The sequence below is a fragment of the Oncorhynchus kisutch genome, linkage group LG14, assembly GCF_002021735.2.
Source record: "Oncorhynchus kisutch isolate 150728-3 linkage group LG14, Okis_V2, whole genome shotgun sequence".
NCBI lineage: Eukaryota > Metazoa > Chordata > Actinopteri > Salmoniformes > Salmonidae > Oncorhynchus > Oncorhynchus kisutch.
This window is the reverse complement of record NC_034187.2, coordinates 25407338-25551516: the sequence shown is the minus strand read 5'-3', so window position 1 is coordinate 25551516 and position 144179 is coordinate 25407338. Positions and strand designations below refer to the sequence as shown.

At 43.3% G+C, this 144179-nt stretch overlaps 6 protein-coding genes across 9 annotated transcripts; 3 read left to right on the top strand and 3 right to left on the bottom strand.

Annotated features, from left to right (window-relative positions):
• Window positions 1–23012: 23012 nt before the first annotated feature.
• six6a (SIX homeobox 6a) lies at window positions 23013–25718 on the top strand. Its single transcript, XM_020499845.2, has 2 exons — window positions 23013–23842; window positions 24907–25718. Exons 1-2 carry the CDS (start codon window positions 23271–23273, stop codon window positions 25067–25069), a joined length of 735 nt encoding a protein of 244 aa, XP_020355434.1. The 5' UTR covers window positions 23013–23270; the 3' UTR covers window positions 25070–25718.
• A 33291-nt stretch (window positions 25719–59009) lies between these two features.
• Window positions 59010–61149, bottom strand: six1a (SIX homeobox 1a). Its single transcript, XM_020501245.2, has 2 exons — window positions 60399–61149; window positions 59010–59677 (listed from the first exon to the last, which is right to left on the bottom strand). Exons 1-2 carry the CDS (start codon window positions 60956–60958, stop codon window positions 59383–59385), a joined length of 855 nt encoding a protein of 284 aa, XP_020356834.1. The 5' UTR covers window positions 60959–61149; the 3' UTR covers window positions 59010–59382.
• A 6675-nt stretch (window positions 61150–67824) lies between these two features.
• On the bottom strand, window positions 67825–74396 carry six4a (SIX homeobox 4a). The gene is made up of 3 exons (XM_020501246.2): window positions 73493–74396; window positions 71010–71689; window positions 67825–69972 (listed from the first exon to the last, which is right to left on the bottom strand). Exons 1-3 carry the CDS (start codon window positions 74218–74220, stop codon window positions 69344–69346), a joined length of 2037 nt encoding a protein of 678 aa, XP_020356835.1. The 5' UTR covers window positions 74221–74396; the 3' UTR covers window positions 67825–69343.
• On the top strand, window positions 73284–128792 carry mnat1 (MNAT1 component of CDK activating kinase). Of its 3 annotated transcripts, none has more exons than XM_020501248.2 (9): window positions 73284–73402; window positions 75073–75163; window positions 79351–79503; window positions 79785–79858; window positions 80328–80431; window positions 80616–80756; window positions 84388–84516; window positions 97679–97800; window positions 128464–128792. In XM_020501248.2, the coding sequence occupies exons 1-9, from the start codon at window positions 73393–73395 to the stop codon at window positions 128582–128584; spliced, it is 945 nt and encodes a 314-aa protein (XP_020356837.1). In that variant the 5' UTR covers window positions 73284–73392; the 3' UTR covers window positions 128585–128792. The 3 variants fall into 3 exon arrangements, with proteins under 3 accessions (XP_020356837.1, XP_020356838.1, XP_020356839.1); XM_020501249.2 differs by lacking the exon at window positions 73284–73402 and adding an exon at window positions 74010–74965; XM_020501250.2 differs by lacking the exon at window positions 73284–73402 and adding an exon at window positions 74473–74676.
• Window positions 128739–130931, bottom strand: trmt5 (tRNA methyltransferase 5). 2 transcript variants are annotated; one of them, XR_004202722.1, is made up of 4 exons: window positions 130170–130931; window positions 129762–129883; window positions 129162–129658; window positions 128739–129065 (listed from the first exon to the last, which is right to left on the bottom strand). XR_004202722.1 is itself a non-coding variant. In XM_020501251.2 (4 exons), the coding sequence occupies exons 1-4, from the start codon at window positions 130210–130212 to the stop codon at window positions 128900–128902; spliced, it is 480 nt and encodes a 159-aa protein (XP_020356840.1). In that variant the 5' UTR covers window positions 130213–130280; the 3' UTR covers window positions 128857–128899. The 2 variants fall into 2 exon arrangements, 1 of the variants encoding a protein (XP_020356840.1); XM_020501251.2 differs by having other exon boundaries at window positions 128857–129065; window positions 129162–129310; window positions 130170–130280.
• Window positions 129814–143832, top strand: slc38a6 (solute carrier family 38 member 6). The gene is made up of 16 exons (XM_020501247.2): window positions 129814–131339; window positions 132780–132910; window positions 133053–133126; window positions 133461–133513; window positions 133718–133757; window positions 137694–137772; window positions 139786–139871; window positions 139966–140024; window positions 140108–140173; window positions 140689–140745; window positions 141459–141538; window positions 141991–142091; window positions 142349–142473; window positions 142681–142825; window positions 143086–143180; window positions 143410–143832. The coding sequence occupies exons 1-16, from the start codon at window positions 131247–131249 to the stop codon at window positions 143491–143493; spliced, it is 1368 nt and encodes a 455-aa protein (XP_020356836.2). The 5' UTR covers window positions 129814–131246; the 3' UTR covers window positions 143494–143832.
• Window positions 143833–144179: the final 347 nt, after the last annotated feature.

The window sequence follows — 144179 nt, the reverse complement described above, 5'->3', positions numbered from 1 at the left end:
GGAGGTTACGGACAGTGGACCGTCGCTGGGAGCTCTGGACTGGGGACCGTCGCCGGAAGCTCTGGACTGGGAACCGTCGCCGGAAGCTCTGGACTGGGAACCGTCGCCGGGAGCTCTGGACTGGGAACCGTCGCCAGTTTAGGTCACCTAGCAGCTCGAACTCAGAAGATAGATGGGGGGCAATCAATTCACATATGGTGTCCAGGGCACAGCTGGGGCAGAGGGTGGTCTATAGCAAGTGGCAACGGTGAGAGACTTGTTTCTGGAAAGGTGGATTTTTAGAAGTAGAAGCTCGAATTGTTTGGGTACAGACCTGGATAGTAAGACAGAACTCTGCAGGCTTTCTCTGCAGTAGATTGCAACACCGCCCCTCTTTGGCAGTTTGACCTTGGCGAAAATGTTATAGTTAGGGATGGACATTTTATGTTCTCTGGAGTGATGAATCACGCTTCACCTTCTGGCAGTCCAATGGATGAATTTGGGTTGGTTGATGCGAGAAGAACGCTACCTTCCCGTTGCATAAAGACAACTGTAAAGTTTGGTGGAGGAGGAATAATGGTCTGGGGCTGTTTTTCATGGTTCGCGATAGGCCCCTTAGTTCCAGTGAAGGGAAATCTTAAAACTACAGCATACAATGACATTCTAGACAATTCTGTGCTTCCAACTTTGTGGCAGTAGTTTGGGGAAGGCCCTTTCCTGTTTCAGCATGACAATTCCCCTGTACACAAAGCGCGGTCCATACAGAAATGGTTTGTGGAGATCGGTGTGGAACAACTTTACTGGCCTGCACAAAGCCCTGATCTCAACCTCATCAAACAACTTTGGGGTGAATTGGAACGCCGACTGCGAGCTATACCTAATCGCCCAACATCAGTGCTCGACCTCACTAATGCTCTTGTGGCTGAATGGAAGCAAGTCCCTGCAGCAATGTTCCAACATCTAGTGAAAAGAGTTCCCAGAAGAGTGGAGGCTGTTGTAGCAGCAAAGGGGGGGCCAACTCCATATTAATGCCCATGATTTTGGAATGAGATGTTTGACGAGCAGGTGTCCACATACTTTTGGTAATGTAGTGTATGTGCATTTAGGTTGGGGTAAAGTGACTAGGCAACAGGATAGATTATAAGCAGTAGCAGCAGCGTATGTGATGAGTCAAAAGAGGGGATCCGGGTTTCTGGTTAACTATTTAGCAGTCAATGGCTTGGAAGTAGAAGCTGTTCAGAGTCTTGTTGGTTCCATACTTGGTGCATTGGAACCATGCGAGAGTAGAGAGAACAGTCCATGACTTAGTTGGCTGGAGTCTTTGTCAATTTTTAAGACATTCCTCTGACACCGCCAGGTATAGAGGTCCTGGATTGCAGGGAGCTTAGCCCCATTGATGTACTGGGCCATACTCACTACCCTCTGTAGTGCCAAGCAGTTGCCATACCAAGCAGTGATGCAGCCAGTCAAGATGCTCTAAATGGTGCAGCTGTATAACTTTTTGAGGATCTGAGGGCCCATGCCAAATCTTTTCATCCTCCTGATGGGGAAGAGGCGTTGTCGTGCCTTCTTTACTACTGTGTTGGTGTGTGTGGACCATGTTAATTCCTTAGTGTTGTGTGGACACGAGGATCTTAAAGCTCTTGACCCGCTTAGACAGATTACCTTGGCGTTTTGGTGCAGCTGGTCAGCGCATGCTTTGATTACATGGTAATCCGTTTGGCCCCGCAGTCTTCTGAATGTTAACCTGTTTAAAGGTCTTACTCACATCGGATACGGAGAGCGAGATCACACAGTTGTCCAGAGCAGCTGGTGCTCTCATGCATGGATCAGTGTTGCTTGACCCGAAGCGGTCATAGAAGGCATATAGCTCATCTGGTAGGCTTGTGTCACTGGGCAGCTCGAGGCTGGGTTTCCCTTTGTAATCCGTGATGGCAAAGGCTATAGCAAAGGGAAATGTTTATTGACAGTCCGACAGACAGGGAGAGTCTTTTAGTATGCATGTCAGAGTGATTGAGACTCGCAGACAATGTGAAGAGGAGGTGAGTGGAAGGCAGCAGCACTGCAGCACAGAGACCTGTGCCCTGACTCACACATAATTTGGGTCCCTGGCCTAGCTTCGCGCCATGATGAATTTTGACTCCTATCATCTTTGGGTGACGTCAAGACACTTTGACATGGACAGGACAGGAGGGATGCTTCCTCAGCCACAAATGTTTTGCGGGTGAACATCTCTCCTCTGACTGAGAGAGGATAAATCTGAACATTGTGATGGTGAAAAACTTTTTGCAAAAGCTAAACTCATTTTATAAGGCTATCTGATGATAATTGCCATGTCATCACAATGTTCACTGTATTTTAGCAACCTGAAATGCTTTGATAGACACTGCATTTTGTCGTTTTGATGTTCTTCAAAAGTGTTCCAACATTTTTTAATGGGAAATAAACATATTGTTTCTGTCTAAAATGTCATTAGCATACATTTAGCAAAGTGGAAAGTGTACACTGAAAGAATGTGAAGAAGATCAGTTATTTTGACATGCAACAGATTTGTCAGAAAAAAGTATTGCGATCGATACTTCCTTGCTGAACAGCCAGGTTGCTAGCCTTCAACTGCGTTTTTGACATTTGTCCAAGGTAGTTGTCATGAAGCATACTACGGTAGCTATTTGTTCTCCTATACATACCATTATCTACACTGTCAATGCCACAGTGTACAGTACTGTAACACTATGGCACACAATAAATAGTCTGTTTAACAATCACAGATATTTTCATTTGATATATTTTCCGGATTCATTATTCTATTCACTCTTATTTCAGACATATTTCAAGGATTTGTGTTAAAAATTATTCCTGCTATTATACAGTATACCCAGTATGTCCACGACTTACACTGAGTGTACAAAGCATTATGAACACCTTCCTAATATTGAGTTGCACTGATTGAAATGGATTTAACATGTGAAATCAATAAGGGATCTTAGCCTTAACCTGTATTCACCTATTCAGTCTGTCATGGAAAGAGCAGGTGTTCATAATGTTTTTTACACTCAGTGTATTACACATTGGTTATGCATATTCATCATACTTTTGGAGTGAGCATTTGAATATGAGCATTTCCACATAGACGGAAATTAAATGGCTTGTGGCTAGCATGCAAAAAGCAACCATATATAGGGCAGGGTGTTATAGGCCTACCTGATAGTGACAACAAACCCATATACAGTGGGGCAAAAAAGTATTTAGTCAGCCACCAATTGTGCAAGTTCTCCCACTTAAAAAGATGAGAGAGGCCTGTCATTTTCATCATAGGTACACTTCAACTATGACAGACAAAATGAGGAATAAAAATCCAGAAAATCACATTGTAGGATTTTTTATGAATTTATTTGCAAATTATGGTGGAAAATAAGTATTTGGTCACCTACAAACAAGCAACATTTCTGGCTCTCACAGACCTGTAACTTCTTCTTTAAGAGGCTCCTCTGTCCTCCACTGTAGTAATGGCACCTGTTTGAACTTGTTTTCAGTATAAAAGACACCTGTCCACAACCTCAAACAGTCACACTCCAAACTCCACTATGGCCAAGACCAAAGAGCTGTCAAAGGACACCAGAAACAAAATTGTAGACCTGTACCAGGCTGGGAAGACTGAATCTGCAATAGGTAAGCAGCTTGGTTTGAAGAAATCAACTGTGGGAGCAATTATTAGGAAATGGAAGACATACAAGACCACTGATAATCTCCCTCGATCTGGGGCTCTACGCAAGATCTCACCCCGTGGGGTCAAAATGATCACAAGAATGGTGAGCAAAAATCCCAGAACCACACCGGGGGACCTAGTGAATGACCTGCAGAGAGCTGGGACCAAAATAACAAACGCCTACCATCAGTAACACACTACGCCACCAGGGACTCAAATCCTGCAGTGCCAGACGTGTCCTCCTGCTTAAGCCAGTACATGTCCAGGCCCGTCTGAAGTTTGCTAGAGAGCATTTGGTTGATCCAAAAGAAGATTGGGAGAATGTCATATGGTCAGATGAAACCAAAATATAACTTTTGGAGGACAAAGAATGCTGAGTTGCATCCAAAGAACACCATACATACTGTGAAGCATGGGGGTGGAAACATCATGCTTTGGGGCTGTTTTTCTGCAAAGGGACCAGGACGACTGATCCGTGTAAAGGAAAGAATGAATGGGGCCATGTATCGTGAGATTTTGAGTAAAAACCTCCTTCCATCAGCAAGGGCATTGCAGATAAAACGTGGCTGGGTCTTTCAGCATGACAATGATCACAAACACACCACTCAGGCAACGAAGGAGTGGCTTCGTAAGAAGCATTTTCAAGGTCCTGGAGTGGCCTAGCCAGTCTCCAGATCTCAACCCCATAGAAAATCTTTGGAGGGAGTTGAAAGTCCGTGTTGCCCAGCAACAGCCCCAAAAAATCACTGCTCTAGAGGAGATCTGCATGGAGGAATGGGCCAAAATACCAGCAACAGTGTGTGAAAACCTTGTGAAGACTTACAGAAAACGTTTGACCTCTGTCATTGCCAACAAATGGTATATAACAAAGTATTGAGATAAAATTTTGTTATTGACCAAATACTTTTTTCCCACCATAACTTGCAAATAACTTCATAAAAAATCCTACAATGTGATTTTCTGGATTTTTTTCCTAATTTTGTCTGTCATAGTTGAAGTGTACCTATGATGAAAATTACAGGCCTCTCTCGTCTTTTTAAGTGGGAGAACTTGCACAATTGGTGGCTGACTAAATACTTATTTACACACACACACACACACACACACATACGCAGACACACACACACACACACAAACATAGGACCAACATACTTATCTCATCTATGTTTTTCCTTACTTTCAATTAAACCTCTATCCATCCAACCTTTTTACTAATGGACTGGACACAAAAATGGATTGGACATTTACTGCATGGATGGATAGAGGTTTACATGAAAGTAATGGAAAATACATACAAGATTATTATTTTGTTCATACGTGTGTGTGTACCCTCTGCTGTCATTGTGGTTACAAAAAATACCAGACTGAATTAAATTCCTAATGCTCTTGAGGCTGAATGGAAGCAAGTACCAGCAGCAATGTTTCATCTAGTGGAAAGAGTTCCCAGAAGAGTCGAAGCTGATGTAGCAGCAAAGGTGGGACCAACTCCATATTAATGCCAATGATTTTGGAACGAGATGTTGGAGAAATGGCTTTTTGTTGCATCCAGATACTATACAGATAAAGGCAGAGGTCTGCTCGGGCATATTTGTTTGCAATTAGCCAAATCTAATTTTCTCATTTACTACATGACCTGAAAGGTAGATTCTAGGAAGCCTTTGATTAGACTTCTCCATTCTGTCGTACGAAACAGCAGCTGTAATCCATGAATTTGTATGAAGATGCTATTTCAGAGCACAGATTGTGGAACAGCACATAATGTACAGTACCAATCAAAGGTTTGGACACACTTACTCATTCCAAATGTATTTTATGTTTGAGATTCTTCAAATTAGCCACCCTTTGCCTTGATGACAGCTTTGCACACTCTTGGTATCCTCTCAACCAGCTTCATGAGAATACATTTCAATTAACAGGTGTGCCTTGTTAAAATTAAATTTATGGAATTTCTTTCTGCGTTTGAGCCAATCTGTCTCATTGTCTAATGATTGGAGACAGGCGCAGGAATACGTAATAGAGTTTTTAATTTACTCCACAGAAACAAAAGAGTGAGGTGTAAACTTCTAAATAATACACGGGACAAGACCTGTAAAACAAGTGCACAATAACATGTAGCATGGAAGCCGATACAACAGCACAGTTGGTGGTAATGAATCAAGTTCAGTGACGTCTAAAAGGCCGGTGACGTAGACCTCCGGAGCTGGTGAACAGAATGAGCAGCGGTACCGGGGGGATCCGTGACACAATCAATTGTGTAATGACAAGGTAGGGGTGGTATACAGAAGATAGCCTTATTTGGTAAAAGGCCAAGTCCATATTATGGCAAGAATAGCTCAAATAAGCTCAAATAAGCAAAGAAAAACAAGTCCAGCATTACTTTAAGACATGAAGGTCAGTAAATATAGAACATTTCAAGAACTTTGAAAGTTTCTTCAAGTGCAGTCGCAAAAACCATCAAGCGCTGTGATAAAACTGGCTCTTATGAGGACCGCCACAAGAATTGAAGACCCAGAGTTACCTCTGCTGCAGAGGATAAATTAATTAGAGTTAACCGCACCTCAGATTGCAACCCAAATAAATGCTTCAGGTAACAGATATATCTCAACATCAACTGTTCAGAGGAGACTGTGTGAATCAGGTCTTCATGGTCGAATTGCTGCAAAGAAACCACTACAAAAAGCTAGAGCTGCCGCTTTCAAGGAGCGAGACACTAATGCGGACGCTTATAAGAAATCCCGCTATGCCCTCAGACGAACCATCAAACAAACAAAGCGTCAATAAAAGATTAAGATTGAATCCTACTACACCGGCTCTGACGCTTGTCGGATGTGGCAGGACTTGAAAACTATTACGGACTATAAAGGGAAACCAAGACGCGAGCTGCCCAGTGACACGAGCCTACCAGACGAGCTAAATGCCTTTTATGCTCCCTTCGAGGCAAGCAACACTGAAGCATGCACGAGACCACAAGCTGTTCTGCATGACTGTGTGATAATGCTCTCGGTAGCCGATGTGAGCAAGACCTTTAAACAGGTCTACATTCACAAAGCCACAGGGCCAGATGGATTACCAGAACGTGTACTCAAAGCATGCGCGGACCAACAGGCAAGTGTCTTCACTGACATTTTCAACCTCTCCCTGACTGAGTCTGTAATACCTACATGTTTCAAGCAGACCACCATATTCCCTGTGCCCAAGAAAGCAAAGGTAACCTGCCTAAATGATTACCGCCCCGTAGCACTCACGGCTACGCATCAACAGCATCCTCCCGGATACCCTAGAACCAGTCCAATTCGCATACCTCCCCAACAGATCCACTGATGACGCAATCTCAATCGCACTCCACACTGCCCTTTCCCACCTGGACAAAAGGAACACCTACAGTGGGGAGAACAAGTATTTGATACACTGCCGATTTTGCAGGTTTTCCAACTTACAAAGCATGTAGAGGTCTGTAATTTTTTATCATAGGTACACTTCAACTGGGAGAGACTGAATCTGAAACAAAAATCCAGAAAATCACATTGTATGATTTTTAAGTAATTCATTAGCATTTTATTGCATGACATAAGTATTTGATCACCTACCAACCAGTAAGAATTCCGGCTCTCACAGGCCTGTTAGTTTTTCTTTAAGAAGCTCTCCTGTTCTCCACTCATTACCTGTATTATCTGCAACTGTTTGAACTTATTACCTGTATAAAAGACACCTGTCCACACACTCAATCAAACAGACTCCAACATCTCCACAATGGCCAAGACCAGAGAGCTGTGTAAGGACATCAGGGATGAAATTGTAAACCTGCACAAGGCTGGGATGGGCTGCAGGACAATAGGCAAGCAGCTTGGTGAGAAGGCAACAACTGTAGGCGCAATTATTTGAAAATGGAGTTCAAAATGACGGTCAATCACCCTCGGTCTGTGGCTCCATGCAAGATCTCACCTTGTGGGGCATCAATGATCATGAGGAAGGTGAGGGATCAGCCAAGAACTACACGACAGGACCTGGTCAATGACCTGAAGAGAGCTGGGACCACAGTCTCAAAGAAAACCTTTAGTAACACACTACACCGTCATGGATTCAAATCCTGCAGCGCACGCAAGGTCCCCCTGCTCAAGCCAGCGCATGTCCAGGCCCGTCTGAAGTTTGCCAATGACCATCTGGATGATCCAGAGGAGGAATGGGAGAAGGTCATGTGGTCTGGTGAGACAAAAATAGAGCTTTTTGGTCTAAAATCCACTCGCCGTGTTTGGAGGAAGAAGAAGGATAAGTACTATCCCAAGAACACCATCCCAACCGTGAAGCATGCAGGTGGAAACAACTGTCTTTGGGGATGCTTTTCTGCAAAGGGGACAGGACGACTGCACCGTATTGAGGGGAGGATGGATGGGGCCATGCATCGCGAGATCTTGGCCAACAACCTCCTTCCCTCAGTAAGAGCATTGAAGATGGGTCGTGGCTGGGTCTTCCAGCATGACAACGACCCTAAACACACAGCCAGGGCAACTAAGGAGTGGCTCCGTAAGAAACATCTCAAGGTCCTGGAGTGGCCTAGCCAGTCTCCAGACCTGAACACAATAGAACATCTTTGGAGGGAGCTGAAAGTCAGTATTGCCCAGCGACAGCCCCGAAACCTGAAGGATCTGGAGAAGGTCTGTATGGAAGAGTGGTTGCAGACCTAGTCAAGAACTACAGGAAACGTATGATCTCTGTAATTGCAAACAAAGGTTTCTGTACCAAATATTAAGTTCTGCTTTTCTGATGTATGAAATACTCATGTCATGCAATAAAATGCTAATTAATTACTTAAAAATCATACAATGTGATTTTCTGGATTTTTGTTTTAGATTCCGTCTCTCACAGTTGAAGTGTACCTATGATTAAAAAATCCAAACCTCTACATGCTTTGTAAGTAGGAAAATCGGCAAAATCGGCAGTGTATCAAATACTTGTTCTCCCCACTGTATGTGAGAATGCTGTTCATTACACTACAGGTCAGCATTCAACACCATAGTCCCCACGAAGTTAATCACTAAACTAAGGACCCTGGGACTAAACACCTCCCTCTGCAACTGGATCCTGGACTTCCTGACGGACCACCCCCAGGTGGTAAGGGTAGGCAACAACACATCTGCCACACTGATCCTCATGACTGGGGCCCCTCAGGGGTGTGTACATATTCCCCTCCTGTACTCCCTGTTCACCCACGACTGCATGGCCAAACACGAGTCCAACACCATCATTAAGTTTGCTGACAACAATGGTAGGCCTGATCTCCGACAACGATGAGACTATAAGGAGGAGGTCAGAGAACTGGCAGTGTGGTGCCAAGACAATATCCTCACCCTCAATGTGAGCAAGACAAAGTAGCTGATCGTGGACTACAGGAAAAGGTGGGCCGAACAGGACCCCATTAACATCAACTGGGCTGTAGTGGAGCGGGTCGAGACTTTCGAGTTCCTTGGTGTCCACATCACCAACGAACTATCATGGTCCAAACAAACCAAGACAGTTGTGAAGAGGGCACGACAAAACCTTTTCCCCCTCAGGAGACTGAAAATATTTGGCACGGGTCCCCAGATCCTCAAAAGTTTCTACAGCTGCACCATTGAGAGCATCCTGACCGGTTGCATCACCGCCTGGTATGGCAACTGCTTGGCATCTGACCGTAAGGCGCTACAGAGGGTAGTGCGTATGTCCCAGTACATCACTGGGGCCAAGTTTCCTGCCATCCAGGATGTATATAATAGGCGATGTCAGAGGAAAGCCCATACAATTGTCAGAGACTCCAGTCACCCAAGTCATGGACTGTTCTCTCTGCTACCACACGGCAAGCGGTACCGGAGCGCCAAGTCTAAGACCAAAAGGCTCCTTACCAGTTTCTACCCCCAATCCATAAGACTGCTGAATAATTAATCAAATGGCCACCGGACTATTTACATTGACCCCCCCCCCCCCCCATTTGTTTTGTACACTGCTGCTACTCACTGTTTATTATCTATGCATAGTCACTTCACCCTACCTACATGTACAATTACCTCAACTAACCTGTACCCCACACACTGACTCGGTACCGGTACCCCCTGTATATAGCCTTGTTATTGTGTTACTTTTTATTATTATATATTTTTTTTTACTTATTTATTTCTTTGGTAAATATTTTCTCAACTCTTCCTGAACTGCGCTGTTGGCTAAGGGCTTGTAAGTAAGTATTTCACGATAAGGTCTCCACTTGTTGTATTCGGTGCATGTGACAAATAAAGTTTGATTTGATTTAAGGACACCATGAGAAGAAGAGACTTGCTTGGGCCAAGAAACACGAGCAATAGACATTAGACCGGTGGAAATCTGTCCTTTGGTCTGATGAGACCAAATTTGAGATTTTTGGTTGCAATCATCGTGTCTTTGTGAGACGCAGAGTAGGTGAACGGATGATCTCCGCATGTGTGATTCCCACCATGAAGCATGGAGGAGGTTTGATGGTGTGGGGGTGCTTTGCTTGTGACTCTCTCTGTGATTTATTTAGAATTCAACACACCAGGCTGTGTGAGGCCTTTAAACAGGTTAACATTCACGAGGCCGTAGGGCCAGACGGATTACCTGGGTGAGTACTCAGATCATGCTCTGACCAGCTGGCAAGTGTCTTCACTGACATTTTCAACCTCTCCCTTACCAAGTCTGTAATAACACCATCATCCCAGACACCCTGGATCCACTCCAATTTGCATACTGTTCACCCACGCGCACGACTCCAACACCATAACTAAGTTTGCTGACGACACAACGGTGGTAGACCTAATTCGCAACGAAGATGAGACAGCCTATAGGGAGGAGGTCAGAGACCTAGCAGTGTGTTGCCAGAACAACAACCTCTCCCACATCATCAGCAAAACAAAGGAGCTGATCGTGGACTATGGTAGATGGAGGGCCGAGCACGCCCCCATTCACATCGACGGAGCTGTAGTGGAGCGGGTTGAGAGCTTCACGTTCCACGGTGTCCACATAATTAAGGATTTATCATGGTTCACACACACACAGTCATGAAGTGGGCACAACAATGCCTCTTGCCCCTGAGGAGGCTGTAAAGATTTTGCATGGGCCCTCTGATCCTAAAAAATGTCTAAAGCTGCACCATTGAGAGCATCTTGACTGGCTGCATCACCGCTTGGTATGGCAACTGCTTGGCATCCAACCACAAGGAGCTACAGAGGGTAGTGCGTACAGCCCAGTACATCACTGAGGTCAAGCTCCCTGCCATCCAGGACCTCTATACCAGGCGGTGTCGATGCACCAAGTCTGGAACCAACAGGACCCAGAACATCTTCTACCCACAAGCCGTAACACGGCTAAATAGTTAGTCCGTGTAGCTATTTGGTTACACACAATTGAACTATCTGCATCGATCCTTTTTGCACTAACTTTTTTGACTCATCACATACGCTGCTGCTACTGTTTACTATCTGTCACTTTATTCCTAGTAATATGTACATATCTACCTCAATTACCTTGTACCCCTGCACATCGACTCGTTACTGGTACCCCATGTATAAAGCCAACTTATCGTTACCCATTGTGTATTTATTAATGATTTTATTTTTATGTGTTTTACTTTTTCATACATTTTCTATTTCCTTTTTCTCTGCATTGTTGGGAAGGTCCCGTAAGTAAGCATTTCACCGTTAGTTTACGAAGCAAGTTACAAATAAAATTGGATTTGATATGATTTGCGTATATGTAACAGTTCTCTTCTCATTAGTAACACAATGTAGCCTAATTCCAATTAAATTTAGCATACATTAAGATTATTGTAAAAGAGTTTTGTTAAACGGCATGAAGATAAAAAATATTTGATGTTTTATCGTGTTTCTTATTACACCTCTGTTGTGATGCCTATATGCTGTGTACTGTGTGTCTTTTGAGACAAAGTGTTGTGTGCAGTATCTGTGTCAGGCAGCAAGTCATGTGGGTATGTCCCCACACTGGTGGGCAGCTGCACTAGCCCTCCTCTATTCGTGTCAGCAGGGCTCTCTGACTGGGAGTCGGTGGATTACACACACTGGAGGCCAATGGGTCACTGGATAAGAAGTCTTCTCTGTTACCTCAAATCCACAGATTAAACGCAGCATCGAGAGCCAGTGCTCCCTCGAGGACAAATGGGACTGAAAACACAGCTCTGCGAGGCCTCCAGCTTTGGCTTAACCCTTCTGTCTGTGTAGTGATTAAGCAATGTATGGATGAAATGACTTATTTTTGAGTTCTCTGTAGCAGACTTAAATACATCCAGGGCAAAATAGGGTTATGGCCAGTGTTGTTGACATGATATCTTAATTGGAAAGTTAATCCTGTGGCAGCTGAGTCTTATGAAACTAGAGTAAAACAGTCTGTCAAGCAGAATGAACTGAACACAATACTGACACAAATCGCCCTGTGAACAATTATTCGACAGTAGTATTTGATGGCTTCCTTAGAGTTTGGCAAGCCAGGGTGACTAATTCCATGCCTTAGGCAGCTCTATGAACAGATAGCATGGGTTTGTGCTCCCCTGTATGCATGCCAGGCAGAAACAGTATGTGTTGATGTTGTTTGGTTGCTTTGGAATGCAGGATTTACAGGGTCCAGGAGGTTTATTTATTTTTATTTCACCTTTATTTAACCAGGTAGGCTAGTTGAGAACAAGTTCTCATTTGCAACTGCGACCTGGCCAAGATAAAGCATAGCAGTGTGAACAGACAACACAGAGTTACACATGGAGTAAACAAATAACAAGTCAATAATACAGTAGAAAAAAGGAGAGTCTATATACATTCTGTGCAAAAGGCATGAGGAGGTAGGCGAATAATTACAATTTTGCAGATTAACACTGGAGTGATAAATGATCAGATGGTCATGTACAGGTAGAGATATTGGTGTGCAAAAGAGCAGAAAATAAAATGAATAAAAACAGTATGGGGATGAGGTAGGTAAAAATGGGTGGGAAATTTACCGATAGACTATGAACAGCGGCAGCGATCGGTTAGCTGCTCAGATAGCAGATGTTTGAAGTTGGTGAGGGAGATAAAAGTCTCCAACTTCAGCGATTTTTGCAATTCGTTCCAATCACAGGCAGCAGAGAACTGGAACGAAAGGCGGCCAAATGAGGTGTTGGCTTTAGGGATGATCAGTGAGATACACCTGCTGGAGCGCGTGTTACGGGTGGGTGTTGCCATCGTGACCAGTGAACTGAGATAAGGCGGAGCTTTACCTAGCATGGACTTGTAGATGACCTGGAGCCAGTGGGTCTGGCGACGAATATGTAGCGAGGGCCAGCCGACTAGAGCATACAGGTCGCAGTGGTGGGTGGTATAAGGTGCTTTAGTGACAAAATGGATGGCACTGTGATAAACTGCATCCAGTTTGCTGAGTAGAGTGTTGGAAGCAATTTTGTAGATGACATCGCCAAAGTCAAGGATCGGTAGGATAGTCAGTTTTACTAGGGTAAGTTTGGTGGCGTGAGTGAAGGAGGCTTTGTTGCGGAATAGAAAGCCGACTCTTGATTTGATTTTCGATTGGAGATGTTTGATATGAGTCTGGAAGGAGAGTTTACAGTCTAGCCAGACACCTAGGTACTTATAGATGTCCACATATTCAAGGTCGGAACCATCCAGGGTGGTGATGCTGGTCAGGCGTGCGGGTGCAGGCAGCGAACGGTTGAAAAGCATGCATTTGGTTTTACTAGCGTTTAAGAGCAGTTGGAGGCCACGGAAGGAGTGTTGTATGGCATTGAAGCTCATTTGGAGGTTAGATAGCACAGTGTCCAAGGACGGGCCGGAAGTATATAGAATGGTGTCGTCTGCGTAGAGGTGGATCAGGGAATCGCCCGCAGCAAGAGCAACATCATTGATATATACAGAGAAAAGAGTCGGCCCGAGAATTGAACCCTGTGGCACCCCCATAGAGACTGCCAGAGGACCGGACAGCATGCCCTCCGATTTGACACACTGAACTCTGTCTGCAAAGTAATTGGTGAACCAGGCAAGGCAGTCATCCGAAAAACCGAGGCTACTGAGTCTGCCGATAAGAATATGGTGATTGACAGAGTCGAAAGCCTTGGCAAGGTCGATGAAGACGGCTGCACAGTACTGTCTTTTATCGATGGCGGTTATGATATCGTTTAGTACCTTGAGCGTGGCTGAGGTGCACCCGTGACCGGCTCGGAAACCAGATTGCACAGCGGAGAAGGTACGGTGGGATTCGAGATGGTCAGTGACCTGTTTGTTGACTTGGCTTTCGAAGACCTTAGATAGGCAGGGCAGGATGGATATAGGTCTGTAACAGTTTGGGTCGAGGGTGTCTCCCCCTTTGAAGAGGGGGTTGACTGCGGCAGCTTTCCAATCCTTGGGGATCTCAGACGATATGAAAGAGAGGTTGAACAGGCTGGTAATAGGGGTTGCGACTGTTTAGAGACAGGTCAAAGGGTATGACATGGTTGCTTCAGGGTTATAGACTCAACATAATTATTACAATGTTCAAGCGTGTGTGTGTGTGTGTGTGTGTGTGTGTGTGTGTGTGTGTGTGTGTGTGTGTGTGTGTGTGTGTGTGTGTGTGTGTGTGTGTGTGTGTGTGTGTGTGTGTGTGTGTGTGAATTTAGGTTAGTGTGAGTGAATGTTATCTTATTGTACAGTGTGTGTGATTGTAAGCAGGTGTGCAGTTTCAACTGACCTGAGCCCTAGGACCATGCCCCAGGACTACCTGACATGATGACTCCTTGCTGTCCCCAGTCCACCTGGCCATGCTGCTGCTCCAGTTTCAACTTCCACCTGACTGTGCTGCTGCTCCAGTTTCAACTGTTCTGCCTTATTATTATTCGACCATGCTGGTCATTTATGAACATTTGAACATCTTGGCCATGTTCTGTTATAATCTCCACCTGGCACAGCCAGAAGAGGACTGGCCACCCCACATAGCCTGGTTCCTCTCTAGGTTTCTTCCTAGGTTTTGGCCTTTCTAGGGAGTTTGTCCTAGCCACCGTGCTTCTACACCTGCATTGCTTGCTGTTTGGGGTTTTAGGCTGGGTTTCTGTACAGCACTTTGAGATATCAGCTGATGTACGAAGGGCTATATAAATAAATTTGATTTGATTTGTGTGTGTATTTTTCATGTGAGTTTATGAGGGGGTAATAATAGTGTGGTGTATGCTTAGTTGTGGGAGAGAACGATGAAGGTGATTCAGAATGAAACAGTGGCAGGGTGAGTGTTGTACCGTCTCGTCTGCTCGACTGATCCGAGGGAATCTGGGTCACTTCCAGACTGTTCACATGCTACTGTGTATGTTCGACTCTCCTTCCATGTTCCGTCCTATCTGCCCTGGAGAATCTGCGACCCAGCTAGCACCATGCTGATGACTCAAAGTAAATGTACTCATCTCTTATGGCAAATTGAGGAAAAAAATTAACAGTAGTTGTTTGTGTTGCACTAACCCTCTGGTGTCTCAATCTTCAGTGGTCTCATTTAGTAATATACCTTTTATGCCCACCTTTTGTGTCTGTCCAGTATATAGACATATCTACTGGATAGTTATCGTTGAAATCCATATATTTACATTTGAGTAATTTAGCAGACGCTCTTATCCAGAGCGACTTACTAGAGCATTTAGGGTTAAGTGACTTGCTCAAGGACAAATCGGCAGATTTTTCACCTGGTCGGCTCAGGCATTCAAACCAGCGACTTTTCGGTTACTGGCCCAACGCTCTTAACCGCTGGGCTACCTGCCGCATATCTATCATGCCATTCAAGGCTGTCTATTCTTCTCTTTGTGTCTCTCTCTACTCTCCATTTGTTGTTAAGAATGAGCACAATGGAATGGTACAGTACTAGTATATCACCACTTTTACAAATAGCACTATAGTCTGTGCTGCTGTCCTCCAGTCAAAAAGAAAGGATGAATTTTGATTGAAAACAAATATTCATTCATCTCGACTGATCATGGCAAAGCTAATGAGAAAAGCAACACGTTGTTATACAGATATATATTTTAATCCAGGCTTTACATGTCTGATACAGTGTCTGACACAGTATCACTAGAGAATGTTATCTAGCATAGTGCCTGTGTACCTGATAGAATGGATATGTTACCATCAGCTCTAGACACAAATATAATATTTTTTTTGTAGCCTAAACATTTTTTTAATGGAAATATTGTATAAAACATGCAAATTAGGTGGTCTTTGCACATACCCAAAATCCATTTTTCTCAACGCTGGATGAAGTTGGCCTAAATATTATGGTTTTAGTTTGTTAAGACACTCCAGGACCTGATTTCGGTTAAATACTTTTAAAATCATTCTATCTGTAAAATACTAAAGACATATCCATGATATATACAGAAGTATGTGGACCCTTTCAAATTTGTGGATTTGCCTATTTCATCCACACCCGTTGCTGATAGGTGTATAAATCGAGCACACAGCCATGCAATCTCCATAGACAACAATTAGCAGTAGAATGGCCTCACTGAAGAGCTCAATGACTTTCAACAAGTCAGTTCGTCATATTTCTGCCCTGCTAGAGCTGCCCCGGCCAACTGCCCCGGCCAAAGTGCTGTTATTGTGAAGTGGAAACCTCTAGGAGCAACAACGACTCCGGCAAAGTAGTAGGCCACACAAGCTCACAGAATGGCACCACCAAGTGCTGAAGTGTGTAACGTGTAAAAATCGTCTGTCCTTGGTTGCAACACTCACTACCGAGTTCCAAACTGCCTCTGGAAGCAACGTCAGCACAATAACTGTTCGTCAGGAGCTTCATGAAATGGGTTACCATTGCCGAGCAGCCGCACACAAGCCTAAGATCACCATGCGCAATGCCAAGCTTTGGCTGGTGTGGTGTAAAGCTTTCCGCCATTATACTCTTGAGCAGTGGAAACGCGTTTTCTGGAGTGATGAATCATGCTTCACCATCTGGCAGTCAGGCTGATGAATCTGGGTTTGGCGGATGCCAGGAGAACGCTACCTGCCCGAATGCATAGAGCAAACTGTAAAGTTTGGTGGAGGAGGAATAATGGTTTGGGGCTGGTTTTCATGGTTCAGACTAGGCCCCTTAGTTCCAGTGAAGGGAAATCTTAATGCTACAGTACACAATTACATTCTAGACGATTCTGTGGCAACAATTTGGGGAAGGCCTTTTCCTGATTCAGCATGACAATGCCCCTGTACACAATGCGAGGTCCATACAGAAATGGTTTTTCGTGATAATTGTGGAAGAACTTTACCGGCCTGCTCGAACACCTTTGGGATGAATTGGAATGCTGACTGCGAGCCAGGCCTAATCAGTGCCCAACCTCACTAAAGCTCTTGTGGCTGATTGGAAGCAAGTTCCCGCAGCAATGTTACAACATCTAGTAGAAAGCCATCCCAGAAGAGTAGAGGCTGTTATAACAGCAAAGGGGAACCAACTCCATATTTATGCCCATGATTTTGGAATGAGATGTTCGACGAGCAGGTGTCCTCATAATTTTGTTATCTAAAAATGCTTTTTTTTTGCAAATTTTTCCAAGAAAATGTTATCTAGAATAAAACTTTGACAACATATGAACAATTCCTTCTGAGTAAGTCTGGAGAATGTATAAATGGATAACCACACAAACTTTGGTAAATGTAGACGCTTCTGAAACTGAGAAAAGGTTGTTGGCATGTGGGAGGAATCTGACTTTCGGGAATGGCATGCAGTTATTAAAGACGAGTAGGCCTAGACGTCATTTTTTGACTGACAATCACCAAACGCCTATCTGGACCCGAGAACCATTTCTTCAAAGTAAGTTACTACATATAGTCCAGTTTGTAACATTCTTTATGAAATAAGCTTTAAAATGATGTGCGATTCTATGTAGTAAGCTTTGAAATTACAGATGCATGTCCATTTCAAAGTGGTTAAATTCATGAAAAGTTGATGATTGCAGTATTATAAACTAAAGAAAATATACATTTACATTATGTTCTGTACATTTTTATGTTTACATTTTGAAAGTACTCCTATTAAAGGACCAAAATACCAAAACATCTCAAAATTGATAAGTAGATGCAAAAATGTAATTTCAGCCTGTGGTGCCTGGCCTTAAGTCATTAATTCAATCATTTGGTAAGCCATGAGAGAAGGCAAGCTGCAGACATATGGATTTTGAATTGTATTGCAAAGTCCAATGGAACAGAGTAAATATGTATTATAACATCATAGATTTAGCCGGTTGTATCTTGTGGAATAGACACCGTTTGGAATGCGGTTTTAACCAATCAGCATTCAGGATTAGACCTCCCCTCGATGTACAATAGTGCAATAATATATCTAAAAATAGAGGTGGTCAACAAATAACACTGACCGTGACAACTGAAATTATTCTAAACTTGTTTGACTGTATTAAAGCAAACCGTTTTGTCAAATGCTATTTAGTCAAACAATACTGCTCTTCATTTCTAATATACAGTACCAATCATAAATTTGGACACACCTACTCATTCCAAGGTTTTTCTTTATTTTTATATTTACTTTACTATAATAGTGAAGACATCAAAAATATGAAATGACACATGGAATCATGTAGTAACCAAAAAAGGGTTTAAACAAATCAAAATAACATGTATTTGAGATTCTTCAAAGTAGCCACCATTTGCCTTGATGACAGCTTTGCACACTCTTGTCATTCTCTCAACCAACTTCATGAGGTAGTCACCTGGAATGCATTTCAATTAACAGGTGTGCCTGTTAATTTGTGGAATTTCTTTCCTTCTTAATGCATTTGAGCCAATCAGTTGTGTTGTGACAAGGTAGGGGTAGTATACAGAAGAGAGCCCTATTTTATCTGAGTTCGAATACCCATATTAACATACTGTATGCTCCATACTTAATGAGTACATTCTGCATAATATATACTATTCGTTAATTTTAGTATACTGTAAACGAATGGTATCCTTTCAGTTGAGCGTACTAACGCTTCGCCTGTTTCCCTGAAGTTGGTGCTGTTGCTACAAAATCCCTTCCTAGCTTGTTAGCATAACAAATTACTAGCTAGACATTTTACGATTTTGGGTGTGTTTGTAAATTCAATCTGGAGTGCCCTCAGAGTGCGCTCTGGGCTTTCGTAAATCCAGAGCATTGTCAGATTGTCCGTTCGTGAATTCAGGACAGGAGCTGAGCTGAGGAGTGGGGTTGATCTGAGTGTTCTTACCTCACAACGGCAGTCAAGCACCCAAGCTAACTGGCTAACGTTGGCTAGCTTGCTAGCTACTTCCAGACATAAATGACAGAACACCTCACTCTGACCATTTTACTCGCCCTAGCAGAGCTGGTTAAGCTGTTTTCATGTTAACCAGAGCGTTGATGATTGTTTCTCTGCTGCTGGCAACAATTTAATTACGCTTTTTTTGCCATCGTTTACTTACCGTGTTGAGTGTTCATAAATGCAACAGTTATTTTGCACTCTGCCACACTCAGAGGAGAGATCTCTGAAATCAGAGTAGATAGACAGAATGAACAATATCCATTGAGAATGCACATTGTAACACCACTTAGTGAAATAGTGTCCACTGCTTGTATACTTCGTATTTTGACTAATTTAATACGACATCCGGGAACTTTTGGCATACTAACCATATATATACTATGACCAATAAACATACTACATACTCAATTTACTTCACAAATAGTACACTTAGTGCAGTAAGTATGAGTATTTGAACACAGATTTGGTAAAAGACCAAGTCCATATTATGGCAAGAACAGCTCAAATAAGCAAAGAGAAATGACAGTCCATCATTACTTTAAGACATGAAGGTCAGTCAATCTGGAAAATTTCAAGAACTTTGAACGTTTATTCAAGTGCAATGACCCAACACACCTCCAGGCTGTGTAGGGACTATTTCATCAAGACTGTTGGAAAAGCATTCCAGGTTAAGCTGGTTGATAGAATACCAAGAGTCTGCAAAGCTGTCATCAAGGCAAAGGGTGGCTACTTTGAAGAATCTCAAATATAAAATGTATTTGGATTTGTTTAACACTATTTTGGTTACTACGTGATTCCATAAACATAAAAAAATTCCAATGTACTGCTTAGCAAAACTCTCACACACACACAGTCTATCATATTACCTTCTAATTCGGGTTTATCCAGAATCCAGTTTATGGTACAAAGATGCTGGCCTGTCCCTGTCCCATTTATGACTTTGAGACACAATTGTTCTCTCAATGAATATGTGTGTGTGTGTGTGTGTGTGTGTGTGTGTGTGTGTGTGTGTGTGTGTGTGTGTGTGTGTGTGTGTGTGTGTGTGTGTGTGTGTGTGTGTGTGTGTGTGTGTGTGTGTGTGTGTGTGTGTGTGTGTGTGTGTGTGTGTGTGTGTGTGTGTGTGTGTGTGTGTGTGATTTTTGTTATGCAGTACATTGGAATTTTTAGACAAATAGAATGGACGGTATCCCATCTAACAATGAAAATGTGCCCGCTTCAATACCAGACCTGGTTTGTCTAATCATGCTCACAGACAGTGTCGTGTTTGGTTGTGGATGGGGTTGTGTGGTCTATGACGAACAAAGCAATAGACAGAACCGAAGTCGTTGTATGAAATCCACTGTCTGTGTGTGGTTGAGTTGGTGAATTTCCATCCGGGGATATCGGTGTCAGGATGCTGTCTTTTGGCACAGTTGTGTATGTAATTGTAATATGTTCACTGTAGCTCTACCTCAAACTGTATTTTATACAATTAATAAGTATTCCATACTTTGACTGGCAATGTAGCTTAATTTATTATTTTTGTGTCAATCATCGAAAAATATGTATTATTTCATATTTTGCCTTTGTTATCCAATTAAAGACCTATTCCTATTAAAATAATGTAAAATGCGCACATTAAACATTATACGAAAATGTGGTTTTAAGCATATAAGCTTATACTTAACAAAACCTTTCCCATAGACCGAAACAGAACCATATACGTGGTATATTGATTGTTTTATTTCAATTAGTTACAGTATTTTGGTTTTAGCTTAGCCTATGTGTCTATTAGTCCCTCAAGAAATGTATGTTTTTTATTTGAATTTCTAAAAACGTGAATGCAGTCTTATCACTTGATATATAGGTTATGTCTAAGCTAAGTAAAAGAGTAACAGCATGTTGTTAATTACTATGTTTCCATATGAAATCAACATTTACACCGCCATATAGGCAGGCTTACTGTAAGCTTGGACATATGGCTTAGGCTACCGGTAGGCCTAAGTATGCGCGCTGTTCCATTGTCTGCGTAATTGTTTATTGACAGACCTCCGTTTATGATATCCAAAATGTCCCCATCTTTTATTCATGCACTCAAGTGTCCTTGTAAATGTAGGTTAGAATAGGCCTACAGGATGAAATATTTAAAGGCATCTAAATATTTCAAACCAGCACCCTGTCACTCATCTTCACAATAAGGCCTACTGTTTTCCATCGACTGTGCCCTATCTGGAGGCCCTATAGTTAGGCTTATTCACCGATAATTAGCCTATTTTTTTATTTGTATAATTAACCTGTATTTAACGAAAGGAACCCATTGATACCATGGTCTCGTTTCCAATGGTGCCTTGAGAAAAACAGTTCAAGCAATGTGAGCAACACATTTAAGCATGATCACTACAAGTAAATTACTTTAAAGTGCAGTTTTCATTGGTCACGTTTTTTTTAAATCAGAGAGCTAAATTCACATTTCGGGGCCAATGAATCAAGTTTTAGAGTGAAAGGTAGGTCATTCCAGGACTGAGGGGCATAGGGACTGAAATCAGTTTTTACTAACTCTGAGGAGACCCGTGGAACCTCTAGTACCAACCAGTCTTGAGAGTGAGTCTTACATTTACTATATTTCCAACTTAGAAGTGAGGTGCTAAACCTATGTGGGTTCATGAATAGTGACCCCTTTAATCGTCTTAATCCGTCTACTGCTCTCATATAGCCTCTAGAGTATGTATATCTGGTTACTTTGCAACAGCACACTGATAGTATAGGCTAAATGCCTACTTGATGACAAATGTGCTAATGTTTTCTTTATTCAAACCAACTTCTGTGTTTGATTATTATTACGATACTACGATAAAACATGTATAGATGTTTGAAAATACGAAATATATTTAAACTATGTCCTTTCTGCAAAATTCAGCAAAAAAACAAAACATTTTGGGGGTATGTCTGTGAATGATGGAGAAGCTATGGCACGCAGTGTGAGAATGAACAGCTTCACGCGCAGAATGAAGACAGTTTCATAACCGCGCTCTATGAGCCTCCCATAATTCATGCAAAAAAAAGCCCGAAGGGATCTCTCTCTCTTTCTATCTCTCTCTCTCTCTCTCTCTCTCTCTCTCTCTCTCTCTCTCTCTGTGTGTTTTCCGTCAGAATGAATTTTACCACTGTAGTCAGCCACGAAATAATCTGACCCGACACTTAAAACCATCTGCGCTATCTATCCGCCTTCTTATTTACTAAATCATCCCGTGCACAAAACGTAGTGTATCTGATACTAAACCCGAGTAGCCCGGCAGTGACACGATAGTTTTATACGCAAACACATTCCGTTTTTTTCCTGCAGTGTTTAGTAAATCACGTCTCGTTGATGGGTAGTGTGCACTGTGTAAATAAGAAACCAACGTAGCAGCAGGGATTTTATTAGACGATGTGTAACAGATGTGAATAAAATGTGACAGCGTATCAAATAAAGACTATTAAATGTCGACTATGATATGTCGATCAATGTACGTTATCAGTAGGACCGAATTTGAAGTGAATCAATCCAATTGTTTTTGCATAAAAACCTAGACTGAACATCGCATAATAAAGCCATATTTTTTATTATCAAATGAGTCGAACAATTCTAGAGCGTGGATGAATGGGCTAGATTTTCAGTCTGCATTAGCCACAACACCATTCAAGAGGATGCATTGCTATTGTAGTCTCAGAACATTCGTTCTCTGTTGTTTTTATTCTTCATTTTCAGAATTTAAAAAACGGTATGCTTTATGATAATATCTGTCATGCCTGCTGCTTGGATGTTATTTTCCAATGAGAGGTAAGCGTTTGTTAAATGTATTGCGTTTTATTTGTCTCGTCGCTTTTCTTCTTCACAGCTATGACTTACAAAGTAGAGGATGTAGGAAAACATGGAATCCAATGAAAGGTTTGAAGACAAAAAGCTAAGGTCAAAATGTTTACATTCTAAGGCGCTGTTGAGCACTGGGAGGTGCTGAAATCCCTTAGTGGCCCTTTCCGCGTGATTGGTAAACTTGACAGTTACTGACGGGCATCCATGGCAACCACGAAACCAATCTGCCAAGTCCAATAGAAAATCAGCAGAGGGGCTGACTGTCTTTTCCCTGTTCAAAAAGTATCTCGGTTTTAGTTTTTATACGTCTTGTACTTTCAACCTACGAAGTTCACCAGCCGATCGCTGCAGTAGCCAGTCAGAGGGCATAGTTCCTCAGTGTTTTTAACGGTTGATCTGTTCACTTTAGGATTGCCTTTTTGCCTGAGAGAGCGAGAGGGAGGAGAGGATAAGCGCGAGAGGGGAGCGTGTGATAGAGAGAGACGGAGAGGAAACGAGAAGCCTCCATGTTTCAGCTGCCTATCTTAAATTTTAGCCCCCAGCAGGTTGCGGGGGTTTGCGAGACCCTGGAAGAGAGCGGGGACATTGAGCGCCTAGGTCGCTTCCTCTGGTCTCTGCCCGTTGCCCCGGCAGCCTGCGAAGTCCTCAACAAGAATGAGTCGGTGCTTAGGGCGCGGGCAATCGTGGCCTACCACACCGGGAATTTCCGAGAACTTTACCACATCCTGGAGAACCACAAGTTCACCAAAGAGTCTCACACTAAACTACAGGCCCTGTGGCTGGAGGCGCATTACCAAGAGGCAGAGAAGCTGCGGGGCCGCCCGCTAGGGCCTGTGGACAAATACAGGGTGCGGAAGAAGTTCCCTCTGCCCAGAACGATATGGGACGGAGAGCAAAAGACCCACTGCTTCAAGGAGAGAACCCGACATTTGCTACGCGAATGGTACTTGCAGGACCCTTACCCGAACCCGAGCAAAAAGAGGGAGCTCGCGCAGGCTACTGGACTTACTCCCACACAAGTCGGAAACTGGTTCAAAAATCGTAGACAAAGGGATAGAGCGGCGGCTGCGAAAAATAGGTATGTATGCTGCAGTCTGTAGCTTACCTTTGTATTTGATCAAAGATGGTCTGAAGTTGTTTCAACATTTATTGTAATCTTTTTAACAAAAACAACCCTGCATTGCGAATGAATCGCAGTCAGCCTATGCACTTGCATTTGTTTCAATGCGAGCAATTATTCGGGCAAAATTTGAAATCTAATTATTTGAATTAGGTTATGTTGTTTCGAGTAAACATTGAAATAGAGCTGTCTATAATATATCAATAGGCTACCCTCTAGTTCAGTTACCTTTGTTCATAAATAATCTTTACGGAACTGACACCATAAACGCTGTAGCCTATTGAAATGAAGTAAAATGTATGACAAACTCCACTGTGAGACTTGCCCTTGTCATTTTCATTCCAAAGTTGACAATATAGATTTTCCAATAATGTGTATTTACAGTGTAAATACAATCACAGAGTTTTCCAAATTGACCATTATCTATGGTAGCCTATATCCTTCCCAGTAGCAAAACAGCTAAAGCATATAGGGCTTTAGGTCAATGTCTCAATAATTCCGTTCAGATTATCTGTCTTTTTCCACAATGCATTTTGCTTGTATTGACAGCTGTCTGTGTAGGCCCAAGTCTTTAAACCTAATTTAACAATAAGCATGCAATATGTCTGAAACATTTTGTATTATGGATGTTGCTCAATGAAAGACAGAAACACAGGAGCCATACGATATTATTTGTTCAATCATGTATAATGTAATTTGTGTTGATCAACTCATAAAGGTAGCAGGTGTATTGAATACATCTGAATTGTTTCCTTTAAGAAGATATTGGAATTACAAGGCTAGTCTGTCTATCTATAACATGTGCTCAATCCATAAAATGGGCCTGGGTTACTGTGTGTTGCTTGTGTTTGTGTGTTTACTAGCATAAAATTGCATTGTTGGGCTCCTAGCCTGGCACTTGTGCATCGGATTGCTAGGCCTCAGCAATAACTATGTTTCAATTGAGGATTACTTTGACAGAACCTATTCGTATTGGATTGTGGTTCATTCCAGTTTTCCCTCAACGTCTGTCTTTTATCCAGGCTACAGCAAGGGTTGTCCCAAGGCTCGGTTCGGTCTTTGGCTGATGATGATGGAACCGTCGATCGACTCGGTCCCGCCTCCAGCCCCGAGGCAAGTTTGTCGAGCAAAGCCGCCACCTCGGCTATCTCTATCACTTCCAGCGACAGCGAATGTGACATCTAATGGCGCACAAAGCAGTCGAGAGGAGGAAGAGGATAAATTGACAGAATATAAATGAAGGAGATCCTGAAAAACAATCTAACATAAAAACAGTCATAGTGCCTGCGTTTGAATTGAAAGAAACTGTTCTTCTTTGATGACTGCCAAAACATGAGGGTTCTAACGGAATGCCCTGTCTTAAAGCTATAGGCTACTTTCATTTTTTTTTTTCGTTTTCCACTATGGATGACTGAAGCTAATGCAAGCTGAAAGAAAATGTAAAGAAAAAACATATTCATATTCACGATCCCTTTTTAGGGATGACTAATAAACCAATGCCTCAAGTTGAAACTCAAAATAAATACAAAGTAAGGAAAAAAGGAGAAGACATCCGAGCGCCTAGCCTGCTGTTTTCTGTGGGTATTTCATGTTGAAAAGACGCTGGAATATTTTTACTTTACTTTTAAAGTTGTATAAATAATGTTTATTTACTTATTTAAATGATAGGCGCTATTATAATTTGATATTTTTTTGCTTGGTGTTTTTATGTTTACCTTGTCCACAGGTGAACCCGTTGAGCATGTGCGCTTTAGTGAACATGTGTTTCAGTAAAAAAGACAAAAAAGTAGCCTAAAGAAACTTAATAAAATTATTGTTGATCAAAAGAACAAAACATCAGTATTTTTATTCACAGATATTGAGAATGGTGTTTGCAGATATTGTATTACCCGATTACTAGCCTACTTGATATTATTATCGAGTAACGCCTAATTTGGCATGATACATTAGATTATATTTTAGGGGTTTGGGACGATATTTAGAATATGATATATGTGTGAGAGAATATTTCAAATATCGTCCTATGACAGGTGTGGTGCATCCTACTGTATTATGTTGTGCCTCTGCTTTGGCCTGATGGAGTGGTCTATATATCTGAGAATTTAGACATGTCAATAAGTAGGCTGCTTAACTACCAAATATCTTGATATGTGTGTGGACTCTGAGTGAGAAAATGAGTTTTATTCTTTATAATGCCACACTTAATAGTGCCCTGACAGGTCCTCGACGTAATTTGCCAACATGCCTCGCGTCATGTAATGTGGCATGACAGCGAGAGGTCAGAGAAAGGCCGTCAAACAAAACGGGATGATCTCCTAGTCCCGGAGTAAAAACAAATTGCCTTACACAACACCAGAATATGAAATGTGCTCTGGCTGACTGATGAGTAGTAGCCTATAAAAATAGGTATTGGCCATTTTATTATTTTAAATCAAAGATAATTTTAAAACCTATTACATTTAATTTAGATAGGCTATAGTCATCGATTTCTGGGTGATAGGCTAAAACATTTCTTAGAATTGAATCTGCAAGAAAAGTGACAGGTTCGACCGTTGATCTGAACCATATTTCCTTTATCGTATATATGTTAGCTAGCCTAATGTCTGCCACGACTAGGCCTATGGCGATGTTCTTAAGAGAGTCTGCAAGGTTGATAGCTTACAACATATTTCATGTTTCAGGTATTTGAGTAAAGTCTGTTATTTATATTTGGTCATTAATGGTTCAGTTAAACACGTAACGTGTTTAGGGGGTATAGGCAGAAATGCTTGAAGCAGACCATGTTACGATAAGCTAAAAAAACGCAATGGCTGTGATACATGTGGTTGTTTGATGTTATGATCAGACGTGATGCAGTTATTATTTTGTGATAGGGTTTGACCTAACCGTCTATAGATATGCTCTTAGTGTTTTTGTTATTGTTGTTTCTTTGCATTCGGTTTAGGCTAGTATTTAAAAATGTTACCACTAGCACACATCCCTGCCTATGATGAATATATGCCAAATAATGTTCTATTGGAACGTAAAGACGAGGGTAAACCGTGCATACACCTGAGGTTAAACTGTCTGTTCCCTCTTTATACGCGCTAACAGGATGTCAGCCCAAATGAGCAACGAAAATGAGAAGTAGGCTAGTGTTTTTTCAATGGCTCCAGAGTTCTGGTTTTGCACAAACACCTGGGGTTTCATCCAATTTGCAATTAATTACAGTAGCCAGTGAAAGAGACAAGATGTATTCCTCGAAACGTCTTTCAGCTGGAACAACACATAAATGCAGTGTTTCGGGTTTTGGATAAAAAGAGAGAGGAAGCAAGTGAGGGGAAGAAGGGGGGGCCTTGAGTTTCTTTCAAATCATGGGGACAAAATGGCTGAATATTTCCGTTTCTATTGAAAATCAGGGCAACTAGGGGACACACATGAAAAAGTATTTTTTAGCAGTGAATAAAGTTGTCCGCGGTAGTCAGCACTAATGATGCGGTCTACGGTCCCCGAGCAAATAAAGGGGCGCTCCCAATGTTTTGTGAGGGGAAGCAACACGAGTTTGTACCTCTTCAAAGAATGAACTGCTGTCATGGTATAGTCTGCCAGCCTGGATACGGAAGTCAGCATTTTTGTTTAGCGTGTGTGTTCTGGGGCAGCTGCTGCAATGTGAATTCGCAAGTAGGACGATTAAAAGGATTTAGCCTAATTATCAATTTATTGACTATTTTCTGACTGACTTGTACGTTTGCAACAGTCATAACACGTTAATTGTGCTCCAATAAACATGACGAACATTTTGAATAATGAAGAAAATATGATATAATATGTTGGATATATAACCACTGAATCGGGCGAAATTCATTGACTATTTTTCCTTAGACCTTCAGCACTTTTATATATTGGTAACATGGTATCTTCTTGATTTTTGTGTCGTTTGTAATCTATATATAAAAATGAAAGCAGATGGGACCCCAATTTCAATGTTTATGTCAACCATAATTTGAAGGAAGGTTCTCTTTCTCTTGAACTCCAATCCCTCTATGCTGTTGAGTCTTTATGATCGAATCTATCATAGCAGTTCAGCAGTGATACACAACGTGATGCGAGCTCGTGTCAGCACTAACAGTAGGCTATGGCTACGTGGGATATTTCTCCTGCAGCAATTACATGATATTATCTGGCTATTTACCACATTAGTCTGTATTTCTACACGCTTGTCTTGAACTGATTCGTAATGATCACTAATCAATGTTAGTTTATCACAGGGTTATTTTATGCATATTTCTTCCAACGGTGATAGTAGTCTCTACAATTTCTATTTTGATTGGTTTAATCTCTGACATATTTTTCTCCACTCTGCCTCTTGATGTTTATATTAAATCCCCTGGTTTTAGGCGTATTTTTTATTTAACAGGCTCTGCTATAGCCTAGGTATGGTCCTGTGAAAAACATATTCAAATATATGTATTATTATTATTATTATAATTAGTAGGCCTACTGTTATTATTATATTATTATTATTATTATCATCTGTAGTAGGCCCTTTTCGTAAAACAGACTTAATAGCCTAACTTGCCATAGAGTAGACCATTCACCTCTTGCCTGAGTTTTTCCTGTTTTCCCTAAAGCGGATGAGGTCATTAAATTACGTAGAAACATAAGTGCATTTAAGAGCTTGTCCCCCTCTTTAATTAGCAAAGCTCTCAAGGAGGACCCCACACTGCTCCATCCCTTTCCCATAAAAACTCTGTCCCGTCTCCCCACAATGTGCTAATTTGATTTGACCACTTTCTTGATGTCGTCTCTGCAATGACTGTCGTTCAAAACGTTATATCTCTTGGTTTGTTCTTCTTAGCTTGCATTTCACAATTTCATGGATTCTCCTCTATCTTTGTTTTATTGGTGTGGTAGGCCTATTATTGTTGGCTATATCGTCGGCCAGGGCCACACCAACTTTACTACTCGTTCGTTTAGCAAGAACAGAACATTCACTCACTGGAAACACTCAGCTATCAATATTCGTATTAAAATTAATAAGAATCCTGAATATATTTTATACTCTAGAAAATGGCTTGTCTGTAAGTCAGTTATGTTCGTTCGCGTTTGTGTTGCATGTGTTTTATTGAAGTCAAATACTGCACTTTCTTCACTGGAACATTGTCTCTTTCATAAATGAAGTTCACAGAATGACTATAGTGAAGGTCTATTTACCATCTATTCACGTTTATAAACATTTTACATTAAGAAATTGCATGAAAGCACGCGTTTCACAGTAGGCTCCCAGAGAATGCCACGGATGACCTCTGGTGGTGATATTGGGTGGTAGCCTACTCTACTGCTTACTGGAGTGGAGAGACGCCGCTTGTCATGGTAGCCTACTTATTTACAATCACACATCCTAAGAATTTAAAATTAAAATGGTTCCATTGTGTTAGAATGCATTATGATTTTCAAAAGCAATTTTTCTGGAATGCCTCCAAGCTCTAATAAAACGAACATAGCCTAATATCCTCCGCATAACCTGTTGTTTTATGTCTCACAAAATATCTTCAAACTGATGTCCGCCTGAAGACTGGCTTTTTTCTGCACGCATTTTTTAGGGCTCCCGAGTGGCACAGCGGTCTAAGGCACTGCATCTCGGCGCTAGAGGCGTCACTACAGACACCCTGGTTCGAATCTAGGCTGTATCACAACTGGCCGTTATTGGAAGTCTCATTGGTCGGCGCTCCATTGGCCTAGCGTCGTCCGGGTTTGGCCGGTGTATAAATAAGAATGTGTTCTTCACTGCCTAGTTAAATAAAGGTAAAAATGAAAAAAATATACGTTTACACCAGCAAAAACAATAAAAAAAAATACAAAGAAGCAACAGGTTTCACTTAGTTGTTCACAGTATGTGACATAGTCCCACCCTAACCTTTTGTCTAATCGTCTTGCACCGCACCCCTGTGGAAAGAGGCAGTCAACGGCAATTATGATGATGTGTAGGCCTCATAGAATTCGGGAGACGCGTTTCAGCACCATGGACAGGGAGGCCACTGCGTTTCAGCACCATGGACAGGGAGGGCACTGCGTTTCAGCACCATGGACAGGGAGTGCACCCGGTAGGGCACCCATGCACCCATGGACATTTCCGAGTTTCCTAGTTCTGACTAGCACATGAACGTGGCATATAGCAGGGGTGCTACAATTTTTGGGCTTGTATATAGCAGGGGTGATCTAACTTTTGTGCTTGGCGGGCCAAAATATAATCTAAGCGGTGGGCCTCAGGCCGAACAAATATACATAATTTATATAGAAATACAGTGCCTTGCGAAAGTATTCGGCCCCCTTGAACTTTTGCCACATTTCAGGCTTCAAACATAAAGATATAAAACTGTATTTTTTGTGAAGAATCAACAACAAGTGGGACACAATCATGAAGTGGAACGACATTTATTGGATATTTCAAACTTTTTTAACAAATCAAAAACTGAAAAATTGGGCGTGCAAAATTATTAAGAGTGGGCCTACAGATTATGAAAGGTGCACTGGCTGATGGATGAGTATAGAAATACATTTTAATTTGAACCATTGTTGTGTATTTCAAATTAAAGATGATTTTGTAGCCTAAGCATCACATTTAATTTAGATTAAATCATTAAAGCATTGATTTCTGGGTGATAGACTAAAACATTTACGAAAATGGTATCTGCATGGTAGGCAATAGGCTGTTCGATCATGGTTTAATTTATCATAGAATGAATGTTTGATAGATAGCCTAATGTCTGCCACAATTAGCCTTTGGCCGATTCTCTTATGAGAGGCTACAATGTTTATCTGACAGAATTCAGTGTGTTAGAATCAATCAGAAAGTCTTATTGTCTGGCAACAGCATAATGGGGGTCCCACAGGGATCCATCTTAGAGCCTTTAGTCTTTAGCTTATATATACATTACCTGCCTCATGTGTGTCATGGTGTTGATTTACAAATGTATGCAGATGATACTGTTATATATACACATGCCACAACTGCAGAAGAAGTTGCATCTAAACTAAGTGAAGCTATGGCAGTTCGCAGCAGTCATGTCTTAGTTTAAATATGAACTAAACTGTTGGTATGTCTTTCTCCAGAAGGGGACATCATGTAACTTTTCCTGACATCTTTATTAAGGCAGAATTTAAATAGAAAAATTCTGTCTTAATATACATACCTGGGTGTGTTATTGGACTCTAAACAGACTTTTGAAAATAATGTTAAGAAGTTGGTCAATACTGTGAAATTTAACTTTGGACATATAAGAAACTGCCTTAACACTAATGCTGCTATGGTTTATGTCTCAAATTGGTCACAACCAGGAGATATGACAATCAAAATATTGCAATCTCTGTACAAGCGTGGATAAAGCTGCTTTTTAAATGGTTACGTTGACTTGCTCCACAACCCTTAAGTAGTCAAGTGACTACTCTATAATCTATAGGGTCACATTCTAAGGGAGCAGTGAATGGCAACTGTAGAGTTCCAGTGTGAAGAATAGCACTTTCCCAGTCTGCATTTTCTTTAAAAGCTGTTCACCACTTGAACCAACTACAGAAAACTTAAAACGTGTGGCTATAGTGTTCGTGAGTTCACACAAAAAGTTAAAAAGTGGTTTAAGGAACATCAGGGTTGTAGCCACTTATTAACCTTTTTTGTTGCTGTTTGTAGGTTACTACTATTTGATTGTTTGTATTTTATACTATTTAGCTGTTTGTATTTATTGTATTTTATTTTCCATTATTTAAAAAATAAATAATAATGATAATGTTGAACTTCTTGCTTCTATTATTTTAAAGCCAACATGGGGACTGTTTTTTGTTGTTGTATTTTGTTGTTGTTGTGGGTGGAAAATGTGTGATGTTAAATGTTTTTAATCTGTCTTTTAGGTTTGGAACAAATCAAGGTCGGTCTAGAACAGACAAAAATCTAATGCCTACTTCTCACTTTAAATGTATTTGTTTTGTTTTTCATTTATGTTTGGTCATTAATGGTTCATTAAAAACACTGTACATTTTAAGAGTAGGCCTAGGCATAAAGGCTTGTACCAGACCAGTTATGGTAGTTTAAAAAACACAATGCCTATAGACAGGCCTACATTTGGTATTATGATGCTATGAGCAGTCCTGCAGATATTGTTTATGAACGTTTTTTTTGCCTATACCACCTATATAGACATAGACCCTAAGTGTTTCTCTCACCATTACCACAAAGCGATGTCCCAGTTTGATTCACTATGGAGGGATACCATACATGCTTATTTTTCAGAAACCATTGGTCCTTTATTACAGCCTATCCAGAGGCTTCGTAATATAAATGCAAGATTAAATAATTTGGTTATTAGCAGTCAGGCCTAAACCTAGTGTTTGCATGTCATTCCCTTAAAAGAAATGTGAAATTTGCAGTTTTACACAGGCTGTTTTCACATGTTGAACTTAAATTTCCCATATGAAACCATATTTTCACATGTATTCAACTTAGCGTTCACATGTTAAAACCACCTTTTCACATGTGAGGAGAATAACATGTTTTTACCTCACATGTGAATTACATGTTCACATTTGAAAAACATTAACATGTGAAAATCTCATTTGCAGTTTCACATGTAAGAAATCTCCACATGTGAAAATCTGACTTTCACATGTCAAATCAAATCAAAGTTGTATTTGTTGTGTACACAGTTTAGCAGATGTTATAGTGGGTGCAGCGAAATGCTTATGTTACTTACTATCTCTTAAAAATGCAGTATAATGTCAAACAGTCCACAAATAATCAAACATTTAAAAAACAAACATGTGGGGGTGAAAGTGCTATTTTCCTCACATGTGAAAGGTGGTGTTAACATGTTACAGACAGTAGCAATATTTCCACATGTGGAATAGCACATTCTGCCTCAAGAGTATAATATCAGTATAATAATTCCATTATAAAGAAATATTATTTATCATTTCTGAGTTGTCCACTCAATTGTTATTGTAGTCCTCCATGGGATTGCATTGATATACATGTATACTTAGCGCAACCACGAGGAAGAGGCATTCAGAGTGTTAATGTGTCCGTGGCCATTGGAAGAAGCCCAGAGAAAAAACAGAGAAGCTAGCTCTCCGTGTCTCCTAATTCTTTATCCTGTTTTCTGGTTTGTATACATGGTTACGTTTTCAAAATCTAGAGATAACACGTTTAACTAAACTGTGTTGAGTTTTCTGGTCAATTTTAATTCAAAATTATTTAATTGTTTTGTCTGAGTGAAAACAAATGAGATTTTCCTATTCACATGAATGTAACCAAGGTAAGTATTCAAGCTCACTTTTGTATTCAAGTCAATGAGAACAAGATGGCATTTCGTAACATTTTTTATTCCCATTGTAAATGTTTTGGCTTTTAAATGGTTGTATTTTTTTTTTACAAACGATGGCTCAAAGCTGTCCATTGGTTTTTGTTACTTTTAATATACAGGCTTAAGGGTACTTTCATGTATTTGAAAAATGTGTGAATGTGTTTGCTTTTGGAATGAATGTAAATAGACACTTTTCTTTAATCAGTTAACTCAGTTAACGTTTTGTAATTTTGTCTGAAAGAGTTCAAAATACACTGAAAACATCCAAAATACATAATCTACACAGCTAAAAACATCAATGGGATGTCAAAACAAGTTGACATTGAGATGAAAGAAAACGTATCAATTTGCCTGATTTTGCTGACCTTAACTTTGGACAAAATCAAGATGTCAATATTCGTATACTGCTTTTTATATAAATTACAGCTCAGTTTGAGCAAAATCCTGCAATTAACTCAATAAACATTTTATATGTTTGACAGACCTATTTTGAAATGAACGGTCAGTATTCTGACATTGAGATAAATGTATAATAAATATACAGTACATTGGAAGAGAAACCTAGTGTTGGCTCTCTTGGTCTAATGGTCAAGACATTGGCTTCTCCCGTGGGAGACCTAGGTTTTAATTCCAGCGGTTACAAAAGCACACGCAATTTTTTTTTTAAAGAACAGGATTTTTTTGTTTTCACAAATACACTACATATATACAAAAGTATGTGGACACCCCTTCAAATTTGTGGATTTGGCTATTTCAGCCACACCCATTGCTGACAGGTGTATAAAATCGAGCACACAGCCATGCAATCTCCATAGACAAACACTGGCAGTAGAATGCCCTTATTGAAGAGCTCAGTGACTTTCAACTGGCACCGTCATAGGATGCCACCTTTCCAACGAGTCAGTTAGTCAAATGTCTGCCCTGCTACAGCTGCTACAACTCTAAGTGCTGTTATTGTGAAGTGGAAATGTCTGGGAGCAACAACGGCTCAGCCGTGAAGTGGTAGGCCATACAAGCTCACAGAACGTGACCGTCGAGTGCTGAAGCTGGTAGCACGTAAATGTCATCTGTCCTCGGATGCAACACTCAGTTCCAAACTGCCTCTGGAAGCAACGTCAGCAGAAGAACTGTTCTTTGGGAGCTTCATGAAATGGGTTTCCATGGCCGAGCAGCTGTACACAAGCCTAAGATCACCATGCGCAATGCCAAGCATCGGCTGGAGTGGTGTAAAGCTCGCAGCCATTGAACTGTGGAGCAGTGGAAACACATTCTCTGGAGTGATGAATCACGTTTCACTATCTGGCAGTCGAACGGAGGAATCTGGGTTGGTGGATGCCAGAAGAACGCTACCTAACCGAATGCATAGTGACAACTGTAAAGTTTGGTGGAGGAGGAATAATGGTCTGGTGCTGTTTTTCATGGTTTGGGCTAGGCCCCTCAGTTCCAGTGAAGGGAAATCTTAACTCTAGAGCACACACTGACAGTCTAGATGATTCTGTGCTTCCAACTTTGTGGCAACAGTTTGGGGAAGGCCCTTTCCTGTTTCAGCATGGCAATGCCCCTGTGCACAAAGCGAAGTCCATACAGAAATGGTTTGTCGAGATTGGTGTGGAAGAACTTGACTGGCCTGCACTGAGCCCTGACCTCAACCCCATCAAACACCTTTGGGATGAATTGGAATGCCGACTGCGAGCCAGGCCTAATCGCCCAACATCAGTGCCTGACATCACTAATGCTCTTGGGGCTAAATGAAAGCCAGTCCCCCCAGCAATGTTCCAACATCTAGTGGAAAGCCTTCCCAAAAGAGTGGAGGTTGTTATACTTTAGCAGCAAAGGGGGGACCAACTCCATATTAATGCCCATGATTTTGGAATGAAATGTTCGACGAGCAGTTGTCCACATACTTTTGGTCATGTAAAGTAATTTGTTCACGTGAAAAATGTACATTTACAAAATCCATGTGAAACTTTACACGTGTGACTTTTTTCATGTTTTTTTAAGGGTTGAAACAGTCAGGAAGCCTACGCTTATGTTCTCATGAACTCATTCCAAATGAATACATTTTTGTAATATACACTACTGTTCAAAAGTTAGAAATGTCCTTGTTTTTTAAAGAAAAGCACATTTTTCTCTGTCCATTAAAATAACATCAACATCACATTGATCATAAATACAGTGTAGACATTGTTAATGTTGATGACTATTGTAGCTGGAAACGGATAATTCTTTATGGAATATCTACATAGGCGTACAGATGCCCATTATCAGCAACCATCACACCTGTGTTCCAATGGAACGTTGTGTTAGCTAATTCAAGTTTATAATTTTAAAAGGATAATTGATCATTAGAAAACCCTTTTGCAATTATGTTAGCACAGCTGAAAACTGTTGTTCTGATTAAAGAAGCAATACAACTGGCCTTCTTTAGACTAGCTGAGTATCTGAATCATTAGCATTTGTGGGTTTCGATTACAGGCTCAAAAGGGCCAGAAACAAAGTAATTTCTTCTGAAACTCGTCAGTCTGTTCTTGTTCTGAGAAATGAATGCTATTCCATGAGACTAATTGTCAAGAAACTGAAGATCTGGTACAACGCTGTGTACTACTTACTCTCTTCACAGAACAGAGCAAACTGGCACTAACCAGAATAGAAAAAGGAGTGTGAGGCCACGGTGCACAACTGAGCAAGAGGACAAGTACATTAGAGTGTCTAGTTTGAGAAACAGATACCTATTGTTATTGTCTATGTATGTTTCTGTTTATTGTAAAATATATGTTTATTGTAATATATATATATATATATATATATATATATATATATATATATATATATATATATGTACATACAGTGCCTTGCGAAAGTATTCGGCCCCCTTGAACTTTGCGACCTTTTGCCACATTTCAGGCTTCAAACATAAAGATATAAAACTGTATTTTTTTGTGAAGAATCAACAACAAGTGGGACACAATCAGGAAGTGGAACGACATTTATTGGATATTTCAAACTTTTTTAACAAATCAAAAACTGAAAAATTGGGCGTGCAAAATTATTCAGCCCCTTTACTTTCAGTGCAGCAAACTCTCTCCAGAAGTTCAGTGAGGATCTTTGAATGATCCAATGTTGACCTAAATGACTAATGATGATAAATACAATCCACCTGTGTGTAATCAAGTCTCCGTATAAATGCACCTGCACTGTGATAGTCTCAGAGGTCCGTTAAAAGCGCAGAGAGCATCATGAAGAACAAGGAACACACCAGGCAGGTCCGAGATACTGTTGTGAAGAAGTTTAAAGCCGGATTTGGATACAAAAAGATTTCCCAAGCTTTAAACATCCCAAGGAGCACTGTGCAAGCGATAATATTGAAATGGAAGGAGTATCAGACCACTGCAAATCTACCAAGACCTGGCCGTCCCTCTAAACTTTCAGCTCATACAAGGAGAAGACTGATCAGAGATGCAGCCAAGAGGCCCATGATCACTCTGGATGAACTGCAGAGATCTACAGCTGAGGTGGGAGACTCTGTCCATAGGACAACAATCAGTCGTATATTGCACAAATCTGGCCTTTATGGAAGAGTGGCAAGAAGAAAGCCATTTCTTAAAGATATCCATAAAAAGTGTCGTTTAAAGTTTGCCACAAGCCACCTGGGAGACACACCAAACATGTGGAAGAAGGTGCTCTGGTCAGATGAAACCAAAATTGAACTTTTTGGCAACAATGCAAAACGTTATGTTTGGCGTAAAAGCAACACAGCTCATCACCCTGAACACACCATCCCCACTGTCAAACATGGTGGTAGCAGCATCATGGTTTGGGCCTGCTTTTCTTCAGCAGGGACAGGGAAGATGGTTAAAATTGATGGGAAGATGGATGGAGCCAAATACAGTACCATTCTGGAAGAAAACCTGATGGAGTCTTCAAAAGACCTGAGACTGGGACGGAGATGTGTCTTCCAACATGACAATGATCCAAAACATAAAGCAAAATCTACAATGGAATGGTTCAAAAATAAACATATCCAGGTGTTAGAATGGCCAAGTCAAAGTTCAGACCTGAATCCAATCGAGAATCTGTGGAAAGAACTGAAAACTGCTGTTCACAAATGCTCTCCATCCAACCTCACTGAGCTCGAGCTGTTTTGCAAGGAGGAATGGGAAAAAGTTTCAGTCTCTCGATGTGCAAAACTAATAGAGACATACCCCAAGCGACTTACAGCTGTAATCGCAGCAAAAGGTGGCGCTACAAAGTATTAACTTAAGGGGGCTGAATAATTTTGCACGCCGAATTTTTTGTTGATTCTTCAAAAGAAACACAGTTTTATATCTTTATGTTTGAAGCCTGAAATGTGGCAAAAGGTCGCAAAGTTCAAGGGGGCCGAATACTTTCGCAAGGCACTGTATATACTATATATATGTATATGTTTATTGTAATATATATATATATATATATATATTACAATAAACATATATTTGACAATAAACAGAAACATACATAGACAATAAGAACAGACATTCCAAATTAATTCTACAGAACAGAACAGTTTCTCAAGTGTTGTAGAAGTATGTCTTAAAGAATTCAGTTTTCCAAGTCCACCCTTTCATCATGCTGTAAATTGTGCTTTTTACATTGCTCCAGACAGATCAATAGTTTGTGTCTGCCTTGTCCCTCTTGCCTCACTCACAATCTCACATTTGTTACAAGAAACAATTCAGAAATATGGAGCTATTATCTGACTGGTGCCTATGTAGTGAAGTCAATCAATGTGCATATCATCAAGATTCTCTGTGCACACAAAGGGCCTAATCTGAACTTGGATCCTCTGTCAACTTCCTTGCCTCAAACAATTATTATAAATAAGTGGATATTGTTTTGACAATCGCTGGTGAGAGTTTTGTGAAATTAATAGGGGTTTAAATATGTGAAAGGGAAATAATGGGAAGAACACATGCAAGTCGGAAAAATAGAAATTTCACCAGTGGCGGTGTTCTATTATCAAGGGATGCACGAAGCACACTGTAGGACAGGCAGAATGGTCAAAACCGGGAAAGCTAGGAAACAGGAACTAGAAAAAGACAGGTGCAAGGGGAAAAACGCTGGTAGGCTTGTCGAACAAAACAAACTGTCAACAGACAAACAATGAACACAGGTATAAATACACTGGGGATAATGGGGAAGATGGGCGATACCTGGAGGGGGGGGGGGGTGGAGACAAACACAAAGACAGGTGAAAGATCAGAGTGGAACAGTACCCCCCCCCTCTAGGGGCGCCACCTGGTTGACCGGGGTGACCGGGGTGCATGCCTGGTTGACTGGGGTGCCGGTGTTGGAAATCAGCAATGATGCTTGGGGACCCAGCACCTCTCCTCTGGGTTAAAACCCTCTCAGTCAACCAGGCACTGGAATCCCCTACCCCGAGGTCGAACCTTCAGGACAGCCTCACTGTGTATGCCGGTTGGCCGGCTGATAACCCAGGGAACACTGATAACTCAGGGAACACTCAAAGGGCGAGAGACCCGCGGAGATGTCAGGCCACCAAAAGCGTTGTCGCACAAAGGCCAGGGTCCGACAGTGGCAGGCAAGCTTGGAGGAGTGGGCCGACTCCAGAACCAAGGAGCGGAGAGCGTCAGGAACAAATATCCGGTTATTTGCGCCCTCCCCCCCCCCAGGGTTCGGCTGGGAACCTGCTTCCCTATTACCCAGCTGAGTGCTGTCGCCAGGCATGAGGTGTGAAGGATGGTCTCGGGTTCCGGGGGTGTAGCCGCGGGGCTATAGCACGTGACAGCGCATTCGGTTTTACATTCTTAGATCCCAGTCGGTATGAGAGGGAGAAGTTGAACCGGGTGAAAAGCAGGGCCCACCTAGCTTGCCTGGAATTGAGACGCTTGGTGGTGTGGAGATATTCCAGGGTCTTGTGGTTGGTCCACACAATGAACGGATTATCTGCCCCCTCCAGCCAGTTCCTCCACTCCTCCAACACCACCTTCACCGCGAGAAGCTCACAATTTCCCACATCATAGTTCCTCTCCATGGCATTGAGGCGATGGGAGAAGAAGGCCAGCCCCCGTTCCGACATCCGAAGCATCGACCTCCACCAATGACTGGCAGGACGGGTCAGGATGAACCAAGATGGGAGCTGTGGTGAATTTTTTTTTGAGATCCTGGAACGCCCGGTCAGCAGCTGGGGACCATGTGACCGGAACCTTGGGAGAGGTGAGTGCAGACAGGGGTAAGCCAGGGCGCTGTAACCCCAGATAAAGCGGTGATAAAAGCTGGCAAATCCCAGGAAATGTTACATTTGCACTCTCCAATCCACCACCACTCTTACCTTCCCAGAATTAATCTGTACACTCCCTGCAGCAATGATGTAACCCAGAAGGGGATGGTAGAGCGATGAAATTCACGGATAGCGGTTCTTCCTTGTGATGTTGTTGAGGCCCCAGTAGTTGATGCCGGCGGGGGAGGCAGAAGGACAGATAAACTCTGCAGCTAGAGGGAGTCCACAATACAGGTCTCCACAGTCTTGGTCTCTGGACCCGACAGAGAGTTCAGCCATCCCCGGAGCAGAGTGGTGCCTGGGAGAAGGTCGATCCTGCAGTCATAGGGTTGGTACGGTGGAAGCGAAGTCTCCTGGGCCTTACTGAACACCTCCCGGAGGTCCTGGTACTCCACGGGAATGGTGGAGCGGTCCGGGGCAACTTCCAAGCCCCCAGGAAGACTTCCCAGGGACGGCTGCGCTGATCTCAGGCAATGAGCGTGGCAGAACGGGCTTCAGGCCACGATGGCACCAGCAGACCAGTCAATAAGGGGCTTGTGTCGCTGGAGCCAAGAGGATATCAATACCACGGGAACATGAGGAGACTTACTAAGCGTGAATTGGATCATCTCGCTGTGGTTCCCTGACACATGTACAGTAGGTTAATGGGGGTGGTATTGTGGGTGATCCGGCCTATAGAGCGCCCGTTCAGAGCTCTTAACACCCATGGGAATGGAGAGGGGCTGAGTGGGATGCCCAGCTCGGACGCCAGGGTAGCGTCCATAAAGCTCTCATTGGTCACAGAGTCGATAAGTACCCAGAAAGATTTCAACTGGTTTCCCCACAGCAAGATGGCATGAAAAGGTGTGCGGGTAAGGGGAGAGGAAAAGTTGTCCGTATGGCCCACCAGAGTACTCGCTCCTACCGGTGAGCCTGGTCTTTTAGTGGACAGGTGGCCATGAAATGACCAGTAGTCCCACAATGCAAGCAACTCTTCGTGTGAAGCCTGTATAGCCGTTTGGCTGGGGACAGCCTAGCTCTGCCTAGTTGCATCAACTCAGGAGGAGGTGAAATGGTAGACTTCGGAGACCCTTTGGGGAACTCGGGTAGCCTTGGGTTCTCTCGGCAACGGAGCCATCAGGGACTTCCGGGATGTCTTGGAGGCGAGTTGGAAGCCTTGGGCGTGTGAGTGAAATTGAACCTCCTCTCCTTCCTTTGCTTCCGTCAAGGCGATGAGCGAGTCGAGAGCCGTCGGTAGGTACCGGGCTGCAAGCTCGTAGTTTACTTCATCCGATACTCCGTGCAGGAACATGTCGAACAACACTTCCGGGTTCCAGGTACTCTCAACTGCCAACGTGCAGAAATTCACTGCATAGTCTGCCACACTACGGGAGTCTTGACGAATCTGGATTAGCTTCTGGACAAACTCTCTCCCGAACAATGAAGCATCGAAAACTTTCTTCACCTCCGACACAAACTCCTCCAGACTGAAGCATACTGTTGTTCCCATACTGCCTTAGCCCAGGCTAGAGCCCTCCGGGACATCAGCATGATGAGGTACGCTATCTTAGAGAGCTCTGAGGGGAAGGAGGAGGGCTGCAGCTCAAGGATGAGGGAACACTGAGCAAGGAACGCCCGACAGATGCCTGACTCTCCATCGAAGCGTTCTAGGGGATGTAAGCGTGGTTCCTGGGAAATCGTGGTGGCCAGAGAGGCGGCGCTGCTTGCAGCCGGGTTACTGGCTGGAAAGTTACCATCGTGGTAGGCTGCCTAACAGACAAGCTGCAGAATTGTACCAGCAATGTGTTCAACGCTCGGTCATGGCGTTTGGCCAAGGTCTGGAACCCTTCCATAAGACCATGAAGCAACTACTTGTGCCTTCCAATGGTGGCTCCTTGGGAGGAGATTGCGTTGCAGAGCTGGCCCAAGTCTGCTGGGTTAGTCAAGGCCAGTTCGTACTATCACGTTTCAGGAGAAGACCCAGATGCAGACAGTATTGAAGTAACACAAGTTTATTACTAGAACAGGGTACAGGCGAAACGACATGTCAAGGGCAGGCAGAGGTCAGTAATTCAGGGTAGTGTGACAAGGTACAGAACGGCAGGCAGGCTCAGGGTCAGGGCAGTCAGAATGGTCATAACCAGGAAAACTAGAAAACAGGAACTAGAAAAAGACAGGAGCAAGGGGAATGCTGGTAGGCAAATGCTGGTAGGCTTGTCGAACCAAGCAAACTGGCAACAGACAAACAGAGAACACAGGTATAAATACACTGGGGATAATGGGGACGATGGGCGGGGGGTGGATACAAGCACAAAGACAGGTGAAACAGATCAGGGTGTGACACGCTGGTTGATTGAGGTCAGTTTGCCGACAGCAAAGTCATAGACTTTAGTCTGTAAAATATCTTTAAATGTTGATGCATGACTGTTTATTCCAAACCAAGCATGCTGCACATTGTTATGAAAAATGAAGTGTATTTCTTGTGTTAAGTAAATAATAGGTATTACAGTTTTTTCTTACATACAGTGCATTTGGAAAGTATTCAGACTCCACCCCCTCCCTTGACTTTTTCCACATTTTGCCTTATTCTAAAACTGATTCAATTGTTTTCCCCCTCATCAATCTACACACAATACCCCATAATGACTAAGCAAAAACAGACAGGCCAAGAGTCCTTTAGGTGCCTTTTCGCAAACTCCAAGCGGGCTGTCATGTGCATTTTACTGAGGAGTGGCTTCTGTCTGGCCACTCCACCATAAAGGCCTGATTGTCCTTGTGGAAGGTTCTCCCATCTCCACAGAGGAACTCTGGAGCTCCTCCCTGACCAAGGCCCTTCTCCCTTGATTGCTCAATTTGGCTGCAGAATTTTTTTGGTACCCTTCCCCAGATCTGTGCCTTGATACAATCATGTCTCAGAGCTCTACGGACAATTCCTACAACCTCATGGCTTGGTTTTTGCTCTGACAACTGTGGGACCTTATATAGACTAGGGATGCAAGATATATCGGTGAATATATTGGAATCAAACGATATTAGCTAAAAATGCCAACATTGACGTCGGCCCGTTGTCTAGTTTAACAGCGATGTGCAAAACCGACGTAATGACGCCGCGCAAATGTTGTGCTACACGCGCAACACAGCATTCCTAACCTAGACCACAATGCCTGCGGTGTGGATCAAGTTGAGCAGTCATTTGTAAGAACATATCAGTGAGACAACGCAAAGGTGAAATCCATTAACGGCAAGATAATGGAATTCATTGCCCTTGACAATCAACAGTTCTTTGTTGTGGGTGATGTTGGCTTTCGCCGACTGGTTGAGCACCGCTACACATGACCAAGTGCGCTATTTTTCAGATATTGCCCTACCGGAGTTACACAGTAATAGCATCACTGCTATTAGCTTCACAACTGACATTTGGACCAGTGATATCAGCCCCATGAGCATGCTGAGTCTGACAGCATAGTGGGTCATCGAGGATTTCGTTCTGAGGAAAGTCGTATTTCACGCACATGAATGTGCTGGTTGTCATACCGCTTCTACCATTTCAATGGCATTTGAGAACATGTTTGAAACATGAACACACCAACTAGCTCCATTCAAACAACTGATTCGAGAAATAAGCTCATCAACTGCACCTGCAGCAGACGTGATACCCTCTGTCATGGCATTGAAACGCCTGCTCAACAAAACTGCTGACACAGGCTGTGAACAAGCGATTCGGTGGCATTCTCTTTTTACTGTGTCACCACCATGCTCGATGCTATGTACAAGGACCGCTACTTCGATGCAGGCAAGAAACAGGGTTTACGTGAAATGTTACATACACAGCTGGACAGGATGGAAACGGACACAGTGACAGTGCGCACCGAGGAAGAGAGGCCACAGACAGACAGAGTTGAAACTTCACTGCTTGACATGTATGATGAAATCCTGGTTGGGAATGAAATGACTGAACAAATGAACAACAAAACAGCACAGCAAGTAAGTGAAAGAAATAGGTTTTGATTATGTTTTACTGGTAAAGGGGATATACATTACTGTTCAAAAGTTTGGGGTCACTTAGAAATGTCCTTATTTATGAAATAAAAGCACATTAGAGTGTCTAGTTTGAGAAACAGATGCCTCACAAGTCCTCAACTGGCAGCTTCATTAAATAGTAACCGCAAAACACCAGTCTCAATGTCAACAGTGAAGAGCATCCTGTTTCTCCAGGATGCTGGCATTCTAGGCGGAGTTCCTATGTCCAGTATCTGTGTTCTTTTGCCCATCATAATCTTTTATTTTTATTGGCCAGTCTGAGATATGGCTTTTTCTTTGCAACTCTGCCTAGAAAGCCAGCATCCCGGAGTCTCCTCATCACTGTTGACGTTGAGACTGGTGTTTTGCAGGTACTATTTAATGACGCTGCCAGTTTCAGACTTGTGAGGCATCTGTTTCTCAAACTAGACACTCTAATGTACTTGTCCTCTTGCTCAGTTATGCACCGGGGCCTCCCACTCCTCTTTCTATTTTGGTTAGAGCCAGTTTGCGCTGTTTTGTGAAGGGAATAGTAAACAGCGTAGTACGAGATCGGCAGTTTCTTTGCAATTTCTCGCATGGAATAGCCTTCATTTCTCAGAACAAGAATTGACGAGTTTCAGAAGAAAAGTCTTTGTTTCTGGCCCGTTTGAGCCTGTAATCGAACCCACAAATGCTGATGCTCCAGATACTCAACTAGTCTAAAGAAGGCCAGTGTTATTGCTTCTTTAAAAGGAACAACAGTTTTCAGCTGTGCTAACATAATTGCAAAAGGGTTTTCTAATGATCAATTATCTTTTTAAAATGATAAACTTGAATTAGCTAACACAACGTGCCATTGGAACACAGGTGTGATGGTTGCTGATAATGGGCCTCTGTACGCCTATGTAGATATTCCATAAAAAATTATCAGTTTCCAGCTACAATAGTAGTTACAACATTAACCATGTCTACACTGTATTTCTGATCAATTTGATGTTATTGTAATGGACAGGAAAAAAAATTGCTTTTCTTTCAAAAACAAGGACATTTCTAAGTGACCCCGAACTTTTGAATGGTAGTGTACGTAAATGCCAATAAAATAACGTTTTGGTCAGTGTGGTGTATGTGTGTAACCTTTATTTAACTAGGCAAGTCAGTTAAGAACAAATTCTTATTTACAATGACTGCCTACCGGGCGACCCTGGGTCAATTGTGCGCTGCCCTATGGGACTCCCAATCACGGCCGGATGTGATACAGCCTGGATTCGAACCAGGGACTGTAGTGACGCCTCTTGCAATGAGATGCAGTGCCTTAGACCGCTGCGTTTGTGTGTGTGTGTTAACTATTTACCTGTACTAGAATGCTTAATTGGCCGCAAAAATGTTAAATATCGGTTATCGGTAGCAGTTTTTTTTTGGCATGTAAAGTATCGGATATCGGTATCGGCCAAAAATGTCATATCGGTGCATCACTACAATAGAAACGAGTGTGCCTTTCCAAATCATGACCAATCAATTGAATTTACTACAGGTGGACTCCAATAGCTCAAGGATGATCAATGGAAACAGGATGCACCTGAGCTCAATTTCGAGTCTCGTAGCAAAGGGTCTGAATATTTATGTAAATAAGGTATTTCTGTTTTATATTTGAATACATTTGCTAAAACTCGTATAAACCTGTTTTTGCTTTGTCATTATGGGGTATTGTGTGTAGATTGAAGAGGGGGAAAAACGATTTAATCTATTTTAAAATAAGGCTGTAACATAACAAAATGTGGAAAAAGTCAAGGGGTTAAGCGAGCAGTGTGTCAAGAAGAAGTGTGGCTTTGCAGGGGCGTGTTTCGGAGGACACATGGCTCTTGACCTTCGCCTCTCTCTAGTCCGTAGGGGAGTTGCAGCGATGGGACAAGACTGTAACTACCAATTGGATGTCACAAAAAAATTGGGGAGAGAAAGGGCTAAAAGGACACAAACAAAAAAAGACTCTCAGACCATGAGGAACAAGATTCTCTGGTATGATGAAACCAAGATGGGACTGGTCTGAATGCCAAGCGTCACGTTTGGAGGAAACCTGGCCCCATCCCTACAGTGAAGCATGGTGGTGGCAGCATCATTCTGTGGGGATGTCAGTGGCAGGGACTGGGAGACTAGTCAGCATTGAGGGAAAGATGAACAGAGCAAAGTACAGAGAGATCCTTGATGAAAACCTGCTCCATAGCGCTCAGTACCACAGACTGGGGCGAAGGTTCACCTTTCAACAGGACAACAACCCTAAGCTCATAACCAAGACAACACAGGATTGGCTTCGGGACTAATGTTAATGTCCTTGAGTGGCCCAGCCAGAGCCCGGACTTGAACCCAATCAAACATCTCTGCAGAGACCTGAAAATAGCTGTGCAGCGACTCTCCACATCCAACCTGGCAGAGCTTGAGAGGATCTGCAGAGAAGAATGGGAAAAACTCTCCAAATACAGGTGTGCCAAGCTTGTAGCGTCTTACCCAAGAAGACTCAAGGCTGTAATCACTGCCAAATGTACTTCAATAAAGTACTGAGTAAAGGAAATTAATAAATGTAAATGTATTTTATTTTTAATACATTTGCAAACATTTCTAAAAACCTGTTTTTGCTTTGTCATTATGTGTGTAGTTTGTGTGTAGTTTGATGAGGGGGGAAAACAATTGAATCCATTTTAGAATAAGGCTGTAACATGACAAGGGGTCTGAATACTTTCTGAATGCACTGTATAACAGACATGACCTCATCCATAACTTAAGGCTGGTCTGACGTCCAATCAGGTTATCCTCCTGCAACAATGCTGTTATTTAGATCAAACATACAGTTACGTTGACTTATTACATCTGCTAAGGTTCAAAGTTCAAGATAAGGGATTATACTTAATTTTACAAAAAAAAACGCATTTACATATATTTAAAGTGCTCCAGTTTATTCTCTCTTACTCTCCACATCCACTAAAATTACCACACACAAGGCATGATAGACATGAATCATTTTGATGATATAACTTGAGTATGTAACATCAAGGTTAGAATTAAGGGCATATATAAACTGCAAAATGCCAGTTTAGATTCCATGATTCATTAAAGAATGCATAAATTGTTCTTTTGAAACGGAGAGTAGAACAACAAAGGCTCGTGTGAAATATTATCACCCACTAGATGGAGACTGTGTCTATAAAGATGCATCAAAGAGAATATGCTTTGTTCCAGTAAATAGCCTAACAGTGACATCACTGATTCAGGTTCAGATTCAGAAAACTTTAATGTCCTTAGAGAGTCAATTCATTTTGCAGCGGTCATAAAACATATCACATATAAACATTTCAAATAAATAGCAACGGATATTTTCAAGCAAATAGGCAGGGTACGTGCAGTTTCATAGCGCAAGTGTTAAGTGCAATTAGTCCAACATTTTGTTGTATTGCAGAATTGCATTCAGAATAAAAGAGACTGTACCTGTGTCCAGAGGGAAGGAGCTGGAATTCGGAGTGGAGTGGATGGGAAGAGTGAACCGCTATTGTATTTGCCTTCTGGAGGGCTCTGCCCAAGTAGAGAGATGACAGTTCTTGCTGTTGCTGCCCATGATTTTCCCACAAGTCCTGACTATCTTGCCCAACCTATTTTTCTGTGCAACTTTGATATTCTCAAACCAGCAGGTCAAGCAGTAGGACAGAATGCTCTCAATGAATGATATATAAGAGAACCGGGATGATTAGAACAACTGATGTGTGATGTCTCTTGACTGTCTGTTTTATAAAGGGTTACCTTGTTGTTTGAGATTAGTAGGTGTCCTTAACTCATTTCCAGTATTCTCTGTATTACTTATTATTTGTTCCCACTGGGCACAGATGTAATTTCAACGTCAATTCTACGTTGGTTCAAGGTCATTTCATTGAAATGGCATGGAGACAACGTTGATTCAACCAGTGTGTGCCCAGTGGATTGTTTTTTTAGCACTATTTTTCTGTCAATAAAGTCTCTGTCAATAAAGCATGGATTTCAGAAAAAAGGGTGTGTCAATCACTGTGTCATCATGGTGTGTCACTGAGCTCACACTTGTGCACATCTTGATGAGTACACGACTCCACTCATCTTGAATTAAACACTATGTATGTGTATGTTAAGTATGGGACAGGCCACATGAGCTCTCCAGGTTTTAGGTTGTCCACCTCATCTCACATTGTCCAGTAAAAACGTCTTATCTTGCAGTAATTCAACATTGCCACATGGTGGCGAAAAAGACCAGTGTTATATGTCCTAACTCAACTCCAGCCTCGCTCGAAGGCTGCAGTGCCTGCTGGTTCTCTCTTCCCCATTACACTTTATTGATCCATTCATGTCACTAATTGTTCAGAAAGTGCACACACATGGTTTTCCAGTCATTGATTTGAAGGAAATAACCAAAACCAGCAGACTCTGTGGCGCCCAAGGATTAGAGTTGCCCAAAATCATAGTTTGAAACTATTTTTACCCCTTTTTCATGATATCCAATTGGTAGTTACAGTCTTGTCCCTTCGCTCAACTCTCCTACTGACTGGGGAGAAGCGAAGGTCAAGAGCCATGCGTCCTCCGAAACACAACCCTGCCAAGCCGCACTTGCTTCTTGACACACTGCTCGCTTAACCCGGAAGCCAGCCGCACCAATATGTTGGAGGAAACACCGTTTAGCTGGCAACCGGAAGTCCGCTTGCAGGCACCCGGCCCGCCACAAGGAGTGGCTAGAGCGCGATGGACAAGGAAATCCCAGCTGGCCAAACCCTCCCCTAACAATGCTGGGCCAATTGCGCGCCACCTCATGGATCTCCCGGTCACAGCCGGCTGTGTCACAGCATGGGATCGAACCTGGGTCTGTAGTGACACCTCAAGCGCTGTGATGCAGTGCCTTAGACCCCTGCACCACTCGGGAGGCCTGCCATTGCAGATTTTGTCTATTTTGTCTATTACCCTCTTGGCGCCAACCAGCTGTATGGGGCCATATTGGGCATGATTCACATGGCCATATCTCATAAATAATTGGTACATACAGCCCAATGATGGCTTAAAATGTTTGAGGGGGTCTGGAAAACACAGTTTTCATGGCTAGTGTAAACACTCTAAAAGTTATAGAAATGTGGCAGGAATCCTGCCCTGTACACCTCACTTTCTGTGAAATCCCATAGGAATGCATTATGTCCAGCAGAGCGAACGGTAACACATTTTAACAAAATAGTTTTATGATGAGACCTTTCAGCCTTTACACAAAGTAAGTAACATTCAAAATAAAGATGTCAAGCTATAGTGCCATTGCAGATTGAACCTATTGTACTCTAAATGACTAGTTTTCCAAAATGACTTCCAGCTCCATAGAACCATGTTGGGCAGGATTCACATATCTCCATAAATAGTTGGTACATAGAGCCCAATGAGGGCTTAAAATGTTTGAGGGAGATCTAGAGAACACAATATAATGGCCCTAGTCAGCCATATGTATGTATCCTTAAAGATTTTGTAGAAAAGTGGCAAAAAAGTGCCCAGAAACCTACCTAAATTCTGATTCTTGAACACACTTTCATCCTAATTTTCAGTATTTTACATTTAAACACCTTTAGAAAAAAAAGAAAGAAAAAAAATGGTGAAATGGGTGTTCTACTAATTACAATGATATATAATATTATATTCTGTATTTTGTCCATTTCTAGAAATATGACAAGAAACCTTCCCTGTACTTACTTCCTTGTACTAGAATGTTGAAAAAGGAATCACAGACAAAGCCATTCCTATTTAAGCAATCATTGGGCTGTATGTACCAATTATTTATGGATATATGGAGCTACGAATCCTGTACAATTAGAATCAATGTAGCTGGTTGATGATGATTTTGGAAAACTGGTCCTTTAGAGTATAATTGGTGAAATCTGCAATGGCGCTACAGCTAGACATCTGTATTTGGACTTTTACTAACTTTGTGTAGCCTGAAAGGTCTCATCATTTAATTCTGTCAAAATGGGTTACCTGGGGTGGCGCAGCGGTCTAAGGCACTGCATCGCAGTGCTAGAGCCGTCACCCAGGCTATGTCGCAGCCGGCCGTGACTTGGAGACCCATGAGGTGGCGCACAATTGGCCCGGCCTCTTCCAGGTTAGGGGAGGGTTTGGCTGGCCGGGATGTCCTTGTCCCATTGTGCTCTAGCGACTCCTTGTGGTGGGCCAGGCGCATGCACGCTGACTTCAGTCTCCAGCTGAACGGTGTTTCCTCTGACACATTGGTGCGGCTGACTTCTGGGTTAAACGAGCAGTGTGTCAAGAAGCAGCGTGGCTTGGCGGGGTCGTGTTTCAGAGGACGCATGCCTCTCACGGGAGTTACAGCGATGGGACAAGACTGTACCTACCAATTGGGGAGAAAAATGGGTACAAAGTATTGGGTTACCTGCCTCTCTGCTGGACATAATGCATTCCTATGTGATTTTACAGAAAGTGACGTGTACTGGGCAAATTTCCTGTCACATTTCTTAAAATTGGCACAAAACAGAAAATCACGTTATGTATCATTGCAATCAGTAGACACTCATATAATTTCTTAGAGCATTTACATGTAAACTATTGGAAATAGCCATTAAAACATTTACGGAAAACAATCATTTGGCACTCATTTTCACCACCGTTCTACTTAACAGGATACGTACATAAGGCATATTTTGGCAATTTTGTTGTGTTTTCCAGACCCCCATACAACATTTTAAGCCATTATTGGATTCAATGTACCAATTATTTATAGAAATGTGGCCATGTGAATCGTGTCCAATATGGCCCCATGCCGCTTGTTGGGGGCCATATTGGAAATAGCCACCATAGGGGTAGTGGACAAAAACTGTGAGGGCAATATAGCCACAAATAACGTACGTCTTTAGACATGCCATAGCTGTGTGTGAAATTTGGTGGCTCTATCACAAAGTGCACCATTTCTTTTACGTAGCAGATCGACTATGCTCAAAATGATCTCAAGACAAGCCCCATGAAGGTCTTAAGAGTACTTTATGATCAGAATTATTGTCTACATTATCTGCTGGGTTTATTTAGTGGGTAGTTAATATTACAAAGTCATTTTGATATTGTTTGGAATGATTTTACCCTATTTTCTTCTCACAGGAAATCCAAATGGCAGCGGTATGATTAAAATGGCCACCCTGGTTGACTGACAGGATTCCAGACTGCCGCCAAATGTTTGAAATGTTCCTTATAGTATTTAGTATTAGTGTACCAAGATTGATAATTGTATTATAAAATGCATGACTATTTCACCTGCTGGTGGACTAATCCATGTAATCTTATTCATGCACTATAAGATCAGCACTCCTACACTGAGACGCTTTATTCATATGGGCCCTGCAATTCAAATTTAAAATCTAGTTATGAATATGAGGCAGAAGTACAGAATGTCACCTTTAGCTGGATGTAGTTTTATGCTTGTTTTCTTAATTGAGCTTAGCCCCCCCTTTCATAAGTATTTGGACATCAGTTTAAAATAAATGTATGTACTACAAAGCTTAGTATTTGGTTGCAAATCCCTTGCCAAAATAACTGCACCAAGCCTGGCTGCAACCCATTTACTTTACTGAGGGCTTGTGACGTATATGATCATCATGTCATGATATTAGATCTCGTAGCAACACCTAGCTTCACAAATCATGATGTTGAAAGATGGAACTGTTTCAAGACTACCAGATTGTCCCGAGAAGTACATAACACAAAGGAGCGAGTCAGGGCTACCTCATCTGTGTGTCTCTGTCGTTTGTGTGGATTACTGTGTGGATTACTGTCTGCATGTCTGTATAGGGTAAAGCAGGTGTGTTTGCATATGCCATTGTGTCGATGTCTGAAGTCATGCATCACTGCATGATAGTACTCTATGTCAATAAATATGGTGCTTTACTATCGAGCAGCACACTACAGTAGATTATGATTATTATTGAGTGAATTATTGAGTTTTAATGTATGACTGCTTAGCCTATATCACTGTGTGCACTGTATCATGGTAGTGGGTGTGAATATCAATGTGTAAATAAGTGTGTTGAGAAGTGCAAGTGCTCCAGTTGGGGTTCTATATTTAAACACTTTGGTCTCTAGTTTCTGCAGCTGTCACCAAGTTTAAGCTCAGCACCTTTAGCTTTTCTCAGACTGCTCTTGAGTTAGAGTTATACACCTGCCAAACCTTTAAGAGAGAGTGACAGTGAGGGACTCTCTCTTACCCTTGAGGCGGTGGTGGTGCCCCCTCAGCAGAACATCCCTGTTGAACATGTCATCCCCCTGTGCACAAGTGACTCCCATCACACACAGCTGCTGCCGTGAACCACCAGTTCTGTCAGCTAGTTGTACCCAGCTTTAAGTCATTGAATAAAGTTGCATTAATACCACTTAGTTACATGCAGTGTGATCGATTAATTAATGTATCTGTCTGCAGAACATGCATGTAAGCCTACTCAATTCTCTGACTCTCAACTACATATTGGAACTGGTTATTGTAAGTAGGTAATTCATTTGACATGGGACAATAGCTAGACATTCTAGTAAGAGCGGTGTCTAACACATACCGTAGACAACTCTTTCTTACCTGATCACTGTAGTCACCTTTCAGGGAAGGGTAGAATAATGCACCCGGATAAGGATGAGGATGAGGAAAAGTGGCACGGGTGTTTACAGAGCGTTCACATTTTATTGGACTTAAGTTTCTTTGGAATGTGAATGAGACTGTCTTCAGGTGAACACAACATAATCCTGCGCACACAATGTGTATTCATTTGTAATCTCTTTTATTTATGTTGAGATGTTTATTTTTCATTTAAGGCTAATCTAATAGATTTAGCAGCATCCTTCTCAAACTTGGGAGTGGCTTTACTGTCTGGGGCGTTGGTAAAACAAATGTAAACACCGCACTTGTTGTTTGCGCATCAGCATTTGTTTCACAGCCATTAGAAATCTTGACCCAATGCCCGTGCTTGCCTAGGAGTCATATTAACAACACTGTAGGTGTGCAGGTACGTTTCCTTATTATCTACCCATCAGGGCTGTGGTGTAGGATGTAATGCTGTGTCTGTTTACCCCTCATTGTTTCTCCATTGGCACACACACACACACACACACACACTCACACACATGTTGATTTTACTATCCAAGTGGAGAACAATTGCTTTTTCATTGAAAATCATATTGTCCCTAACTCTAACATTAACCCTACACCTAACCCTTAACCCTTAACACTAACACTAATCTTAACCCTTAACCCTAACCTTAACCTCAAACCCTAACCCTAAAACTAACCCTAATCCTACCCGTAACCCTAATTGTAACTCTAATTGTAAACCTAACCCTAATCCTAAAACAGGACCTTTCCTTTTGGAGACAGGTGAAATGATCCCACTTGTCAAATTGACCTTGTTTTCCTAAAAGGATAAAGGATAGTAAAGTTAAACCACACACACACAAAGCCTAAGTCAATTACATTTTCATTCGGTTGGTTTTATGGTTAGGCTTGGCTAGGTCATGATGACAGCAACAGTTCCTCTCTGCTGTTCTCCACTGTGCCAATGCATGTTCACAGATATGCTGTAGTGCATACCCAAAGGAGTGACATTGTCTGCTTTTGAGCCTTTGAGCACATAACAAATATCTGCATCTAGTGGTAGACCTATAAACCAAAGCTCTGTAAGGGTGGTCTTCAGTCCCTCTGGCTGCTGTAAGTGGTGTGGAGGGGGGGGGGGGTAACCCATGGAGAGCGCTGTAATTACCCATGGCCACTGTCACAATGCAGCGAATGCACAGGACATCACAACCAGGACATGTTTAACCCCTTCTCATCCCTCTGCCTTTATGTCCCTATCAATGAGGCTGAGCTGTTGGTTACATTGGTGAAGTGTATTATACTCCCAACCGTATACCTAGCCATGCCTGATCATATATGTATCCCTCTACCTAAGGTGGCATGCTGTCAATAGCAATCTAGCAATGTTGTCTGCCTTTAAAGATGCTCATAAGGATTCTGTCTTCTGTTACAGGTTGAGAGGTCCATCTTCCATCTGTGAGGTCAGGGAAGGGTGCAGAGGAGCTTGCCACAGGTATCAGGAGAGTAGCAAGACAGATGAGGTGGGAGTGGTCAGAGGTAAGAGGGGAATGCATACATTTATCTCTGTTCTTGAAAGAGGTCTTTCTCTCTCGTGCATGTACACAATCACACACCCACAAACACACACAGAAACACACAGTAGGTTAACATAATATTTTCTCTCTCTCTTCTGGACTCACTTAACTAGAGCATAACCAGTGAACCTCTTATGAATGACGAGCCACAAAGGCATTCCCACGAGAGGCTTACTGGCGATATAGGACAGGAATGAGAAGTTTATATTCCTTAGTGCACGCATATCTGCGGCATAGGGGTCCTGTGTCCAAAGTACTGGTAACGGTTTCCATCCCCCTCTCTATCCTTTTCCTTCCCTCTCCCACACAATATGATTTTCTCTCCTGTCTCTCCTTATTTGTATTATTTCTTACGTCTTCTCACCACCTCTTTCTCTGAATCTTTCTTTCTCTTGCACTTCACCTTTTCCTCTGTTTTTGCACTCTGTTTCTGTCCCTCATTCTTTCTTGCTCCCTCTCTCCCCCTCTCTCTCTCTCTCTCTCCCTCCCTCCCTCTCTCTGTCCCTCCTTCTCTCTGTCTCTCCCTCCCTCCCATTCCCTCTCTCACTCTGTCATCTGCAAGCTAAAATAGCCTGAGCAGATTTTTTTTCTCCCTTTTGTTCCTTCTCAAGGAGATGTTTGGCACACAGACGATCGTGTTCCAACTTTCATTTCCTTAAATATTTTTTGGAGGACCCAACAAGGGTATTTTATCCTGTGCTGGCATATGGGAATGAGGGGCGAGGGGAGCGGGGAACTGGATGGAATCTAGATTTCTGGGACTTGTCTCTCATGTCACCAAACAAACACAAACTACATTTTGCACTGGAATCTGGGGGGGAGGAAGGGGTGTGATTTAGGGCTGGGGGGGTCACATAAGCTGTTTGTGAACCCCTGGGGTAGGTGCGTGATGGCCCATGGGACAGTGGGGTATATTTCATTATCCCATATCCCATAACACTTCCTCCTGTTGTGTCTGCCTGTGCCCCTTACGCCCCCAGGGCCATTGCATGCAGCCAGGTAACTTTAGCTCCATCAGGCCTCTCTAGGGATGGATGGTTTACTAAGGATAGTAATATTTGTAGTATTTTTATTGTGGAATAATGTTATTGCTTTTAAATATCATGCTTTTCTTTAGTTTAGAATAATGTGTGGTGCATGTGTATATGTACATGTATTTGTATGTGTGTGCGTATACCTTCTCTGAGGCATATCACAGTAGTGTGCTCAAACTAGAATTGGCACAGGATAACAAGAGCTGTCAACTTGTGGAAATATTCAGTTCCAACATCCCAGACTGAAGTCACTTTCTTGTGTTCAAAATTCAATATTAGAAAAAAATATCTACGTATCGCTTTTCCTACTAAGGTCCCAAAATACCGATATCTGATTCTGTGAAACCTAGCTTTGTCTCTGTGAGGGTCGGTTACATGAGCCCAGGCCTTCCAGCTATATTTCTCTTTACAAGCTTTTTTCAAAGGCGTCAGAATCGAGTTCCATCTTGTCCTCCACCTTTTCTATTTGTAAAGATATTAAAATTCCCATTCATTGTCTGCTCTACTTGACACATTTAATTTGACACACAACATGCTATCTTATACAATAATAGCTTGGGTTCATAGTCTGTGCTCCTCCTTGTCTTTGAACTCTGGGTCATGCATCACTCAGCATAGTGAGATAGAGATAAATATTTCTTTCACCAATGCTACTAGGAGCTTCCTGTTGTACCAGAGGCTTCCTGCTGGACCACTCTGAGAAGAGACTTTCTATGGCGCTCACTGTTTGCATTGAACAACACACACACACAATATTTACCTAGAAACACTACGGAGAACAGCTGTTTAAAGGTTATAGCACGGTATTATAGTACACACTTTCTCTCTCTCTTACACACACACAAACACACATGTTTGTTCTACTATCCTTGTGGGGACCAAACAATTGATTCCCATTCAAAATATCATAACCCCTAACCATAACCTTAACCCTGACCTTAACCCCAAACCCCTAATCCCTAACTCTAATTCTAACTCTAACCTGCAATTCTAACCCTAACCCTAAACCTATCTCCTAAGCCTAAAATAGCCTTTTTCATTGTGTGGAACAGCAAAATGTCCCCACTTTGTCCTTGCTTACTGTCTTTGTGGAGATGTCTGGTCCCCACAAGGAATGTAAAACCAAAAACACACAAACACACACACACAATCTTAGTCTGCCTCTGGGGCAGGCCAGGCCAGGCTGGAGCGTTGTCAGATCCATGCATCATTGGTAAGAAAATCTCCCCACAAGCCCGTCAACCCCCGCCCCACCTCCCTCTCTGCGGCAGACCTGAAAAGATCCTTTTGTCCCTCATCACCCCCCTTCTACCCCCATCTCCCCAAGCCCACACCCCTCATACAGTCTGTGGTTATGGATACCTGGGATTGTCTCACATGATGCTCCCATGTGGGGGTAAGGTTATACCTGCAGGCACTAGACCTGAGAAAGCCAACCCGAGACCAAGTTCCTTACCTTTGGCTTTTGTCCTCATTGTATATGATTGTTTTACTCACTCTGAGTGCTTACCAAAAAAATACATACCAGACCCCTCTCCCACGCTCTATAGCAGACTGTGTACATTAATTTACTCTTCTTGATGTTTATTTACACCTGAAAAGGCCTTTCCTGACATTGATTTAATGGGACTGCAAGTTATATCCACGAAAAACAAAATGCCCTTGTGACTTCTCTACTGTCCATTAGCAGCTGTTGTTACTGACACCAGTCAGCTCACAGTAGACCTGATGCCACATCCCATCCAGCCCTAGTGCAAAAGGAGCCCAGTGGCTAAGGCTGAGGCCAAGGCTACTCCTCCTAGACATGCTGCACTGCTGCACTTGTGGAATTCTCTGTATGCCAGATAGAGTAGACTGACATTTTCTGTGTGTCTGTCTTAACTGTCCAGTGTAAATGTACAGTGTGTTCAGTTGGAATCGGAAGTGTGGGATTCAGGCGTAATTAAAAGCCTTGTCTGAGTTTCCGCAAGGGATTGAATTGATATTCTATTTATACCCCCTGTAGAGGTGACATTGATGGCTGCATTCCTGTATGGCACATAGTAATCTCCTGTGTATCCGTCCTTTACCGGACATATTGCCCTTAGACTTAACTTGCATGTCTGCTTTGGTCCCTTTGTTATTACCTGTTAGCCAATTACCTGTTAGTTTTTCTCTGCCTGCAGCCACATGGGAGAATTCTTGTAATTTGGTCTGAAGTATCTATTTTGTTAGTCAAAGGTTGCTGCACATTGCTTGTGGGTGGGAGGTAGAGTGCAGAATATTCCAAACCTATTTTTGAGTCACTTAAACTTTTTTAGGACATAAACTTGTTTATGTGTCTCCTGTGAATCAAATACACTGGGGTTCCTGATTTTTTGGAGTTCAAACGAGGTCCAAACGTTCTTTCTTGTAAGATTTAAAGGATACATGTACATACAGGGAATCCTGAGGCATTGTGTCAAGTTGCCTTTTGTAGTAGGGTAGACCTAGGGCTAGTATAACATAGAATGGGGCACACTCTTTTCATGCCACTGATAAAAAATAGTTTTTTGTAGCAGGTTAAGAGAGCATTTTTGCTAACCCTAATCCTTTTCCTAACCTTAACCTCAGTCTCCTACCCTGCTACATGATTTTTCCTAACCTGCTGCGTAAGATCTCCTAACCTGCTACAAAAAAGTATCTTCCATATCGAAGTGGCATGAAAAAGAGTTTCTCAACATATTATTGGAAAACTACTCAAAAATCTAACAACCGCATCACTTCACAATATGAAATGCGTAGCTGTAAGTGGTAAATATTCACTCCACTGTAGAATGCATTTGTTAATCATAACTGAGAAACGGTCCCAAATGACAACTTCCTCCGGGATGCAGACTGCCCCGGGCCAGGGTTCCTCATACTACAGAGGGGCATAGACCTGCAATCTTCACAATCAGGCTCTAAAGCTAGCAACAACTGGTTCAGATTAGGCTCAGGAAATCCTTGGTGCTCTATGTTCAAAACAATTCACCCTGACATAAGCCGAATGGGTAGGGGGTGGGGGACGGAGGAGGTTACCAGAATCTTTTCTAGTGCAAGTGAGAAAATCAGTTTCAAAATATGAGCAGATATTTGGTTCAGGCAGTAGGCTATAAATGTTATTGTCCATTGACGATTGCCATATGGGCTAACTCACGCTACTTTAGACCCTAGTAATACCCTATACAAATCAGCCTTGCAGCAATTATTCTTAATATTATTCTAGTGTTATTATTAGTATATTATTAGTATTATTGTTAGACAAATATAGTAATATGCTAATAACTAATAACAACAACAAAATTCAGATTAAGCTACTGTTGTTATTCTAGTTGGTGATGGTGGTGTTATAATTAACCTTTCAATTTCCACAATTATTATAGGACATTTAGACTATAACAAGAGTGATACCAGGGTTATACCAGGGTTCAATAGTAATTGTATTGTAATTCTAACATTTGTGCATGATGTTGAACGTATCTGTGTAAGAATGAAATATTACAAAAATATACATCTATTTGTTCTTCTTAATAGGCCACAGATTCATGTAAGATCATCGCGTGAGCGCGCCTTTCACCGATGGTGTGGCTTTCCCGTGGCCCAGAACCAACAGAACAAACACTTGGAGAGAGCAAAGTAAACACTGCAACACAGACGTAATGATCCGCAGCGCTCATGGACCACGGGCGAGAACTAGGCTTCGCCTTAGGCAAAACATGGCTTTAAATATCCTCAACAAAACTGCTCTGTTGTGCATACCTCATGTCATGGCCCTTTTTACCGATTAGATTTTGAGCCCAAATTTTAGACGTTCCCAATCCGGATGTTTTCTAACGTTAGTTATTCCGGATTGCTTCAACGCCTTTAGCATCTCTGAAATCCCACGACATTGAGTGAAAATTAAAGCAACAATTTCCACGAAATATTAAATATGTCGTTTTGGTCCGGAGAGTTGAACAGAGAACTTCATCCAGAGTGACACACACCAATTCCTCACTATCTCACTCATGGTGTCAGTGAGCAGTGACAAGTGACATTGACGCCTAAGTAACAGCATTTTCTTTTCGAATAACTCCGTCTACAAAAGTTTAACATATATTATTTTTTATTGTTTCCTGCCATGGCTGTGCGTAACTGTAGAGGCCTCAAGGCTACAAAATGGAGGAAAACCTAACCAATATGCTTTGGTTGAATTTAGCCCATATTTTTTGCATGCCCTAAATATATTTGAGGAATGAATTAATATATAGTATATGAATATATAATACTATTTATTTTATTGAGTGGATATACAAATAACACACATGAAACAAATGTGACTTCTTTTTTGTTTTATTGGAAACTCATTATTATGATTCTAATGAAAACGTTGTTTCTTAGTTTCCATAGCAGGAAGTTGCTATACATTTAATCCGAACAAAAATATCATAAATTAAGCAAAGGGCAGTCCAGTTTAAGTGTCTCGTTGACTTAAGAGTTCGTAACAGGGGGTTGATTGTACATTAACGGGCAGGAGGGTACCTCCTAAATCGGATAAGCGCATAAAGGAATTGCGTTATAGTTGTAACCAAATTTAACGACAGACAAAAGTCAGTCTAGTTATAAGTTACCACAGTTTAATTTCATATATGTAGGCCTATTCAATCTGGTAGAGTTAGCAGTCTTTTCAAAGATAGTATCAGTTTGCCTTTAGGAGCCTAGATCAACAAGGCTCGACGTTAGAGGTCCCAGCAACGAGTCTTGGAGTTGGTGCGGGTGTCCGTGCATTCCATGCAGCGGCTGTGCGCCACCGAGGCCGGTCATAGGGTAAGAGGAGACGCCGGGGTGACTCATATTTCCCTGGAGCAAAAGCAAAGAGTTCTGATCAGGGCTTTGTGGTGGAGAGAACTCATCTTCCGAGCTGGACATGAGCGACTTGCCGCCGTCGAGGGGAGACAGCTGGTTCTGTTTGTTGTTGCCGGAGTTATTGTTTTCGCTGTTCTCTCTGAGAAGGGAAGACATGTCAAAATTAGTGATGAAGGCCTTTTGGACACAGGTTTACAGAATCTATAGTCGTATAGGCTAAAAACAAGCCATACATTTCAATAATAAGACAACAACAATCCAATCCAATATTGGTTTAAACTTTAGGAGAATGCAATTTAGAAAATATTAAATCCGTTTGAATTATTTGTACATTTCAATTGCAAAATGTAAACTTTTGGTCACATACTTATAATGATCCCATTAGAATAATATATCTTATCATACTGATTCCATATATTGACGACTTAAACGCGTGACCTGTAGCTCCAATTGTATATGTAACATTATCTAAATAGCTATAACTTCTTCAGATGCCAGAAATGTTTAGAACACTATCGAAATAATGATAGTCAATAGGCTGTCATTGGTTCCATTTCAAATGTTTGCAGGCCATAGGCTTTGTTTAGGGTTATCACACTAAATGTTGGAAATGTAATTTACTGTGGATGAATTCTAACTTACAATGGACAAATCATTCAGCATACATTTACTCTAATATTATTTGGGCCATCTAAAAATCAGCATAAGGACATGTCACTGGAAATGATTTAGAAAGTTGGGAATTTATTCAACGAAATTCCACCTGGGAGATTACGCATGTGATGATGTTCCGTTTATTATATTCTACTATTAACTTATAGGCCTATATGGCAACATTTTACTATTTGATCTAAGCATACCTTTCTTTAGCTTCTGCGGCTCTGTCTCTCTGGCGTCTGTTTTTGAACCAATTGCTGACCTGCGTAGTGGTCAGTCCCGTGGCCTCGGCCAGCTCCCTTTTCTCTCGCGGGGAGGGATAGGGGTTATGCGTGTACCATTCTCTCAGAACACCCCTTGACTTCTCCTTAAAGCAATAACTGGTCTCCTCGCCGTCCCAGATCGTGCGGGGCAGAGGGAATTTCCTGCGGACCCTATACTTCCCCACGGCTCCAAGCGGTCGGCCGCGCAATTTCTCCGCCTCCACGTAGTGCGCTTTCAGCCACAGCTGCTGCAGCTTGGGATGGTTGTGCGGGGAAAACTGGTGGCTCTCCAGGATCTTATATAGCTCTCTGAAGTTCCCTCGGTGGAAGGCGACCACCGCCTTTGCTTTCAGTACACTTTCATTCTTGTGGAGATGGTCACACGCTGGGAGAGACCAGAGAAAACGACCGAGCCTCTCCAGGTTCCCTCCTTGTTGCAGGACCTCGCAGACGCAGGCTACTTGCTCCTGGGTAAACCCAAACGAAGGTAGTATTGACATGATGTCCGGTCCCAAGGCCAATCCAGAAGGATGATGAGAGTCAAAATATTCTTCACTGTTATTGTGTTCCAGAACCCTGTACAATCCGCCCGGGCAATATCCACTCAACCCCTGATGCGCACGGGAGATTCGGATGTTGATTGTTGGGACAATTTGTTCCTGTTGGAGATATGTCAGGCTTAAAGAGAGCGCTGCGCGATTCGTTGATTGGCTCTTCCACTGCCCTATACCCTGGCAGCCGAGCAGAACTGAGTTTGCAGCTCCGTTTCCTCCCTGGAGGGAATACGTCAGGGGCTGAAATTGGAGCCCCCCCCTCACCCTGTACTCCTCTCCAGCGTTCGCGGAGGGAGCAGAGGTACCTAAATGCTAATCAATTATTACAGACCGCTTAAAGGGCATTTTTATCATGTCCTCGCCATGTTTTTGGAGAGTTTCAGACAGGGCTTGAAGTTAAGTAAGAGATCGATGGATATAGCTGAAGTAATTTATTGCATCACCATGTATGATTCATTATTGTCACTGTCAACCCCCCTCATCTTGCATTCGCATTCATAGCACGCAGATTGTGTAATTCCCTGCTATTTTTCATAGTCTATTAATTACAAGTAGTTTATTTTATGAGGTGATATAATTTTAGAACTTCTTATGCTAGTTATACTTGTCATGAGTGCCTGCCACAAAGGTTGGGGCTTTCAGATAGGAAAGAAAGGTAAAGAAACATCCCACTGGGCAAAAACTGGTTGAACCAACGTTGTTTCTATGTCATTTAACCCCAAAAATCTTTGTGATGACGTTGAATCAACGTGGAACACTTATTGGAGTTGCAAAAAGTCATCAACATACAGGCATTTTAACTTAGATCCAATGACATGGTGAAAGTTTTTTGTTGATTTCAAGTTTAATTCACGTTAGTTGAAAACAACCAAATGTACATAATACCTAGACGTATAAATGGCATCTATGCCCAGTGGGGTGCAAAATTGTAACGATATTGTAAATAAACTGGCATGGGTTTAAAGCACCAATGCTATCCTATTTCAAAAATAACTTAGGATAGTTATTTGAAAGGCCTCTGTATGTAAATATTGCATGATGGTCTATTGATTAAAGAAACCTATAGGCCTATACCTTATAATGTAGAATAGTAGCATTCTTACACGTTATTTCACTGAGTTTACAACGGACATTTTCCAAAAATAATAATGTGGTATAGATTATGGAATACATTTCCTCTCCTTTTATTTAACGTCCAAATAATAGCCCTAATAAACCCAACGTTATGCTATTCAGTTTGTACATCAGTATTAAAGTAGGCTATTGCATTATATTTTACTGGTGTGACTCGACTCTTCTCTATGCACCAATGCATAGGCCTACCTGACTGGCTGAACCTAAAAATGTGTTAGCACATTGATGGAAATGTACATCGATAATTTATGTATTTGAGTTTTTTTGCAACTTGTCTAATTCTTTCAATTTCCAAAAGCCTTGCCTACATCATTAGGCTTATATTTAATCATTAGGATATTCTGTTATATCTGTTTTTTTATGTTGTTTCGTTTCAATTCGCATTAGTCAATTTTAGACTGGCCTACTATATTGCACTAATTGTTAATTTATTATGGTGTGAAAACTTTATATTTCTAGGAAATGATGTACATTTATATTCCGGGCTCTCCCAAGGTTATTTTCTTGGAAATCGTCTTTCCCCTTGCTGTCCTCAATGTTGTGGCGTGAAACATAACACCTATCCATTAGTACATTAGTGATGTGAGTCACAGGCTCTTGGTCGTTGAGTCGTTATTTTGAAGGATAGATCAAATTCCTTATCTTTCCCAGGTTTTGCAACGTGACTCTCGGGCAACACGTTGAGAACTAGACACCCGAAAGGAGCATTTCGAGGGCAGCCAATATTATTTCTGCTGTCCTATAGGCTACATATTTAACCAATATGTGATATTGCTAATGAAATATAGTCTAATTTACTGGTAACATATTTGGTATTCCATACACCACTGCCAGTTAAGGTTTAATCGAGCGTTGGTTTTATCAATTGTTTTTGTGGTCGCAGACACCTGCAAAAACAAACTGTAGGCTACCTCGTACTTAATCAGTCTGGAAATAATGCCTATTACCATAAATATTATAATATTGACTTAGGTGCACTTTTTGTAAATGAACCTTCCATCATACAATCTAATTTACAAGGGTATGCAATGAATGAAGTTTAAGACTCAAAGCTTTGCTGAGAACGTTTTATGATCTCAACATAACTGCCTCCTGATGAGGAGATATAATTGCTCGACCTTCCCAGTTGTACTGATTATAAAGGAAAACAAAATCAAACGAGCATCCCAAGTAGCCTAACGTCGTTTAAGAGATGTGCATTCTGCCATGCAAATCAGACAGTACAATAAGTTATGAATTAATGTGGGATAGGCTACAATCGAAAACAAAGGGCCCATCATTTTGCATTTTAAAAAAGGTGCATAATGTGCGGTTGGCCTGCCGGTCCTCGACATTAGGCCTACCTATGGGGTGCGCTCCGTTCAGTTCTCTAACCCCATGCACCAGCAAATGAGCCACTCGCAGGTTTCTCTAATATCTCTACCACATTGCGCCGCGCCTCCTCCTTTAACCGGAGAAGCCAGGGGGACGTGCTCGATCTCAGGTCGTGATTATTTCAAGATGTGGACACCCCTCCAATGCCCATGAGAAACGATGACGACTGGCCACGTCTCTGCACACAACGAGAGGGAGAAAGAAACCGAGCCACAAAAACATAAAGCACTTCATAAAAACGTCACCATATTTCATATCAAACCGTCTATATGTGGCGTTTTGTGAGTGAAGCCTTTTCTTCATTAAAAGGGGAGAGAGTAAAATTATGAAAGTCCAGCAAAGCAGGCTTAACACAAACAATAGGCTAGCAGATGGGTTTCGCTAAATCAAAACTGCTATTTCAGCTGTTGAATGGAACAATGCTGATACTGTTCAAATTGGCTGAAAAATATGGAATGCATGTAGTCCAGTGGCTTTCCTTAAGATATCCAGCCTACTTGGATAAATCAAAATAGTTCGAGACATAGACCTATAGCCCAGGCCTAATAATGGCTGTAAAACGTTTTTCAATTAAAAAGTGGGCCTATAATATTTGCCACCTCGTACAATTCGTTGCATAGGCCTATATATATTCAAACTATGCAAAGTATGCAACAAGCATTCTTAAACAAACATGTATCTTGTTAGGTTACATCAAATCTGTTTTAGATTGTCTATATTTTTATAACCCAATATAGGCTTAGGCAAATGTCGTGTCTGTATAAACGACAATCTTGTATTATTGTTATTTTTTAAATATATAATTGATCATTTAACTCCCTCACCTGTGACGAAAATATGTGATTCATTAATTACCACGACTTGGATTTGATATAGATTCTGTTAGTTTGTAATGGCCTATAGGCTCAGCCCTACATAGGGCATATATAGTAAAAATACAAGCCTATTCATCACTTTTAGTGCAATTCTCCGAATTAGTTACTGCTTTCTCAAAACACAACCGTTGACATGAATTAGTAAATCAAATTGCAGCCGCAATTATCATCGTAACATAGGATCCTATCATGTTAGAAAATTATGCATTTTATAAGAGCACTGCGGTCACCCCCAATCAAAATCATTACGGCTCACTTTCCTCGCAGGGCCAGCGCATAGGCTACGAAAGGTTATTATACAGCAGGTCAGTAAACACGCTTGTTAAAATATCATTCGATTAAGAGGCTTAACCCGTAGGCCTGTACGAGTTGTGTTATTAAAATAACCACAATGTTTTGTCGTGTTGTCCTTATTTTCTAAACCATTTGAAACCATTGGTTTCAGACAACGTGTAAGGTTATTGGCAGGGAGGGGGCGCCAGCTTATAAACGACAATCCAATTGCCTTATGTACAGATCGAGATGTGATATATTCACAATGCCTAAAACGAAGCCTCCGTTGAATTAGGCTACTTGGAGAGTAGCTTATCTTCAGTGTCAATGTGCTAAATTATATTTTAAATGAATTTAAAATGTCTGTGAGTGTTGGAAACACAACTAATAAAACATATATTGGGCAGGTGACATTCGGCATGGCGAAAGAAGCTGTCATGCTTTAATGGCTTTGAGACGAAGTCTAACTCCTCAATAGTCATATGAGTCTTATCTGCGTCGCTCCTGTTACAAAGTGGTGTGTTTCTCTGGGAAATACCATCTGACCCGTGTGGTGTGGAGATGATGCGGCATCCCAGCTGTTGCCTCTCTCTCAACATATTACTGTTCAGTGGCGAACAACGTGTGTGTGTGTGTGTGTGTGTGTGTGTGTGTGTGTGAGAGTGAGGGGGAGAAAGAGAGAGATATAGAGATGGATGGAAACACACGGGCACGTGTAATCAGGGGACGTTTACTAGTGCACGTTTGGACCGTTTTCACGCATATGTTATTCGTTGCCCTTATAGTGCAGAACCGACCATTAAATCGCCCCAGGTCGCACCTTTCCCCTTCTCTTTGATTGTGGATGATGGACTGAACATGTGCAGATATTTTCTCACGCCTGATAACTCTATTATCTGAAGTCGAAGTTAAAAACTGCGTTGTAGTTTTGATGGTGAAAACAACTAGCCTAACCTCTGTCATTCCCAATGGATTTTACGCACAGACATATCTCACATCGTAAACGCCGTAGAATGCCCGTTTTCACCAATGATGCATAATTTTACATATATTTACTAACTTTACTTTCATTTATTTACTTCTCTCTTTCGGAATCAACAAATGAATATCAGTGGGGAAAGTATTGGTGGTGGGTCTGTTGGAGCTGTGCGGCACCCAGCGACCCCTGGCCTCTCATTAGTGAGTGGGACGTGGATCAGCGCAGTACCGCGCTCCCCAGGTCATGTTACATATGGCTTGCAGTCTGCTGCACCGCATTAAATGTCATCTTTGAAACTATCCAAGAGATCAGAGGTCACCGTTTTTAATAAGGCCTCGGTTCTGGGGGGTTTCCCTTCTTTTACTGCTCGCCCTTGCATGTTTTACAGTGCACGTTTTAAATTGCGGAAAAAATTATAGGCCTACATATTTTTTCTTCTACTTTTTGGTAACATTATGTCGTTGGATTGGAGTGTACTTGATCGTAAACGATAGCTGCAGGATGCATTTTACACAAACAAGTGTGTAATTTTAAAGTGAAATATTTATGGAAAAATAAAATATGCAATACATCTAACAAGGTTGCCTTGTAGGCTACTGTAATTAAAATAAAATGTCAAAATAATGTTTAGTCTTCCATAAAATGGACTGAGTGTGGTGTTCATTTTTTTCCTATTCTACAGACACAATAAAAATGTGCAATTTCGAGCTTTCTGGGGGCCCCACCCCGTGAGACCAACAGAACATGGGCTCCCATTGCCAATGGGACATTGTTCAGGGCTTCAACAAAGCCTTCTTCAATATTACAGGAGGCGTTACCTGATACCTAACAATCAGCTAATCCAATGCCTGTGGCAAGGTCACCTGTGCACAGGTAACCATACACCAGCAACCTGCCTCTCCAGCTCCTTTTCTCCCACTCTCTCCCCCGTCTCTGTCCGGGCCTCATCACCATTGAGTGAGCAGAGACAAACACCTTCTGTTTATTTGGGTCATCTGCATAGAACCCATAAAAAGGATCCACAAAGAGCATAAGGCCAATAGTTCGGTCTCTAAACCACTATAATTTGCCCATCTACCCCCCCCCCCCCCCCCCCCCACACACACACTATCTTACTTAGCCTTACTTGGGATCCGATGGAGTGAATCAGAATTGGGTGGAAGATAATGCAAAATCCCCCTAAGCCATGTGAGCAGTTCAGGCTTTCTCTGTACAGACACACAGTGCTTGTGAATGACAGTACTTCAGACTCATTCGTCCACTTGTGGGTTGGCTGAGTGAGCCAGGCAGGGCTTGCTCTGGGTTAGCCCAGGGAGAGGGCCCTGGGACAGGGTGTTTTGGAGCTGTAGACCCCCCACCCCTAAGAGCAGTACCTCTGGAAATCTCATTGCTGTTTATTTGAATTACGGGGGCTGAGATGAGAAAAGGAGGGCTAATGAACTCCAGGTTGCCAGGCATGTGCAAATGATCACTGCAGGTTTGCAGAGCGAGGTTGTAGGCTTGTTGGATTAGGGCACGACTGTTATACCCCTATCCTCACAGAGTTTGGCTTTTTAAGTCTTTTAAATATATAGAAGATATATGCTTCCTGTCTCGAGAATTTAGGTCCACTGTAGACATAACATTAAACACGAACCCAACTCACATGTTTAATCAAAAATGAATCGAGAAAAAATTTGGAAAAAGTGTAACAGTTTTATATTTTTATAAATATAAACTTTTAATGAAGTATGTAGATTTAAAAAAATACATCCAGATCATTTGAGATTACAAATGTACAGTTCAAGATCAAATAAAAAACAATCTGTTTTTACCATATGCCTATGGCTCATTTTTGGTATGTGACATCAGAGCAAGTAGACATAGTTGTTCTGTAATGTCATCTTTATGTCAGTTTGCAGTCTGTTCATAGCACTACTCTGAATGGGGGTTTAGGTCATGGAACCTGACAAAGAAAAATGTACTGGCCACTCTATGTACATGGATCTGTGTCTTACTGTCTTACTGTTATGTGTAAATGACATCTGCTGGTCATGGCATATAATGGTTTTGTGTTGTGTGTCTGTGTGCTCCACATGTATTTGTTGACTGATGATGTCCACTTACTATCTACATTAATATAACAGGATATGTCTTCCTTATGCCCCTATCTGACAAAACCAGGAAATTACCCAAGGTGGAATAGCTAAGCTTTATCAGCAACCCATTAATGCATTGCATGTGTCACACTCTGCACCTACACATCAATCATAAAGTGTAGAGAACGTGTTAGCCACAGTCAATCGTATTTACAAATAACAATTAAAAGTAAAAGGCACTAGTAGTAAGACATTCTAATATTGTTAACTCAGTTTGCCATGATAAGGGACACAATAGAAATCCCTCTCCATATAAAACACATCAGACTGCATGTGGTTCTCCTCCATCAAACACAATACCCCCCTCCCAGTTTCTCATACAAACACACGAACAGGCACGCCGGTCTTACTTTGTAGAAAAATATTTTGGATGTATTTTTTCACAGAGACAGTTTAAGAGACATTTAGAAATGAATGATGGGACATACTGTTGCCAAACAGCATATAGAGGTTTTACTATGTTCATTTAGACACAGACTGGACTGTGTAACAGCCCTTTTAGGCCCCCACCCTGTCTCCAATAATGATTGAAGCTTGAAATATGTTTTACACATAACAAATGTCACAGTATTGATTTGCTAATGTTTCCTCCAGAGGACAAAGTATGTTCTTTGAAGCTACAATCTTATGTTTTGATGCTATAGTGCAAATTGGGAGAGGTCAGTGAATAATAATAATAATTTGGGGGAGTCTTATATTTGTCCTGTTACACGTGTGTGTAATGGAAATGTGGTTCTTGCATATCCCAACTCCCCAGAGACACCCACAGGGAGTGGGGTCACGACCAGGGTCACCATTGTCCAGCGCCCCTGGGGTTAAGTGCCTTGCTCAAAGGCATAGAGACAGAATTTTCACATTGTCAGCCCCAGGATTCAAACCGGATCGGTTATTTGCCCAACGCTCTAACCTTGAGGCTACCTGCCACCCATTTGAAGTCTGACATTTTACGAGGCAGAAATGTACATTCATTTCTTATTGAAGGACTAAATTGCATAAATCCGCAACTGCTGTGCACAGTGGTTTCCTGTTATTCGTATGTGGTTTCATGTGTGGTTTTCAGTGCAGCGTTAGTGGTTTTAATGAACCTTTTCACAGAGACGCTACCCCTGCCCCTACTAAATTACCTTTTTGGTTTCACTCAGATGATGCACTTAGTTTGGAGGAACATCCTGGTCACATGACCAGGGCCATTCCAACACCTGTTCTGCAGATCAAGTCCACTCAACAGGAAGTAGCAGGTGTTGTCTTAAAAAAAATGCACACTTCAAATGTGGTTCAAATGCATGCAAGGGACTTCGAAAATAACAGCTAGTCATGCCTTTCTGCAAGGCATAGAGGAAAGATCGGGGGATTTTAAAATATTTAATTAGGATGACTTCATGGTGCCAATCCAAGGGGTTTGTATCTGAATAGAGTTTATTGTAAGGTAAAATGAACACAACATTAGCAAATAATTTAACAGTTAGAGGAAATTAATGGTAAAAAAAAAGAGTAAAAAGATTCACCACATCACTGCTTGGGCAGATATGAGTGCTTATGAAAGGTCATAGGTTACAGGTTAAACGTCAACCATGTCCTCGTCCATCTGCACTGTCTGTAATTTGGCCAGCTCCTTCTCCTCCCCCGGATCCATTTCCCCACACATGACCCGCACCATCTCATTCACCCCACCGCCACTAGCGTCCACCTTACTCTCCGACACAGACATGTAGTTGTTGTTCATGCCAGGGCCCAGAAGGTGTGAGGAGGGGACAGGTTGTGGGTTGTGGCCCCTGAGGTACTCCCCAGGCTGGAGTTGGTGTCCGTTAGGGTCTGTTTGGGCCATCAGAGGGGTGCTGACGGTGAGGCTGGTGTAGACCTCAGGCTCTGGACTGGAGGAGCTGACGGTGGTTACGTCAGAGGAGGAGCCCCGGCTGGAGGGGACCTCCTCTGAGGTTAGTGGGTCTGAGGAGTAGCTGAGCTGCCCACTGGGGTCCAGGTGAAGGCCATGGTGGTAGGAGTACACCCCTCCACCCCCACCACCCTCCAGGGGCTCCTTCTTGATGGAGGTCTGTCCAGTGTTGCCCATGCTGTAGAGCACCGTGCTGGGGTGCATGGGGGCCATGGCCAGCTTGTCCTGATGGTGCTGGTGGTGGTAGGAGTCCTCACTAGAAGAACTGACTGCTACATTGTTCATTTGGATTGTACCTGGGATATTCAAATGACAGATTATTAAGACTAAACATTTTATACTTCCTTCATCTAACAGTACTTTATATTCTAATCTCTGAACCACTATAACATCCTCTCCTCCTTGACTATAACATAGTTCTGTAAATCTTTGGCTTCACTCTTACTGTCCCTCACTCTTACTCTAACTTGCAACAGAATTCCATCTGAAATCTCTGCTGTGTCTCTCTCACAACTCCTGGTTTTGGAAGCTGGCCCTGTGAGACCCAGGAGAGTCGTATTGCTGTAAAAGCCTGCTAGGGGCCAATAAGAAGGCTTTTTTCTTTCCATTTTACTTTCCTGTTGTCCTGGTATGAGTTCTCTGCTTTGTGTCAAATTAAGTGCTGTAATGACTCTCTCCTCGTTAGTACGTTTTTTCAGTCCTGTGATTGTCTTAAACAGATTATCCTCCTCTCTCCCCCTGAGGTCAGGAGTGTGCAGTGATGATGACTGATGATGACTTCAGAACCTGTGTTCCATTCATCTCTATAATTTTCCAGGACCACTATATATCACCACACAAGAAAATATGTCTGTGTGTGGCCTTTGCATCCAGCCCCAACTCATTGCAGTGTAGTAAAAAGCATCTGCTAAGACAGCTCAGACATATTGAATGCATAACAAAGCTGGTGACTACACCCATTTCCATTTCAACCCAAGACTCAATTTTTTTTTCAGGGGAGCGGGGTTAAGTTGCTCTAATATTTTAGATGTTTGAAAGGTTAGGGTCAACCACCACCATTTTACTGTAATGCACTCTCTCTTTCTCTATTAGCAGTTGGAAGAGCACCTAAAATGCTATAATACTATATATAGAACAGTCATTAGTTGTCACCAATACCTCGGAAACTGCTTCCAGCAAAACTTCAATGTGGATTTTTTGTTTTCAATGTAGAATATAATAAAATACAACATTGTTGTCCATTGGTTAGAAGGGAAATGTGTCTTCTGCCTTTCCCAACACCCCCTGATACACACACCACCACATAGACAGATATGAGGTAAAGTCAACCCACCTTGTGAGAGTGATGAGGAGTCAGAGGGGAGCTGCAGAGGAGGAAGACCCAAGTTGCTGTTGAGCAGTGACGTCCCTTCGCCGTTGGATACGCCGCTGGGCACGTGGACCAGACTGTAACCGCCTAGCTGGAGCGCCCCTGAAGACGAGCTGAACGTGAGGACAGACGAGCCGCCGTTTTGAGCTGCCATGCTGTAAACCCCCTCCAGCTTCACCTCTGCTCCGTTTACACAGCCAGAATAGGAGGCGTAGTCCACACTGGAGCCGCCCAGCCCCTTCTCCTGGCCTGCCTGCATCTGCATGTCCACACCAGAGCCCCCCATCAAGACCCCCCCAGAGGGCCGCAGGGAGTTGAAGGCCAAGGGCTGGATGCCCAGGTTGAGCCCATTGAACAGGATGTTGCTGGGGGCCTGGAGGTAAGACGAGCCACCGTTATGGAAGACAGTGGAGGGGTTACTTGTCACTAGGTTTCCGTTGAAGAGCACCTCGCTGCTGGATCCAGGGGGTATCTTGATGTCTCCAATCTGTTGGATGATTACACCACTGTCCAGAGACCCTGTCTGCAGGGGGAGGACCCCATGGGTTATCGTCCCGTCAGATGAATTGGAGAGGGGGCATGGAGAGAGCTCCCCCTGCCCTTTACTAGACTCATCCTCTGTGCTGTGGTTGCCATCAGATTCACTGTGGAAAAAATGCAGGGGGAAGAAGAGAGTGAGACATTGAAAGCAGCTCAGGGACTGTCTGAAGAAAATATGTCCTCTTCTTAAATCTTGGTAGACTTTAATGATGGAATTGTGTGAGGAAGAATTGAGCTCAGCGAAGTAAGTTGTCCTACTGGTTTGACTTATGTTGTTGTCATTGGTGAGTGCACAGGTTGAGTCTTACTACTGACAGAGTGAGTGACAGACAGATTTTGAAACCGAAATAACCATAGAAAGACATTATTTGCATACAAAGAAATATGGCTGATATGTCAAAGCAACTTTGTCCATACCTCAACTCTCTTAGCCTATGAAAACAATGATACAACCACATTACACAGGCTATATAATTTTATTGGCACACAATATTTGTGGGCAGTGGCGATCAATGGAGATCTCTCAAACATGAGGAAAGTCGACTACAAAACGTTTTACCCCATGGAGAGTAAATTGGATTATAGCCCTCCTTTAGTTATACTCATTCAGGTCTACCATTTGGCGTAATAAATTCCGGGGTGACAAATGCAAGCGGTCGCAGCGTGACAACACATGGTCAAATACCTTTTATTTGTATTTTCTTATGTGGTCATTGGCATATAACTTCTTTTTATTTTATGTTTGCATAGCTTCACTTTTTAAGTTAATAATGTTAGTAAAATATTAGGAAATCGAACAATGCCATCTGAATCGTATTTTTCATCATGAGCGAGTGACTGAAAAAGCTGCATTTCACTTGCTACAAAAAAGACGTGCTCTCTGAACTAAAGAGAAACGTATTCTTCATCGTCCTAAGGCCTGCATGCCAATTATTGAAGAAGCATAAATCCTATTCATCTTCTCCATAAATTAGCTCAGGCTTATAATAACTTATTTTGTCACTCAAAGCACAATAATGTTTAGTCATTGGCAATATAATTATTGGCCCCCACAAACTGGAATAAAGTGGATTGCAAAAACAAATGCCTTTGATCAATTTATAGCATTATTTTGGGGAAGTTTGTGGTGAGAGAGAGAGTACCCACTGGGCACAGACCTCAATTCAAAGTCTATTCCACGCTGGTTCATTGTAATTCCGTTGAAATTACGTGAAAACAACGTTGATTCAACCAATGTCTGCAGGGTGGGTAAGAGGTCACCTCCACCAGGTGCGCGCGAGAAGAAAACATAAAAAGAAGGGAATAATATCTGTCTGGGGGATTTTCTAATGAAGGGGAGGTGTTCTAATTCCCCTGGTTTGATAAGAGGGAAAGAAAATTGCCAAAGTGATTTATGTGGTGAGAATTGGATTCAGTTAATTGTGAACCCTAACACACGAACTGAGACTATTCATATGTATAGGCTACATCTATAAAAGCAACTTATTTATAACACAATTTAGAGTATAAAAGTTATATTTAGAATAGAGTGGGCTTATGTTGGACTGGGGTCCATGCTCTTAGTGCCCTAACACGCAAATGAAACCTGATCTGGATGGCAACAGCCTCATATTTCAAAACATTAGCGGCGTGTAAGCTACCCTGCACAATTTTTTTGTGCCTATATTATAATGTTAATGATTTACGCTGTCAACTCGCACACCAAGCTCTATGAGCGATTACCATGCAATAGTCAGAGGCTTCAGTCAGGTGTGCATGTACCATACAAGGCAAGCCTGCTCGACCTTGCCAGCAATAATCTCTCAAAATGACTCCTGGTAATGAATTTATGAGTTTAATTTCTTAAACTATTATGCACACTGTGCCATTTGCGTAAAATCAAGCAATCAAACGGATTATTTTCTCACCTTTTTGATTGTGCTTCGGACGGGTTTCTGTCCCTCTGTCTCCTGTTTTTGAACCAGTTGCTGACCTGCGTCAAGGAGAGTCCGGTGATTTTAGCGAGGTTTCTTTTCTCGGCTGGAGAGGGATATCTATTCTGCTTGTATAGATCCTTCAGCGCGTTGCGGGACCTCTCTTTGAAGCAGTATACTGTCTCTTCCCCGTCCCAGATAGTCCGGGGTAGTGGGTACTTTCTCCGCAGGCGATATTTATCCACGGCGCCCAGGGGTCTCCCCCGCGCTTTCTCTGCCTCGGTGTACCGTGCCTTATACCAGAGGTCTTGCAGCGAGGAGTGATTGAATGGACTGAAGTTGTGGTTCTCCAAAACACTGTAGAGCTCCTGGTACCGAGCTTGATGAAAAGCGACAAGAGCTTGGGCTTTCAGGATGCTTTCGTTGCCACGTAGCAGGTCACTCTGTGGTAAGGACCATAAAAACCTGGCCAGCCGGTCCACATTGCCTCCCTGCTGCAAAGCCTCGCAGACACACGCCACTTGCTCCGGGGAGAATGCCAGCGAGGAAGCCGCGCTCACCAGAAGTTCACTGTGGACTGCATCAGTGTTCGAAGTTGCGCGCTCCATAGACAACTCCGCGGTTTCCAGCGCTAGAAGCTTGATGCAATCTCGCTTGTCCGTCTTCACATTTTCCTTCTTGATGTTATTTGAAATTGTGACTTCTCCTGAAGAAGAAGACATTTTTCAAGCCTTCCTTGTAAGTCACTCCTCCCTGGTTTCGGCAAGCCTTCAGCCGATCAGGTTACCCCCTCGCCATGCGAACACGATCGAATGTCTGGCAGCAGCTGTAAATGGATAGCTCTCCCCTTTAGTTCCAATGTGTTTTTTACTCTGCGGGAACTGTAGCAAGAAGGGGCATTGGGGTCTGTCTGAGAGTCACCCAATTGGCTACGACGGGCTATACCAGGGAGGAGCGACCACGATTCAAAGACGAGTGTTTGGTTTGCATCTGTCACTCAGACATGACGTACAGTATTTCAGAGGCTTACCTGTACAAGGTGAATGTGTTTGGGATTTTGTTATGGGAGCGGAAAAGACTATCCATCTTGCCTGCATTATGGCATATTCTTTTTTGATTGCACCAACTGAGCTATGTGACAATGGACTGCCCCTTTTAGCGAAAGAAATACATTTTCGGTGAGATGAAAGCCTACCCTTGCCATTTTGCCTTCAATTCCACCTTCGATTAATGTAAAAAAGTGAACTGATGAAAGTTAGGCTAATGAGTTACATTTTTGAAATACCGGTAGGCCTAAACATTGTGGAATTCTGAAATGTTCGTGTGTGTGAGTTTTTTCTTGTAATCATTGGACAATAACAATATTTATCACTATGTTGCATTTGTCCACTTTGTGCGACGCACTTTGAGGAACCATTAACTAGGAAGCGTTCTTACCAGCGACGTTCTTATCGGGACTATTTGAAGGTGACACATTTGACCACTTGAGCGAACTGTCAAGAAAGATTGCTAACTTATTAGCTAGCTGGCTAGTTAATTTTAGTTCTATTTTCTCTCATTACTGTGCTTTGTAGAGATGGACGACCAAGGGTGTCCGAGATGCAAGACAACGAAATACAGGAATCCTTCCCTGAAACTGATGGTGAATGTTTGTGGCCACACGCTGTGAGTAACGTTATCCATTCATGCTAACTAGCTAGCAAGCCCAGCAGTGTCCTGAGCGAGCTAGCTTCACAGATATAGCTGCAGGTTTTCAACCCGTTAAATATGTTATTTAGCCAGACCATTACAACAAGGAATATAAAATGCAATGTTAGCTAGTGGTACTTCTGCTATGTAACGTTCGTTAAGCTAGTCGACTAAACTCAACTCGTGGAGTTTAATCTGTTGGCGTTACGATGTAGCTAGCAAAGCTGAAAGTGAAGAACTATGACCTTTTTTAGGTGCACGATGTTTGTTTTTCATCCCTTTCTATCTGCAACATAAACACTTCCCCTTGTCTCAGCGTGTCTTGATTACAAGTTGTACAGAATGCACAAGTAAATGTTTTCGTCTCTGGCTTAACACCCGTGCCAATATATCCTCCAAAAACTGGCTTCTCGGGCATTAATCACTTAAATAGACAACGCTGGCTTGTTGTTTATTTTTATTGCAAGAACATGTGATACTGAAACGTAACCATATAGCTATCAACTCAGGTTGATGTACTGCCTCAGTCTCTATGGAAGTTCAATAAAAAGATGGCAAGAAAGCTGTCCTCAATTACATCCCCTGTTTGTAAGCCCAGACATCCTCCCAGTCTCCCTGATGAAGGAGAGGAGACGGGTTGATTTTTATGGGTGTTGTTATGCAGTGACAGTGGGTGAGGAAAATGCTGGTGTCTGTTGGCGCATATGCTTGACCCTGTTTGTTTATTATCCGTACCATCAGGAAGTGGCTGTGCTTCGTCATCAAGTCAGCACACTCATAACTCAGGGCTTCTGTTCTATCTGAAATGTAAGGGCTTCTGTTCTATCTAAAATGTAAATAACTTTGCAATAAAGCAATTTAGAGGATCACCCTTCCCTAGCTCTGTTCACCTTAATGGTGCTCTTAAGAACTGTTTACCAGATTATTTGGGTGCTGCTAGGAAACTGCAACCACACACGTTGGTAATTGTTTTTGACTGTCCTGACTGCTGGTCATTTGATAACTCATGATTTCAAGGTTTGGTGTGCTATTGTTGATGCACAATATTTATGCTATCTTGGAACCCAGAACCAAATTTGATCTGTCACAAAAGAGCCTAAACTTGACAAAAGTTTCATAGTGAATCATAATCAACACATTGTCTATGTTTGAATGAAATTGAAGAAACAAAAATATCCTGTGCCGACCAGTTTATCTTCCTGTCTGTCCGTTGGTCTGACTGACGGTTTGTCAAACTGTGGCAAGGTCTTATCTGCACTGGGGAGAGAGTCTTGCTGACAACTCTATGAAGCCATTCCGGTGTAGGCCGTCCCACACGCTATATGTAACCGCTCCACCATGTGTCTAAATTTAAATCACACAGCAGCACATTTAGTGTCCCCGTCGCCAGTAACACTGGCCTTATGTTATTTATTACCTACACACCATGATGCAGGGCCTATGTCCTTTGGCATTTGGAAACAGGGACTGGGTACAGCACAGATGACGGTGGGCCAGGTACATTAGGGTGTTTATGTAGAGATTGAGGAAGGTGTGATAGGGATGCTTCTGCAGGTGGAGGCTAGGTTCTTGTGTGTCTGTCAGCCACCTACCCATTCGAGGGCAGATCGGCGTAGTTTAATCAAAACTAATTTAGGAAGTTTTACTCTTTCCCATGCTTGATAATGTACATTGTAATTTATGAAATTCCTCTTCCCATTTAGTTTTAAGAGCCAATCAAGTGTCCCAGTGTTTTCTGGCTGTGGCTCTGCAGGTGGTGGGTGTCACAGGCAGGAAAGTGGCATCACAGCAGGTTAGCATTGTTTGATGATTACTATAGGTGATTACTACACAAAGGGATCTCCTGTCTGGGCCTAGGCCCAGTCCAGAGCATGGAGAGGGCTTCATGGGAGAAGCGGGTGAACTAGCCCCTATGTGGCTGTGTTGTACTTACCTTCTCTACCGTAGAGGAGGAGGAGGGAGGCAGGCAGGCAATGTCACTGGCACTTGGGTTGTGGTGGGGGGGGGGGGGGGGGGGGGGGGGGTTGTTTTTGCCCTGCCAGGCCCCTGTTTACCTCCCCCTGACCTGCTGACAGCTGCAGATGGGAGAGATATGATGAGCCAGGAGCTCTGAACAGGACAGGTGAGGGCTGGGGGTGCAGGGCTCACTCACCACTTTGCTGCAGTGAGAATAGCCTTGGGAGAGAAGGAAACAGAGAGAGAGAGCATATGCCAGAGAAACTGTGTGTATGATGCTAGACATATGGTCTCTCCCAAGCCCTTATGCCCAGAAGCAGGAGAAAGGCACAATCAGAAAGAGGGTCCTATACAGATGGCTAGCCTAAAGATGGCAAGTTCACTTTGAAAGTCTCCTCCCTTAAATCTTCTCATAGCTTCACCTCTTCGCTCTAGAATTACACAGGATTTCCCCTGTGGAGGGTCTGTTGTGTGGTCCATTTATGGGGCAGGGGGCAAGCTATGCCCCACTCCTGGCCCTGCCTGATGAATGGGCTCTTTGTGGGCCTGTGGAAACAAGCAACACCCCTCCCCCTTCTACCTCCATATGGCCTGGCCTATACATCTCCTGTAGCCTGGGGCCACAGTGAACATCTGCCCCCACTGGGCTGCACTTGATCAGAAGGCGCTCTCATGGTCCTGGGGACCAACCACGTATAGGATAATTTTTGTTTCATCTATGTTTTTGTGCTAAATCCAGTGGTTGTTGAACACTAGGCCTATTTGTGAATGTTTTGTGAGCTCTGTTCTATACTAGAGGGTGTTTTGGTGTTAATTATCTTTTGGCAGGTTTGCTTTGTTTGATCCATATCTGATATGTAAACAGGCAAAGCCCTGTAGTTTCTGCAGTTTCTCCCATAACTGCTTTTTAATTGAGAATCTTGCTGATGAGGTGAAAAGAGTTTACTGCAACTTGGCCGGAAGGACTTGCGTTCTAAAGAAGTTTTGAAAGCAATGTGACTTTGGAAACAAATAAAAAAAACATGGAGACACAAGATGATTTCCTCTAGAATTTCATCACATTGAATAAGCAACAACATTTTGGGGGTGAAAAAGGCAGTAGTCACCCTAGATGTGGCCATTTGGAAACCAGATGTTGGGGCTTGCTTTTGAAGGTGGGCAGCTAGGAGCAGGAAGCCTACAGAAGGTGAATTCCAGTGGAATAAAGCTTCTCAGAGACTTAATTAAGAGTGGACTGTGCAAATGTTTATTCAGCCCCCCCTGCTCGCCTCTCCTGCCGCCTACTTAGGGAAGAATTAAGGCCTTTTCCATTGTCTTCATGGACAAACGCCTATCTGCTCAAAGGTGTGATTGATTAGTAAGTGTTGCTCGGTTCAAAAGTTGGCTTTGGTCGTTGCTATGGCTGTGTTGTCCTGATGGTTTGTGGAGGATAGAACCTGCTGCATTGGAATGCTTTCCTTTTGGTCAAAATTGACTTAATGATGAGATGGGATTTGTGTATCATGCAACAATAGTAGTCATGTGGTTAGACTTTCTTTATCGATGCAGTTCATAATGCCTTATGACGTATTCATATCTAGCCTAACGTAATTTAGCCTAAATCTACTATAACTGTTTTGCAATTGTTTTGATTTAATTCATATTAGGTCAATTGCTAGAGCACTTTCAAGGTCATTTTAAAAATGATTACAATCCTGACAATGTTGAAAGAACCCAGAGCTTTTTAGGGAACTTCAGGATCAGTGGAATTTGAAATGGTTTAGTGATGAGAGGAGCTGTGGGTACATTGCTGAACTAGATTCTATATCCTATGCAGTTCCTTTGAACTGGGGGGGGGGGGTGTAAATCAACATTCCATTCATGATTCCTACTGTAAAAATACAAGATGGCCATTATCACGTGCTGTGAGGCTGATAACTCAGACAGACAAAATATCAAATTGAAATATACCACCAGGCCTTTGCTAAGGAAAAGTGCATTAGACATGCACATACAGTAGGCAGTAGTTGACATGCATGCTCCATATAATATAGTTTCCTCTACAGCTGTGTGTGTTTGCCACTTTCGTTTTTTTGCCCTAACACTACACAAGCTATTCAAATAATCAATTCATCATTAAGCTTTGATAATTTGAATCAGCTGCGTAGTCCCGAGGACCAAGTATGGGAAAAGGCTGGTTTACTATGTCTGTCTCTGTCTCCTCTCAGATGTGAGAGCTGTGTGGACATGCTGTTTGTGCGCGGCTCGGGGAACTGTGTGCAGTGCGACACGCCCCTGAGGAAGAGTAACTTCCGTGTGCAGCTCTTTGAAGACCCTGCCGTCGACAAGGAGGTGGAGATCCGTAAGAAGGTGCTCAAGATGTGAGTGAGGGGCACGGGGGAGAAGGGTGTGTCTCTGTGTGTTCAGCCCACTCCTCCCTCTCCTTAAGCTGCCTTTGTCATTGTCATGATGCTGTTTGTTTTGTAGACAATGGCCCCCCCAGGGTTTGCTCGAATAGGAAAGCTCTTTCCCTGCCATACTTTTTCCTCTCAGCCCCTCCTATTCCATCCATCCCTCATCTTTAGCTCTGCTGTTTCAATGCAATGTCTGTAAACAAGCATTAAGCCTAATGCATATAATAACTCTTTGCTTTCTCCCTCAGTTACAACAAGAGAGACTTTGACTTCTCCAACTTGAGAGAATACAATGACTACTTGGAGCGAGTGGAGGAGATCGGTGAGAGGAGGCGGGGGGAGAGAGGGAAGGGTGTAGCCTGATTGATCTGGCCTTGCCTCTGGATGTTGATGTTTTACAGGCTTCAGTGCCAGGGTCAGAGACACACCAGTCTCTCTGTGCCAATTCTCACAGATTTCTGTCAGATGGTGTTTGCACTGTGACAATGTGTTGTACCTCTCCTACTGTCCCCTATGCTTACATCGTCAGAAACATGGCTAATTACTTTTAGAGAAATGCACTGGCAAACCCTATGTGTTTCTATTGTTTATTTTAAATAGGGATATATATACAATTTCAACATTAAACCTTGATTCAATGCGTTTTGATTAAATAAGTATCTAGTCAGATGCTTTGCAACATCATAATTCAGCTTGTGCCAAATCCGATTTCCAGTATCAGTCCTAAATAATTTGAAGTGAAGTCCATGCTAGTATGTTGATAGAGGGCTGCCCTGCTCCCTTCTCTCCAGTCTATAACCTGACCAACAACCTAGAGGTGGAGGGGACCAAACAGATCATGGAGGCTTACCAGAGAGAGAATAGAGACATCATTCAGAAGAACAAGGCCAAGCTGGTGGGTACCTGTAACCCCACACTGACTCACTCTGCTTTGCCTGGTGAAACGCATCGCTTATGCATTATTCTGTTGTACTAAATGGTCAAGCTTCCTCTCTGAACCTCTGTCTCCTCCTCTGCAATACTCTGTCTACTATGATATTGATTGTTTTCTCTCCGACTCCTCTCCCTCTCTTTGTCAGACTCGAGAGCAGGAGGAGTTGGAGGAGCTGCTGCTGTTGGAGCAGCAGGGGAATGAGCAGCGCAGGCTGGAGACTCTGCAGGAAGAACAGAGACAGTTACAGGCTAAGAGGAAGAGCAAGCAGGCTCTACTGGATGAACTGGTGAGACATACATACACACACACACTAATAAACACAGATTGCCACATAGCACCACACAGGCAAATAGAGAAAACAATCAGGTGACATACAGTACCAGTCAAAAGTTTGGACACACCTACTCATTCAAGGGTTTTTCTTTAAGACATTAGAACTATGAAATAACACACATGGAATCATGTAGTAACCACTTTTTTTAAACAATATATTTTATATTCTTCAAAGTAGCTACCCTTTGCCTTTGACAGCTTTGCACACGCTTGGCATTTTCTCAACCAGCTTCACCTGGAATGCTTTTCCAACCGTCTTGAAGGAGTTCCCACATATGCTGAGCACTTGTTGGCTGCTTTTCCTTCACTCTGCGGTCCAACTCATCCCAAACCATCTCAATTAGGTTGAGGTCGGGTGATTGTGAAGGCCAGGTAATCTGATGCAGCACTCCATCACTCACCTTCTTGGTCAAATAGCCCTTATACAGTCTGGAGGTGTGTTGGGTCATTGTCCTGTTGAAAAACAAATGATAGAGCAAACCAGATGGGATGGCGTATCTCTGCAGAATCCTGTGGTTGCCATGCTGGTTAAGTGTGCCTTGAATTCTAAATAAATCACTGACAGTGTCACCAGCAAAGCACCATCACACCTCCTCCTCCATGCTTCACAGTAGGAAACACGCATGCGAAGATCATCCATTCACCTACTCTGCATCTCACAAAGACACAGCGGTTGGAACCATCAAATTTGGACTCATCAGACCAAAGGACAGATTTCCACCGGTCTAATGTCCATTGCTTGCGTTTCTTGGCCCAAGCAAGTCTCTTCTTCTTATTGGTGTCCTTTTAGTAGTGTTTCTTTGCAGCAATTTGACCATGAAGGCCTGGTTCACGTAGTCTCCTCTGAACAGTTGATGTTGAGATGGGTCTGTTACTTGAACTCTGAAGCATTTATTTGGGCTGCAATCTGAGGCTTGTAACTCATGAACTTATCCTCTGCAGCAGAGAACTCTGGGTCTTCCTTTCCTGTGGCGGTCCTCATGAGAGCTAATTTCATCATTCTACTTGGTGTTTGCGACTGCACTTGAAGAAACTTTCAAAGTTCTGAAAATGTTCAATTTTGAATGACCTTCATGTCTTAAAGTTATGATTGACTGTTGTTTCTCTTTGCTTATTTGAGCTGTTCTTGCCATAATATGGACTTGGTCTTTTACCAAATAGGGCTCTTATGTAGAGGTCGACCGATTCTGATTTTTCAACGCCGATACCAATTATTGGAGGACCAAAAAAAGCTGATACTGATTAATCAGCTGATTTTTATTTATTTATTTGTAATAATGACAATTACAACAATACTGAATTTACACTTATTTTAACTTAATATAATATATCAATAAAATAAATAAATCAAATAAATAATGAAACATGTTCAATTTGGTTTAAATAATAACGTGTTGGAAAAGTGTTGAAGGTAAAAGTGCAATATGTGCCATGTAAGAAAGCTAACGTTTAAGTTCCTTGCTCAGAACATGAGAACATATGAAAGCTGGTGGTTCCTTTTAACATGAGTCTTCAATATTCCCAGGTAAGAAGTTTTAGGTTGTAGTTATTATAGGAATTATAGGACTGTTTCCGACTATACCATTTGTATTTCATTAACCTTTGACTATTGGATGTTCTTATAGGCACTTTAGTATTGCCAGTGTAACAGTATAGCTTCCGTCCCTCTCCTCGTTCGAACCAGGAAAACATCGACAACAGCCACACTCGAAGCAGCGTTACCCATGCAGAGCAAGGGAAACAACCACAGGCTCAGAGCAAGTGATGTTTGAAGCACTATTAGTGCGCGCTAACTAGCTAGCCATTTCACATCGGTTACACCAGCCTCATCTCAGGAGTTGATAGGCTTGAAGTCATAAACAGCGCAATGCTTGACGCACAATGAAGAGCTGCTGGCAAAACGCACGAAAGTGCTGTTTGAATGAATGTTTACGCGCCTGTTTCTGCCTACCACCGCTCAGTCAGATACTTAGATACTTGTATGCTCAGTCAGATTATATGCAACGTAGGACACGCTAGATAATATTTTTTTTATTTTTTATTTTTTTTACCTTTATTTAACTAGGCAAGTCAGTTAAGAACAAATTCTTATTTTCAATGACGGCCTAGGAACAGTGGGTTAACTGCCTGTTCAGGGGCAGAACAACAGATTTGTACCTTGTCAGCTCGGGGGTTTGAACTTGCAACCTTCCAGTTACTTGCCCAACGCTAGCCCAACGCTCTAACCACTAGGCTACCCTGCCGCCCCAAGTATCAAGTGTGTAGTTAACTAGTGATTACAATTGATTGTTTTTTATAAGATAAGTTTAATGCTAGCTAGCAACTTACCTTGGCATTCACGTAACAGGCAGTGTCCTCGTGGAGTGCAATGTAATCAGGTGGTTAGAGCGGTGGACTTAACTGTAAGGTTGCAAGATTGAATCCCCTGAGCTGACAAGGTAAAAATCTTTCATTCTGCCCCTGAACGAGGCAGTTAACCCACCGTTCCTAGGCTGTCATTGAAAATAAGAATGTGTTTAACTGACTTGCCTAGTTAAATAAAGGTGTAAAAAAATAAATAAAAATAGGCCAAGTCTGTGTCCAAAAATACCAATTTCCGATTGTTATGAAAACTTGAAATTGGCCCTAATTAAATCGGCCATTACGATTTAATTGGTCGACCTCTAATCTTATGTATACCACCCCTACCTTGTCACAACACAATTGTTTGGCTCAAACACATTAAGAAGGAAAGAAATTCCACAAATGAACTCTTAACAAGGCACTCCTGTTAATTGAAATGCATTCAAGTTGACTACCTCAGGAAGCTGGTTGAGAGAATGCCAAGTGTGCAAAGCTGTTATTTAGCAACAGGCTGTGGAAGGGATTGTCCCTGAAGAGCTGCCAGGTAAAGCGCGATCACAGATAGCAGTTTGAGCTGTTTGTTTGTTTAAACACTGGGCCTCGTCTGTTGGGAGATGAGCAGTCAGCTCCCGGGGACATGCTGCTGTGTGTTGGCATTTACACTAGCAATCTCTGAGGGTCGGGGTCACACACACACACACACACACACATGCACAAACGATCATTATAGACTGATCGTGTTTGCAATAGATCCTGATAAGGATACATCGGTTGATCACCTCCAGCTGTTAATTATTCTGCGCCACACTTTCCTTCCTGCCTAGTGATGAAAACACTCCCAGTTCTGTCCATACCGCGTGTATACCTCGACAATAACGTCCTGCTTCATCTGAACACCATGCATTATCTTTTTGGAGGTAAAGATGGCGCAGAGCGACATAATACTACTGTTTTTAACTTGGCCTGCATTAATAATTTAATGACTAGCCTCAGAGCACCTTGGTTTCTTAGTTGTGCAGTTATAGGGAGATGTGTGTGATTGATATTGTAAACTCCGAGGTTCCCAAGTTACACATCTCATTTACAGGTGCCAGTCTTTGAATCTCCTCCCATCTTTTACTTGGCTTAAATACAGGTTTTGCTTGAGGCTAGATCATGGCTAGTCAGTGGTTTTTGAAAATGCGCACACACACAGAAATATGATGATATATTCATACCTGTATTTGTATGTTCCCCTCCAGGAGCGCTCTCATGTCCCCGCCACCATCCTGCTGGCCCAACACAAGGACCGGGCTGCCCAGCTGGAGACCCAGATTGAGAAGCAGAAACAGGTGGTCAAAACTACCATCTTCTCCACCGGCATCCCTATGGTGAGTACCGCACGCCACATGTAAACACGCTGACTGTCCTGACTGTGAAGGATGCTTTAAGCCTACCGCATTGTTAGCATACAAACAGCACCCACACAGAAATGCTAATGAAAGTCCAGCATGCACCCTAGGTCGGCCTATTTTAGCTAGCTTTAAAGCATGATAAGGTCATACGAACACTCTGCCTGCATGATTTCACTCAAGTAACGCATTGTTAGCATACTTAAATAGAGCCCAATGCTGGCTAGCTTAATGGGGCACACACACTGCCATTTAGGTAAATGCTAATTCATTGTTAGCATATTACAGTGGTGGTCAGTTTAGATTTAGCTTCATGCTAATGGTTGAGGAGCCCCTGAAGGAGAGTGTTGCTGCAGTGCACTGTGTCCAATCCCTTAGTGCGCTTCTCTGCCTGGTGTGGGAACAAGCCCTCATCTCATCCATAGTTTCATCACATTCCTACCTGCAGCTCTCAGAGACAGAATGAGGGCTCATTTGTGTTTTGTTGAGTTGTCAGCTTTGTTGTTCGGGGTAGCTGTTGAGGCCTCCTTCCATTTGGCAACGGCTATGTTTTCCTTCACACTAGTTTATTTTCATTATACCATGACGAGATAAAGCGATATCCCCCCACCTTTCTCTCCACAAGCCCATATGGGAGGTGTGGCTGGCTTCCCAGGGTGCAATGTTGCGTGGGAGAAATCTTGTCTTAGTGCTCAACTAGTCCCAAATCCGTGACAGAATTGTGAAGTCTCTCTCTGTCCAGCTGTCTTTCTCCACACACACTCGCATACCTATATACTAGTTTTGCTTGCAGAATCTAGAAACCTTTTATTCTGTCTCATCAGCCCAGCTAGCATGGGTAATCCTCTGGGCAATATATTTGTACCATGAGTTTATTTGATATCCATTTAAACCCAAAGACATGACCACCGTCCAGTCTTCCTCCACCGTTGGAAAAAGAGTTGCTCCAGTATGGCTGGCTTCAGGAGGATGTGGTTCTCTCTAACTGACTGGATATGCAGCATTAAGTGCTACTTGCTGATGGAGAGAAGGTTGTAAGATGCTGTTGCTCTTGGCTCGGACTCTGGCTTTTTCCAGTCACTTTTACCCCTCTTTCTCCTCCCTCTTTACCCCTCTTTCTCCTCACTCTGACTCGGGGTGGGGTAGAGCAGTTGAGGCTTCAGTTTGGTTTCAGTGTGGTTTTGTTTTCCACTCACCTCAGTCCAGAAGACTGCTGTTTGACTTGGTGGCGTTTCAAGATGTCGCAGTTGATTCCTGGAGAACGCCGGCTTATTTATCTCTTCATTTTTGGTGTCCTGTTGAAGTAGGATTCAAAAGAGAGAAGATGCAGAGTCATGTTGCTGTCATTTGAGAGCGAGAGAGCAAGATAATTAACAGAGAAATGATCTTGCCATTAATCAATTATAGGCACCACATGGTTGTAAGAAGGGCGCTTCTCGCTCCTCTTAACTATCATATCCTGGAGATAGAAGCAGACACCCCTCTGGGGGTGTGGAAGCAGGGGGTTTGGCCTCACACTGAAGAGTCTCTCCTGGCAGGCAGGCCAAGGAGAGCTGTCAGTATAGATAGGAGAGGAATCCGGTGTGGTCGTCTCTTGCAAGGATCGGCGAGTTGTGCATTCCGAAATGTCGTTCTGCACACCACTGTTGTATGGTGCCGTTATTTGACTGTTTGTGTCACGCCTGTTAGCTTGCAAAATTCTTGACATTCTTCTTTGACCTCCCTCATCAACGAGCTATCGCGCACATGACTGCTGCTGACTGGCCAAGGAGAGCGGATGTTTCTGAGGTACTGGATCCAGCGCACTTGGCACCGACGATCATACCACTCTCGAAGTTGCTTAGGTCACTCATTTTGCCCATTCTAACGCTCAATCAAACAGTTACTGAATGGCTCGATGCCTGTCTGCCTGCTTTTATATAGCAAGCCACGGCCACGTGACTCACTCTGTAGGAACTCTGTATTTTTGTGAATGGGGTGGTGTACCTAATAAACTGGCCGAGTGTAGTTCCTCAGTAAGCAATTTATGTATGTTTTCAAAATGCATACGGCCTCCAGCTCACATTGTAAAGTGGTGACGCGCTGATAGCCTGTTGCCTGCACTTGAATGGTGATTAGGAGGCACGCTTCAATTACCAGTTGAGAAATAAAAATGGTAGCTATTTTTAATCATGCACTAAAACTGTTTTTAACATGCGATTGCCTTTAGAATTGTTGCGCACTGAATGGGTTGATTTAAAAGCAAGTTTTACTCCAGCAGCAACCAGCAGAGGAGCAGCAGGAGAAATCCCACAATAGATGGGCTCTGTTTGCTCTGCACATGTGATAGTTGTGCGGGATAAAGACCGATAGGCATGACGGTCAAATGTATTTCCATTCACTGGTATTTCCATCAATGAATAAAGAGCCTTTTTTTTTGCAACAAAAATCTAAAATATCCCGGTTTGGTCAGCATTATATATATTTGCAGCTTAAAAATAAAAATGCGGCCAAAAGCCGGCAACTGTAGGTTAACGGAAACCCTGCTTTACACACATGCACCCACACTCAAACAATCATCATATATGCTGCTGCTACTCTGTTCTTATCATACAGTGCATTTGGAAAGTATTCAGACCACTTGACCTTTTCCATATTTTGTTACAGCCTGATTCTAAAATGGATTAAATGGTTGTTTTCACCCTCAATCTACACACACTAACCCATAATGACAAAGCAAAGACATCTAGACATCTTTGCAAAGTATTCAGACCCTTTACTCAGTACTTTGTTGAAGCACCTTTGGCAGTGATTACAGCCTCGAGTCTTGTTGTGTATGATGCTACAAGCTTGGCACACCTGTATTTGGAGAGTTTCTCCCATTATTCTCTGCAGATCCTCTCAAGCTCTGTCAGGTTGGATGGGGAGCGTCTCTGCACAGCTATTTTCAGGTCTCTCCAGAGATGTTCGATCAGGTTCAAGTCCAGGCTCTGGCTGGGCCACTCATGGACTTTGAGACTTGTCCCGTAGCCACTTTTGCGTTTGTCTTGGCTGTGTGCTTTCGGTCGTTGTCCTGTTGGAAGGTGAATTTTCGCCCCAGTCTGATAACCTGCTCCAGAGCACTCAGGACTTCATCAAGGATCTCTCTGTACTTTGCTCCATTCATCTTTCCCTTAATCCTGACTAGTCTCCCAGTCCCTGCTGCTGAAAAACATCCCAACAGCATGATGCCACCACCATGCTTCACCGTAGGGATCGTCCCAGGTTTCCTCCAGATGTTACGCTTGCATTCAGGCCAAAGAGTTTCATCAGACCATATAATCTTGTTTCTTATTGTCTGAGAGTCCTTTCGGTGCCGTTTGGCAAACTCCAAACGGGCTGTCGTGTCTTTTTACCCGAGGAGTGGCTTCTGAACCGCCACTCGACCATAAAAGCCTGATTTGGTGGAGTGCTGCAGAGATGGTTGTCCTTCTGCAAGGTTCTCCCATCTCCACAGAGGAGCTTTGTCAGTGACCATTGGGTTCTGGTCACCTTCCTGACAACCCATTTTTAACCTTCATTTAACTAGGCAAGTCGGTAAAGAACAAATTTGTATTTACAATGACAGCCAAACATGGACGATGCTGGGCCAGTTGTGCGCTGCCCTATGGGACTCTCAATCACAGCCGGATGTGATGCAGCCCTTCTCCTCCGATTTCTCAGTTTGGCTTGGTGGCCAGCTGTAGGAAGCGTCTTGGTGGTTACAAACTATTTCCATTTAAGAATGATGGAGGCCACTGTGTTCTTGGAGCTTCAATTTTTTTTCGTACCCTTCCTCCAGATCTGTGCCTCGACACGATCCTGTCTTGATGCCTTGTCACTTTACCCCTATACCTATACTGTCTACCTTTATCACTCCAGTATCTTTGTAAACATGGCATTGGAACTGACCCTGTATGTAGCTTACTTCCTCATGTTTATTTCTTGTATGTTTTTGTTCTACCTTATGGTATTTTTAGTATTACATTGTTATTGCTTACTGCATTTTTGGGGTTAGAGCTTGCTAGAAAGGCATTTCACTGTACTTGTGCATGTGAACTTCAATGGTCCAAAGTCAGTCTGGGTAATCCCTGACTTTGTAGCACTCCACTGAACAAAGAGACTCTCCCTCCCTGCCTTGATGTCTCTCAAACACACACACATCCGTGTACTCCACACACACACATTACCCAGCCTGGGCAAACATCCTTCGAAGACCAAAGTGAAGCGTGTTCTCTTTTTAAAGTAGACATCTGTTGAAATCAAAAGAAATTGGATGTGTGGGAGGTAACCCTTCCATGCTGAAACTAGCTATTGATGATGGCTCTCTCCCTCTTTTTGTTATAGTCTGATAGCTATAGTCTGCCATAGCCAAGCTTGTTTGCGAAATTAAACCTTGGTTAAATTGTGTTACTTTAGTTCAATTATCCACTGGTTCATGGAAGTAGCCTAGGTAACTGTGTGTTGCAGCTGTCTCACACACACACAGACCGACTAGAACAGTCTTCCATGCCTGCTTGCTGTTGACCTGTAGAGAATCTCCACCTTGGTCCAGCTTTCAGCGCCATCTTAAATAAAACGTCCCACTGCCACAGGGGTGAGATGCACCCCTCGTGGCCAGCAGAGCAGCTGACATGCCTGACAAGGCTGACGTGTGCTCTTGATGAGAGCGTGAGAGCAAAACTAATACTTGGTCAAATGCATGTGGGAAGTTTATCCTTTAACACAGAAGTGTACCTTGCTAAAATTCTCAGGGTCCACTTTGGCTTGACTCCATAGAATGGAATTTAAGGGCCTTGGTGAACACACATTCGGTGTGTGTTTGGGCTGGCCTGTTTTTCTTTGGTAGTGTGCTGTCCTCTGCAGTGACCTTTGTTGGGTAGTCATGCTCCTCATTCAAGGCCAGGCCAAGCTCTGTCTGGCAGACTGGCTCAACCTGTTCTACTGTGGAGGCCGTCTGCTACAGCTACACCACACAGCTACTTTCCCCTCACTCTTTCTCTTTCACTCTTGACTCTTAATCATGCACTCCATTTCTTCTCTCAATGCTGTGATATGTTCCTCCTCTTGCTGCTCCACTTAGCCATTGCTCAGATTTCTTCTTTTTCTTTTAAACACTTCCATTATGTGTATTAACACGGGTCTCTAAACGTGTGGTTGTATATGTTAGTAGCATGTTTCCCTTTATACCCCACCAATGTGATTGACATTCATTTTCACTAGTGTGTCATTCACATCTCAAAGCCTGGCTTGTTTTATGTGGGAGAGGGCTCGACCCTTCACCTTTGCTCTTATATTCCATTGTTGGCACGGAGTCCCATGGCTGCAGGGCAGGGATGTGTGGGCTGGGGGTTTGGGAGATGACTTTTGGGGTAAAGGATAGTACCCCCCCCCCCCCCCCCCCCCCCGATTGGCACCATCTGTGGGCATTCATTCACACTTGTGCCCCTGCCTCTGGTTTGGCCTTGTTTTGCTTGGCCCCAGAACCCTACAGGCAGGCCGGCCCAGCCCAGAGGATAGTTGTCAGCTTTAAGGGCTTTGCGCTGGTGCAGCTGCTGCCTGCAGGATGGTTATATTTAACCCTCCGAGGGAAGGGGAGGCACTGCAAAGGCAGGAGCGTTTACACTTGCTACTTGTGCTCAGTGGGCCAGAGGGGGCCACAAAGCTTTTTATCCACACAGAAGCACCATCCGTGACCGGGTAGGGGTGGCAGAGAGGGTGAGGGAGGCAGGAGGATCACACGTGGAAGGATTTGACCCTCTCGCTCGCTGGTGCAGTTCATCCTAACTCTGGTCATTAGACTTATCCCCAATACAATTCCACACAGTGGCCGTCTTACTCCCGCCACTTCACTCTGTTTTGATTGCAGCAATTATCACTGGCCATTAGTGAATGGAGCCCCCTGTGGCTCTGCCTGGGTTACATAGAGCTCAGCTGAAGTTAGGCTACGCATGGGGGTGGGGGGGGGGTTGTCTCTAGCGATCTTGGTATGTCCCGCAGAGCTCCACAGTTGGGGTGATAGAGAGGGGCTGCTCACGAGAGCAAGTGGACTGTGTGTGGCGTAGGTAGTGGCTCCCTGTGTGTAGAGTGTGTGTGAGCAGATCTCGTGCCCTAATGTTAATTAAGCTTGGCCTTGAACACTGACTAAGTAGCTCTCATGTTTGAATGTGGGTTGCTTTTCTACAATCATATGCTGGCTACAATGGCTGGCTAATTCAGTATCTTGAGAGTTAAATAAAGATGGTGTGATCTTAAACCTGATGTGGACCGTACCGGAGTAGGGATAACTAGAAGGGAGTAGTGAGGGACACTGAGATTTCCTCAAGTTATCCTCCCCTGCTGTTTAATTAAGATGGATGGTCCCAAGAGTTTTACTATAGTGTCACATGGGACTTTTTGGGAATCTTAAACACACACGCAATTACACACTTTTTCCTTGGGTTTTAAGATTGGCCTCTTAATATTGTTTGCAGATGTTTGTTTTGGCCCTGTGTTAGTGGTGCTCTCTCTCTCGGACAGTCACGTGGGCCACGGGAGCCTAGATCTCCGAGTTGTTCTGCTGTGTTGACAGTGAGCGCTCGGAAAACAACCATTTACACTGATCCACACAGCTTTTAATAGAACGTGATGAGTTTCTGTCACACATGCGGGAGAGATACGATCATTGAGACATAACTGATGATGTTTATTTGTTTGACTCATTTTAATATTTAAATGCAGTTGTGATGCTACCTGTCATGTATGTGGGCATCATTCTCGATGTCTGGCAGTTGTAAACCAGTCAACACTTCGTTGTTAGGTATTGTTTTTCAATCCCATTGTACAATCTGCAGGCAGCTAGTGAATGAACTGGATTTTGACAATACTGATGTTCCAGTGATGCAGACACATTTAACAGGGGAGCTCTGTGTGTGGTGTAGGGGTGAGCGATACAGTATGTGTGTGTTCCTGCCAGTTTTCAAGGTGCCTTTGGACAGGAATGCAACAAACTTCTCTGGACTGCTCTAGTTTGTCTGTCTGTCAAATGAGATTTACTGCCCTTTCACCATCTGTGACTCTTTCTCTTTTCACTTTCTGTCTCGCTTTCTCTCTCTCACCCCACCATCACTCTAGTCTGTCTGGGTGATTGGTGCAGGGGAGAGTAGGAGTAATACAGTGCTGAAAGAAAGACTGAAAGAAGATTGATGGAGAGCGGGGAGAGAGAGAGTGGCCGGTCTGGGTTTGATTAGCTTGTGTTGGGGCTGAAGTGTTGTAGGGATGAATGGGAGGGAAGAGTCTGCCTGGGTCACTGGCCCCACAGGGTTAAAGGTTGAGTGGCAGCAGCAGAGAAATGTGTGCGTGGGAGGAGGAGAGTATTTTTGTTTTGTGGAGTGAATGTTTGACTGTCAATAACCAGATTTCCATCCAACCGTTTCATGTGGATGAATAACCTGACACATAAAGTCATGACAGGGCTGGTGGAAACAGGAAATTATGGTGCAATTTCATAAATGTCGATAGACAATTTGTTAGTTTGACATGGGAACTTCTTGTTTCAGAAAAATTAATTGAGGTGATAATGCCAATATTGATAGAATCACATCAGGCTGTTGTAGGCCTACCACCACGACAAGGAAAAGCATGATGAGTAATAAGCAGATTAAATAAGTTATGAACTTCACATGCTAGTACAGTGCACAGTGATCATGCAAATTACCCATACGCTAAATATGGAGGGTAGGCTCTTATTTGATTGCTTGTGACATGATGATCAGTGCTTGGCTGCCAATTATCAAATAAAATGATCTTGCTCTTTTCCATATCTCATATAACACCCTGTGCACTTCATCAGCTAACTAGTTTGCTATTAATCAAATCAAATCACATTTATTTATATAGCCCTTCGTACATCAGCTGATATCTCAAAGTGCTGTACAGAAACCCAGCCTAAAACCCCAAACAGCAAGCAATGCAGGTGTAGAAGCACGGTGGCTAGGAAAAACTCCCTAGAAAGGCCAAAACCTAGGAAGAAACCTAGAGAGGAACCAGGCTATGTGGGGTGGCCAGTCCTCTTCTGGCTGTGCCGGGTGGAGATTATAACAGAACATGGCCAAGATGTTCAAATGTTCATAAATGACCAGCATGGTCGTATAATAATAAGACAGAACAGTTGAAACTGGAGCAGCAGCACGGCCAGGTGGACTGGGGACAGCAAGGAGTCCTCATGTCAGGTAATCCTGGGGCATGGTCCTAGGGCTCAGGTCCTCCGAGAGAGAGAAGGAGAGAATTAGAGAACGCACACTTAGATTCACACAGGACACCGAATAGGACAGGAGAAGTACTCCAGATATAACAAACTGACCCTAGCCCCCCGACACATAAACTACTGCAGCATAAATACTGGAGGCTGAGACAGGAGGGGTCAGGAGACACTGTGGACCCATCCGAGGACACCCCCGGACAGGGCCAAACAGGAAGGATATAACCCCACCCACTTTGCCAAAGCACAGCCCCCACACCACTAGAGGGATATCTTCAACCACCAACTTACCATCCTGAGACAGGGCCGAGTATAGCCCACAAAGATCTCCGCCATGGCACAACCCAAGGGGGGGCGCCAACCCAGACAGGATGACCACATCAGTGAATCAACCCACTCAGGTGACGCACCCCTTCCAGGGACGGCATGAGAGAGCCCCAGTAAGCCAGTGACTCAGCCCCTGTAATAGGGTTAGAGGCAGAGAATCCCAGTGGAAAGAGGGGATCCGGCCAGGCAGAGACAGCAAGGGCGGTTCGTTGCTCCAGAGCCTTTCCGTTCACCTTCCCACTCCTGGGCCAGACTACACTCAATCATATGACCCACTGAAGAGATGAGTCTTCAGTAAAGACTTAAAGGTTGAGACCGAGTTTGCGTCTCTGACATGGGTAGGCAGACCGTTCCATAAAAATTGAGCTCTATAGGAGAAAGCCCTGCCTCCAGCTGTGTTTGCTTAGAAATTCTAGGGACAATTAGGAGGCCTACGTCTTGTGACCGTAGCGTACGTGTAGGTATGTACGGCAGGACCAAATCAGAGAGATAGGTAGGAGCAAGCCCATGTAATGCTTTGTAGGTTAGCAGTAAAACCTTGAAATCAGCCCTTGCTTTGACAGGAAGCCAGTGTAGAGAGGCTAGCACTAGAGTAATATGATCAAATTTTTGGGTTCTAGTCAAGATTCTAGCAGCCGTATTTAGCACCAACTGAAGTTTATTTAGTGCTTTATCCGGGTAGCCGGAAAGTAGAGCATTGCAGTAGTCTAATCTAGAAGTGACAAAAGCATGGATAAATTTTTCTGCATCATTTTTGGACAGAAAGTTTCTGATTTTTGCAATGTTACGTAGATGGAAAAAAGCTGTCCTTGAAATGGTCTTGATATGTTCTTCAAAAGAGACATCAGGGTCCAGAGTAACGCCGAGGTCCTTCACAGTTTTATTTGAGACGACTGTACAACCATTAAGATTAATTGTCAGATTCAACAGAAGATCTCTTTTGTTTCTTGGGACCTAGAACAAGCATCTCTGTTTTATCTGAGTTTAAAAGTAGAAAGTTTGCAGCCATCCACTTCCTTATGTCTGAAACACATGCTTCTAGCAAGGGCAATTTTGGGGCTTCACCATGTTTCATTGAAATGTACAGCTGTGTGTCATCCGCATAGCAGTGAAAGTTAACATTATGTTTTCGAATAACATCCCCAAGAGGTAAAATATATAGTGAAAACAATAGTGGTCCTAAAACGGAACCTTGAGGAACACCGAAATTTACAGTTGATTTGTCAGAGGACAAACCATTCACAGAGACAAACTGATATCTTTACGCCAGATAAGATCTAAACCAGGCCAGAACTTGTCCGTGTAGACCAATTTGGGTTTCCAATCTCTCCAAAAGAATGTGGTGATCGACGGTATCAAAAGCAGCACTAAGGTCTAGGTGCACGAGGACAGATGCAGAGCCTCGGTCCGATGCCATTAAAATGTCATTTACCACCATCACAAGTTCCGTCTCAGTGCTATGATGGGGTCTAAAACCAGACTGAAGCATTTCGTATACATTGTTTGTCTTCAGGAAGGCAGTAAGTTGCTGCGCAACAGCCTTTTCAAAATTTTTTGAGAGGAATGGAAGATTCGATATAGGCCGATAGTTTTTTATATTTTCTGGATCAAGGTTTGGCTTTTTCAAGAGATGCTTTATTACTGCCACTTTTAGTGAGTTTGGTACACATCCGGTGGATAGAGAGCCGTTTATGTTCAACATAGGAGGGCCAAGCACAGGAAGCAGCTCTTTCAGTAGTTTAGTTGGAATAGGGTCCAGTATGCAGCTTGAAGGTTTAGAGGCCATGATTATTTTCATCATTGTGTCAAGAGATATATTACTAAAACACTTGAGCGTCTCTCTTGATTCTAGGTCCTGGGAGAGTTGTGCAGACTCAGGACAACTGAGCTTTGAAGGAATACGCAGATTTAAAGAGGAGTCTGTAATTTGCTTTCTAATAATCATAATCTTTTCCTCAAAGAAGTTCATGAATTTATCACTGCTAAAGTGAAAGTCATCCTCTCTTGGGGAATGCTGCTTTTTAGTTAGCTTTGCGACAGTATCAAAAAGGAATTTCGGATTGTTCTTATTTTCCTCAATTAAGTTAGAAAAATAGGATGATCGAGCAGCAGTAAGGGCTCTTCGGGAACTGCACGGTACGGTCTTTCCAAGCTAGTCGGAAGACTTCCAGTTTGGTGTGGCGCCATTTCCGTTCCAATTTTCTGGAAGCTTGCTTCAGAGCTCGGGTATTTTCTGTGTACCAGGGAGCTAGTTTCTTATGAGAAATGTTTTTAGTTTTTAAGGGTGCAACTGCATCTAGGGTATTGCGCAAGGTTAAATTGAGTTCCTCAGTTAGGTGGTTAACTGATTTTTGTCCTCTGGCGTCCTTGGGTAGACAGAGGGAATTTGGAAGGACATCAAGGAATCTTTGTGTAGTCTGTGAATTTATAGCATGACTTTTGATGTTCCTTGGTTGGGGTCTGAGCAGATTATTTGTTGCAATTGCAAACGTAATAAAATGGTGGTCCGATAGTCCAGGATTATGAGGAAAAACATTAAGATCCACAACATTTATTCCATGGGACAAAACTAGGTCCAGTGTATGACTGTGACAGTGAGTGGGTCCAGAGACATGTTGGACAAAACCCACTGAGTCGATGATTGCTCCAAAAGCCTTTTGGAGTGGGTCTGACCAATCAGACCAGTTGTTTTTGTGACAAACCATCAGTGGAGTTGGAAATGCAATTAAACACATATTCGTCATGGGAACTTGACCGCCAAAGTGCTTTAAAAAAAAAAGTACGCTATGTCATCACGCACAGGCCATTTTATCTGCAAAACAAGTCAGTTTGATGGAAACACACCTGGTAGGAAAATGCGCATATTGTTTTTATGCAGATTTTAGAATATTTTTCTGAAAATCTGTCGCCAGTTGGATAGAAACCTATGTTTTATTTGTTAGTGGCATTATCTTGATTTTTATCACATAATATTCAGATATTTTATATGGTCCCACACCACTGAATCATTGTTTTGAGCTGTGTGTCACACCGGACTGTGTTGCTTGAGTCGGCCCCAGCTTTGTTCATTCTATTGTGCATGATTGCCTGGCCAACAGCATGCGTTAGAACAGCAGTCGGAGGCCAGGGGCCACATGTTACTAGTTCAGTTGGTTTTCATCAGCTCCCCTTTCACTGTAATGTTTATGCTCTTTGTCTCCCTGTTTTTGTCTCCTTTTTATCACTCTGTTTCTCTCTCATACTTTTTATCACTCTGTTTCTCTCTCATACTTTTTATCACTCTTTCTCTCTCTCTCATACTTTTTATCACACTTTTCTTACTTTTTATCACTCTCTCTCTTACTTTTTATCACTCTCTCACTTTTTATCACTGTTTCTCTCTCTTACTTTTTTATCACTCTCTCACTTTTATCACTCTCTCACTTTTATCACTCTTTCTCTCTTACTTTTTATCGCTCTTTCTCTCTCTCACACTTATCGCTCTTTCTCTCTTTTTATCACTTTTTATCATCTCTCTGTCCCCCACCCCCTTCCTATATTTTTGTTTAAACATTATCTGTTTAAATTTTTTAAAATCTTTGTTTCATTGTCATTCAAACTCATCCATTACCCTTCTTCCAGTCTAAATGCTTTAAAGCTAGACTGAAACTCAGTAGAGAACATGGCCGACCGGAAAGTCCCTCTGACTAATGGCACAGGCTGAGATCGAACAATGCTGCAACGTCCTGAAGAAGGATCATGTTTCTTGCTCAATGGCCACAGTCAAGGGCATTTTGACTGCGAGGCAAGGCAGACAAATTTGAAACCCCTTTCAACCTTCATGGATTGGAAGAGAATATGCAGATATCAAATCTGTTTCACAGCATATTTTCTGATTGGAGGATACACGACAGATTAATGTGGGTCGTTTGGCGTGCCGGAGAGCTTACCAAATGGCAGTGATGTCATTCAGGTAATTTGGTTGGCCACCCACTGTGCCATGATGGTGTTTCTGGATGATTCCACTTAAGGCTCCCGTTGATTGGAGTCACACAGATGGACGGACGGACGGTTACTGCTCTCCTCCATGACTTTGCCTCCCTCCTGTAAAGTTAATTTATCATGAATCACCAAAGCCTTCTGGGCAGTCTGTGTTCTGTATTTCTCATCATTACTTACCTTGTTCTCCACAGGATTTATTCTGGGTATTTATAGTATTTACTTTGGTTCGGAAATATTTTCGAGTAGCTCTCTTGCTTTGTACAATTCGAGCTCTAGCATAAGCACAGGCTTTCCCTATCCAAATCACCATCAGAGGGTTTAACTTAGGGTAGGCCATTTTCACTATTGAGAAAAATAGCTTTGTTCACTGCTTAACTCTTGCTGTCTACTTTGGGGGCCGTTTTGGACTTGGTCAATGCTGTTCGATCTAGCATGCCTTCTTACGTCGACATAGGTTGACGACCACCGGTTGTTTCCTTAAGGATTTGGGTAGCATATTTGTTCTACAACTGCTAAATGTCATTGTGGTGATTTATTAGTGATGTTCACACCGGCAAACATGTTTGACTGTAATGTGTCGCTTCTCCTGTACTACAGGGTCAGACTGTGTCGCTGCTGACCGTGAACCGGTTAGAAGAGGTTCTGTACCACTACCAGCCCATCCACATGCACACATACGGACCCCCCGTCCCTGAGCTGGAGCAGCTGGGGCGACTCGGGTAAGAACCCATCCTGTAACACACACAGCTCTGCACAACTGGCAAAGTTAGCTGCTACACAAAATAATCTGGAGATGCCAGTGGTTTGATAAATAACTACAGGGGAAAGCACCACACTGTAAGGCCTTGCTTAAATTGTTCAGTGAACAGTAGTGTAATCGGCACCTCCAAAGGTTGACCAGCTTAGTATAAGGCCTGGCCTAGTTTGCACAGCATATCTGATGTGGTACAGTAAGGCATTTAACTGGGAGTGAGGCTGCTCTGGAAGTCAGTTTTTTTTTTTTCTTCTCTGAAGTTGCCCTTGATTAGCTGTGAGAGGTGGGGGGAGGGCAAGGTTTAAAGGGGAACAGCCAACCAGTTCCCCTCGTCGACGTCATTGGCCCTCTCCTCTCATCACCCAACACAGCCCATCCATCAGACAGTGCCCAGCCGTCTATCTCCACGGGGACAGGCTGGCACTAGTAAGAATTTCACTGTTAAACTACACCTGTTGTTGACGAAGCATGTGACAAAAACAATTTGATTTGACTTGACTCAGGCCCTCCCACCTGCCAAGAGCCCTGATCTAATTAGTGGAGAGTGACACATGGAGACGAATTAGAGCGCTCAGTGGTGTAAGGAGGTGACTGTTATTGTATTTATTTAGACAGTGAAGCTAAAACTTAATTTGGCTCTACTCCAGCATTTTGTATTTGAGAACATTTGTCATATGAGGCGACAGTACAAATGTTTTATTTGATGGTACACTACCATTCAAAAGTTTGGGGTCACTTAGAAATGTCCTTGTTTTTGAAAGAAAATCACTTTTTGTCCCTTTTTTAAAAATAACATCAAATTGAACAGAAATAGTGTAGACATTGTTAATGTTGTAACTACTATTGTAGCTGGAAATGGCTGATTTCTTTTAATGGGATATCTAAATTTATCAGCAACCATCACTCCTGTGTTCCAATGGCACGTTGTGTTAGCTAATCCAAGTTGATCATTTTAAAAGGCTAATTGATCATTAGAAAGCCATTTTGCACAGCTGAAAACTGTTCTGATTTTTAAAGAAGCAATAAAACTGGCCTTCTTTAGACTAGTTGAGTATCTGGAGCATCAGCATTTGTGTTTGATTACAGGCTCAAAATGGCCAGAAACTAAGACTTTTCTTCTGAAACTCGTCAGTCTATTCTTTTTCTGAGAAATTAAGGCTATTCCATGCGAGAAAGATCTTGTACAACGCTGTGTACTACTCCATTCACAGAACAGCGCAAACTGGCTCTAACCAGAATAGAATGAGGAGTGGGAGGCCCCAGTGCACAACTGAGCAAGAGGACAAGTACATTAGTGTCTAGTTTGAGAAACAGACGCCTCACAAACTGGCAGCATCATTAAATAGTACCCGCAAAACACCAGTCTCAATGTCAACAGTGAAGAGGTGACTCTGGGATTCTGGCCTTAGAATGCCTTAGAATGACCAATCTCAAATTTGGATTCTTCAGACCAAAGAACAGATTTCCACCTGTCTAATGTCTATTGCCAGTCTCCTCTGAACAGTTGATGTTGAGATGTGTCTGTTACTTGAACTGTGTTAAGCATTTATTGGGGCTGCAATTTCTGAGGCTGGTAACTCTAATGAACTTATCCTTTGCAGCAGAGAACTCTGGGTCTTCCTTTCCTGTGGCGGTCCTCATGAGAGCATGTTTCATCATACCACTTGATGGTTTGTGCGACTGCACTTGAAGAAACTTTCAAAGTTCTTGAAATGTTCCATATTGACTGACCTTCATGTCTTAAAGTAATGGACTTTCGTTTCTCTTTGCTTATTTGAGCTGTTCTTGCTATAATATGGACTTTTACCAAATAGGCTATCTTCTGTATACCATCCATACCATGTCATAGCACAACTCTTTTTGACTGGTACTGTGTATGTTTTAGAAATGAAAACACTGGGTCTAGTCCCCCCATTTCAAGGTGTCATGTTTTTATAAAAAAAATAGTGGATTCGTTATTTTCAGCCACACTCGTTGCTGACCGGTGTATAAAGTCGAGCACACAGCCATGCAATCGCCATAGACAAACATTGGCAGTAGAATGGCCTTTACTCAAGAGCTCAGTGACTTTCAACGTGGCACCGTCATAGGATGCCAACTTTCGGGTGGCTGGTCTCAGACGATCCCACAGGTGACTGGTAAGGCCAGGCTCCCCAATCAGAATGAGTTGTGGAGGTCCTGGGCTGGCGGGGTTACACGTGGCCTGCGGTTGTGAGGCTGGTTGTACAAACTGATGACAAATTCTCTAAAATGACATTGGAGCTGGCTTATGGTAGAGAAATTCACATGAAATTGTCTGGCAAATGCTCTGGTGAACATTCCTGCAGTCTGCATTCCAATTGCACGCGTCTTCAACTTCAGACGCGTTGAGGAAGTGTGTCACATTATTTACTATTACATTTTTATTGCGCAGAACATAATCTGAAATGCAACCAAAACAAACTGTAAATCCAACAAGTTTGTAGAGTCAGAAGCTTTAAGTAGTCATTGCTTGCTAGGAATATGGGACCAAATACTAAACATCTGACTACTTGAATACACATATACTGAGTGTACAAAACCATTGACACCTTACTAATATTGAGTTGCACCTCACTTTGCCCTCAGAACTGTCTCAATTTGTCAGGGCATGGACTCTACAAGGTGTCAAGTGTTTTACAAGGATGCGGGCCCATGTTGACTCCAATGCTTCCCACAGTTGTCAAGTTGGCTGGATGTCCTTTGGATGGTGGACCATTCTTGATAGACACGGGAAACTGTTGAGTGTGAGAAACCCAGCCGCGTTGCAGTTCTTGACACAAACCGGTGTGCCTGACACCTACTACCATACCCTGTTCAAAGGCACTTACATTTTTTGCATTTCCTATTCGCCATCTGAATGGCACTCGCACAAGCTGTCTCAATTAATTCAATTTAAGGGCTTTATTGGCATGGGAAACATATGCTAAAATTGCCAAAGCAAGTGAAGTAGATAATAAACAAAATGAACAGTAAACATTACACTCACAGACGTTCCAAAAGAGTAAAGACATTTTAAAATGTCATTATGTCTATATACAGTGTTGTAACGATGTGCAAATAGCTGAAGTACAAAAATTAAAATAAACAGAAATATAGGTTGTATTTACAATAGTGTTTGTCACTGGTTTCCCTTGTGGCAACAGGTCTCAAATCTTGCTGCTTCGATGGCACAATGTTATTTCACCCAGTAGATATGGGAGTTTATCAAAATAGTTTTTTTCTCAGTTCTTTGTGGATCTGTGTAATCTGAGGGAAATATGTGTCACTATGGTCATACATTTAGCAGGAGGTTAGGAAGTGCAGCTCAGTTTCCACCATTTTGTGGGCAGTGAGCACATAGCCTGTCTTCTCTTGAGAGCCAGGTCTGCCTACGTCGGTCTTTCTCAATAGCAAGGCTATGTACATAGTCAAAACTTTCTTAAGTTTGGGTCAGTCACAGTGGTCAGGTATCCTGCCACTGTGTACTCTCTGTTTAGAGCCAAATAGCATTCTAGTTTGCTCTGTTTTCTTGTTAATTCTTTCCAATGTGTCAAGTATTTCTCTCTTTGTTTTCTCATGATTTGTTTGGCCTAATTGTGTTGCTTTCCTGGGGCTCTGTGGGGTTTGTTTGTGAACAGAGCCCCAGGACCAGCTTGCTTAGTGGACTCTTCGCCAGGTTCATCTCTCTGTAGGTGATTGCTTTGTTATGGAAGGTTTGGGAGAATCTTCCTTTTAGGTCGTTGTAGAATTTAACGTATCTTTTCTGGATTTTGATAATTAGCGTGTATCTGCCTAATTCTGCTCTGCATGCATTATTTGGTGTTTTATGTTGTACACAGAAGGTATTTTTGTGGAATTCTACATGCAGAGTTTCAATTTTGTGTTGGTCCCATTTTGTGAATTCTTGGTTGGTGAGCAGACCCCAGACCTCACAACCATAAAGGGCGATGGGTTCTGTAACTGATTCAAGTATTTTTAGCCAGATCCTAATTGGTATGTCAAATGTTATGTTCCTTTTGATGGCATACAAGGCCCTTGTCTCTCAGCTCATTCACAGCTTTGTGGAAGTTACCTGTGGCGCTGATATTTAGGCCGAGGTATGTATAGTTTTTTTGTGTGTGCTCTAGAGCAACGGTGTCTAGATGGAATTTGTATTTGTGGTACTGGCAACTGGACCTTTTTTGGATCATCATTGTTTTTGTCTTACTGAGATTTACTGTCAGGGCCCAGGTCTGACAATCTGTGCAGAAGATCTAGGTGCTGCTATAGGCCCTCCTTGCTTGGGGACAGAAGCACCAGATCAGCAAACAGTAGACATTTGACTTCAGAATCTAGTAGGGTGAGGTTGGGTGCTGCAGACTGTTCTTGTGCCCTTGCCAATTTGTTGATATATATGTTGAAGAGGGTGGGGCTTAAGCTGCATCCCTGTCTCACCCCACGGCCCTGTGGAAATATATATATATATTTTTTTGTGTGTGCCAATTTTAACCTCTCACTTGTTGTTTGTGTACATGGATTTTATAGTACATTGTTTTCACTGAGGAAATGTACGAGTCTGATTAATGATAATACATAGGATTTTCCCCAAGGTTGCTGTTGACTCATATCCCATGGTAGTTATTAGGGTCAAATATTTCTCCACTTTTGTGGCGCGATCAGTCCTTGGTTCCAAATATTGGAGAAGATGCCAGAGCTGAGGATGATATTAGAGTTTAAGTATAGCCAATTTAAATTGGCCTTTTTTTGGGTTGGAGGGTTTGTATTTTGTCCTGTAGTTCACTCAATGTAATTGGAGAATCCAGTGGGTTCTGGTAGTCTTTAATAGTTATATCTAAGATGTGTATTTGATCATGTATATGGTTTTTCTGTTTGTTCTTTGTTATAGGGCCAAAAAGATTGGAGAAGTGGTTTACCCATACATCTCTGTTTTAGATAACTCTGTGTTATCTAATTTTCCCAGAAGTGGTTAGTGTATGGTTTCTTCAATTACACTGAGCTGATTTCTGAGGTGCTGTTATTTCTTTTTCCGTTGTGATTTCTGTATTGTTTTTGTGATTCATTTTAGTGAAGGTGTGGACTCAGGTTTTCTGGGTCTCTGTTTTTGGTTGGATAGGTTTCTCAATGTCTTTCTTAGGTTTTTGCATTCTTCATCAAACCATTTTTTTAAATTTCACCTTTATTTAACCAGGGAGGCCAGTTGAGAAGAAGTTCTCATTTACAACTGTGACCTGGCCAAGATGGAGCAAAGCATTGCGACACAAACAACAGAGTTACACATGGGATAAACAAACGTACAGTCAATAACACAATAGAAAAATCTATATACAGTGTGTGCAAATGTTGTAAGATTAGGGATGTAAGGCAATAAATAGGCCATAGTGGTGAAATTTAATTAGAATTTAGCATTAATACTGGAGTGATAGATGTGCAGAAGATGATGTGCAAGAAGAGATACTGGGGTGCAAAAAAATAAGTAACACTATGGGGATGAGGGAGTTGGGTGGGCTATTTACAGATAGGCTGTGTACAGGTGCAATGATCGGTAAGCTGCTCTGACAGCTGATGCTTAAAGTTAGTGAGGGAGATATATAAGTCTCTAGCTTCAGTGATTTTTGCAATTCGTTCCAGTCATTGGCAGCAGAGAACTGGAAGGAAAGGCAGCCAAAGGAAGAGCTGGCTTTGGGGATGACCAGTGAAATATACTTCCTGGAGCATGTGTTATGGGTGGGTGTTGCTTTTGTGAGCTGAGATTAGGCGGGGCTTTACCAAGCAAAGACCTATAGATGACCTGGAGCCAGTGGGTTTGGCGACGAATATGAAGCCAACGAGAGCATACAGGTCGCAGTGCTGGGTAGTGTATGGGGCTTTGGTAACAAAACGGATGGCACTGTGGTAGACACCATCCAATTTGCTGAGTAGAGTGTTGGAGGCTATTTTGTAAATGACATCGCCGAAGTCCAGGCTCGGTAGGATAGTCAGTTTTACGAGGGTATGTTTAGAAGCCTAAGTGAAGGAGGCTTTGTTGTGAAATAGGAAGCCGATTATAGATTTAATTTTGGATTGGAGATGCATAATGTGAGCCTGGAAGGAGAGTTTAGTCTAACCAGATGCCTAGGTATTTGTTGTCCACATATTCAATAAGAACTAGTCAAGACAGCAGTAGACAAGGCATATTGACATTAGAGAGGGGCATTTTTTTTAAATATTTTTTTTATTTTACCTTTATTTAACCAGGCAAGTCAGTTAAGAACAAATTCTTATTTTCAATGACGGCCTGGGAACAGTGGGTTAACTGCCTGTTCAGGGGCAGAACGACAGATTTGTACCTTGTCAGCTCGGGGGTTTGAACTCACAACCTTCCGGTTACTAGTCCAACGCTCTAACCACTAGGCTACCCTGCCGCCGCATAAAGCAATCACAGGCTTTATGACAACAACAGGTATATAGCGATGGATGTGCAGAGCGGGTTGGTTAGGACATGCACAACCTGAGTTTGAGGCTGGGGCCGACAGGTAAACAATATGAGGTACCGTGTTATTGAAAAGAGCAGCAATAGGTGAGTCAGGGTGCTGTTCGGTAGTCACTACTACGCTAGGCGAACAGGGGACGCAGCGTTCAGAAAGCTAGTGGGCCGGGGCTAGCAAATGGTTCATTTGGCAACATCGTAACAGAATAGCCTGTTGAGACCACATCGGGCGATCACGTCGGCAGTCCAGTCGTGATGGATTGGCGGGGCTCCGTGTCGACAATAAAGGGTCCATGCCAATTGGCAAACAAGGTATTGTAGACCTAGAATTAGCTGGTATATGGGCCAAGCTCGAGGCTAGCTCAAGGCTAACTGGTGCTTGCTTCGGGACAGCAGCGTTAGATAACAGTAGCCACTTGATTGCAGCTAGCTTGCTGTGACGATCTGGTGTAATGATCCAGAGCTGCAGGAATCCAGTGATGTGGGTTTATGAGAAGCGGTCCGATAGGCTCGATATCGTGCTGTGCAGACTGGCAGGTATTGTCCGAGCTTAGGCTGGCTGGTGACCGAGAAAAAGGTGAAGACCGCTAGCCGTGGCTAGCAAAGACTTGTAGCTAGATAGCTGGCTAGCTCCTGATGGAGGTTCCAGTTATAAGGAATAAAAATAGCAGGTCCATACCACATTGGGTGAGGCGGGTTGCAGGAAAGTATATTTAGTTCATAGATAGGAAAAAAACGAGAGAAAAAAGTATATTTACATGGGATAAGACAAAGACACACACGTATCCGATTGCTACGCCGTCTTGGATACGCCATTGTGTCGTTCATTTTCTTCGGTTTTCTTTTTCTTTTTATGATAAGGAAGCTGAGAGGTCAAATACTGTTTAGGTTTTCTACTGCCAAGTTTACACTATTACAGTGGAATATTTTGTCTAGGAAGTTCTCTAAAAGGGAATGGATTTGTTGTTGCTTTATTGTATTTGGTAGATTTCCACACTACATTCCTTCCATCTATAGCATTTCTTGATATTATTCAGTTCCTTTTGACTTTGATGCCTCATGATTGAGTATTGCTTTGTTCCAAGTAGACTGATTTTGCTTTGATTTGATAGGGGTGTCAGTGGGCTGACTGTGAACGCTCTAAGAGACTCTGGGTTGAGGTCAGTGATAAAGTAGTCTACAGTACTACTTCCAAAGATGCGCTAAAGGGGTACCTACCATATGAGTCCCCTCGAAGCCTACTATTGACTATGTACATACCCAGTGTGCGACAGAGCTGCAGGAGGTTCTACCCATTTTTATTGGTTATGTTGTTGTACTTGTGCTAGGGGGTGTATATTAAGGTGGGAATGCTGTTGCCTCCAGGCAGATGTTTATCCCCTTGTGTGTCGGGTTCCTGTCCAGTTCTGGCATTTAGGTTGCCACAGGCTAGTCCCTGGGCCTGGAAATGATTGATTTCTCGCTCCAGGATGGAGAAGCTGTCTTTAATAAAGTATGGGGATTCTAGTGGGGTGATGTAGGTAGCACACAGGATGACATTTTGAGATAATTGGGTTGTCTTGCTGGTGTGTCTATTGATCTGTTGCTCCTGGTTCAAGTGTTGGGGCTGCGTTTGAGGGCGATGTCCTTTTAGGGTGAAGATGGGCACTGCTGCCTTGTATAGGTGGACCTGGTCATAAAGACTGTTCAAGTCCAGAGTGGAGTGGTGGGCCAGGTAAACGTTTGGTTTTGAGACACAGTCATGGGAAATACTTGCGTTTGCCCGCTCTATGGTAGGCTTAAAAATCCATCTTTAACCTGTCTCCTCCCCTTCATCTACACTGATTGAAGTGGATTTAACAAGTGACATCCAATAAGTGATCATAGCTTTTACATGGATTCAACTGGTTAGTCTGTCATGGAAAGAGCAGGTGTTCTTAATTTTTTTGTGTACTCAGAGAAATTGAATTTGTCCAAGTACTTATGACACCTTCATATGGACTAGATACAGTTGCCAAATACATTTAAACTCAGTTTTTCACTATTCCTGACATTTAATCCTTGTAAAAATGCCCCGTCTTAGGTCAGTTAGGATCACCACTTTATTTTAAGAATGTGAAATGTCAGAATAATAGTAGAGAGAGCGATTTATTTAAACTTTTATTTCTTTCATCACATTCCTAGTGGGTCAGAAGTTTACAAACACTCAATTAGTATTTGGTAGCATTGCCTTTAAATTGTTTAACTTGGGTCAAACGTTTTGGGTAGCCTTCCACAAATTGGGTGAATTTTGGCTCATTCCTCCTGACAGAGCTGGCGTAACTGAGTCAGGTTTGTAGGCCTCCTTGCTTGCACACGCCTTTTCAGTTCTGCCCACAATTTCTATGGGATTGAGGTCAGGGCTTTGTGATGGCCACTCCAATACCTTGACTTTGTTGACTTTGGAAGTATGCTTGGAGTCATTGTCCATTTAGAAGACCCATTTGCAACCAAGCTTTAACTTCCTGAGTGATGTCTTGACATGTTGCTTCAATATATCCACATAATTTTCCTCCCTCATGAAGCCATCTATTTTGTGAAGTGCACCAGTCCTGTTTTACTGTGGATATAGATACTTTTGTACCTGTTTCCTCCAGTATCTTCACAAAGTCCTTTGCTGTCGTTCTGGGATTGATTTGCACTTTGCACCAAAGTACGTTCATCTCTAGGAGACAGACCACGAGCGGTATGACATCTTCCTGAGCGGTATGACATCTGCTTGGTCCCATGCATACTTGCGTACTATTGTTTGTATAGTTGAATGTGGTACCTTCAGGCGTTTGGAAATTGCTCCCAAGGGTGTACCAGGCTCGTGGAGGTCTACAATTCTTTTTCTGAGGTCTTGGCTGATTTCTTTAGATTTTCCCATGATGTCAAGCAAAGAGGCACTGAGTTTGAAGGTAGGCCTTGAAATACAACCACAGGTACACCTCCAATTATGTCAATTAGCCTACCAAAAGCTTCTAAAGCCTTGACACAATTTTATGGAATTTTCCAAGCTGTTTAAAGGCACAGTCAATTTAGTGTATGTAAACTTCTGACCCACTGGAATAGTGATTTAAGTGAAATAAGCTGTCTGTAAACAATTGTTGGAAAAATGACTTGTCATGCACAATGTACACATCTACATATCCTAACCGACTTGTCAAAACTATAGTTTGTTAACAAGAAATTTGTGTAGTGGTTGAAAGACAAGTTTTAATGACTCCGACCTAAGTGCATGTAAACTTCTGACTTCAACTCTACTGAAAGTGCTTTCATTTCTAAATGGCAAAACAGATATGTATGAAAATACCCTCAAATAAAATGACATTTTGTACTGTCGCCTCATATTTAACGTTTGATCTCAAATCCAAAATCCTGAATTATAGAGACAAATTAAAAGCTTTAGCTTCACTGTCCAAATAAATACACTTATGGAGTGTATCTACCTCATATTACCATCATTCAGCAGAGATTACATTTCATGTGGCCTCCAGATGATAGTCTTGCAAGGAAGAATTTCAGACCCTTGTGAGGGATGATTATCTTGCCATTTCCATTGAGTTTTAAATTATTTTATTTTAGTGATGAACCGATATGACATTTTTGGCCGATTCTGATATTTTCCTTACCAAAAAAAAAGATATGTGTAATTTAGAACTTTTGCGGCCTTTTAAGCTTTCTAGTACAGTTAAATAATTAACACATGGACGCAGCGGTCTAAGGCACTGCATCTCAGTGCAATAGGTGTCACTTCAGTCCCTGGTACGAATCCAGGCTGTATCACATCTGACCTTGATTGGTAGTCCCATAGGGTGGTGCACAATTGGCCCAGCGTTGTCCGGGCCGTCATTGTAAATAATAATTTGTTCTTAACTGACTAGCCTAGTTAAATAAAGGTTACACACACCACACTGACCAAAAAGTTTTTGGGTTGGCTTTTACGTATTTCCCCATTACCAGTAAAACATAATCAAAACCTATTTCTTTCACTTACTTGCTGTGTTTCGTTGTTCATTTGTTCAGTCGTTTCATTCTCAACCAGGATTTCTATGGAGCGCCGATTTGGGTTTTTGCGTGTCAAAAAAGATGCACGTCAAATAACACTATGACGTGTGAAATAAGCTTGTCCAATCAGGACATGAATATGACTGCACGTCACAATAATTTAACACGTTCATAAAAATGTTTACGTAATTATTACACATTGATTACACTCACTTGTATTTCATATGTCACAACGATTCATCGATACGTATGCTATGATGCTGGTAAAGTTGTCTCGCGCACATACATTGCTGGTCAAAAAAAGCTACCTAGCTCATGGATGCAAACCATGTTCTTGCCCAAAAACATAACAAAACGACAATCTGTTTCAGTAGCTAGGTGTCAACATCTAAAATAACCCTAATTTATAACAGTTCTTATTTGATTAATGGTTGTCGGACCCATCTATGTGAAGCTAACCACCGTAAGAATTAGCCACAATAGTGGACTTTGCGGCTAGCCTTCAAATAAAAAATGACACAATTCTATTTTATTTTGAAGGCAAACTGCAAATTCCTCTTGTGCCTAATCCTTATTGTGGCTAGCTTCACAACATATAACCCAGTGTAGCGAAATGCTTGTGCTTCTAGTTCCGACAATGCAGTAATATCCAACGAGTAACCTAACAATTTCTCAACTACTACCTTATACACACAAGTGTAAAGGAATGAACAAGAATATGTACATAAAAAAATATTTGAATGAGGGATGGTATAGAATGGCATAGACAAGATGCAGTGGATGGTATAGAGGTTTATAACGTTAGCTTTGGGCAACAGGGTTAAGTAGCTGGCTAGCTATTTATTTTCATGAACTGAAGTTCAATTTCCATTGGCGAACAAGTGGCAACCTAGCTAATACTTACTCACAAGGATTCCTAAATCATTGCTAAGAACTAATGAAAATGACTGCAGTTTCTACTAGTCATTTCAGGCTGGTTGTATTGGTGCTAGTTAGGTACCAAGATAAAGCTAGCTACCCCAGACGTTGCGGTCAAACAAACGATGCTTTATTACCAACGTGGTATTGTAAACACATCGTTCGTGGCCGGTGATTGCTTGGTTGCAGACTTATTTTGTAATTTTTTTTACAGCTTTGACAGTGCTACTGTATCTTTTTTTTGACATGCAAAGACACAAACGGCGTTCCATAGTATGTATGTCGTGAAGCTAATAGCAGTGATGCTATTACTGTGTAACTCCAGTAGGAGTCGCTGAAAAATAGCACAGTTGGTCGTGTGTAGCGGTGCTTGACCAGTCTGTGAAAGCCAACATCACCCACAACAGAGAACGGATGATTGTCAATGGCAATGAATTCCATTGTCTTGGCGTTAATGGATTTCGCCTTTGAGTTGTCTCACTGAAATGTTCTTACTCTTTCAAATGACTGCTCGACTTGTTGACTGCTCGATCCACACCACAGAACTTGTGGGCTAGGTTAGGAATGCTGTGTTGCAAGTGTAGCGCAACATTTTACTTGGCGTGATGATGTTATGTACGCACGTTGTTGGCATTTTTAGCTAATATCGGCCGATTCCGATATGGTCAACAATATATCGTGAATCCCTATTTTATATGTAATAAAAATGCCCTATTGATTTTAAGTTCCTCAATCATTTCACAAGTCCTGAGCCACCTAATTGAAGTGAAACCTTAAAGGATTGCAGGAGGCTTTAGTAGAATAACGGGGACTTTTTTTACACTACCGTTCAAAACTTTGCAGTACTTAGAAATGTCCTTGTTTTTGAAAGAAAAGCACTTTTTTCTTATTTTTGTCCATTTTAAAATGACATCAAATTGATCAGAAATACAGTGTAGATATTGCTAATGTTGTAAATGACTATTCTAGCTGGAACCTAGAAGGCCAGCATCCCGGAGTCGCCTCTTCACTGTTGACGTTGAGACGGGTGTTTTGTGGTTACTATTTAATGAAGCTGCCAGTTGAGGACTTGAGGCGTCTGTTTCTCAAACTAGACACTCTAATGTACTTGTCCTCTTGCTCCGTTGTGCACCGGGGCCTCCCACTCTTTCTATTCTGGTTAGGGCCAGTTTGTTCTGTGAAGGGAGTAGTACACAGCGTTGTACGAGATCTTCAGTTTCTTGGCATTTTCTTGTGTGGAATGGCCTTCATTTCTCAACATGAATAGACTGATGAATAGACTGATGAGCCTGTAATCGAACCCAGAAATGCTGATGCTCCAGATACTCAACTAGTCTAAAGAAGGCCAGTTGTATTGCTTCTTTAATCAGAACAACAGTTTTCAGCTGTGCTAACATAATTGTAAAAGGGCTTTCTAATAATCAATTAGCCTTTTAAAATGATCAACTTGGATTAGCTAACACAACGTGCCATTGGAACACAGGAGTGAGGGTTGCTGATAATAGGTCTCTGTACGCCTATGTAGATATCCCATTAAAAATTGTCAATTTGCAGCTACAATTGCCATTTACAACAATAACAATGTCTACACTGTATTTCTGATCAATTTGATGTTATTTTAAATGGACAAAACTGTGCTTTTCTTTCAAAAACAAGGACATTTCTAAGTGACCCCAAACTTTTGTACGGTAGTGTACATTATATATGCAGTGTAATGCTGAGGTTTTTGTTCTTTTGGCCAGGCTGATCAATATGCAGATGAAACACACCGTTAAGAGAGAGAGGGGAGGGGGGGGGGGGTGTGTGTGTGTCTGGTGTCAGCAGTTCAGGGGTCCCGCAGGACCAAGGCTGGCGGGGAAGGGCTCTGACACTGAGATAAATGAGGCTCCTCTCAATGAGGAACCCCAGTCCCTCTGGCGCAGGCAGCCATACAGACTACTGTAGCCCAGTTTGACAAATAAACCACAACTCCCATGATGCAGTGGGCTCTGTTAGCTTGAGCTGGAATGCTGCTGACACTTCTGCATTGTTGGCAGTTTTGTGATTCAGCTAAGTTCAGAGTTTATGCGCCCGTGCATGGACACACACACACACACACACACACACACACACACACGCACGCCAAAGTCTGACAGACACACACCAAAAACTTGCATAGTGACACACACATACACATCCTAGTCTGCATTTCTGGCCACAACAGATATGGTTGAAAGGCGTGTGGAGAACAGGTGGGAGTTTATGGAGAGGTTGGAAGGGAGTTCTCCAGTGCAGCGTTGGGCCAGAGCGTCAGTCTTTTGACCTACAATATGAAGGGGATATGAATAGGGAAGGAGGGACTGTCCTAGGGTGTTATCTTTAACAGGGCTGTTCCTCTTGGTCAGGGCCCATGGTGACAGCAGCACTGCTGCTAATTTGTCTAGCCATGCACACCCCTTGTGGCCTCTAGGGCCCGGCTCTGCACAGTATGTCCTACACCCACTTGAGGGCCGAGTGCGCTCGCTCTCGCTCTGTCTGTCTGTCGCTCTGTCTGTCGCTCTGTCTGTCGCTCTGTCTGTCGCTCTGTCTGTCTCGCTCTGTCTGTCGCTCTGTCTGTCTCGCTCTGTCTGTCTCTCGCTCGCTCTCGCTCTGTCTGTCGCGCGCTCGCTCTCGCTCTGTCTGTCGCGCGCTCGCTCTCGCTCTGTCTGTCGCGCGCTCGCTCTCGCTCTGTCTGTCGCGCGCTCGCTCTCGCTCTGTCTGTCGCGCGCTCGCTCTCGCTCTGTCTGTCGCGCGCTCGCTCTCGCTCTGTCTGTCGCGCGCTCGCTCTCGCTCTGTCTGTCGCGCGCTCGCTCTCGCTCTGTCTGTCGCGCGCTCGCTCTCGCTCTGTCTGTCGCGCGCTCGCTCTCGCTCTGTCTGTCGCGCGCTCGCTCTCGCTCTGTCTGTCGCGCGCTCGCTCTCGCTCTGTCTGTCGCGCGCTCGCTCTCGCTCTGTCTGTCGCGCGCTCGCTCTCGCTCTGTCTGTCGCGCGCTCGCTCTCGCTCTGTCTGTCGCGCGCTCGCTCTCGCTCTGTCTGTCGCGCGCTCGCTCTCGCTCTGTCTGTCGCGCGCTCGCTCTCGCTCTGTCTGTCGCGCGCTCGCTCTCGCTCTGTCTGTCGCGCGCGCTCGCTCTCGCTCTCTGTCGCGCTCTCTCCCTCTCGCTCTGTCGCGCTCGCTCGCTCTCGCTCTCTTCGCGCTCTCGCTCTGTCGCGCTCTCGCTCTCTGTCGCGCTCTCTCCCTCTCTGTCGCGCTCGCTCTCGCTCTCTGTCGCGCTCGCTCGCTCTCGCTCTCTGTCGCGCTCGCTCGCTCTCGCTCTGTCGCGCTCGCTCGCTCTCGCTCTCTGTCGCGCTCGCTCGCTCTCGCTCTCTGTCGCGCTCGCTCGCTCTCGCTCTCTGTCGCGCTCGCTCGCTCTCGCTCTCTGTCGCGCTCGCTCGCTCTCTGTCGCGCTCGCTCGCTCTCTGTCGCGCTCGCTCGCTCTCTGTCGCGCTCGCTCGCTCTCGCTCTCTGTCGCGCTCGCTCGCTCTCGGCTCTCTGTCGCGCTCGCTCGCTCGCTCTCTGTCGCGCTCGCTCGCTCGCTCTCTGTCGCGCTCGCTCGCTCGCTCTCTGTCGCGCTCGCTCGCTCGCTCTCTGTCGCGCTCGCTCGCTCGCTCTCTGTCGCGCTCGCTCGCTCTCTGTCAGGCTCCCTCGCTCTCGCGCTCTGTCGCTCTCGCTCTGTCGCGCTCGCTCGCTCTCGCTCTCTGTCGCTCTCGCTCTCTGTCGCTCTCGCTCTCTGTCGCACAGAGGGATGTCATTGTACTATCTGTGCTTCTGCTGTCTGGATGAAAAGAGAACCTGAATGATGGTACATTTGTATATTATGAACATATGTTAATGTTTTGGAAGTCATGTACGGTTTGTGTGTTTGTTAGAGAAGGTTTGTTTTGGTCTTGTTGTGTGTCTTTGAGAAATGGAAAGAGGGAGCCTGTTTGTGTGCTTGTCTTTGATCTCTCTCTCTGTGTGTGTGTCTGTCTTCTAGTGCACTTCTTAAGCTCTGACTGTGTAGGCGATGACAGACCCAAGTAGTCTGCCGCTCTAGAGAAAGGGGAGAAAATCTTGGACAATGACTAATCGCGTGGGGGGAAAATAGGGAGAAGGAGAAATTGGCAGCACCACACTCAAACATTCTACTAAAACCTCAAGTGCTGACAATGAAAGCTAGAGAGAGCAGTTGTTTGTGTTGGCACAGGTTGCCCTGAAATTAGTCCATCTCTGTGACAGGGGTTGCTCAACGCGCCACTTTAATTGCCAATGTAGATAATATTTAGAAGTTTTACCCCCGCCCCTCTTCCCTCCCAGCTCTACCTGATTGGTGGAAAAAGTGAGGTTTTCGTCGTGGAGAGGTTGGTTGTCAGGCGGCCGTCTCTCCTCACCTGGTTGGGGTGAAGGGGAGCAGATGAGCGAGGGGGAGGGGGGAGCTGGATGTTTAGTCTGGAGCTCCTCTCCAGGGGACCCAGAGCTAAGCTGAGCTGCAGACCAGGAAGCAGTGATCCTGAGCCATGGAGGCTCCTGAGACTCACTGGAGTCTGGCTGAAGGGTTCAAGCTCTCTGAGGGATGGATGGAGGGGATTGATTGGTACATATAGAGAAAAGGACGCTTTGTTGTTAAGCTACCATAAGCTATGTTTCCATTCACTTTTGTGGACATTTAGAAAGTTTGCATAGAAAATAGATTTGACATTTGCCTGCAAGAGTGTGTGTCCATTTGACATTTTTGTGTCGATTTTAAAAACAGCTGGACATAATGAGGTCAAACCAAAAAAAGATATAATTCTGGCAAAAACCTACAATGTCAAATAAAAATGAACTTTTCCATTACCCATTTTGGAAAATTGCTCATTAATAAGTTGGCAACAGCATGCATGCCCTCAGGTAAGCTGCAAAAGCCAGCATGGACAGCATGCAAGAATTGACAAATATTTGACATTCTAATAATTGTCATGTGCCAATGTATCGCGAAGGTTCGTGCCACGCTGGCTGGGCCATATGGCCTAAAAATCACATCTCTTTATTTTTTTCAAAGTTATTTCTGATTCATCATATGTATCTGCATTTCAAACAGTCAGAAATAATTTCATGAATTCAGGGCTTGTAAAATTATCCCTAGACTTAAATATAAGCCTCCCACAACCATAACCATAACTAATTATTTTTACCAAAATAGTTTAACTTGCTTTTTTTGTTGTTGCAATAATCACTGATCACCCTTTTTGTTGCAAATGTAGCCAGAACCATGTACATCCATTAATAATGACCAACGTCTTGTAGCAGACATTCAATAAAATGAACACAGGTCTCATCAACAGTCTCTCAAGCACAAGCCCACATGCTAGTGAGAAGTCAGCTAATCTATTTGCTTGTGAACAAGGTAGAACAATTTTTTTCTAGCCACCGTGCTTCTACACCTGCATTGCTTGCTGTTTGGGGTTTTAGGCTGGGTTTCGGTACAGCACTTTGAGATATCAGCTGATGTACGAAGGGCTATATAAATAAATTTGATTTGATTTGACTTGTTATGCATATACAGTGGGGCAAAAAAGTATTTAGTCAGCCACCAATTGTGCAAGTTCTCCCACTTAAAAAGATGAGAGGCCTGTAATTTTCATCATAGGTACACTTCAACTATGACAGACAAAATTAGAAAAAAAATCCAGAAAATCACATTGTAGGATTTTTAATGAATTTATTTGCAAATTATGGTGGAAAATAAGTATTTGGTCAACCGTGAAGCACGGGGGTGGCAGCATCATGTTGTGGGGGTGCTTTGCTGCAGGAGGGAGTGGTGCACTTCACAAAATGGATAGCTTCATAAGGAAGGAAAATTGTGTGGCTATATTGAAGCAACATCTCAAGACATCAGTCAGGAAGTTAAAGCTTGGTCGCAAATGGGTCTTCTAAATGGACAATGACCCCATGCATACTTCCAAAGTTGTGGCAAAATGGCTTAAGGACAACAAAGTCAAGGTATTGGTGTGGCCATCACAAAGCCCTGACCTCAACCCTATAGAACATTTGTGGGCAGAACTGAAAAAGCGTGTGCGAGCAAGGAGGCCTACAAACCTGACTCAGTTACACCAACTCTGTCAGGAGTAATGGGCCAAAATTCACCCAACTTATTTTGGGAAGCTTGTGGAAGGCTTGTGGAAATCACAAGTGCAATATAGCAAAACACAGCTTAGCTTGTTGTTAATCCACCTGGCGTGTCAGATTTAAAAAAAGCTTTACACCTAAAGCAAACCAAGCGTTTATGTAAGGACATCTCTCTCAGCAGACAAAACATAACAAACAGCTAGCAGCCAAGTAGTTTGGTCAGAAAAGCAGTAAATTAAATCGCTTCCCTTTGATCTTCGGATGTTTGCACTCACGAGACTCCCAGTTACACAATATATGTTCCTTTTGTTCCATAATGATGATTTTATATCCAAAATACCTGGCAAAATGCAGGCTCTAGCGGTCATGATGGGGCAGACAAATTCCAATTAGTATCTGTAAAGTTCGTAGAAACATTTCAAACGTTTTTATAATCAATCCTCAGGTTGTTTTTACAATAAATAACCGCTAATATTTTATCCGGACCGTAGCTTTTTCAATAGGAGAGAGTGAAAATTTCTGCTCCAAGCTGTTGGCGCATGCAAAACTCTGCTGGCACCCAGGCATCCACTGACGCGATGTGTTTGTTCTCGCTCATTTTTCAGAATAAAAGGCTGAAACTATGTCTAAAGACCGTTCACACCATGTGGAATCCATAGGGAAAGGAATCTGGTTGATATCCTTTTAAATGGAGGGAAGGCATGCAATGGAACAGGGAGCTTTCAAAATAAGAGGCACTTCCTAGTTGGATTTTCCTCAGGTTTTCGCCTGCAATATCAGTTCTGTTATTCCCACAGACAATATTTTGACAGTTTTGGAAACTTTAGTGTTTTCTATCCTAATCTGACAATTGTATGCATATTCTAGCTTCTGGGCCTGAGAAATAGCCTGTTTTAATTTGGGTACGTTTTTCATCCAAACATCCAAATACTGCCCCTTACACTCAACAGGTTAAAATGTATTTGGCTAAGGTGTATGTAAACTTCTGACTTCAATTGTATGCGTTTCGGCTAGACAGAGCAGCTACATCTGGTAAGAAGAGGGGTGGGGGTGTTTGTCTATTTGTCAATAACTGCTGGCATGCGATGTCTAATATTAAAGAACTTTTGCGGTATTGCTCGCCTTGGGTAGAATACCTCATGATAAGCTGTAGACCACACTATCTACCAAGAGTTCTCATCTATAATATTTGGAGACATCTATTTACCACCACAAACCGATGCTGGTACTAAGACCGCACTCAACGAGCTGCATAAGGCCATAAGCAAACAAGAAAATGCTCATCCAGAAGCGGCGCTCCTAGTGGTCGGGGACTTTAATGCACGCAAACTTTTATATCTGTTTTTCCTAATTTCTACCAACATGTCACAAGTTCAACCAGAGGGAAAAAAACTATAGACCACCTTAACTCCACGCACAGAGATGCATACAAAGCTCGACCTCCTTTTGGCTAATCTGACCAGAATTCTATCCATGATTCCAATTTACAAGCAAAAACTAAAGCCGGAAGCACAAGGGACTCGCTTAATAACGAATTTTTCAGATGACGTGGATGCTACGCTACAGGACTGTTTTGTTAGCACAGACTGGAATATGTTCCGGGATTCATCCAATGGCATTGGAGTATACTACCTCAGTCAACCGCTTCAACAATAAGTGCATCGACGACGTCATCCCCACAGTGGACCGTACATAAATTTCCCAACCAGAAGCCATGGATTACAGGCAACATACGCACCAAGCTAAAGGCTAGAGCTGCCAGTTTCAAGGAGCGGGAGACTATTCCAGGCGCATATAAGAAATCCTGCTATGCCCTCAGACTAACCATCAAACAGGCATAGCGTCAATATAGGACTACGATTGAATCCTACTACACCGGCTCTGATGCTCGTCGGATGTGTCAGGGCTTGAAAACTATTACAGACTACAAAGGAAAACGCAGCCATGAGCTGCCCAGTGACGAGAGCCTACCAGACTAGCTAAATGCCTTTATGTTTGCTTTGAGGAAAGCAACACTGAAGCATGCATGAGAGCTCCAGCTGTTCCCGACGACTGTGGGATCATGCTCTCCATAGCCGATGTGAGCAAGCCCTTAAAAAAGGTCAACATTAACAAAGCCGCGGGCCAGACGGATTACCAGGATGTATACTCAAAGCATGAGCGGACGAACTGGCAAGTGTCTTCACTGACATTTTCAACCTCTCCCTGACCGAGTCTGTAATAACTATGTTTCAAGCAGACCACCATAGTCCCTCTGCCCAAGAAAGAGAAGGTAACCTGCCTAAATGATTACCACCCCGTAGCACTCACGTCTGTAGCCATGAAGCGCTTTGAAAGGCTGGTTATGTCTCACATCAACACCATCATGCCAGAAACCCTAAATCCACTCCAATTTGTATACCGCCCCAACAGATCCTAATGTGAGAATGCTCTTCACTGACTACAGCTCAGCTTTCAATTACATAGTGCCCACAAAGCTCATCGCTAAGGACCCTGGGAATAAACACCCGCTGCAACTGGATCCTGGACTTCCTGACAGGCTTCCCCCAGGTGGTAAGGGTAGGCAACAACACATCTGCCAAGATGATCCTCAACACGGGCCCCCCAGGGGTGCATGCTCGGTCCCCTCCTACTCCCTTTTCACTCATGACTGCACGGCCAGGCACAACTCCCAACACCATCATGTTTGCCGATGACACAACAGTGGTAGATCTGATCACTGACAAGATAGCCTATAGGGAGGAGATCTGGCCGTGTGGTGCCAGGACAACCTCTCCCTCAATGTGATCAAGACAAAGGAGATGATTGTGGACTATAGGAAAAGGAGGACTGAGCATGCCCCCATTCTCATCTACAGAGCTGCAGTGGAGCAGGTTGAGAACTTCAAGTTCCTTGGTGTCCACGTCACCAACAAACTAACATGGTCCAAGCACACCACAACATGGTTTGCCGCCTGGTATGGCAACTGCTCAGTATTTGATGGTAAGGTGCTACAGAGGGTAGTGCTTACGGCCCAGTACATCCCAGGAGCCAAGCTTCTTGACATCCATGACTCACCTAAGTCATAGACTGTTCTCTCTGCTACCAGACGGCAAGTGGTACCGGAGCAGCAAGTCTCAGATCAAAGGCTCCTTAACAGCTTCTACCCCCAAGCCATAAGATCGCTGAACAACTAAGCTAATCAAATGGTCACCCGGACTATTTACATTTGTTTATATTTGTTTTTACACTGCTGCTACTCGTTGTTTATTATCTATGCATAGTCACTTTACAAATTACCTCGACTAACCTGTACCCCCACACATTGACTCGGTACTGGTAGTCTCGTTATTATGAAAATGTGTGCTACTTTTTGATCAATTTGGATTTTTTAAACTTTAGTTTATTTGAACTATTTCTTGAACTGCATTGTGGGTTAAGGGCTTTTAAGTAAGCAGTTTACAGTAAGGTCTACACCTGTTGTATTCGAGCATGTGACACATACAATTTGAAATAATTTGATTTTTAACCACTTATTTTTGTCACTAAACAGTCTCTATAGTCTTCCATAATTGTGTTCAACTGGTACCAGGGGACCTTCAGACGAGTCAAACTAACCGATATGTATGTGTCCATGAGAGTCTCAACTTTACACAAAGGGGTCTCATTCGTGGCATTCGGCTGCACCAACTTCAGACGATTTCCAATTACGCTTGCTAGGGTCGTAGAGCAAAACGCAGAACACCATCGTGTTCGTGATAGTTGGCCAAACCGTTCGGACGCTATAGACGATTTCGTGAGAAGACTGATTCTTGTGATGTCTCATGGTCTGACAAACACCGCTCTAGCTCTGTCACTTTTCACAGCATTTTCTAGCTTAAACAGAGATTTTTATGGGGATTCTTGTTTTGTATACCAATTAGATTTCCGCAGGTGCTCGGACATCGACCTTGGGGGTTAATTGTCCTCTGTCTCTCTCTTCATTTTCTCCCCCCCCCCCCCCCCTCACTCTCTCACCACCCACCCTCCCCGCTCTCCGCTTCCCTCACTAGTAGGAGTCAGTAAATCTTAGTCACTGTGGCTCCCGTGCGTCTCGCTCTCTGAGTGTGTGGAGAGCAGCAGGCGTGTGCTTGGCTGAGGACCACTCCAGAGGGACTGTTTACACAAAATTGCCTGAAATGGCTTTTCCATACGGCCACGGCTCTCTGATCACAGCTGAGATCAAATCCACTTGATGGGCCTTGGGCCTGGGAGGGAGAGGGGGTTGGGAGGGGTTGAGGTCTTCACAGGGTCCTGGGGGGCTGCCTGGGACAGAGGAGAGTGACGGCACCTCACAGTGAAGGCCTCGCATACTGGACACAAACACACACACAATATAGCTTTGATGATTGAGTTATGGGGATGGATGAAGGTGAGAAAAGCGCTGTCTAGTATGATCTGATGAACCCAAGGTCTTTCATCTGGTTTTTACTGCAATTACGTAACCTTCCTTAATTTATTCAAGCTTTTGTGGGGGCGATTGAAATGTATAATGTAACAACAATGAATCATAAAGATGTATGTTATAGGATACTTTTGTGTAACAAATATGGTATACCTTCTGTTTCTCAAGCTCAGGCTGAAAGTGTCACTTTTGCTGGCAGCTAGCTGGGTAAAGCAAACCATTGCAAGATACTGCTTCTCTGGATGCTCTAGCCACACCCCCTCAGAGCAGTGAGCACGAGTGAAAGCTGTAGCTCACAGATTTGACATTTACATAGCCAAAAGATACTGCAGGAAGTATACGAGAGTATGGGAGCCAGATCTTTAATGCAGGGTTGACTGGCAAACCCACAGTATGAGCTGTTACCCAGCATCACACTCAGCTCTGAGTCAGTCAACTCTCATCTCTGATTTTCTATTATAGCTACTCTCGCGTGGCCAGGCGCTGTATTTTCGTGGAGCAAGCCTGAAAATAGGGGGAAGGGGAGTGGTGGTGGTTCTCTCCGTTACAGGGGTAGCTGTGCTACTCCCAGGGTATTGTGTGAATGTTGTATAGTACAGAATCCACTCATTATCCTGACCTGCACTCACAGAGAATATTCTCTGTCCTAGGAAACGGAAGCAAAACAAGCATAGCTCTGTATAAACCGGATTTATTGTTGTCTCTTAATGTGATCTGTGCAAATATTGATTGAGTGTGAGTCATTAGGCCAGTGGATTGGAGGAGGAGGCTTCTCTGCTGACAGTAGAAAGCTCTTTAGCTTTATGGGTTTGTTTGTAAAAACAGCAGAAAGCAAGGGAGTCGCCACGCCAGGCCTCCACTGGGTGTTCCTGGGATCTGTCTGTGGGTTTGAATGGAGAGAGGGCTGTTTTCTGTTTTTCTTATTAGGTCCCCTTGCCAGCCTCTTCCCCAGGCAGGCGGGTGGTGTTCCCATACACACAACAGGCCAGCCCCAGTGATGCAGACTAGGGATAGCTAGCTAGCTGTCTACTGCCTCCTTTGTTTATTTGTGGCGCTGGTTAGAGACTGCAGGGTCAACTCCCAGAAGAACGAGAGAGGGGCGATATCTCCTTACTATTTATACATTCCCCTAATACAGTGGGGAGAACAAGTATTTGATACACTGCCGATTTTGCAGGTTATCAAATACTTGTTCTCCCCACTGTATATGCAGAGGTGTGTAAGGCAGGCTCCTCTCACCCTAGCTATAGGCATATACACACACACATATTGGCACAGTGGATTGCTGTGTGTCTCCTCCTTCCCTCCCAGGGTTCAGTGATGTACAGGGAGATTAGCTGGCTCATTTTTCCCTCTTAAGAGCTAGGGAAAGAAAACAAACTCATCTGGTGCTGTGTTGTGGGGACTTGCCTCACACAGCTAATTGTAGTAGGTACCTTTCCATTATGATGTTTGAATCTCCCTCCCACCCTCTAATTGAAATTATCTGGCCTCTCCCTATAGCTTGAGGGTCTGTGGAAACTGATACCAGTGTTTCAGAACCCAACTGGGAGAAGGTTTTTCTTCCGCAGTGTACCAGTGTTCTATTCACAATTTGCTACATATGACAATCAACACTCCCGTGTGGTGTGTTTTGTGGCTGTGTCCCGCGCTAACAACCATTTGGTGAAGAGCATATGCCCTTCCCTTGTTTATGGGCCCATTTGGTTAACGAGGACCCTGATTATATTCTCCCGGCTCTCCAGGGGATAGATGCTCAGTACCTGCCTGGCATCTCACTGCCCTAACATGGATTCCTGTGTCAAGTGGCTAGTTAGTGGTGGGTTTCCATGCCATGGCTGAAGTACAGAGTTTGGGCTGTCCTGTTGCGCTGTCAGGCAGCCTCTACCGCCCCCATCAGGCCAGACATGGAAAGAACAGGTCTGTGACACAGACAGTCCTGGAGGAGCGGTGACAGGTGACGCTTTGTGAAGGAAGTATAGTTAAGTTTTAGGTGTCTACTTAAGCCTCTGTTCTTTAATGCCTTAAAATCACAGACACAAAAATGTCATTCATACTCTTGCTGTGATTAATGTAAACCGTCCTTATAGGTTCTGCTTGCCGGTTGTCAATCACAAATGAGTGTGTTTCTATAAGTGTTAATGTCAAGTGTCATACAATGCTTGTGTTAACACCCTGAAAGTGGCCCTCCTTAACTAAGTGTTACTGATGCCCCTTATGGCTCTCTGAGAGACACCCTCTGTCAGTGGAGTTGACCTGCAAGTGATGATAAGATACGTGATAAAGGATAAGGAGTCGATGACCAAGCGTGCGTGTGTGTGATGTCACAGACCAATTCTCCAGTGTACAACAGGGTTTTGGGCCGTGCCATATCATCCAAATGGTTCAGGATATAATCTCACACTCCCATGTCCTGAAGGAAACTCCATCCCAGGGAGATGAGACTGGCCTCTGGCCCCTGACGATGAAAGGCTGCTGTTGACATATTTAGTTTACCTGTAAGAGTGCTCTATGTTCGTCTCCACTGCAGGGTTTTTTGTTCCTGGGTGGATGGTTGTGTTTTAGCTAGCATACCTTCTAGTAAATTCTGCAGAGAGGAAGTATATTGCTAGTAAGGCTTTGGGAAAGATATGCAGGTCACTGTACCCTGTAACATAGAGACACACACACCCACACACAGCGGTGCTCTTGTTTTTAGGGCAGTGGGGGGTGTGTGTGTGTGTGTGTGGAGCTGTGAGTGTAACTGGAGCTGGCTAAGGAATGCAGGGGTGTTTCTGGAGGAGCAGTTGGGGTGGGGAGGGTGATTAGGGGGTTGACAGCTGAGTGCTGACCCGTCTATAATGACAAATCATCCGGCAGGTGTGTGGCTCTGCACCCCCACCCCCTCATTCCCAGGCTAGGATTTCCAACCACTGCTGGATCGAAGCGCTAAAGGAAGACTTCCGGACATGAGGCCTGCTGTCCAAGAGGCTCATGACTGGCCTTTCAGAAGTATGAAACGGGTCTTTGTGGAGAGCTCCAGCCAGGACCTCTCAAACACTGACCTTAATAACCCTTTACTGTCACCACACACCTCAGCCCTGATATCTTACACAAAACCCTCCACCACCTTCAACCAGAAGGCTGTAGTCTTGGATAGTTGAAAGTTAATTGAGTTTTGACATTGCTAAATATTTTTTTCTCTCACTGTGTACAGAGTAGAATTGTCCCTGTTTTGTCCCATAGTGCGGTAGTGATGGGAGTTAAGATGCTCCGTCTCTACCATGGCCACGAGTGATGGGAAGTAACACTTCTCTCTGATCTTTTGTGCTGCAAAAACAACTGCATTCCCAGGATTAGAGAGTGTGGTCTGGGAGCAGACAGGTGCTGAGCTGCAGCCTGGTCTGGGGTCAGTGACCAGACCGTTGTGAAAGTAAAGTGCAGTAGCAGGAGGAGGGAGACGGAGACGTACTGTAACAACAGCTGGCTACCACTACTAGACGCCATGCTTCAGTGATTCATGGTTTTCTGACAGGGGCCTCTCTTATACATTCGCAGTGGAGTTAATTTATACTGATACGCTATTGTATATGAGCACAACCCACTCAGACCTACATACAGGGATGTTTTCATAGAGGAATACAACCAAGCAACCTGCCATAATCCCACAGTGTCAATCAGCAATGTTTTAATAAGGCTGGTCCAAATGAATTAATACATTGTCTCTTGTGTATGTGGTTTGTGAGAGCACCACCAACTGTTGGCCATCTATAGGCAAGTGTGGTTGTGGCAGCATTATATCTGGGTCTCTTTCTTTACATCATGGCTGGGTTTCCCCACAGCCAACACATGGAGTCTAGACGAGGGCCTCGATCCAGCTACTTTGCCAGTCCCTCACATAAGGTAGCTGCTCCAAAGCAGGCCGTTTTCACTCAGCCTCAGTCCTGCAGCTATTTCACTGAAGTCTAACACCCTCCCTGCCTTCCACACACACACTCGCACAACAGAAAGAGAAGCCACACATTTTCAGATGATAACCACGCGGAACCTTCCGGAACATTTCGGCACTTATCTTTTCACTTTGAATTAGAGATGTGCCTCCGTGTAGTTTTCCAGGCAACAGAAGCAGGGAATACTTTTTAGGTTCCAACCGGAAATCCAAGACGATTATTAGCGTTAGCAGGAGACATTTCCCAGGTATTCACCGTTCCATGACAGAGGAAAAATGCTGTTCGCTCCAACAGTTTGGAGGCATTTGGCTCTCGGAAAGGGTTGGATGGTAGCATGAACACTGAAAACCGAATTCTAGAGTAATATTGTTATTACTCCCTTGTGGTAATACACTGATCCAAGGTGTTCATGTTTTTAGGTTTAACAGTAGGATCATTTGTTTTCCATTTCTAGGCCGTGTAGGACAATGTATACTGAACGAAAAATATAAACGCAACATGCAATAATTTGATTTGATTTTACTGAGTTACAGTTCATATGAGGAAATCAGTAAATTGGAATACATTAATTAGGCCCTAATCTATGGATTTCACATGACAGGGAATAAAGATATGCATCTGGTGACAGATAATGAAAAAAAATAATAATAATTGGCCTCAGGATCTCTTCACAGTATTTTCGTGCATTCAAATTGCCATCGATAAAAGGCAATTGGATTTGTTGACCGTAGCTTATACCTGCCCATTCCATAACCCCACCGCCACCATGAGGCACAAAGTTGACATCAGCAAACCGCTCGCCCACACGACGCCTTACACATGGTTTGCAGTTGTGAAGCGGGTTGGACATCCTACCAAATTCTCTAGAATGACAAGATATGAACATTAAATTCTCTGGAAACAGTGTGACAGAACTCCACATTTTAGAATGGCTTTTTATTGCCCCCAGCACAAGGTGCACCTGTGTAATGATCATGCAATTTAATCAGCTTCTTGATATGCCACACCTGTCAGGTGGGAGGATTTTCTTGGTAAAGGAGAAACGCTCACTAACAGGGATGTAAACATATTTGTGCACCAAATATGAGAGACATGAGCTTTTTGTGCACATGGAGCATTTTTTAGGTCTTTTATTTCAGGTCATGAAACATGGGACCAATACTTCATATATTTGTTCAGTGTAGTATAACAAAGAGCTGGACGTGCTATAGGATCCATACGTTATCATGGGTTTTTGTATGGACTAAAGAACCAACTAAAATCACGCTGACAAATGTCATTCTGTCATCTCTATCGCCTGCATTAGTCTATTCCCGCCCCCCTAAGCGACATAATGGACCAGTCCAAAGTGACCCATATTTACCCAATAACAGGAGGCTTTGAAAAGGCCCAGATCGAGTTGCAGCTAATGCTCCAGTGGGGCCCGGAGAGTGAAAGATGTTACCGGCCGAAACGGCTTGGGTTTCAGGGGCCTGTGAACAAAAGGCAGCCAGTCCTCTGGGAGAAAGAGAATGAGGAGTGGTGGGGGAGAGGTGTAAGCCTAACTTTGTCTCAGAAGGTGAAGTACAGACACAGTATAGTGAAATAGTAGCAGCAAAGCTGGTTCAGTGCACCATGTATACTGTTGAGTGTCTCATTCATTCAGTATATGTCTATTGCTGTGCACCAATTACTAAACTTCATTGTCTGTTTGCAAATGTTTTATGAAGCACCCATGTAAAATATTTGTCTGGATGTGTGTGTGTGTGTGTGTGTATAAAGTAGAGCTTTGAGAGGAGATGCACTTACAGGAGGAGAGTTAGTTCAGTTCAGCTCCATTAACGTGTGGCGTTAGGGGGGAGCAGAAGGCAGACTGACTGGTTTAGTTTAACGGCTTTAGACTAGTGGACTTGCTGGTGATGATACTCGAAGGTGATTTCACTCTACATCCTCCCACTCCCTCTCTCTCTCCTCCCACCATTATTCTCCCTCCCTCCCTCTTTCGCTCTCCCTCCTTTAGGGGCAGGCTGGTATAAAGTTACACAGAGCTCTCAGCTTTCTTGGAAGGAATGACCACACGAGTAGCTTGGGGATTAGATTAGCAGGAAGAGCAGACTTAGCCGGGCTGGAAATAGACCACTTTTTCACTGTTAAAAGAGCCCAGTACAATATAATCAATAGTCAGCACTCATCTGCTGTGGGGAGAGGAGCAGGAAGCCATCGGAGAAGGCATCAAGTGCTCTGTGAAGGACAGGCTACAGGAGCTAAGGCTAAATGAAGTTATTATTAATCACTGGGATGCCTGTTTTGGACTTGTGTGTTGTTTCTCTAGTGGGTGAAGAGTGGTCTTTATGTACAAAACCCGATCCGTCCTTCTCTTCTTACGTCTAGAACTTAACCACTGATGGCTAGAATTCATTTTCTGTTCATGTCAATGCATAACACATTAGTAAATGCCATATTGACCATAATGACCATGCATACGTTATGCTCAGCAGTTGGTTTTTAGATATTAGTATTTTTTTTAATGTACTGTGTATCATGTCAAATGTTAAGTACACACAGGTACACATGTAAACTGCCAAAAATAAATGCTCCATAAACACATCCACCTCCCTCCCACTCCTACAGTCTCTCTCTGAGCCTCCCCATGTGTTGGGTTACTCTGTAAAGCAGACCGAACTGGAGCAGAAATCAGAGGGCTGTCTGTGTGCTCACTTCCTATTTCACTTTCCCTGGCTCTCAGGGACAGGAGGCACAAAGCGTAACTCGTGTGGGGGCTTTAGCCCTCTGTATTTGGGCTGTGAGTGTGGTAGAGGGGTGAGTGTGTGCTGTCTGTTGCTTTGGGTCTCAGTGGCTTGAGGACTATGTTAGCTTAGTAGTCAGAGACTGTAGAACCCAGTGAGGGAGGCCCAGTCGTGTGGGGGTGGGAGGTCGCTCCCTTGGTGCCCACTGAGCTGACTGACAGCCTAGGACTGAGTGTGTGAGGAGGAGGCGAGGTAGAGTCAGGAAGAGCACCCCTGTCACCACAGAGACCAGGGTACAAGGTACAGTAGACAGCTCAGCTGTTTTTCCATCTACAGCTCAGAGATAAAATGAACAGTGACTCGCCATCCTCTGGTGGGCTAGGGCAACATCTGTATGCACTTAAAAATAAAAGACACCTATAATACTATAATGGGGGCAGGGTGGAGGGGCGCCGAGGCACAAGGTGTTTGTGAGTGTGCACTGTGTGGGGTTGACGGGCGGTTTACTCCTGCCTTCATATGGTGCTGAGGGAATTCTGTAGGGCTAGAAAAACCTTGGGTGCGGGCCAAGTGTCCGAGGAAAAATCAACCAATGCTCAAGAAATGCTTCACATCAACTGCATCAATGCCTTTGCATCCAAGCTTTGGATGTGTTGACTGGGTGATTTGTTTTTAAAGGCCTCACCACCTCTAAAGACAGACTGAAGATTTTATCTTCACATCACATATACATCAGTTAGTAGAAGTGATGCTAATATAGGGATTATGAAGGAGAGGGGATAGTAGACTAATATACCATGCCTTCGGAAAATATTCAGACCCCTTGACTTTTTCAACATTTTGTTACAAGCTTATTCTAAAATGTATTAAATTGTTTTTTCCCCCTTATCAATCTACACACAATACCCCATAACCACAAAGCAAAAACGTTTTTTTTTTTTTTACATTTTTGCAAATCTATTAATATTAAAAATCATCACATTTATAAGTATTTAGACCCTTTACATAGTACTTTGTTGAAGCATATTTGGCAGCGATTACAGCCTCGAGTCTTCTTGGGTATGACGCTACAAGCTTGGCACCCATGGATTTGGAGAGTTTCTCCCATTATTCTCTGTAGATCCTTTCAAGCTCTGTCAGGTTGGATGGGGAGTGTCGCTGCACAGCTATTTTCAGGTCTCTCCAGAGATGTTCGATCAGGTTCAAGTCCAGGCTCTGGCTGGGCCACTCAAGGACATTCAGACTTGTCCCGAAGCCAATCCTGCGTTCTCTTGGCTGTGTGCTTAGGGTCTTTGTCCTGTTGGAAGGTGAACCTTCACCCTAGTCTGATGTCCTGAGTTCTCTGGAAGCAGGTTTTCATCAAGGATATCTCTACTTTTCTCCGTTCATCTTTCCCCCAATCCTGACAAGTCTCCCAGTCCCTGCCGCTGAAAAACATCCCAACAGCATGATGCTGCCACCACCATGCTTCATGGAGGCCATTGTACCCTTCCCCAGGTCTGGCCTCGACACAATCCTGTCTCGGAGCTCTACTCTATTCCTTCGACCTGATTACTTGGTTTTTGCTCTGACATGCACTGTCAACTGTGGTACCTTATATAGACAGGTGTGTGCCTTTCCAAATCATGTCCAATCAATTGAATTTACTACAGGTGGACTCCAAGTTGTAGAAACATCTCAAGGATGATCAATGGAAACCGGATGCACCCGAGCTCAATTTCGAGTCTCATAGCAAAGGGTCTGAATACTTATGTAAATAAGGTAGATGTTTTTTAAATTTTTTATACATTTGTAAAAATGTCTAAACCTGATTTCCCTTTGTCATTATGGGTTATTGTGTGTAAAATAATGAGGGGAAAAAATGCATTTAATACATTTTGGAATCGGACTGTAACTTAACAAAATGTGGAAGAATTCAAGGGGTCTGAATACTTTCCAAATGCACTGTAGGTGCTGACACTGCTTTGTTACAAAATTATATTTTTTACTGGTATGGTTCTTCTCTCTTTCTGTTGGTAGGTATTTGAACCACGTGCGTACTGCCCAGCCCCAGGACATGGCTGGAGGATACAACTCAGGACTGGCGTGTCATCGAGCCATCCAGGATGCCTTCAGTGGGCTCTTCCATCCACTGGGCTGACCCCTCAAAAACAGAGAGGAGCTCAGAAATATGAGGCTGTCAATATAAACTCTTGTCTAAGGACTCAAATCACCACCCTGCTCTACATTGGGGAGGGAGCCATAGACCGCTATGGATGGTGGTCTAAAGTCAGACCAGGATGTATATGTTGCTATTTTTGTATTATCTTATTTTCATTTTTATTCAAATAAATATTTAAAAAACAAGCCAGTTGTGGTCTGAACCATGTCATTTGTTGGATAATAAAGCTTTTGAAACCATGCCTTATTGTTTGACCAGGTAATTGGACCTGTCAAGACGTTACCATGATTTAGATCATGACTGCCTCATTGACACTTTAAAATTAAAATGTGAACACCATTCACAGATCAAAAACAAAATGTATAATTTTAATGTCCCAGAATGACATCCTTGGTCAAATATATTCAATCTTTCGTCTCCCCAGACTTCTGTCTCTTTGGCGCTGGTTCTTCTATGGTTTCTGAGGAGAGGAGAAAGAGTATTTGCATTTTCAGTTTCTTCAGAGAGTGAATGAATCATGCATGTGTGAGTACTGTGTGAATGAAAGCTCACCTACCTGTGTGTATTCTTACTGCTGAAGAGCACCTCTTTGGGGATAGTGAAGGTTACAGACATCTCCCTATTGGGGGCCACATTCCTCGCCAGATGCACAGAGCACTGCCCCTCTAGGGAAACCCCCAGGCTGGGGTTATAACCCCTCCCCTTCTATTAATACAACATCAAATCACATTTATTTATATAGCCCTTCGTACATCAGCTGAAATATCAAAGTGCTGTACAGAAACCCAGCCTAAAACCCCAAACAGCAAGCAATGCAGGTGTAGAAGCACGGTGGCTAGAAAAAAACTCCCTAAAAAGGCCAAAACCTAGGAAGAAACCAGTCTGAGGGGTGGCCAGTCCTCTTCTGGCTATGCCGGGCGGAGATAACATAAGCATAATCAATTATTATAATACATCAAACATTTGGTACAGCCCTGATCCCTATGTGAACCCCTGACAGTTCCAATACACACAGGAGAAATCAAACTCGTATGTCACACCGTTCTCACGCACCTATAGCAGAGGGAGAGTGAAGATAAGGAATGAATGCAATGCGCATGCCTCTGATTTCATGACAAACTATGTTTAATCAAAATCACAATTTCATTGGACTTACTTTGGCCACCATATTTTCCTCTCCAACCATCACCATCTTGAAGAAGCGGTAGGTGGAGTCGATGGTGTTGGTCTTATTGACCACACAGGTCACCCAAGGGTTCTTATCCATTATGACTTGGCCTGGAAATTGATTTGCAACAGCAGACAGCATCATGCCAGTAAAACAAAATGAATCAGCACTATCGTTTTCCTCACACACACACTTAATGTATTTCATCGGTAGCTAATTGACCACTCAGGAAACACAATCTTGGGAGGGTGGTCAGGGATTGAAGAAAGCATCACTTGTAAAATACACAATGACCTGTCAACAGCATCTCTGATACCCATGCCTGTGTCTGTCTTCTGACAGATAGTACTACTTATATTGTGATGCAGAACAGTACAGTATGTTTGTGGCACTCACCTATGAGGTTTCTGTAGGGAAGCTGGTGCTCCCGCAGGTTCATATGTGCAATGTGACACACTCGACTAAACCCTGAGTGATATCCTGTCCCTCTGGAAGCAGAGTGCACAGAACCTCCTCACTCTTCAAGTTATCATAGGTCAGCTGTAGCTTGTTGCAGCTGTAGCTCTTGAGGTACTCCAAATGACCGCAACACCTCGGCCTCTGCGTCGCTGAATGAGTTGGGTGAGGAGACACTGGCAGGGTCCAGCAGCAAGAGCCTGTCATTATCGCTGCCTTCGACCGCCAAACACGCTTTAACATGCCTGGCGCTGGAGGGCTGGGACAACAACTGTCTGGGCAAAGGCTTCTTTATCCAAACAAGTCAGACATCGGACCTCTGTATAGGCTGGGCTCCATCGCACTGTATTGTTGCTGCACAGGCATCTGATTCTGGAACTCACAGGACAAGTTGATGCTCGGGACCGCAGAACACTGGGTCCGGTATCGATAGCGGGATTGCAAGCTGTTTTACATTGGTAGTAGTGAGAATATTCTAGGAATAATCCTGCAATGACAAATCGTAGAAGAGGTCTCTTTGACATATTACCTGTCCTAAGCATCTACATTAGGACAATGAAAAGTGGATAATTGACACACAACACTGAACGATAATTGTTTGATATTGCATGGAAAGATTACTTTATTCAGTACCAATGTAAACATTGAAACGCATTCATCACCTCAACATCGGCTCTGCATAACGCGCACATGTTTTATGTCATCATTAGTGGACTTCTTTGCAGCCACATGATTCGTCAGATGGAACTGTCGATCTCTGATTTGATAAAAATGTTGTGCGACCTATAAAGGCGACGAATACATGCGGAAGCGTTTTCATGTCATATGACCATCTCAAATCAACTGAGAAGTTGCAAACACAGCTAGAACGTTTAATAGTGGAGCATATTTTGTTGTTTAAAGGAAGCGTTTGCCGTGAACAGCCACCACAAACTGCACAGATGAGGTATCTATTGTATTGGTTGTTGAAAGTAACATTATACTAACGCCTTGCTCTTGGGTAAATCACCTGGAGACATGAGTATCAATGGAGAAGGCACCACCGTCCACTCTGACCATTGGGCCGCTGCGGATGACATGGGCTGCGAGACCAACCCTCTCCTGGGAAATGTAAGTAAGCACTCCGCTCTAGCCGGGAATTAAGAGGCATACGTTAAATAACCTTGTGCTCACTCAGACAATGGCAGTCTGAGTTTCAGTAACGTTACTTTTGGCAACCGGTTTACAATCCCAATCTAGCCTACTACAACTGGTCTCTAGTAGGGAGTCTATTATGTTAGAAAGTGAAACGGTCAAATAGAAGGCAGGACCCAGCTAGTGAACATGAATCACATGCTCAATCTGTACAATTCTATCTCACATGACACTTTAGTTCACTTGCATTGTCTCCCTCAGCACTTTGGAAATCATGCACATTCTCTTCTCAGGCTGTTTGGCATTGCAAAGTCCACATTTCACAATGATTTGGCCCCAGGGAGGTACTGAACACATCCCATTAGAATGATTTGTTAAAAGTTATTCTTCTTGAGCCAGCAGATAGTGACTGGTAGGCTACATATTTCTTTGGCATTTTTTGTCTGTTAAATTTGTCATTTTCACACATCCCACTGTAAAGTGAACCTTAGAGGTCATGACAAAGAAAATAATGGCCCCTAATAAATTCAAGCATTGCAACACTAGTCTTTAAAATGATTGATTGGACTGGTTACTCATTATGGTGATTGATTGCTGTGAAACAAATGAACTTACACGGGAATGGGAGCACCTCAGACATGTTACTACGGCTTCTCTGCTAGTCCCTATGTCGCCTCATGTTTAGCCCTCTAGTCACTTTTTAATGTGTACATATTTTGCCTTACTCATCTCATATGTATATGATGTATTCTACTGTATCTTAGTCTATACTGCTCTGACATTGCTTGTCCAAATATTTATATTTTCTTAATCCCATTCCTTTACTTAGATTTGTGTGTTGTATGTTGTGAAATTGTCAGATATTACTTTACTGTCGGAGCTAGAAACTCAAGCATTTCGCTACACCCGCAATAACATCTGCTAAACACGTGACCAGTAACATTTGATGTAATTATAGTGCACTTCCTGTCCACCACTGCTGTAACCTTAGCTATATCAGCTCCAAAAACGTGTATGTTGATCCAGACTCATACTCCTGTTTGCTGTGACACTGACACCAGGGTTGTGGCTGGATCTCTCCAGGGTCTTCCCTAATAGAGAGGCCCTGCTGAGCCAGGCATCACCCTTAATATACACAGCTCAGGCAGCTCAAATCCACTCATCCCTCATTCCATTCCCACATCCTACATTTCATTATAGGGCAGTGATCCTCATCACCATTACATCAGTGTATCTCAGAAGGGTTTCCCCTAAGTAGTAGTCAGTCCGTGTGTCCCTTTCTTGATTATGTTTTGTATCAGAAATTGTGCTTTCAAGTAAAAGTAAGCTATTGTGTAGTGAGTTGTATATTGATTTGTGATTGACTGAGCTCGCCTTATGCCCCCCCCCCCTCTCGCTCTTCCGCTAACTCTCCAGAGAGCAGAGGAGCCAAGGGCTAAAGGGGCCTCCTTTACCTCCTCGGTCTTCAACCTGATGAATGCCATCATGGGCAGTGGCATCCTGGGCCTGGCCTACGCTATGGCCAACACAGGCATAGTGGGCTTTTGGTGAGTAGGACACATCCAGGCATATTTTTAAGAAGAAATTCCGCTGCCTCTTAAATCCTTTGTGTGCTCAGCTTTCCCATACAAACTCTACAACTTTATCTCTGTATGTCACTGTGATGTGAATGTGGCTCCATGTCTGCAGTATCCTCTTGCTGCTAGTGTCCAGTCTGGCAGCTTACTCTATACACCTCCTACTGAAGCTGTGTGATCAAACCGGTGAGCTGGCCTTCAGATCTCATGTTAAACATCTGTATGATATAGCATGATTAGGCTGACAATGTAATAATGTCAATCTAGATCATTCCATCTTATCTCTTAGACAAGCTAAAATAAACCCACATGATCAGTCAGATGATGGCACACCTCTAATTCAGTCATCTTGAGTATGTTACTACCAATATTGTCTCCTGAGAGTTGGTTTAGATGAGATGTCAATGGGAATTAGAATTATAGTACACTTCCATATAGTTCATGTTTAAGATTAGGTGTGAACTGTAGAGAATGTACACTGTTTGTTTATGGTGGATTGATGTGTTTCTGTCACCCATAGGTATCACCTCATATGAAGACCTAGGAGGCAGAGCCTTGCAGAAGCCAGGCAAAGTGAGTCCGAATAACAAATCATAAGTCACAAATAAATATTATTCACTGTTTCCATCTAGAAGGAAGTAAGACATGAAGCTTGATCTTGTACGCCTAGTATAGTACTACACAGTTGTGGAATGTTATGAACCCTGATATTTCACTTTTGTACCTGCGTAGGAAATAATCTATCATTCAAGTAACGCCCTTTTAAATTATTTGTAGGTTCTTGTTGGAGTCAGTATTCTCATCCAAAACATTGGAGGTAAGGTCAGCTTTGTTTCTTTGCTCTTAAGTTCCTCAATTCTGCATGCTGCAGTTGTAACATTTTAAATGAGGTAGCACCATTGAGAAGTAACATCTTACGGTGAGGCAGACCTGGTTTAGCCTCAATGATGTCACAGTATCATGTGTCACTGGCGGGAGTGAGGAGGTTGTAAAGCTGGACATGTTTCCTGTAACTGTATGAGGCTCTGGGTTCAATCCCCGGCATCTCCACTCCTTTTAGGGCTCCTGAGTGGCGCAGCGGTCTTAAGGCACGACATCTCTACCTGGCCAAGGCTTTCGACTCTGTCAATCACAACATTCTTATTGGCAGCCTTGGTTTCTCAAATGATTGCCTCGCCTGGTTTACCAACTACTTCACTGATAGAGTTCAGTGTGTCAAATCGGAGGGCCTGTTGTCTGGACCTCTGACAGTCTCTATGGGTGTGCCACAGGGTTCAATTCTTGGGCCGATTCTCTTTTCTGTATACATCAATGATGTTGCTCTTGTTGCTGGTGATTCTCTGATCCACCTCTACGCAGACGACACCATTCTGTATACTTCTGGCCCCTCCTTGGACACTGTGTTAACTAACCTCCAGACGCGCTTCAATGCCATACAACTCTCCTTCCGTGGCCTCCAACTGCTCTTAAACGCAAGTAAAACTAAATGCATGCTTTTCAATCGATCGCTGCCCGCACCTGCTCGCCCGTCCAGCATCACTACTCTGGACGGCTCTGACTTAGAATACGTGGACAACTACAAATACCTGGGTGTCTGGTTAGACTGTTAACTCTCCTTCCAGACTCCCATTAAGCATCTCCAATCCTATTTTGCAACAAAGCATCCTTCACTCATGCTGCCAAACATAACCTCGTAAAACTGACCATCCTACCGATCCTCGACTTCAGTGACGTCATCTATAAAATAGCCTCCAACACTACTCAACAAACTGGATGCAGTCTATCACAGTGCCATCTGTTTTGTCACCAAAGCCCCATACACTACCCACCATTGCGACCTGTACGCTCTCGTTGGTTGGCCCTCGCTTCATACTCGTCGCCAAACCCACTGGCTACAGGTAATCTACAAGTTTCTGCTAGGTAAAGCCCCGCCTTATCTCAGCTCACTGGTCACCATAGCAGCACCCACTCGCTCCAGCAGGTATGTCTCACTGGTCACCCCCAAAGCCAATTCCTCCTTTGGTCGTCTTTCCTTCCAGTTCTCTGCTGCCGATGACTGGAACGAATTGCAAAAATCTCTGAAGCTGGCGACTCACATCTCCCTCACTAGCTTTAAGCACCAGCTGTCAGGCTAAGTACAGGTGCAGTGATCTGTAAAATGATCTATCTGTAAACAGCCCATCTATCTACCTACCTCATCCCTATACTGGTATTTATTTATTGATTTTGTTCCTTTGCACCCCAGTATCTCTACCTGCACATTCATCTTCTGCCGATCTACCATTCCAGTGTTTAATTGCTATATTGTAATTACTTCGCCACCATGGCCTATTTCCTTAATTTACCTCATTTGCACTCACTGTATATAGACTTTTTGTTTTCTTTTGTTCTACTGTATTATTGACTGTATGTTTTGTTTATTCTATGTGTAACTCTGTGTTGTTGTATGTGTCGAATTGCTACGCTTTATCTTGGCCAGGTCGCAGTTGCTAATGAGAACTTGTTCTCAACTAGCTTACCTGGTTAAATAAAGGTTAAATAAATAAAATCTCGGTGCAAGAGACATCAATGACAGTCATTGTAAATAAGAATTTGTTCTTAACTGACTTGCCTAGTTCAGTAAATGTCAAAGGAAATAATAGTAAATAAACTGTTCATTTGACTTGTGTTTACTGCAGTCTTACTGGGCCTCCTGCTGGAAACCAAAGGGCCCTGCACCACAACCCTTCCTGGTGTGGCCATTGGCCCGAGTCCCTGATAACCTTTAACCTCAAGGCACTGTCTCCTCTGGCCCCTTCCATATGGGTCTGAAACGCACTAATTGATCTCAGATGGTGACCCTCATAGTCCCACCCCTCAGTGATGAGACCTAATGGGAGCCCCCACTTATACCCCCCCCCCCCCTCCCTTCCTCAGCACTACTTCTCACACAGATGGGAGCCTAGGTGCTCTCTCTTGCCCAGTCATTAGCAGCAGGGCTGAGTGGATTATTATTGCAGTGCCCTTTAAAATGTTTGTGGTTGTCCCAGCATGGGGCAGCTGCCATGCCCCCTCGTGTCCATCCTTTTGTAAGGGGTGCAATTAGCTCACTCTGGGTAAACACTTATCTACCCTGCCAACAGCTGATGGGCCTATCAACCTTAATTACTACATGGCCTACGGCAGTGGCTCCCAACTAGGGGTACTTGGCCTATCCACGGGGGTACTTGAGAAGACTCATGAGATCATAGACCTACTGGTAAAATGCACATGAGGGGGTACTCCAGGCAGAGTAAAATTCAGTTGGTGGTACAGTAAATGAAAGGGTTGGGAACCACTGTCCTAGGACTCTCTCAGACCCCTGCCCACTAGCTTAATGAAATGAAAGTGCCTCTGTCTTGTGCTAAATACACCTTCCCACTGTGTCCACAGGGTACATACTGTACATACACCAATACATTACACAGTACACCAACTCTCCTTTTTGTTGTTGAGAAAGATCATAATTCAACAGCTTTTGATTGAAAGAATATCATTTTTATGCTCATGGCCTTTATGTTTAGAGATGAAAGTATATTCCCCACTACCAATGTGTCTGGCTTGTGGAAGACGTTGTCTACTTACGTAAATGACTGCATGACTCTAAGCAATTCCATCATGTTCCCCATGTCTGTATGGACATGCAAATCTATTTTTATGCCTGATCATAAGGAAGGTCGGGGTTCTGTGGTCCATATGTCAGACTAAACTCCAGACTAGGTGTTATGTACTGTATTTACCATAGTGTCTGTGAGCTGAACTGAGCGTGTGAGCAAGGAATATCCCACACTGTAGCCATACCACTGGGCTATTATGTCTGAGGAAGGGAGATTCCTGGCACCCCCATAGTAAAGCATGCCAACACTGTAACTGCACTTCATCAAGGCCAGGGCAGAGACAAGTTGGCATCTGATGCTGGGGTTACCTCAAATCCTATGAGAAAATACACTGTTAAAGGCACAGTGTTAATTTCATCTGTGCGGGTCCAAGATAGGCGCCTAATGATTATCTGTACGTGTGGCTGTCTGTGGGCAGTAGTGTTGGAAGCGTTTTCTAATGAAAACATTTAGTGGATCAGTAGGGATAAGGGTACAGGTTAGTTTAGTTTAAAGGAGACGAAGTCCAGCCCCAGGGCAGTCTGGTCCAGGCAGCTGGCCCTGGCCCTCCCTCGTTCCCCAATCTAATACCCATAACGCTGCCTCCCTTAACCATAGCAACTGACTAACACACTCTCACTTACCCTGACCTAAGCACTTCTCACCTCACGTCATTTGCTCCCTCTGTCCCGCTCTCTCATATTAGGGGTGGGCAGTCTGACCCACAGGAAGTGACCTAAAGCCTGGCCTATGATTGGCTGTCAGAAGAGTTTGGGTGGGAGGGAGGGGGCGGCTCATGAGACTCATACAATATCCTGTTTCCTAGGAAGCAGGAGGGAGGAGGAGAAATACCTGGATTAGTGTCAGGGATCATTATTGTTAGTATTCCTTCCCTCTCCATTCTTGCTGCCCTGACTGGGCTTCTGCAGTGGAAACATCTGCATAGTATCTGCAATTTGGGCTTAGCTGGGTTATCCCCGGAGTCTGCTGCCCCACCTCTGTCAGCTTGGAGAGATGTGGACTAATATTCTTAATCTTTGTCTGACCTGTGTTTGGTTGGAACAGCATATTTGACTATTTGCTCGTGTGTGAACAATGTGGTTATAACTATAATGAGCATCTCTGATATTCCTCCCCAGCCATGTCGTCATACATGTTCATCTTGAAAACAGAGCTTCCTGCAGCCATTGCCAGCTTCCTGAGCCCAGAGACCTCTGGGTATGCATACACTTCCTGCATTTTCAATTCAAATGAGCTTTTATTCAAACAAACAAGAAACTAAGACATTCCTCCTGTGGTTTTATCTGCCTTATCACTAACAGTTATTTCTGTCCATATGGTGCATTAATCACATGACTGACACAGGTAAAATGCCATTTAGAGCAGATTTGGATCAAATAACTGACATAAGACTAAGGATTCTAACCACAAGGCAGCTAAACCTGGAATGAACTACTCATACCTAGCCAGGCATCAGATTCAGCTAAGATCACATGAAGAATGTGGAGGAAATATGTCACCAAACCACAAAACACTGTCTAGCAGGGCTTGGAGAAAATCCTCAGTGATGTTGTGTAATGTGGAGCAGCAGTGGAGGAACTGTACCTCTGACTGACTGACTGAGAACCATTCCTCAGACTCCATCAGTGTCCTGTCCTTCATTTAGGCCTGGAAGACGTACCCCTTCCCCTCCCTACCTCCTGAGAACAGCCCACAGAGAAGTCCAAGGCCTAGAATGTAACTTCTATCACTTTATTATCAGCCACACTGAGCTGAGCGATAGCTGTGGCTGGTCTCGGCCCAATCCGTCAACATCTGACTCTTCCCCTCACAGCTGCTTTGTATTAGAGGCACTGCCTCGCCCCAAATCTCTTGCATATGTTCCCTGGAATCAGAGCGATACAACGGGATATCAGTTTTGCCATTTTAATTACAGCCGTGCTGAGGGAAACAACTGTGCTGTTGATGAGTGGCTTTGGGATGTTAACACGCTCATATTGAAGCCCATTAAATGCTAAATACTCCAGTTGATTTATATTAAATAGCATACCCCAAGTTGATTTATATTAAAAAGCATTTCCATTTATCTTGGTATCCCAGAGTGAAAAGCAGTCAGTTGTAGTCTATTTTGGAGCTTTCGAGTCGTGTCTGTAGTGAATTATGTACTGCCTACAGTAAGTCAATGAGCCCTTGTTAAAGGCCACTGACGAAGCCAGGCACGGTCATGGACAGCTGGGATGGGTTTCTGCTGCATTGACCAGATTTATGCTAATCTCCAACACTTGGTAGAGATGGACTCATTGGCAGAGCTAGTCAAAACTCAGTCCCATCCTGCAGCTTGTTATAGCACATTTCACGGGCATTTCAACAATCTTTTTTTCCCCCTCTCCATTGAGTAATCTAACCAGGGTTGATCCACATCCTCCAGATAGCCAGTGGCGATATGGGCTTCCCTTTGGTAGAAGCAGAGGAAAGGTTCTGAACTGAACAGTAGTGTAACCTGATTGTCCTAGGAAGGGTTTAGGTTTGAGCTGAGACAGGCGTTTGGGTCAAAGTGGTTGTTTACATGGCATCCTGTTAAAGAATGTCCACCCCGTGCAGACAGAGAAGACTGGGCCACTATGGTAACCCAGGAGCCGTGAAACTGCCAAACGAGTCACTTGGTGTTGATGTGGTCAGAGCAGGTGCTGCTGATACGGGGAGCCCCATAAACATCCCTGGAGCCAGTCCCCCATGACCCCACACTGCGTCTCTTCCCTCCCAACACACAGCAGCCAGAGCCACCGCTCGCTCCCATCCCGATCGACCCCAGCGAAGCCAGCATGCCTTCCACATGTCACCCTTTTGTCCCCCCCCCTCGCTCCCCCACCACCCGCTTTCTGAATAAATTGCCAAGGCTATCCCTCAGCAAAGGAAAATATTATTCGCCCTCAGAAAAAAAACTGCGATTGAAATCATGCCCCATCTGACAGAATGTTTGCATGTGAATTACATAATTGTTATGGTTTGTGAGAGTTAAAGCCTTTAATGTATACCACATGATGAGACTGTCTCGCTATATTTGAGCATGAAATGGAGACAGTTTTTTTGTTCGGGGTTCCAGGGGAGAGGGAGATTCCCCATTAGTGTCTTCATCATAAGACTGGTGTGGGGGGGGGGGGGGGGAGATATCAACTATCAATATTCTAATTTCCCCCTCTCCCGTCATCCTCTCTGACCATCTCTCTGTAGGGGGGCCTGGTATGAAGATGGCAAAACGTTGCTGATTCTGATGACTGTGTGTGTGGTTCTACCTCTGGCTCTGCTGCCCAAGATTGGTGAGTGGCCTGGTTTGGTCTTGTCATCTGGCACTCTTGCCCCTGAATCTTTGATGGCTGTGTATATCACCATTCCTCTCCTTCCAACCTCTAGGTTTCTTGGGCTACACCAGTAGCCTTGCATTCCTCTTCATTCTCTTCTTTACAGTTGTGGTGAGTTCAGTTCAAATCTTATGCTTGTAAAAGACTTGTTTCTTTTCCTCCATAATCCATCTGACCTGTTGCCTCTTTCCCAGGTTGTGGTCAAGAAATCGGCCATCCCTTGCCCCCTCCCAAGCAATGTGACCCTGAGCATCAACCAGGTAACAACCACAATGCAAACTGCCCTGGCCACACACACCAAATACTGTTGGTCACATTGACCTGAAGGCTGTGAGCTTTACTGCAGGCCTGGTTCAGGGCCATTAGGATTAGGCCATAGGACACAATCCTAAAGATTGAATTTCTGAATGGGAGGCTTTGGTGGCTGACTGAGCTAGTTATGAATGACGAAGACCAGGGAACACTGCACTGTGATTGGTGCCAGTCCTGGAGGGGAGGAAGTACCTATGACCTCGCCAGTGCAAGGAAGTGACCGTTGACCTGGTTGGGTATAAGCGCAGCACTATTGCTTCCTTGTACACAGTCACGGCTTTGGGCCAATTTTTAAATGGCTGCTATTTACCGTTCTCCACAGCCATGACTGGAATTTAATCTACCGCAACAACGCTCACATGTTTAGCCACCTTTTACAACTGGACTCATTTTTAAAAAAGTAAAAAAAGAATGGAATAGCTTTAACCTTGCTCCATTTTCTCTGTTCATAACATTTTTCCAGGTATCCAATTCCTCGGAATCGGAATGTACGCCCAAACTCTTTGTCATCTCCAGTAAGGTATGTATGCATTGGTTGAAAAGTTGTCTTCCTCAACCATGGAAATGTAGTCCATAAAACACACAGAAGCTATATAATAATTGGTAAGCTGCAATAAGTAGTGCAGTAAAATGATGACAGTTGCAGAAGCAGTCCTATGGCTCTTTTAGCGCTTCAGTAAATGGCACTGTCTCTAGTTCTTAGTTGGTCGCTGGTGACATTTCCCAATCATTAAGAGTGGAGGATTGTGCAGTGTATGGAATAACACGTGTGACATTACCACACTTCAGTTTAGCTGGTAATGTCTACTATTATTGCTTCAACTACTCGATCCGCACACACACACACACACTGCCGTTCCCCCTCCCCGGGTTACCGTATAAACTGCTCCCCCTCCCCGGGTTACCGTATAAACTGCTCCACCTCCCCGGGTTACCGTATAAACCGCTCCACCTCCCCGGGTTACCGTATAAACTGCTCCACCTCCCCGGGTTACCGTATAAACCGCTCCCCCTCCCCGGGTTACTGTATAAACCGCTCCCCCTCCCCGGGTTACTGTATAAACCGCTCCCCCTCCCCGGGTTACCGTATAAACCGCTCCCCCTCCCCGGGTTACCGTATAAACCGCTCCCCCTCCCCGGGTAACCGTATAAACCGCTCCCCCTCCCCGGGTTACCGTATAAACTGCTAAGGCCTAAATGACTGCAGCTGTGTTGAATGATTGTGTGTTTCAGAGTGCTTACACCATCCCCACCCTGGCTTTCTCCTTCCTCTGCCACACTGCCGTGTTGCCCATCTACAGTGAGATGGACCGGTCAGTACCCTGCCTGACACATCCCATACACATCATACTGTATATACCTGTGTATTCGATGTCCTTTCGACAACCCTCGGCCTGCATGGGGTCGCTCTCTGTCTTGTTGTTAATCGAGCATAATAACCTCAGCTGCAGTTTATCCTCATCCTTCCTCACTAAATGTATATATTTCTGGTCATTTTTATTTATGAATGTATGTAGATGAATTTACTTCTACCAGATGCATTTTAGGAAGTTTTTGCTCTTGAATACCATTGTGCCAAATTTTTGTCTATTGAAGAGCATTCTAAAAAACTACAAGGCTGAGTGGGCAGTCATTTCCTGTTTACGTTCACAGCATATTGCTATGGAAAATATCATGGCCTTTGCAGTTATCATGTATGTATTGTGGGGCCTTTTTAAATGTATGTATACTGAAATAATTAATCACTTTCCTGATGTGTGTTTAGGCCCAGTAAGAAGAGGATGCAGAATGTGACCAATGTTAGCATCTCTCTGAGCTTCCTGCTCTACCTGATCTCTGCTTTGTTTGGCTACCTCACCTTCTACAGTAAGCGGACAGTGACACCTCACAGAGAGAGCGCTGGTTGAAACTATTCAATCCATGGTGTCTCCCCCTCCTTCCAAAATGTTGGACCAGTCCTTCACTCAAATCAAATGTTATTGGTTGCATACACACATTTAGCAGATGTTATTGCGGGTGTTGCACAATGCTTGTGTTCCTAGCAGTAATATCTAACAATACACCCATCTAAAAAGTTATGGAATGAAGAAATATTAGGACAAGCTCTGCTATATCTCTGACAGGCCATGTAGACTCAGAGCTCTTGATAAGCTACGACACGTACCTGCCGCGTGATGTCTTGGTGATGGCTGTGCGTCTGGCCATCCTGCTGGCTGTGCTGCTTACTGTACCCCTCATCCATTTCCCTGTAAGTACTGTACCCCTCTTAGACTACTGCTCTGCGTTTGCTTACACTCATACTTCCATATGAGTAGTTGGGACATTCTATCTGCTAAATGACCAAGAATGTACATGTCTGTCCCATAGAAAGTTATGACTTGCCTCCAATCACAGTACCATATTTTAATGAGTCCAGTTGTATGACTGCTCTAAACCTGTGCTGTCTGCCCTAAAGGCCCGGAAGGCAATGTCAGTGCTGTTTTGTGGAGATAGGCCTCTCTCCTGGGTGTATCATATCTTCTCCACTCTCCTGATCCTGACTGTGGTGATGCTGCTGGCCATCCTTGTCCCTGACATCAGGAATGTGTTCGGGGTTGTGGGTAGGTGTTTAGTCATTTAACTAATGGGGTTTTCTTTGAGGGGGGGGGGGGGGGGGGGGGGGGGGATTATTATTGTAACATTTGCATTCATACGTTTGGTCCTTCAGATAAATGGGTTTCAAATGGTTGGTTAATGTTCTCTTGTTTAGGGTGACTGTCTTTTAATCTATAGTTAGATTTGGGTGTTAAGTATATTGTGTGTGTACTGTATGTTCTGAGCTGTTGAGATGTTTTACCGCCTGTGCCTCTGCATCCTCCAGGCTCGACCACGTCGACCTGCCTGTTGTTTGTGTTCCCGGGGATCTTCTACCTCCGGCTCAGCAACCAGCCGCTCAAGTCTCTGGAGTCTGTGGGGGTAAGTGCACACTTCCCCAATTCATCCTCATACTGGAGTTGTTTAGCCTCAACTGATAGAAAATAGGAATTTGTAATGGCTGGAAACTCAAGAAAACACCACTATTGAATTTATATAGCCATCTACTCATAGTTATTCTACAATAACATCTGGCAATGTAATGATTATGACTACCTGTGGTTGTGTATATACTTTAATACTAAGGTGATGTCACCCCCCCCCCCCCCAGGCTGTATGTCTGCTGATCTTCGGCCTGTTTGTGGGACTGCTCAGTCTGTGTGTCATCGTGGTCACCTGGGCACAGAACCCCTGAACAGGACCGCAGAACTAGACCACCCACAGCTCTGCTCCATAGAGCCTAAAGGGAGAATTATGCCAAAGAAATACTATTAGGCAGCACAACAGAACTCCATGACCACAAAAGACTGTGACCACAACACAGGTCAGTGGCATGACCACAAGATCACTGCATCACTTCACCCAGACTCTGAAAGCATTCGACTGCCCACCACCCCCATACAATCAGTGCTGCTCTTGTGTTTTTATGTTTAATTGTACCTTTTAGCTATGGTGCTTCTAAAGCTCCAGAGTTGCCTTTTTTACTTCTGGACAATGTGTACACTTGACAATAAATCTTGAATGTGGGATGACGTATTAGTGTCGGTGAAGTTATTCTATTCAAACTATTTTTAAACTGCTTTTAAATTCCCTCATTATTGACAAGATAAAAATCGTTCATAATGCTTTAGCGAACCAAGCTCTTTTATTGGGGCTGACCATGCTGAAGACCGGCCAATCACCAGACAACAGAGGTGTCATGCTCATAGGGGGCACAAGGGCATGTGTCAAATTTTTCAGATGTTAGGTTAATGACAACTTCATTTTTAAGCCCATGTTTTACCTTAATTCTTTAAAAAAAGATCTGTCAGCAGTATTTGACAGAGGGGGCACACTGAGTGGACCAGGCAAAGAGGCACCCCAATTCTCCCTAGTAAGTGG

What these genes read in the sequence shown, in the direction of transcription:
- six6a (XM_020499845.2), top strand. Translation starts at nt 23,271, where the DNA reads ATGTTTCAGCTGCCTATCTTAAATTTTAGCCCCCAGCAGGTTGCGGGG. An exon ending in GCGGCGGCTGCGAAAAATAG is followed by an intron (nt 23,843 to 24,906) that starts GTATGTATGCTG and finishes TCTTTTATCCAG; the next exon opens with GCTACAGCAAGGGTTGTCCC.
- six1a (XM_020501245.2), bottom strand. Translation starts at nt 60,958, where the DNA reads ATGTCAATACTACCTTCGTTTGGGTTTACCCAGGAGCAAGTAGCCTGC. An exon ending in GCCGCAGAAGCTAAAGAAAG is followed by an intron (nt 59,678 to 60,398) that starts GTATGCTTAGAT and finishes TTCCCTTCTCAG; the next exon opens with AGAGAACAGCGAAAACAATA.
- mnat1 (XM_020501248.2), top strand. An exon ending in CGTAAGAAGGTGCTCAAGAT is followed by an intron (nt 79,504 to 79,784) that starts GTGAGTGAGGGG and finishes TTTCTCCCTCAG; the next exon opens with TTACAACAAGAGAGACTTTG. An exon ending in AGAAGAACAAGGCCAAGCTG is followed by an intron (nt 80,432 to 80,615) that starts GTGGGTACCTGT and finishes TCTCTTTGTCAG; the next exon opens with ACTCGAGAGCAGGAGGAGTT.
- six4a (XM_020501246.2), bottom strand. Translation starts at nt 74,220, where the DNA reads ATGTCTTCTTCTTCAGGAGAAGTCACAATTTCAAATAACATCAAGAAG. An exon ending in TCCGAAGCACAATCAAAAAG is followed by an intron (nt 71,690 to 73,492) that starts GTGAGAAAATAA and finishes TTTTTTCCACAG; the next exon opens with TGAATCTGATGGCAACCACA. An exon ending in CTCCTCATCACTCTCACAAG is followed by an intron (nt 69,973 to 71,009) that starts GTGGGTTGACTT and finishes TGAATATCCCAG; the next exon opens with GTACAATCCAAATGAACAAT.
- trmt5 (XM_020501251.2), bottom strand. Translation starts at nt 130,212, where the DNA reads ATGAACCTGCGGGAGCACCAGCTTCCCTACAGAAACCTCATAG. An exon ending in AGGAAAATATGGTGGCCAAA is followed by an intron (nt 129,311 to 129,761) that starts GTAAGTCCAATG and finishes TTGTATTAATAG; the next exon opens with AAGGGGAGGGGTTATAACCC. An exon ending in AGCAGTAAGAATACACACAG is followed by an intron (nt 129,066 to 129,161) that starts GTAGGTGAGCTT and finishes TCCTCTCCTCAG; the next exon opens with AAACCATAGAAGAACCAGCG.
- slc38a6 (XM_020501247.2), top strand. Translation starts at nt 131,247, where the DNA reads ATGAGTATCAATGGAGAAGGCACCACCGTCCACTCTGACCATTGGGCC. An exon ending in CCTTGCAGAAGCCAGGCAAA is followed by an intron (nt 133,514 to 133,717) that starts GTGAGTCCGAAT and finishes AATTATTTGTAG; the next exon opens with GTTCTTGTTGGAGTCAGTAT. An exon ending in TGGCTACCTCACCTTCTACA is followed by an intron (nt 142,092 to 142,348) that starts GTAAGCGGACAG and finishes TATCTCTGACAG; the next exon opens with GCCATGTAGACTCAGAGCTC.